Source organism: Vidua chalybeata, chromosome 28 (assembly GCF_026979565.1).
Source record: "Vidua chalybeata isolate OUT-0048 chromosome 28, bVidCha1 merged haplotype, whole genome shotgun sequence".
Taxonomy (NCBI): domain Eukaryota; kingdom Metazoa; phylum Chordata; class Aves; order Passeriformes; family Viduidae; genus Vidua; species Vidua chalybeata.
Window position 1 is genome coordinate 1,916,093 of NC_071557.1, and position 140,501 is coordinate 2,056,593.

Here is a 140,501-nt window from a genome sequence, read left to right on the forward strand (position 1 = left end):
ATTTGGGGGCGGTTTTTCACCCAGCTTCTTGTTCTAATTGTAATTAACCTGGTTTTCCCTCTGCCTGAAGAAAATCGATGTAAATTGAGTGGCCTGGTGTATAAAAAACCAAATTTCCTTCTAAGGCCACGATGCCTAAACCTGGACTCCCCAGGCTGTTGATGCTGTTTCCTCTGGCTGAGGTTTGATCTGATCTCTGGAGAGCTCCCATGGTTTTTTTACAGGGCTCAGGTCTCACCTACAACCTGGATTTTTGTTTTTAAAGTCTGACTCCTCCTCCTTTCTCCCCTGATCTCAGAACTTGTCCCTTCCCTGGAGATGTGGAGGGATTCCTGCAGGAATAAACACTCCCCTGTAATCCTGGGATGCATCAGCTGTGCTGGAAGTGACATTTAGGAGTTAAACCCAAGCAGCTGCTGCTTTATTTGGAGTGGCTGGTAATTTTCTGCCTTTGATGCAGAGTGGGGGATGTAATCAGGGTGCCTGAATGGAGAATTTTCAGGATATTTTGGTGAGACAGCAGGGAAAGGAAATCAAGGGCAGCCTCTTGCTGGGTGAGGAAATTAAATATAAAAACTTTGAGCTGAATTGCCACCAAACTGGAATCTTTTCATGCTGGAGAGCTGTTTAAAATAGTGCTTAACTTGAGCCTGGAAAAAAATAGCTGCTGAACTGTTGATTATCAAATAGTGCAGCTTCCTCAGGGGAGGAGATCTGATCTCTCCCAGGAGGAGCTGCTCTGGGAGCACGAGGAGCTGCTGGGTTTGGTTTGTGACAGCAGAACCCGCAGGGATTTCTGCAGCAGATGTGCTCCAAAATGCACAGAAATGGGATAAATTGAATCCCATCCCATCCCTTCCTATCCCACGGATCCCATCCCATCCTGTGGATTCCATCCCATGGATCCCATCCCATGAATCCCATCTCGTCCTGTGGATCCCATCCCATGGACCCCATCCCATCCCATAGATCCCATCCCTTCCTATCCCATGGATCCCATCCCATCCCTTCCTATCCCATGGATCCCATCTCATCCCATCCCATCCCATGTATCCCATCCCATGGATCCCATCTCATCCCATCCCATCCCATGGATCCCATCCTATGGATCCCATCCCATGGATCCTATCCCATCCCATGGATCCCATCCCATCCCATGGATCCCATGGATACCATCTTGTCCTGTGGATCCCATCCTATGGATCCTGTCCCATCCCATGGATCCCATCCCATCCCATGGATCCCATCCCATCCCATGGATCCCATCTCGTCCTGTGGATCCCATCCCATGGACCCCATCCCGTCCCATCCCATGGATCCCATCCCTTCCTATCCCATGGATCCCATCCCTTCCTATCCCATGGATCCCATCCCATGGATCCCATCCCACCTTCCCACACCAAGCCAGCTCCAGCTGAAGGGGAGATCCTTTCCTGCAGCCTCAGGTTGTTCCTGGGGAGGTTTAGGTTGGAAATTGGGACAAAATCCTTCATGGAAAATGTCAGGCACTGGAAGGGTGGAATCACCATCCCTGGAGGGGTTCAAAATGTGTGGATGTGGCACTTGGGGACACGGTTTGGGGTGGCCTTGGCAGTGCCGAGGCCACGCTTGGACTTGATGGTACGAAGGGCTTTGCCAACCTTATCAACTCTAAAATTTTGTATTTTGGAGCTCCCGAGGAGGAGGAGCTGATTTGTATCTCAAAGAAGGATTTCCTGGAAGCCTCCTGGCTTGGGATGTGCCACTATGAGCTGCCACTGCCACCTGTGCTGTGACTTACTGAGGTGACAGATCAGTGCCACCCTGCCCTGTGTGACAGATCCAGTGCCACCCTGCCCTGTGTGACAGATCCAGTGCCACCCTTCCCTGTGTGTGACAGATCAGTGCCACCCTGCCCTGTGTGTGACAGATCAGTGCCACCCTGCCCTGTCACAAATCACTGCCACCACAGCTGTGTGTGACAGATCATGGCGACCCCTGCTGGCCTGTGACAGATCCAGTGCCATCTCTGCTTCGTGTGACAGATCAGTGCCACCCTTCCCTGTGTGTGACAGATCAGTGCCACCACAGCTGTGTGTGACAGATCAGTGCCACCCTGCCCTGTGTGTGACAGATCAGTGCCACCACTGCTGTGTGTGACAGATCAGTGCCACCCTTCCCTGTGTGTGACAGATCAGTGCCACCACAGCTGTGTGTGACAGATCAGTGCCACCCTGCTGTGTGTGACAGAGCAGTGCCACCACTGCCTTGTGTGTGACAGATCAGTGCCACCCTGCCCTGTGTGTGACAGATCAGTGCCACCACAGCTGTGTGTGACAGATCAGTGCCACCCTGCTGTGTGTGACAGATCAGTGCCACCACTGCCTTGTGTGTGACAGATCAGTGCCACCACTGCCTTGTGTGTGACAGATCAGTGCCACCACTGCTGTGTGTGACAGATCAGTGCCACCACTGCTGTGTGTGACAGATCAGTGCCACCCTGCCCTGTGTGTGACAGATCAGTGCCACCCTGCCCTGTCACAGGGCACTGCCACCCTGCCCTGTGTGACAGCAGTGACAGCATCCCGGTGTTTGTTTCTGAGATCCTGAAAATCTTTGTGCCCAGAGCGGGAGCTGGGAGGAAAATGCGCCGTGGGGCACAGAGGGCAGAGCATCCCTGGGGGTGAGGGATCTGCCAGGGCCTTGGCGTGTCCTGAGACAGCCCAAAATCCCACCCCGGGAGCGGCGTCCAAACGCTCCCGGAGCTCGGGCAGCCCCGGGGCCGTGCCCGTTCCCTGGGGGCTGTCCCGGGGTTTATCCCCCGCTCAGGGGCAGAACCTTTCCCGGCTCTCCGGCTGCCCCTGCCCTGCCCCAGCTCCGCGCTCTTCCTCTGCCGGGATCCCGAATTCCCGAATTCCCGAATTCCCGCGGGCAGGCGCTGCTCCGCGCGGCCGCTGCTGCCATCTACCCTCGCTCCCTGCCCTGCAGCCGCCGCTAATGAGGCTTAATTAATTAAGCCAAGCTGTCGCCTTGACACGGGGACAGCGAGAGCCCGGACACCCAGGAGCGAGCCCCGGCTGTGTCTTCAGGGAATGTCGGCTCCTTGTTGGGAACGGCTCGGGGCAGGTCCTGCTGTCCCCGGGCTCAGCTGGGCCGGCTCGGGGGGATGGACCCGGGCTTAGCAGAGCCGGCTCGGGGGATGGATCCGGGTTTAGCAATCCCGGGGTGATGGATCCGGGTTTAGCAGAGCCAGCTCGGGGGATGGACCCGGGTTTAGCAGAACTGGCAGCGGTGGTGGATCCTGCCTCAGTAATCCCGGGGTGATGGATCCAGGCTCAGCTGAGTCGGCTCAGGGGGATGGATCCGGGCTCAGCAGAGCTGGCTCGGGCGGATGGATCCGGATTTAGCAATCCCAAGGTGATGGATCCAGGTTTAGCAATGCCAGGGTGCTGGATCCAGGCTCAGCTGAGCCGGCTCAGGAGGATGGATCTGGGTTTAGCAATCCCTGGGTGATGGACCCGGGCTTAGCAGAGCCGGCTCGGGGGATGGATCTGGGTTTAGCAATCCCTGGGTGATGGACCCGGGCTTAGCAGAGCCAGCTCGGGGGATGGACCCGGGTTTAGCAGAACTGGCAGCGGTGGTGGATCCTGCCTCAGTAATCCCGGGGTGATGGATCCAGGCTCAGCTGAGTCGGCTCAGGGGGATGGATCCGGATTTAGCAATCCCAAGGTGATGGATCCGGGTTTAGCAATGCCAGGGTGCTGGATCCAGGCTCAGCTGAGCCGGCTCAGGAGGATGGATCTGGGTTTAGCAATCCCTGGGTGATGATCCGGGCCTAGCAAGATCCAGCTCGGGGGCATGGACCCGGGCTCAGCAGAGCTGGCTCAGGGTGCTCTGGTGGCCCTTTCCCCCCAAGGTGACAGGGAAAGGCAGGGTTGGGGACGCTCCAGGACCACACTCCAGGCACAGAGGGAATTAATTAGAGCTGAACCAACTCATTTTGTGCCCAGGATTTGCAAAGCTTGTCCTGCTTTTCCCCTCCTCACTTTTGCAGGGAGGCTCTTTCTCCTCAGGAGAGCAGGGGTGGCACTGGATCTGTCACACAGGGCAGGGTGGCACTGATCTGTCACCTCAGTAAGTCACAGCACAGGTGGCAGTGGCAGCTCATAGTGGCACATCCCAAGCCAGGAGGCTTCCAGGAAATCCTTCTTTGAGATACAAATCAGCTCCTCCTCCTCGGGAGCTCCAAAATATAAAATTTTAGAGTTAAGATTGGCAAAGACCTTCTTGCCATCAAGGTCACCCCCACGCTGTGTCCCTAACTGCCCCATCCACACCTGACTGGAAAATGATCTTGACTTTCTGGTTGATGTTTCCAGTTATCCCTGAGGTGAAAGCTGATGTGGAATGAACTGGAAATTAAGGAAATCGTGATGAACTTGAAAGAGAAGCAACTTTACTGAAAGTAAAATCCATTTATTAAAGACACTTATCCAGGTGGTGTTCGGCATCCTCACTGGTTCTGCAGGTAACCTGTGCTGGAAAAAAGATCTGAGGCTTCTTTGTGTCAGACTTTCAAAAAGAAAAAACCTCCAGGTTTGTACAGGATTTTTAGATGTGTTCTTTCCCTTTTTTTCCTGGAGAAGGAGTTCTGCAGTGGACATTAAATGCCAGTTTTACACCAAGCTCAGGGCAGGGAGGAGTGATTGGTTTGGGGTCATCTCTGAGCTATGACTCAGCTCCTGGGCATGAAAATCAGGCATCTTTTATGCAGAAATCACAATAAATTTCTGTGCTCGTTTGCATTGAGGACCCTCCAATCTGACTGGAATGATTATTTCCCCCCTTGAACCCTCTCACTGAATTCCCAGTGATTCACACATTCCCCAGCTCCGAGGGGCAGAGCCAGATCCCACCTGAGCCAAATCCAGAGGGAAGAGCAGCCGGGGTTGTGAGCAGGGAGAGGCTGCAGGAGCAGAGGGAGCTCAGACCCCTCTCGCTCCCGGCAGCAAATCCCAGCCTGGCCACGGAAGGGATCTGGGAATTCTGCAGGAGCACCTGCAGGTGAAGAGGAGAGAGAAGAGGGAGGAAGATTTGCAGCAAAGCCTCCCCAGCCCCGGAGGTGAGTTCTGGCTCCCGGGAGCAGCAGAGGAAGGGAGGGAAAATCCAAACTCCAAAAATCCTGTCAGCAGAGACCTGGAAAGGACTGAGAGCTTCCAGCACTTTTCCTGTGCTGGCAGCGGGACTGGATTGCAGCTGGGGCTTCGGAGATGCTGTGGGAGCAGGGAGAAGGGAAAGTGGGCTCTGGATGCTGATGGGCACTTGAGCAGCTGAGAAACCGCGGCAGGACGGGATAAACGGGGAAGCCATGGATGGGTTTTACCCCTCGGCAGGAGGAGCTGGGCAGGACGTGCTCAGTGCCAGCAGCTGGGCAGGACAAAGCCACTCGCCGCTGTCCCTGCGGGTGGTGACAGCCGCCTGCCTGTCCCTCCTCATCCTCTCCACGCTGCTGGGGAACGCCCTGGTGTGCGTGGCCGTGCTCAGGTTCCCACACCTGCGTTCCAAGGTCACCAATCTCTTCGTGGTCTCCTTGGCCGTGTCCGACCTGCTGGTGGCCGTCCTGGTGATGCCCTGGAGAGCTGCCAGCGACCTGCTGGGCTTCTGGCCCTTCGGGGCTTTCTGTGACCTCTGGGTGGCTTTTGACATCATGTGCTGCACGGCCTCCATCCTCCACCTGTGCCTCATCAGCGTCGAGCGCTACTGGGCCATCGCCAGCCCCTTCCGCTACCAGAGGAGGGTGACACAGCGCCTGGCCTTCCTCACCATCGGCGTGGCTTGGCTGCTGTCCCTCCTCATCTCCTTCATCCCCGTGCAGCTGCAGTGGCACAAGGAGCGGGAGCTGCCCGGCCGAGAGCAGCTGGGGTTTAACGGCTCTGCGGAGGAGGGGAGCTGTGATTCCAGCCTCAGCAGGCCCTACGCCATCTCCTCGTCCCTCATCAGCTTCTACATCCCCGTTGCCATCATGCTGGGCACCTACGGCCGCCTCTTCCGCGTCGCCCGGCGCCAGCTCCGCGGGATCTCCTCCCTGGAGAGACCGGCGGGGCACGCCCGGAGCTGCCCGGGCAGCAGCGACTGCCCTCGGGAAACCTCCCTGAAAAACTCCCTCAAGAAGGAGACCAAGGTGCTCCAGACGCTCTCCATCATCATGGGCGTCTTCGTGTGCTGCTGGCTGCCCTTCTTCGTGCTCAACTGCCTGGTGCCCTTCTGTGACCCTGAGCGGGGCGACCCGGGAGCGCTGCCGTGCGTCAGCGGGGCCGTGCTCAGCACCTTCACCTGGCTGGGCTGGGCCAACTCCGCCCTCAACCCCATCATCTACGCCTTCAACGCCGAATTCCGCCGGGCTTTCTCCTCCCTGCTGGGCTGGGGCTGCCTCTGCCGCGGCAGCGCCGTGGAGACGGTGACCTTCAGCAACGAGCTGGTGTCTTTCCACCCCGACACCACCGACCACAGGGCTCTGCAGACCCCCAGCCCCCCCCAGCTGCTGCCCCACGCTGTGCCGCAGGTGGAAAACCCCGAGGTGGCCTTGGGGAAGGTTTCTCCGGGCTCCTCCCCGCCTCAGGACCCCCTTCCTGAGTGTGGAACCCCCGTCCGGCTGGGGAGGATTCCCCCCCTCGCCAGCAGCGCCTTCCATTGAGCCTGGCTGGGAAAAGAGTGGTGGGAAGGTCTCCAGCAGAGGGGAGCTGGGACATTCCGGCCACCCCCGTTCTCTGAGGAGCTGAGGGTACTCAGGGTGGAATACCAGAGTGGTTTTCCAGGTGTTTCTGTAACTGAATTTTGGCCCCAGCCCAGGAGGGCAGCCGGGATTTGTATTGCTGCTTTCTCCAGTTCACCCATGGGGAGCAAACCTCACTTTCTGCAAAAGATGGAAATGGAAGGGCTGGAATTCCTCTTTCCTGGAGACTTCAGCTGAGAGAGCAGAGATGGTTGGATCTCCTGAGCCTCTCCCTGGTCAGGAAGTGAAAACCCAGCTGTGCCTGAGGGGACAGGTGGCTTTGGCACTGGCCAAATCCAGCTGGTCACTGGCCCAGGGCTGCTGGATGGGCACTGGCCAAATCCAGCTGGTCACTGGCCCAGGGCTGCTGGATGGGCACTGGCCAAATCCAGCTGCTCTGTGGTTGCAACTGCTGCTGGCAATCCTGGCTGGAGCTCGGTGGGGCCGTGCTGGGCTGTGTGGCACCTCCAGCCATGGAAAACCAGTGGATTATGTGGGAAGGAGGCGATGGATTTCCCGGGATAACTCCCCTGGGCTCACCTCTGGCTGTCCCTGCCCTCAGGAATTCCATGGATTTCCCGGGATAACTCCCCTGGGCTCACCTCTGGCTGTCCCTGCCCTCAGGAATTCCATGGATTTCCCGGGATAACTCCCCTGGGCTCACCTCTGGCTGTCCCTGCCCTCAGGAATTCCATGGAATTCCCGGGATAACTCCCCTGGGCTCACCTCTGGTTGTCCCTGCACTCAGAAATTCCATGGATTTCCCAGGATAACTCCCCTGGGCTCACCTCTGGCTGTCCCTGCCCTCAGGAACTCGTCCTGCAGGTCTGGCCACCTTCCCTGGAGCCAGGGTTTGGGAGCAGCTCCGTGTCTGGAGCTGCTGCAGGAAGGATTTGGTGGCTAAAATTCCACTCTGGCCCTGGGGCAGGAGCTGGGATTGCCCAGCTGAGGGGTCCTGGCAGGATCAAAGCCGTGGTTGAGCCCCTGGATGTTTGGAGCCTTTGGGAATGAAGGTGTCTGAGCCCCCCGGAGGGAGCAGGAGAAAATCCTCAGCACTGTCCTGGTTTCTGCTCCTCCACTGCACCTTCCAGCCCTCAGATCCTCCTGCTCCGAGGCTGTTCCATCCCTTTTTGCTTTATTCTCCCTCTAATTCCCTTCCTCCTCCATTTCATTAGGGATCCTTCTCCGGAGCTGCCTCATTTCAGTAACAAAGGCTCTTCAGGAGCTCTCCTGGCTCCCCAATCAACCTCTGGAAGTTTCTGTCTCATCACAGGGGTCAGGAACAGCTCCCGGGCTCCATCCCAGCCCTGACGGTGACTTTGGGAGGGAGTTTTGATCCCTGCCTGATTAAACCCGGCTCATCCCCGTGAATCACAGACATCCTCAGCTCCCCCTCCCCGGCAAGCAAAGGGAGAAATCAGCCAGTGCTAATTACAGAGCCCAGTGCTAATTACAGAGCACCGCTAGTAATGAAACAGAGCCCAGTTAGAGCAGGATAAACGTGGGAGGGGAGCAGAGCCCTCCCGGGATTTTTCTGGGGAAGCACTGACAGGATTCCACAGCATCCACGACATCTCCCTGTGGGACAGCCAGGAGGATTTTGGGTCAATCCTAAACAATCTCGGCGTTTTTCAGCCTAATTTAGAGAAGGAATTGTTGGTCTGGGATGGGAGCAATCATCTGGAGCCTCTCAAATGACGGAGTTAATCTGAACGCTGCTGTAAAGTTCATAACTAATTAATCATAATAATTAATATTCATAATTCAAGGTGTTGTGTGGTGCTTGGAACTCCCAGCTTGGCAGCAGGAGGGAATGGGAGCGCCCAGCTTTTCCCAAAACCGTTTTGGAAGAGTTTCTTGATACTTGTGGCAAAATTCTGGGGCTTAATCCAGGATGGTTGGTAAAGGGAAAAACAGCCAGCTCGGTGTGTCTGTGATGAACAGGGTGAACCTGCAAAGGAAAGACAACAAAGAGGGTGAAGTGACCCTTTTTTGTGTCCTATTATTACCTGTGTTTAATTATTTAATTAAATGAATGTGTTTAATTAGCGCTGCATTGTCCTGCAGCAGCTCTGACCCAGCGCCCAGGGCCTGGCAGCAGAAGGGACCAGGTGGTGACAGAGCCAACCCCAAACCTGCCAGGCTCTGGAAGAAATCCCAGTGTGTTACAGACATTCCTGTGGGCAGACTGGGCAACGGGAACAGCTCCAAACTGGTGTGACTGGGGCTGCTTTTGGCACAGACCCCCCTTGTTTACCTGGCTGCAGAATGTGGCTCCTTCTTCCCTTTCTTCCTGCACAGGCTTCCTCTGTAATCCCACCACGAAGCATCTTCCTCCTTCTCCTCCTCCTCTTTTCCCTTCTCCCATCCCAAATTCCACACTCAGGTGAGTGAAATTATTCCAGTCTGGGGCTGATCCCAGAGCAGGAATTGGGGCAGGATTTGTGCCTGACCCTGCTCTGTAATCCTCCCAAAAAATCCAGGTCACTTCTGGAGCTCTGGATGTGCCGTGGGTGACCTGGGGACAGGTTCTGGGTTTTCTGGGTGAGGAGCAGAGGGGCTTGAGAAAAATGATATTTGCAAAAGAGGGAAAGGAAGAAAAGTATCAAATCCACGTGGAAGTCAGCAGATAGAGGAGACAAATTGGAGGTTCCTCCTAATCCAAACCATTCCATGATTTTAATGAGCTAGGCTGGGGCAGGCAGGGAGCGTGTGGGAATTAACCCTGTGCAGGTGATGTGGAATTGTGCTGCTTTCCCAGCTGGAATTGCAGGGAGACAGCCTGGGACAGAGAATGACTGCTGACCTTAAAGGGATTTTTCAGCAGCAAGAAAAAAAATCAGGAATTTTAGGAAGAATGGATTTAACAGAGAAAGGGGGAAACGAGCACAGGGGAGGATAACGGGATGTGGCTGCTGGGGGTTGAAGTCTTGCCTGACTTTTTGCTTCCAGACTGGAAACCTGCTCCTCCCATCACGGAAAGGCCGGGACGGTGTCCCGGGAAAGCAGCTCCGGGCAGGCTGAAATCAGCCCCGGCTGCCCCAGTGTCAGCGGCGATTCCGGAGCGCTCGGAGCTGAACGGGGGCAGAGGGAAGGGGGATGAGCCCAGCCCGGGAGGGTTTGGGGAGAGCAGAGCCAGGAGCTCTGCTGGCACCAGCGTGGGGATGGCCGGGAGGGAGCCAGGACGGGGAGGAAGAACCGGGATGGAGAGGGACGGAACTGGGATGGAGAGGGACGGAATTGGGATGGAGAGGGACGGAACTGGGATGGAGAGGGACAGAACTGGGATGGAGAGGGACAGAACTGGGATGAGGGAGAAGAGCCAGGACAGGCCGAGAGGAGCCCAGACCGAGCGGGACGAGCCGGGACGGGAAAAGCTGCGATCAGTCGGGAGGAGCTGGGACGGGGCGGGACGATCCAGGACAGAGCGGGAGGAGCCGGGAGGAGCCGGGGCCGGGCGGGCGGAGCCGGGATCGAGCAGGAGGAGCCGGCACCGGGCGGGCGGAGCCGGGATCAAGCGGGAGGAGCCGGGATCGAGCAGGAGGAGCCGGCACCGGGCGGGCGGAGCCGGGATCAAGCGGGAGGAGCCGGGATCGAGCAGGAGGAGCCGGCACCGGGCGCAGGCGCCGCACCGGTATCCGCTGCTCGGCCGGGCCTGGCGGTGAGGACGCGGGGGGACCCCGGACGGGACGGCCGGAGCCTGGGGGGGACACCGGGGGTGCGGGGCCGGGGGGCGCGGTGGGTCGGGGGTGCGGGGATGGGGGCGATGGGGGGTTCGGCGGTTGGGGTGGTGATGATGATGATGATGATGATGGGGACAGGAGGCAGCACGTGGCGCTGGGGGTGCGCTGGGAGAAGGAGGGCAGAGAGCGGGATAGGGGGCTGGGGGTGTCCTGGAAAGGGGGATAACGGAATGCAGAGGTGCTGGGGATGCCCAGAGCGGGGGGATTTTGGGATGCCCTGGGCGGGGGATTTTGGGATATCCAGGGTAGGGGGATTTTGGGATGGCCAGGGCAGGGGGATAACGGGGTGCAGACGGAGCCAGCAGAGGGGCGGGTGGGATTTGTAGGGGATGCTGGGCACCCATGGGCGGGGGTTTGCGGCCGTCCCTCCCTCCACGTGTGCCCCTGTCCCTCGGCAGGCCGCCGCCCTGGCGCTGCGCTCCATGGATGGCGTTTTCCTGTCGCCCAGCGAGGATGAGTTCGTGGGCAGGATCGCGGAGGAGCTGGAGCACTTCATGGTGCAGGGGCAGCACCACCGGTGGGTGCCCGGCCCGGGCAGGGTGACCGGGGCTGACCCTCCGCGCTGCCCGGGCAGCCCCCGGGCGATGGGAGCAGCGGGGACACGTGGGGACTTCGGGCTCCTGGCTTGCATCGTTTTTCTGGGGTGAAAGCAGCAGCATTTGGGGTCTGGATGTGGAGATCCACGTGCTGGGATCGGTGTGGGATCCCCTCCCCTGGCCACGCCTTCAGGCAGGGGTTTGTGGCCATTGGTGGCCACTGCTGGTCCCGGGTTCACCTGGATCTGTTCCCAATCCGGTGACCTCTGGAGCCCTTGAGGTGGCCAATCCCAGGGTGCTGGACAGGAGCAGGGGTGGCAATGCTGAGCTGAGCTTCCTGCCAGCTTGTCATGACCTTAAATATTTGTTTCAGTGCTTTTTTTTTTTTTTTTTAATAAAATGCTTGGCAAAGAAATTCCCTGTGCCGTTGTCAAACACTCGGGGACAAACCGTGTGACAGCAGTGACATTGAACGTGGAGTTTATTTATCCATTCTTGGTTTATTCTTGGTTTCATGTGGGAAATGGATTTGTAGAGAAAATTTAAAGTTTGATAGAAGGTTTATATAGTATATATTTGTGTATACATTTTGAGATAAATACTGAGTTAGAAATGTTACAGAATAAGATAGATATTGTTAAGAGAGAAATGAAATTCCACTCAGCCTGGCAGGGAGGGGATCAGTAGCAGCTTTCTGCTGGCACTTCCCAGCCTTTCCCATATGGATACAGCAGGAATGAGAGTTCAGGCCAAGGCCTTGGGGTCAGGCATTCCCATCCTCCCCACACTCCATTTTATGTGTAAAATGTGGCTGGCTGCAAATCTGGGAAGGCATTTGTGCTCTTCAATATCATCAAGTCCTGCTTGGCTTTTTTCTGATTTAAATCCCATGCTGGGAATGACTGGGGGACGAGGTTGTTAAATTTTTCCAGCATTCCCATCCCTTCCTGCACGTTTCTGGTGCCCTGAGCCCTCTCTCCTTTCAGGGTGCTCCTGTTCCCACCCCTGTCCAGCCGCCTCAGGTACCTGATCCACCGGACTGTGGAAAACATGGAATTGCTGAGCAGCTTCTCGGTGGGAGAGGGCTGGAGGAGGAGGACGGTCATTTGTCACTCGGCTGTCAGGTGAGCTGTGCTCCGTCGGGTCGGGGCTGGCAACGATCACGGAATCCTGGAATGGTTTGGAAGGGACCCCAAACTCATCCCAGTGCCACCCTTTGTCACCTTCTGGGGACACCTCCCGCTGTCCCAGGCTGCTCCAAGCTGGCCTTGGACACCTCCACGGATCCAAGGGCAGCCAGATCTCCTCTGGGAATTCTATCCCAGCCCCTCACTGCCCTTCCAGGCAGGAATTCCTTCCCAATATCCCATTCGTCCCTCCCTCTGGCAGTGGGAAGCCATTCCCTGTGTCCTGTCACTCCCTGCCTTGTTCCCAGTCCCTCTCCAGCTCTCCTGGAGCCCCTTCAGGCTCTGGAAGAGGCCCTGAGGTCTCTCTGGAGCCCCTGGAGCATTCCCAGCTCTCTCAGCCTGGCTCCAGAGGGGCTCCCTCCCTTGGATCAGGCACAAAGTCACCGTGTCTCATTTAAGGTCTCCATTACCAATGGCACCTCCCAGACCCTAAGGAGCAGCGGGATTTTCCCTTTGGGAATTTGATGCTTCTCCTCCTTTTCCTCTGGCAAACCCCACATCCCTGGGCTCCCCTCTCACCATCCCCTCCTTCCCAGGCTTCCCAACGAGACCTCGAGCGACCAAAAACCCGGGACCAACCCGCCTCGGTCGCAGCGCCCAGCGCAGCCCTGGGGCCGGGGGGGCCGGGGGGCCCGGCTGCGCCACCCCGGGGACACCCACGGGGACAATTCCTGCGCCTCCGTGGGCTCGGGCAGGATCACCAGGCCGCCCAGGAAGAAGCCAGACAAAGCCCTGTACGTGCCCAAAGGGATCCGGAAAAAGGCAAATTGGAGGGAGCGGGAGAGCCCCGGGACGGAGCCCGACGGGGATGCGGTGCCAGGAGGTGAAAACTGCCCCAGAAATTCCATCCGGGACACCCAGCGGGAGCTGGGCAAGGGTGGAGACAGCCCTGGGGAGCAGCAGGAGCCTGAGGATGTCCCAGGAAAAGGCAGCGCTGAGCATCCTCTGTGTGATGAGAAGGTGCCATCCTTAGGGAATAGCAACGATTCCTGTGAGCAGGGAAGCTGGGATAAAGACTGTTCCCATTCTGCACGCAGCAAACACCCACCCCAAGCAGGAGAGCAAGAGTCAAGCCACGCCAGCACCGCCATTCCAGAAGGCAGCGAATTCCAAGGCCAGCTGCAGGAGGAGAAGCAATCCAGCCGGGATTCCGGAGGGTCGGAGTGTGGGAAAAGCTTCATCCCTTTGGAAAACCACGGTGGCAGCAGGACAGACACGGCCGTGATAGACCTGACCATGAGAGACCCAGCTGTGACAGACCTGACCATGAGAGATCCAGCTGTGCCAGCCCCAGCTGTGCCAGCCCCAGCTGTGCCAGCCCTGCCCGTGCCAGCCCCAGCTGTGCCAGCCCTGCCCGTGCCAGCCCTGCCCGTGCCAGCCCCAGCTGTGCCACCCCCAGCTGTGCCAGCCCCAGCCGTGGCAGAGTCCCCACTGCTGGAAACGCAGAGCCTGGAGAGCAGCAGGACCCAATCCCCCCCTGGAGAGCAGGGTTCCAGGAATGCCGAGGGAAGCCGGGGTGATCTCGGTGAGCAGGAGAGCCCCAGCGCTGGCCAGGTGGAGCAGAAACCCCTCCAGAAGGTTCTGGAAGGGCCGGGTGAGGCTCTGGCTGCTCCTGAGCTGCTCCGTGGTGGAGATCCCGGCGCTCCGGGGCGGATCCGTGGCAGGAAGGTGCCCGGGGAGGAAGAGGAGGACAAGGAACGCTCGGATGTGGCCGAGGCGCTGTGGAGGGGCCTGGATTTGGCTGCAGGGGACAGAGGGGGGACAAGGCAGAGCGGCCTCGAGGACGACTGCACAGCAGAGCTCCTGGCTGAGGTGATTTGAGGGAAAATTTGGGGGAAGAGGGGAAGGAATCGCTCCCTGGGAGGAGATTCCATGTCCTGGGTGGTGCAGCGGGGATTGGAGTGGCTGAGGTGGGGATTGGCCTCTGAGGGGATGAAACTCGAGCCTGGCTCATGGTTTTATTTTTTAATCCTTGGTTTGGATCTTGCCAGATCGTTGGGAATTTGACAGTGAAGGACATCAGCGTCGAGAGGATCAGCGTGGATTATTCCAGCTACGGAGAGGCCCAGGTCAGCGAGGGGGACTTGGGCCACGTCACCGAGATCTACGACTTCCCCTCATCCCTGAAAACCGAGGATCTGATGGAAATATTCTCAGATTTCCAGTGAGTAACCCCTGGGAGCCTGAGCACGGCAGGGAGGGCAGTCAGCCTGGGATGGGCAACAAAATCCTGGATTTTAGTTTCACCTTCCCCTCTCTGTGTGCCTGAAAGGAGCTTTTCCTGCACTTTAGTCCTGGTTTAAAGCCCAGCTTTACCCCAGGACCCTGGCACCCAAATCCTGGATTTTAGTTTCACCTTCCCCTCTCCGTGTGCCTCAAAGGGGCTTTTCCTCCAGTTTAGTCCTGGTTTAAAGCCCAGCTTTACCCCAGGGCTCTGGCACCCAAATTCTGGATTTTAATTTCACCTTCCCTTCTTTGTGTGTCTGCAGTTTAGTCCTGGTTTAAAGCCCAGCTTTACCCCAGGGCTCTGGCACCCAAGTCCTGGATTTTAGTTTCACCTTTAGTTTCACCTTCCCCTCTCTGTGTGCCTCAAAGGAGCTTTTCCTGCATTTAGTCCTGGTTTAAAGCCCAGCTTTACCCCAGGGCTCTGGCACCCAAATTCTGATTTTAGTTTCACCTTCCCCTCTTTGTGTGTCTGCACTTTAGTCCTGGTTTAAAGCCCAGCTTTACCCCAAGGCTCTGGCACCCAAATTCTGATTTTAGTTTCACCTTCCCCTCTCTGTGTGCCTCAAAGGGGCTTTTCCTGCAGTTTAATGTTAGTTTAAAGTCCAGCTTTACCCCAGGGTCCTGGCACCCAAATTCTGATTTTAATTTCACCTTCCCCTCTTTGTGTGTCTGCACTTTAGTCCTGGTTTAAAGCCCAGCTTTACCCCAGGGCTCTGGCACCCAAATTCTGGATTTTAGTTTCACCTCCCCTCTTTGTGTGTCTGCAGTTTAGTCCTGGTTTAAAGCCCAGCTTTACCCCAAGGCTCTGGCACCCAAATTCTGATTTTAATTTCACCTTCCCCTCTCTGTGTGCCTGAAAGGAGCTTTTCCTGCACTTTAGTCCTGGTTTAAAGCCCAGCTTTACTCCACAGCTCTGGCACCCAGATAATTCCTGGATTAGATGGGAAAATTCCCTCTACAGATCCCTTCAATTAAACCAAATAAATTGCATTTAAAAATGATATTTAAATTATTATTTAAAATGGAAAGAACAATTCTTATTTAACTATTTAGATTTCTGTTTTAATAATATTTAAATAATTCTTCCTGCATTATGTGTGTGCTTCCTGAAATTTCTTTTTCCACTTTCTGAGGGTGAAGCAGAACTGGAAAAGGATGGATCCAATGGAGCAGTGGAGAGGAATTTTTAAAAATTCCTCCTGACAAATTCCCTTTTTCCACTGACTCTTTATGAGATTTCACCCCAAAATCACTTCATAAATCCCTTGTTTTTTTTATTTTTGTGTTTGGGAAGCACTTCAAAAATGTCAATATTTCAGTGCTGAAAGCCAATCCCTGAAACTGAGGTTGGCTTTGGGAAGCAAAAGAGAATTTTGGGATAATTTCACATTTAATGTCCTTTTTCCTTCTTTTCCTGCCCTTTCCCCCCATTTAAAATGGGAATAATGCTTTGGGAAACACCACAAAACACTGAAATTCCCTCCTGGGGCTGCTGGGTTTTATTGGGGCTTCGTTTTTCTTGACATGAATTCAAATTATTCTCTTTTTTTGGCAGCGAGAGCGGCTTCAAAATCCAGTGGGTGGATGATACCCATGCCCTGGGAATTTTCTCCAGCCTCTCCACAGGTATTTGGGGTGGGATTGAGGCACCCAGAGCTCCCCAGTCCCTTCCCAGTGCCCTGAACTGGTTTGCAGTGGGGTTTAATTTTTTTTTTTTTAAATTTTTTTTTTCCTGTTCTTTTCCATCCTGGAAGGGTTTTGGGAATTTCTGGGATGGGATGTGGAAATTGGTTTTTAATTGCCTTGGATGCAGCTGTGTGCACTCTCAGAAATTACAAATAATAATAATAATAATGGTAATAAAGTGGTTTTTCACTTTTTTTTTTCCCATTTTTTTAGTCTTTTATAACTGGAAAAAAATTCCTACAAACATCCAGTCACCTCCCAGGGATACTGGGAGGGGGATGACACCAAAAATCCGGATAAACTCATTTTTTTGGGCAGGACAAACACCCCAAGTTCAGCTCAGAGCCAGCCCTGGAGGGGTTTCCATCCTCCTGTATCCCAACAGCTTCTGCTCTTTTATTTGGGATTTCCCCTAAAAGTGCCAAGATTCTTTGAAAAACCAATTTTTTTTCCTATTTTTTGGGATTCTTCCTGAGGTTCCCACTATGACTTCGGCTGGTTTAGTCCAAGCCTTGAGCAAATGCTGAGACCTTTGAGTGTTTTTGTGGAAACATCGTGAAAACTTTTTTTTTGTTTTGTTTTATTTTTTAATTTTTTTTTTTTTAATGGGGAGATCTTTAAAAAGTTCTGTGTCAGGAAGGAGAGGTGGGTGGGATTTTTGCTTTTTCAGTCTTCAGGTTGCTGTTCATTTTTCTCTTGTTAAAATCTCAGCACGCTGCCCAGCTCAGTGTGCAAAGACAAGGCACCAAAGTCACACAGGTTCAAGGGGTTTTTAAAGCTGGTTTGTCCCTTGGAATGTATTTTATTTCTGCCTTTCTGCTCATAACTAATTAATTTTCTATAGAAATGCATTTATTTGTATTTATATTTAATTTAAATTGATATTTAATCTATATTCATAGTGTATATTCATATCTAGAATCTATGTTTATAATTGTGTTTATATTTATATTTATAGCTGTAGTTATAGTTATTTTATATTTATATTTATATCTATATTTATATTTATATTTATATTTACATTTACATTTATATTTAGGGTCATGTATATATATATTTATAGTTGTATTTATATTTATATATATATTTATATATTACATATCTATTATTATAATATTATAATTAATATAATATAATTAATATAATATAATATAACATAATGTAATATAATATAATATAATATAATATAATATAATATAATATAATATAATATAATATAAAGTATATTATAGTATATATTATAGTATATATAGTATATATACTATATATACTATATAGTATATATACTATATATACTATATATTATAATATATAATATATATTATATATATTAATATATATAAACTATAATATATAATATTATATATAATATATATACAATATAGAATACATAACATGCATAATAATATATATTATCCATATATTTTAATATCCATATATTTTAATATTATATTCTATATTATTACATATTTATATATTATTATCTGACAAAAATATTATTATATATTTATATAAACATATTATTTACATATTATTATATATTTATGTGAAATATATATTACATATAATAATTTATATAGTATTTCTATATTATTATATATTATATATTATTACATGTTATATATTATTATATGTTTAAATTATAGGTGATTATATATTTATCTAAATATATTATTATCTGGTAATAATCTGATTATAACCTAATAATCTGATTTTTGGGGTTCATTCCAGCCCTTTGTGTCCTTGCAGCCTCCTAAGCAGGATGAATGGGACAGGCAGGGGAACATTCCCTTTGCACCATGTATAATCTGATTTTTTGGGGTTCATTCATCAGTGGGACAGGCAGGAGAACATGCCCTGTGCCCAGTGTATAATCTGATTTTTGGGGTTCATCCATCCCCAGCAGGGTGAATGGGACAGGCAGGAGAACATTCCCTTTGCACCATGTATAATCTGATTTTTGGGGTTCATTCATCAATGGGACAGGCAGGAGAACATTCCCTGTGCACCATGTATAATCTGATTTTTGGGGTTCATTCATCAATGGGACAGGCAGGAGAACATTCCCTGTGCACCATGTCTAATCTGATTTTTGGGGTTCATTCATCAATGGGACAGGCAGGAGAACATGCCCTGTGCCCAGTGTATAATCTGATTTTTGGGGTTCACTCCAGCCCTTTGTGTCCTTGCAGCCTCCCAAGCCCTGGGCCGCCGCTATCCCTGCCTGAAGCTGCGGCCCCTGATCCACGCAAGCTGCCAGTCCAAGCTCAGGGCGCTCCAGAGACCAAGTAAGACAAGATTTCCTAAATCCACCCTCTTTCCTCGGGTCTCCTGCTCCTGACTGGTCCAGATGACAAATTCCTATTCAGGACCAATTATTTTTTCTGACTGGGTTTTTAATGGGTTTCTTGGCACTGAGCTGCGGTGTGGAATTTTGCTGGAATTCAGGTTTAATTTTTTTTTTTTAATTTTTTTTTGGTGTAATTTGCTGCTCTTTCGAGCAGTTGGAAGGGAAGGGTTGTGCTGGAATTGGGATTTTTTGGAAGGCAAAGCCATCAAATTCCCCAGGAATTTTCTCTTCCCTCTCCCCCTGGCAATCCAAAGGAGACAAACCCAATCTTGTGGTTGGCATAATTTTATTCAGGAAGGAGAAATGGTGAAGCTGAGCCATGAACATCAGTTGATTGATTACCATTGATTGATTATTGATTGATTGATTGATTGATTGATTTCATTGCCTTTCAATCAGATTGATCAGGTCCAGTTGCCACAGGAAAGCAAAGCCATGAACCTCAGCAGCAGCAGAGACTCTGAACCAACAATTCCTGGGATTTTCCAGCTCACTGCAGTCAGAATAAATTCCAATTTTAATGCTCTAAAGGGACACTGTCACAGTGACAAATTCCTGAGTTTCAGCACTGCTGGATTTAAAGGAAACATCCAAAAATTTGCTTTATTTGCATCTCCCCTTCATCTGTTTTTTCATTTATTTACTCTTCTAAATCAGGTTAAATGAAAATAGAATTATTTTTAATTTATTATTAATTATTTAATTAATTAATAATTAAATAGAACAATTAAACACAAATTCCATCGGTATCCAGTTTCAATTGATTATTTTCCAAACACAAATTTGGTTTTGAATTTGCTGACAGTGTCTCTTTTTAAAATTTTTTTTAATGATTTTTTTTTTTTCTGTAATGAATGAAACGTGTGGAAAAACAAACAAAGCCCCCCCTTGCTGTGTAGATAACAACTTCAAATTGATAAAGGATGGATGAGTTAATCCCCAAATCCAAATTATTGTGGACTTGGTGAAATTTTGGTGGATTTCCTTGCAGATGGAATTGCAGCAATCCAAAAAAAAATGGAGGCCACTGACCAAGGGGCTTCCCAAAAAATCTGAAATATTTAGATATAATTTAAAATGCAGATTTTTTAAAAATTTTGTTTTCCTTGCTGTTTTCCAAGGATTTTGGCAGCTGGTTTTGAGGAGTTTCAGTTGGGTAAATGGATAAATTGCCTGGGGGTTTTTCCAGGCATGGAAAGGGATGGGACGTTGGGAATTTTGCCAGTTCACAGGGATGGGATGTTGGGAATTTGGCCAGGAATAATTCCTGGAAGAGGACGGGGAACAATTTTCCACACAGCAGAAGAGCCCTGAACCTTTATGGTGACCAAACAATCCCACTGGAAACCGTGGAATTCCACCATCCTGAAAAAAAAAACCCCAATTTATTCACCGCGACAGAAAAGATTTGCTGTCGATAAACCAATAAAACAGCAGGATAAAAAAAAAAGCTGATTTTGGGGATTTAACCAGGAATTTCTCCCTGACCAAGCCCCAGCTGGGTAAATTTTTTCCCATTTTTCCCTAGAGCTGCTTCAGCTGGGAAAGGAGAGGCCGCAGACGGACACGGCAGTGGCCAGGAGACTCGTGTCCCACGCCCTGGGCTGGAGGCACAGGCAGCAGGAGGCCACAGGGACTGAAGTTTTCCAGCCAGAATCCTTGGATCAGGAGGAATAATCCAAAAAAAAAACCCAAAAGGCTGTAAAGATGAGCATGGCTGTGCTATTAAATGCATGCAGAGCAGGCAGTGCCACGGGGGTGTTCCTTTATGGATCAGCTTGGGAAAGTTGGGAATTTCTTGTTCGGGTTTTTTTTGGAGCCCTGGGAAGTTGCTGGAATTCTTTGTTGGGTGTTTTAAAGCATCTGGGGCACCTGCAGGAATGAGGTGGTTTCTTTATTCCTTCTTCCTGCTCTGCTTTCCAACAAAAAGTAGGCATTAAGAGGAAGAAAATTGGAATTTTTTGGGCCAAAATTCAACTCTAAACAAGGGCAGGAGTTCAAAAATCTGTTCCACATTTGTTGTCATGTTGCTGTTCAGATATCCCAGAAAACTGGCAGGCAGTGAATTCAAATTTTAGGGAATTCTTCCCTTATTTGCAGAGTTTCAAGAGCCTGAACTTCCCTGATGGTGAGGAAAGTTGAGATCAAAGACTCCAGAATTTGCCTGTGCTGATGTGCCCAGAGCTGGGTTTAAAATGAGCTTTCGCCCTCATTCCAGGCTCTGCTCATGCTCCAGTCTGGAATTCTGAGGAAAAACTGGAATTTTCCAATTGCCAGGAGGTTAAAACCCTTTGCCAGCTGGAGAAATGACAAATACCCAAAATATTTCTGCATTTTTAAGCCTCACAACATCCCTGTGAGGTGGCAGTTGGAATTCCCTGTGGAATCAGCTGGAATTCCAGGTAACTTTGATTGTAGAAGAGGGGGAAAACCCCCAAACTTCCAGGAATTGTGAGGAGAAATACACCAAGGCCTTCTAAAGTGATTTTTCTTTTTCCAGGGAAAAGGTTTTTATTGGAGCTCTGTAGCAAAGTGTGTCCTCAAACAAACAGAGGAGCACTGGGAATTCCCACAGGAGCAGATCCCTGGGGATGAGAGGCAGAAATTCCCTCTGCAAGGTGCACAAGGATCATTCATCCTTGAAAAAAAAAAAGATGGAATATCCAGTCAGGAGGTGATCCTTGGATGGGCACAGCACCAGGATTCCTGTGGGATGGGAATTCCCAGCCCAGAGGCCTCATCCCTAGGAATCTGCAGAGTTCTGGGTGCTGAGGGGTTGCTTCAGGGAGCTTTGATTCCCTGTGAAATTCCATGTGAGATTCCCTGTGAAATTCCAGGTGAAATTCCCTGTGAAATTCCACGTTCTGCGTTTGCTCCCCTCCGGAGCATTGGATCCAAGCGTTTCACTGCAGTATTAAATTCAGCTTTACATTGTTCTGCTCACAAAAAGCTGCTCCTTTTTTCCATTTTTTTTTTTTAATTTTCCTTCTATTTCCTTGCTAAACTGAGTCAGTGCTGAGGAGGAGTGCAGGAAGCAGCAGCACAAACAGGCATCGGGAGTGGAAAAGAGCTGAGAATTCCCAAATAATGCCTTGGAAATGAAGGATGAAGGCACTTTTGGGTGGCTGGCACCCAACCTGAGGCGAGGAGTGCTGCAAAATGTGGGAGAAATCTTTGGAATGGTGAAGAGCTGGAGCTGAGGAGAGCTGGAAGCTCCCGCCAGGAGCAGGGCTGGAATTGCAGGAGGCACCGAGGGGTGGCCTGAGCACCTAAAGTGGGGAGGGAGAGGCTTCTTCAGGAATGATTCACCTGAAATTCAGAGTTTGGTGGAGGCTCCATTTCCTGGGGTGCAGTGGTTCGGGAAGGGCCGGAGCAGGAGTCCTGGCTGCCTTAAATTAGTGGGAATTCTACCGGGCGGACACGTTGTTATTTGTGAGTCCCCTGAAGTGGTCGAACTTCTGCTCCGTCTCCTCGCTGAAGGAACCGCCTGGAGAGGCCACAGGGAGAGCAGGGGGTGAGCAGGAGAGGGAAAAACCCTTGGGAACACAGGGAGAGCAGGGGGAAAAGCCTCGGGAACATGGGGAAAAGCCTTGGGAACATGGGGAAAAGCCTTGGGAACACAGGGAGAGCATGGGGAAAAGCCTTGGGAACACAGGGAGAGCATGGGGAAAAGCCTTGGGAACACAGGGAGAGCAGGGGGAAAACACTTGGGAACATGGGGAAAAGCCTTGGGAACACAGGGAGAGCATGGGGAAAAGCCTTGGGAACACAGGGAGAGCAGGGGGAAAACACTTGGGAACATGGGGAAAAGCCTTGGGAACACAGGGAGAGCATGGGGAAAAGCCTTGGGAACATGGGGAAAAGCCTTGGGAACACAGGGAGAGCAGGGGGTGAGCAGGAGCAGGAAAAAACACTCAGGAACACCAGGAGAGGGAAAAACCCTTGGGAACACAGGGAGAGCACGGGGAAAAGCCTTGGGAACACAGGGAGAGCATGGAAAAAATGCTTAGGAACACCAGGAGAGGGAAAACCCCTTGGGAACACAGGGACAGCATGGGAAAAACCCTTGGGAACATGGGGAAAACCCTTGGGACCACAGTGAGAGCAGGGGGTGAGTAGGAGCAGGGAAAAACACTTGGGAACACCAGGAGAGGGAAAAAAACCCTTGGGAATATGGGGAGAGCACAGGAAAAGCACTTGGGAACATTGGGAAAGGGAAAAACTCTTCAGAACACTGGGAGAGGGGAAAACCCTTGGGATCACTGGGAGAGCATGGAAAAAAATGCTTGGGAACACAGGGTGAGCATGGGGAAAACATTTGGGAACAGGGGGAGAGCACAGGGAAAACCCTTGGGATCACCAGGAGAGGGAAAAAGCCTTGGGAACACTGGGAGAGGGAAAAGCACTTGGGAAAATGGATTGGGTGGAACCAGCGCCCTGGAAATGAAGGGCTTAAAGGTTTGGGGTTAATTACATGAAGTTTTAATTAAATCTTGCCCTAACAGCACAGCCAGGAGGGCTGGATGTGGATTTGCAAGACTGAATTACCCAAATTTCACTGGTTTGGTGCTTAAAAAATAAAGTGAGGCCCAACAAGGCCTGTGAGGGTGTGAGGGCTCTGCTCTGAACCACAACCAAACCCTAATTTCTCTCTAATTGGGACAAAGTGAAAACCAAAACTTTTGTTTTTAACCAGAAAATCTCCCAGCTCAGCTGCAGAGCCCGTGTCACAGCTGGAATGGGCTTCACCTTCCTGAACTAGGTCACAGTCTGAAATGTGGCACACAAGATGAGAGTTTTCTGCTAAAATCCCAGCAAAATAATGAGAAAAAATAGTGGTTACATGGATTTTTTTTTTCCAGGAAAAACATTCCTTGAAGAAGGAAATTTTCAGAGCTGGTTTTATTTGGAGCTGGGCAGGGAATTGTGTTAATTAATTTTCTGTGGTAAAAACGAAAAAAAGTCCTAAAAAGCCCCCAAGTTAATTCCGTTTTAAATGGTTTTGACAGTGGAATAAGCCAAATTTAAATTAGTTTGGCTTTGATATTTATTTCCATGACCAAAAAGAAAAATACCAAATGATAACATTTGACATTTTTCCGAGAAAACAGATTTCCCTGACATTCCAGGGACATCTTAATTCCTGCCTGATGCAGCAGGCTCTTTCCCACTGCTTTCTTTGTTTTCCAAGAGAAGCTTCATGATCCAAAGAGATCCCAGCTTGGCAAAAGGATTTGAATATGGGAAGAGGGAATTTCCCAGGATAATGGGATTGCACCAGAGCTTTTCACAGGGGGAAAACATGAAATTCCCTGTGTGAGAGGAATCCTTGGAGCACGCCTGGCCCTGCTGGAGGATTCCCAGCCCTCACCTATGTGGCAGTTGTACATCCAGATGCGCTGCCCGTCGTAGCGGCTCCGGCATTTCATGACGTTGTTGGAATAATCCGACTCTGCCACCTCGTAGTTGGGGTTGATCACGACCTGAGGGGGGTGGAGGGGCAGGGGTGGGGTTGTTCAAAGGGGGATTTGGCAGGATGCAGGATCAGTTGTTTTTTTACGGCGTTTTTTTTTTTTTAGCAGAAAATGCAAATACAATTTGTTTTGTACAGAGAGAGAGATGACTTAGATAAAGAGGGAATAAAGGCTGAGTCAGGGAATCCTGGGATGGTTGGGGTGGGAAGGGACCTGAAATCCCTTCCAGAGCCACCCCTGCCATGGACAGGACACCTCCCACTGTCCCAGGGGGCTCCAGCCTGGCCTTGGGCACTGCCAGGGATCCAGGGGCATCCCCAGCTCCTCTGGGAATTCCATCCCAGCCCCTCCCCACCCTCATTCCTTCCCAATATCCCACCCAAATCTCCCCTTTCCCAGGGGGAAGCCATTCCCTGTGTCCTGTCCCTCCTTGCCAATATCCCATTCCCTCTCCAGCTCTCCTGGAGCCCCTTCAGGCTCTGAGCTCTCCCTGGAGCCTTCCCTTCTCCAGGTGAACATTCCCAGTTCCCTCAGCCTTTCCTCCCAGCAGAGTTGCTCCATCTCCAATTCACCACAACCACACCTTTCTCCACATCCCAAAATCTCCTTCCAAACCCCCATTTTCCATTTCACACAGCTCAGACAGAAATAATTCCTCTCCTTTCCCTCCTGTGGCTGTTTTTGGACCCCAGAATTCCCCTATAATTCCTCTCCTTTCCCTCCTGTGGCTGTTTTTGGACCCCAGAATTCCTCCATGGGCACGGACTGGAGGCCCGGCCCTAATTCCTGCAAAAACCCCCAAAATGGCACCATTTAATCCTGAAATTTTGGGAATGTTGCTTACAACCAGCTCCAAAGAGGAGTGCTGTGCTTTGGGGGTGTGACAACTCTGTCTACAACATCAGCTGGCCTGGGCCCACCCAGGATTAGCTGAATGGATTTTTTTAAGACTTTAATCTCCAAACTGTGCTCATGGGCCCTGATTTTTCCCTTGGGAGCGTGTGTTGATTATCCTGGTGGATAATCCTTTATCTTTTAGGCATCTGGGAATATAATCCCTCTATAAACAGAAGTTGGAGGTGTCAGATGAACAAATTTGGTAAATCCTGGATTCGATTTGGTAAGATAAAAGCAGTAGGGGTGTCACAAATGCTGTTTGTCCCACCTGGAAGAGGTAATCCCCGGGGGGGACGTCGGTGATGTCGATCCACTGGCAGTCGATGTCGTGCCGATAAACGTCCCAGCAGCCAACTGTGATCCCCTGCTCCCCGAAGTTGGCACACTCGTACTGCTTCTGCACGTCTAAAGGAGGGGAATTAAGGCAAAAAGTGTTAAATCTGCAGCAGAATTCCCAGAAAATTCCTGGTTGCTCCCCATGGACAGTGATAAATTCCATGTGTGGTGTTTTGGGTGAGATTTAAGGAGGTGCCACCTTCCAACCCCAGGAGCCGGTGGCTTCTTTTGGAATTCCTGACTGGGTAGGGAGCAGAAAATGCACATTTTGGGGTTTTGGAGCAGCTCAAAGTTGGGATGGAGGGAGCTGAGGGTGGAAAAAAGAATGGGGAACCTGGGGGCTTCCCATCCATCCATCCCACTGATCCATTCCATCATCCATCCATCCATCCATCCATCCATCCATCCATCCATCCATCCATCCATCCATCATCCATCCATCCATCCATCCATCATCCATCCATCCATCCATCATCCATCCATCATCCATCCATCCATGAATCCATGAATCCATGAATCCATGAATCCATCCATCCATCCATCCACCATCCATCCATCCATCCATCATCCACCCATCCATCCATCATCCATCCATCCATCCATCAATCCATCATCCATCCATCCATCCATCCATCCATCCATCAATCCATCATCCATCCATCCATCATCCATCCATCATCCATCATCCATCCATCATCCATCCATCCATCCATCCATCCATCATCCATCCATCCATCCATCATCCATCCATCCACCATCCATCCATCCATCATCCATCCATCCATAATCCATCCATCATCCACCATCCATCCATCCATCCATCCATCCATCCATCCATCCATCCATCCATCCATCCATCCATCCATCATCCATCCATCCACCATCCATCCATCATCCATCCATCATCCATCCATCCATCCATCATCCATCCATCCATCCATCCATCATCCATCCATCCACCATCCATCCATCCACCATCCATCCATCCATCATCCATCCATCCATCATCCACCCATCATCCATCCATCCATCCATCCATCCATCCATCCATCATCCATCCATCCATCCATCATCCATCCATCCATCCATCCATCCATCCATCATCCATCCATCCATCCATCCATCCATCATCCATCCACCATCCATCCATCCATCATCCATCCATCATCCATCCATCCATCCATCATCCATCATCCATCCATCATCCATCATCCATCCATCATCCATCCATCCATCCATCCATCATCCATCCACCATCCATCCATCCATCATCCATCCATCATCCATCCATCCATCCATCCATCCATCATCCACCCATCCATCCATCATCCATCCATCATCCATCCATCATCCATCCATCCATCCATCCATCCATCCATCCATCCATCCATCCATCCATCATCCATCCATCCATCCATCCACCATCCATCCATCCATCATCCATCCATCCATCATCCATCCATCCATCATCCATCCATCATCCATCCATCCATCCACCATCCATCCATCATCCATCCATCATCCATCCATCCATCCATCCATCCATCCATCCATCCATCCATCCATCCATCATCCATCCATCATCCATCATCCATCCATCCATCCATCATCCATCCATCCATCCATCATCCATCCATCATCCATCCATCCATCCATCCATCCATCCATCCATCCATCATCCATCATCCATCCATCATCCATCATCCATCCATCATCCATCCATCCATCCATCATCCATCCACCATCCATCCATCCCTCATCCATCCACCATCCATCCATCATCCATCCATCATCCATCCATCCATCCATCCATCCATCATCCACCCATCCATCCATCATCCATCCATCCATCCATCCATCAATCCATCATCCATCCATCCATCCATCCATCCATCCATCCATCCATCATCCATCCATCCATCCATAATCCATCCATCATCCACCATCCATCCATCCATCCATCCATCCATCCATCCATCCATCCATCCATCCATCATCCATCCACCATCCATCCATCCATCCATCCATCCATCCATCATCCATCATCCATCCATCATCCATCCATCCATGAATCCATGAATCCATCCATCCATCCATCCATCCATCCACCATCCATCCATCCATCCATCATCCACCCATCCATCCATCATCCATCCATCCATCATCCATCCATCCATCCATCCATCAATCCATCATCCATCCATCCATCCATCCATCAATCCATCATCCATCCATCCATCATCCATCCATCATCCATCATCCATCCATCATCCATCCATCCATCCATCCATCCATCCATCATCCACCATCCATCCATCCATCCATCCATCCATCCACCATCCATCCATCCATCCATCCATCATCCATCCATCCATAATCCATCCATCATCCACCATCCATCCATCCATCCATCCATCCATCCATCCATCCATCCATCCATCCATCCATCCATCCATCATCCATCCATCCACCATCCATCCATCATCCATCCATCCATCCATCCATCCATCCATCATCCATCCATCCCTCCATCCATCCACCCACCCATCCAGGACTGGTTCCTGGTTCCTGCCAGGCCACGCTCAGCCCCTGGGAGCCGTCTCCCCCTTGGGAAGAGGATGAAATTCCCGGGACGCGAGGCCCTGGCACAGACCTGCTTCGCACTCTGTGTCCTCCAGGCAGAAGCTGGCCTTGTGTCCCTCGGCCACCTTGGTGCCATTGAGGTTCAGGAGGTCGTAGTGGGTGAACACCTCCATGCTGTGGTAGTGCCTGTGGGGACAGACAGGGACAATCATCCCGAGGGATAATTAACTTACCCCTATAATTAATTTCACCTTGATTACCATGGCTGAAGGGCCAAGGGGAGCAGCAGGAGTGGGACAACTCCAGCCAGGAAATTTTTCCTGGGGACAATCCTGTGTGGCTCCATCACCCCTCCAGCTGCCTCCTGGGACTGATTTCCATGGAATCCCAGACTGGTTGGGTGGGGAGGAAAATTCCCAGGAAATATTCCCTGGGGACAATCCTGTGTGGCTCCATCACCCCTCCAGCTGCCTCCTGGGATTGATTTCCATGGAATCCCAGACTGGTTGGGTGGGGAGGGATTTAAGGATAATTTTCTTCCATCCCTGTCCATGGCAGAGACACCTCCCCCTATCCCAGGTTGCTCCAAGCCCTGTCCAACCTGGTCTGGGACATTTATTAAGTCCCTTGCTCCAACTTTTGTGGGATCACAATGTTTTATAGTGGCAGGAAGGGCAAAAAATCCACAAAAAAAATCATCCCTTGGAGCAACCCCACCATTCCCCAGGAATATTCCACACAGAGCTGGCTGTGCCCAGACCTGGTTGTTATTATTAATTGATTTTTTAAGCAGCAGAATGTGGATTTATCAGCAAAAAAAAACAACAGCTGGAGCAGGTTCTTTCACCCTGCTCAGAGCTGGATTTTCACCCAGGAGCCACTTCCTGGTTTTAAACTGGGATGTGTCAGCCCAGCCTGGGGAACATTCCAGCACTGCTGGGCACGGCAGAAGTCAGGACAGAGCCCAGGGTCCCTGTTTAGATCCCTGACTAGCAAAGTCAGACCCAGCAGCGTTTGGGCGACATTGGACTCAGGGGACATTGGGATTTTTAAGCCCCGCTGCTGGCTCAGCAGAGAATTAAGCTGAGCTTTAGCTCAGCTGGACTCCGTGGGATTTGCAGAGCAGGAATGGGCTGGAAATACCAGATTAAATCCCAGCTGTGGCTCCACGTGGTCAGGGCTGGGCACAGCAGTGTGGGTGATGCTGATGCAACACCTGGGATTTGAGCCAAGCCTTGGAACTGGGAGCAAATCCAGGGAAACAACTGGAGTGGGACCTGAAACTATTCTGTGTCACCCCAGCTTTGGGAATGCCCATCCCAGCTTTGGGAATGCAAATCCCAGCTTTGGGAATGCCTATCCCAGTACTGGGAATGCCTATCCCAGATTTGGGAATGGGCATCCTAGATTTGGGAATTCCAATCCCAGCTCTGGGAATGTGAATCCTAGCAGTGGGAATGCCAATCCCAGCATTGGGAATGCCTATCCCAGTACTGGGAATGGGTATCCCAGCTATGGGAATGTCTCTCCTAGCGTTAGGAATGTGAATCCCAGCTTTGGGAATGCCTATCCCAGCACTGGGAATGCCTATCCCAGCTTTGGGATGGGTATCCCAGCTTTGGGAATGCCTACCTTAGCTTTGGGAATGGATATCCTAGCTTTGGGAATGCCTATCCCAGCACTGGGAATGCCTATCCCAGATTTGGGAATGGATATCCCAGCTTTGGGAATGCCTATCCCAGCACTGGGAATGCCAATCCCAGATTTGGGAATGCTTATCCCAGCTCTGGGAATGGGTATCTCAGCTTTGGGAATGTTTCTCCTAGCTTTAGGAATGTGAATCCCAGCTTTGGGAATGCCTACCCCAGCTTTGGGAATGCCTATCCCAGCACTGGGAATGCCAATCTCAGTTTTGGGAATGCCTATCCCAGCACTGGGAATGCCTATCCCAGATTTGGGAATGCCTATCTCAGCACTGGGAATGCCTATCCCAGCACTGGGAATGCCAATCCCAGATTTGGGAATGTGTATCCCAGCACTGGGAATGCATATCCCAGCACTGGGAATGTGTATCCCAGCACTGGGAATGCATATCCCAGCACTGGGAATGTGTATCCCAGCTTTGGGAATGCCTATCCCAGCACTGGGAATGTGTATCCCAGATTTGGGAATGCCTATCCCAGCCCTGGAACCCTGCACTGAGACCCAGCAGGGCCCATCAGCAAAGCTCAGCTCAGAGTGAGGCACAGACAGGGCCTAATTCAGAACTAGTTGTTTAAGAATTAAAAAAAAAAAAAATAAAAAAGAAGAAAAATGGGCATAAATCCTCTCCTCTCCAGCTGTAAAAATAATCAAGGCTGAAACACTTCCCATCACCACCACTGCTCATGGATTTACAGATGGGGCATGAGCAGAGAGGCAAGGGGAGGAAATTTTTCCTGCTTTTCCCCTCACTAAAAACAGTAACAATCCAGAACTCGCCATCTGCCAGAAAGAAATAATTTTTCACTCCCTGCTCGGGGTCTTTCCCATTTTTATTCTACTTCCACATCCAAACAGGAGCTCCCAGGGCAGGAGGCAAAGCAGAGGCCCAAGGCTGAGGCCGGGCTGTTGACTTGAGGCAGATTTGGCTCAAATCAATGAATTTGATGCGAGTTTGAGCTTCTCGAGCCTGACTCAGTTTCTGAGCTATGCCTGAGTCACTCCCTGGGCTGTTTACACTCTGCTGTTCACAGACTGGAAAGATTGAAGAGGGATTGAGTTCATCCCTGTCCGTCTAAACTGGTTCCAGTTTGGAGCACAGATGGCTCCTGGCCTCTTCCTCACCCTTTCCCATCCCACCTCCCGTCCTCTGTGTCCAAAATTGCTCCAAGTTCCCCCTTTTTCAGTGCCACCTGCACATCTCAGCTCTTTGGGAAGATTATAAAGAACTCTAAGATTTAAAATTTACCACTCTGGTGTTTCCCCAGGTTTTTAAACAGGAGAGGAGCTGTGCACAGAGTTATTTCACTGCCTTTTACCTCAAATTAGGGAAAAATCCACCTTGTACCAGCCCTCATTTCACAGCAAAGCACCTGGATGGTCTCCAGCTCCCTTTTCCCCCCAGTTTACCCAAAACTGTCTTAATTCCTTGAAAAATGATGCATTTATAGGATGAATTTTGTCAAAAATAAGCACAAAACCACCTCCCAGCTGCTGAGTTTTAGTGAGGTTGAGCTGCATAAAAAAATGCAGAATTCCAGCATTTTGGGGTCCTTTTCCAGGTGAGAAACAGCTCAGGAAATCTGCACATGGTGGGTGCAGAGTTCTCACATCTGTGCAAACTCAGCTCCCAGGTGTCAGAAAATCATGGGATGGGTTGGAAGGGATTTAAATCCCACCCAGTGCCTCCCCTGCCATGGACAGGACACCTCCCACTGTCCAAACTCACCTTGGGCACTGCCAGGGATCCAGGGGCAGCCCCAGCTCCTCTGGGAATTCCATCCCAGCCCCTCCCCACCATCATTCCTTCCCAATATCCCACCCAAATCTCCCCTTTCCCAGGGGGAAGCCATTCCCTGTGTCCTGTCCCTCCATCTCTTGTTCCCAGTCCCTCTCCAGCTCTCCTGGAGCCCCTTTAGGCCCTGAAGGGGCTCTGAGCTCTCCCTGGAGCCTTCCCTTCTCCAGGTGAACATTCCCAGTTCCCTCAGCCTTTCCTCCCAGCAGAGCTGCTCCATCTCCAATTCACCACAACCACACCTTTCCCCACACCCCAAAATCTCCTTCCAAACCCCCATTTTCCATTTCACACAGCTCAGACAGAAATAATTCCTCTCCTTTCCCTCCTCCCCAGTGCCAGTGACTGTTTTTAGACCCAGACAATTTCCCCCACTCCACCCACGGCACAGACTGGAGGCCTAACCCGAATTCCTACAAAAACCCCACAAACGACACCTGGGGATGCCTATGCCAGCCCTGGAACCCTGCCCTGGGACCCAGCAGGGCCCATCAGCAAAGCTCAGCTCAGAGTGAGGCACAGACTGCGCCTAATTCAGAATTGCTTACGAGCTGAATGAAGAAAGAACTGAACGAAGGAAGAATTCCCAAAATCCAGGGAACGTTGCTTACAACCACCAAACTGAGGGGCAAACCGGGACAAAACCTGGGCAAAACTGGGCCAAAACATCCCCGTGGCAGCAAGAGGGGCTGGAGGGTGCCAGCGAGCCCCCTGGGGTGTGGCACCCACCGGTGGCAGTCGTGCCACACCCAGGCGTGGCGGCCGTTCTTGGGCCGGAAGTCGGACTGGCCGTTGTTGTGGATCTGGGAGGAGAAGCGCAGCAGGCGCCGGTAGCCCGAGGTCAGCGAGGTGTTGTGGGCTGAGCTGGCCAGGCAGTTCTCCTCCAGGGCACACTGCAGCAGGAACATGGGCCTGTCCTCCAGGTAGGCCGTCTGCTCCACCAGCTCCGCGTTCAGCACCAGGTCGGGGGCGGCTGGAGTGAGGAATGGGTGGTTTAAATTAGATAAAATCACCACAAAAGTGGCTGCTGGAGGTGCAGGATGGTCCTGCCACTGAATGCTGAGACTCACTCAATGCTAATCAGAGAGTCATGGAATGACCTGACATGGAATGCTGATCAGACTCACTCAATGCTAATCAGAGAGTCATGGAATGACCTGACATGGAATGCTGATCAGACTCACTCAGTGCTAATCAGAGATTCATGGAATGACCTGACATGGAATGCTGATCAGACTCACTCAGTGCTAATCAGAGATTCATGGAATGACCTGACATGGAATGCTGATCAGACTCACTCAGTGCTAATCAGAGGGCCATGGAATGACCTGACATGGAATGCTGATCAGACTCACTCAGTGCTAATCAGAGAGTCATGGAATGACCTGACATGGAATGCTGATCAGACTCACTCAGTGCTAATCAGAGGGCCATGGAATGGTTTGGCTGGGAAGGGGTTTTAAGGATCAGCCACTTCCAGCCCCAACACCTCCCACCATCCCAGGTTGCTCCAAGCCCTGTCCAGCTTGGCCTTGGACATTTCCAGGGATGGGGCAGTCACAGCTTCTATAGGGAATCCATTCCAGCCCCTCCCCACCCTCCCAGGGAAGGATTTCTCCTGAATAGCCAATCTAATTCTTTTCTGCAGGAAAAGCCTGGCAGGGAACAATTCACCATATGGGAATATGGACCTTAAATCCCATCCCATGGGCAGGGACACTTTCCACAATCCCAGCTCACTGCAAGCTGGCCTTGGACACTTCCAGGAATGGGGCAGGCACAGCTCCTCTGGGAATTCCATCCCAGCCCTTCACCACTCTCAAAAAGAACAATTTCTCCTGAATATCCAAATTAATCCTACTCTGAGTTTGAGTAGGAAAAGCCTGGGGGGGAACCATTCACCATAAGGGAATAGTTGACCTTAAATCCCATCCCATCCCATGGATCCCATCCCATGAATCCCATCTCATCCCACCCCACCCTGGGCAGGGACACCTTCCACAATCCCAGCTGGCCTTGGACACTTCCAGGGATGGGGCAGCCACAGCCAGAACCTCTCTGGGGGTTGCAATTTAGCGCTGTTTTGACGTATCCAGGTCACCCCATTGCTCCTGCACATCCCTCACGCCAAGGTGGGATAAATCCCGAGTTACTCACTCTCCGAGCAGGACACGCCGGCCCCGAAGCGTCCCCCTCCCCTGGGGCAGGACACGTGGGGCCCGTCGTGCCGGCAGTGGGACAGGGACATCTCTGTCCCCGAGCACTTGACCCCGCTCATGACCACGTCGTCGGCACTGATGTCCCCGTGCCAGTACCACGTTTCCTGGGCAAACAAAAAAGGCAGGAAAAGGCATTTCACACATTCCTTGGGGTTTAGTGGCTCTTAGGGGAATATTTACCTGCCTAAAATGTGGATTCTCCCACCAGGGAAGATCAGGGCACGACCCCACATTATCCAGGAGGATCTTGCCAAAGGATGCTGGAGCAGGGGACTCAGGGAAGCAGAACCTTTGTCACCGAATCCTTAAAAACCTTGAATCCCATCCAGTCCCACCCCATGTCACAGGCAGGGACACCTCTCACTATCCCAGGTTGCTTCAACCTGGTTTTGGGCACTTCCAGGGATCCAGGGGCAGCCACAGCTTCTCTGGGAATTCCATCCCAGGATCTCACCACTGTTCCAGGGAAGATTTTATTCCCAATATCCCATCTAACTCTGTCCTCTGGCAGTGGGAAGCCATTCCCCCTTGTCCCATCATTCCAGTTCCTGATGAAAGCTCCACTCCTCTCATGATCCCCCAGTTTTACAAAACTGATGGGAATGACACAACGTCAACTCCCAAACCCCAAAACCTGGGAGAAGGGGAGGGAAGAAAGAACCTAAAAAAATCTGATGAGATCTATCCGTGTCCAAGCTGGGAGCAGTTTCCAGGAAAAGAAACCCCCGGTGTCCCATGGCTCCCGTTGCCCCCGGCTGTTTGGGAAGGCTGGGAGCACACAGGGCTGCCCTGTTCTGCACACTGGGGCTTTATGCTCCCGGAGCTGGGGCAGCATAAGAGCCTTTTCTGTTCCAAATTCCAGCAGCCTCAGCTCAGGGAAAAAATGCCTTTTCCTCGCTGGACTTTCAGGGTTGTGTCAACAGAGCCAGGCAGTTGGAAAGGCCACGCTCAGGGATGTGGAGATCCTCAGCTCCCGGGGTTTGATGGGGGGAAATCAGCTGGAGGAAGCAGCTGGAGCAGGGAGTGGCTCCAGCAGCACGTGGGCAGCTCCAGCCTCCTTCCTGCTGGGTGTCCAAGCCCTGAGTGTCCCCTGAGGACCTGCAGATCCCTCCCTGGCCATGGAGAATGGCTGGGATTTGTCCATGAGCCCAGGGTGGCAGAGGTCATGGAATGGTTTGGATTGCTCATCCCATGGGCAGGGACACTTTCCATCATCCCAGGTTGCTCCAAACCCTGTCCAGCCTGGCCTTGGACACTCCCAGGGTGGGGCAGAACTGAGGTGTCATTCCTGGCCGTGCAGAAGCAGGGAGGGTTTGGGGCAGGACAGGAGCAGGGAATACCAGCAGTTCATGGAGCTGCATCCAGCCACGCTGCTCAGGGCTGCACTGGAGCCTCTACAGGAGCAAAATCCCATTTTTTCAGGAGACCTGACACCAGTTTGAACCTGAGCTCTGCATTTCAGGAGGGACAAGAACCTGCATGCAGCCACCAGCCCAAGCAGGGGTTGGGGAATGTTGGGAAACTTGAGCTGTGAGAGAACAACAGAGAACTCAGGGAAGCAGAAGGTTTGTCACCAAATCCTTAAAAACCTTAAAACCCATCCAGTGACACCTTCCATTATCCCAGGTTGCTCCAAGCTGGCCTTGAACACTTCCAGGGATGGGACAACCACAGCTCCTCTGGGAATTCCATCCCAGGAGCTCACCACAGCCCCAGGGCAGAATTTATTCCCAATATTCCATCCAACTCTGCCCTCTGGCAGTAGGAAGCCATTCCCCCTTATCCCATCATTCCAGTTCCTGATGAAGTTCCCTCACTTCTTATCATCCACAGCTCCTTCTGCTCCAAATCCCCACCTCCATGGCCATTGTACAATGAGATTTCACCCTCAAGGCTTTTCCAGCTCAAGCCTTGAAGTTCCTTTTGGAATGACCCTTCCTCCTCCTCCAGCACGCCCAACCCACCCATCCCTTGAGATTTCACCCTCAGGGCTTTTCCAGCTCAACCTTTGAAGCTCCTTTTGGAATGACCCTTCCTCCTCGTCCAGCACCCCCAACCCACCCAGGCCAGGTAGGGGTGGGACAGGGGCTCACCTGGAAGGCGTGGCTGGCAAAGCCCAGCCCCAGCTGCCGGCACACCACCATGGCCTCCACGGTGCCCCAGTTGTGGCTGCAGACCGTGCCCCACCTCAGGGTGCCATTGCGCTCGGCCAGCACCTCCACACGGCCCTCGTAGGGGTTGCGGCCCCCGCTCAGGCGAAGCTGCAGGACACAGAACCCCTAAATCCACAGCAAACTTCCAAGGGAAAGGGCAACAGGTGGGGAAGAAGGTTTTGTTCCCCCCAAATTTTGGAATCATTGGATATCCCCAGAGGGATGCTGCAGAGCAGAAAACTCCTCCTTTAGCACAGAGCTGGAGAAACCCTGGTGAGGGATTTCCCTCCAACAGAGGGAATTCTGACTGGCAAAAAGGAGAACTGTGGGGATTGAGCTGTAGGGATTCACAAATCATGACCTTTTGGCTGGGTCTTTGTGCTGGAATCTGCTTCCAGTCAAGGCCTGACATTCCTGACATAGAAGTGGGACATGGACACGTTGGCTATGAATAAAACATCCACAGGGTGGATGAGGAGTCAGGAAAAGATGAACACATTCCCAAAGCTTTCATGGGGAAAGTGAGTCAGGGTGTTCGGTGCAGCACCGTGTCCCATCCTTGTGTGGGATCAGGAGGGGCTCCTAAAGGGGAAGGCACTGGGAAACCATCCAGGAATGGAGGAGCACTCGGAGTCTCCTCAGGGCTTGAGCTCAGGGAGTTCAGCTCTTCTCCCACTTTGGCAGGGGATGGCCCAGCCAAGCCTGGCAGCTCAGTGGGTTGGATCAGCTGCAGGAATTCCCAGGAAAAGCTGCCCTTCCCTGCTCCTTTAGACCTTTGGAAGGAGTACTCAGAGGAATCTGTGTCTGGTTCATGCAGTTAGCACAGAACCATGGAATGGCTGGGCTGGAAAAGGTTGAAAATTGCGTTAAAAATCACCTTGTGCCACGCCCTCCCACGGGCAGGGACCTTCCACCATCCCAAGTTGCTCCAAGCCCCGTCCAACCTGGCCTTCCTCATTTTCAGGACTCTGAGACGAGTCCAGAGGAGCTCAAAACCCACATAAAATGGAACCCTCATGCTCATTTCCCCTCCTTCTTTAGTTAAAACCTGAATTAAACACTCATGGCTTGGGTGAAATGATTCCTGCCCAGAATTCCCACCCCAAATTCCCTCACACCTGGATCTCTTGGCTCCTCACCTGGTTCTGGAAGCCCATGGCTGGCACGTTGCACCTCACAGCAGCATCTTCCTCGTGGTTGCAGCCCTGGGACTCGGTGTTGAACTTGCAGTCCGTGACCGACTTCTCAAAGCCCGTGCAGTCGATCTCGTTTAGGTGGATGGGACCCATTCCTTGGGGAAAAAAAAATAGAGGGAAAAGTCCTTTTGTGTGGTGAGGGAATACCTCAGCAGGTTGTGAACACCACAGGGACCTCCAGCATTCAAAACTTGGAAAAAAAATCCGCTGTTATTTTTGTAAAAATAAAACAAAAAAAAATCGGCAAAATTATTGTTAATAATTTCAATTTTTTTCAAATTCAAAACTTGGGAAAAATCCACTTTTTTTTTTGTAAAAATAAAACAAAAGATCTGCAAAATTATTGTTAATAATTTCAATTTTTTTCCAGTATTCTCTGCGACTCAAGCGTGCAAGAATCCCAGGAAAAACTAAGTTTCCACTGTTTCATAATTTACAAACTTGAGCTGCAGGGATTCACAAATCATGACCTTTTGGCTGGGTCTTTGTGCTGGAATCTGCTTCCAGTCAAGGCCTGACATTCCTGACATAGAAGTGGGACATGGACACGTTGGCTGTGAATAAAACATCCACAGGGTGGATGAGGAGTCAGGAAAAGAAATCTGGGGCAGGTGGAGGATTCTGGCACTGAGGGAAACAGCAGAGAACGACTGCAGAGAATGGGCTTGAGGTGCTGGCAGAAAAATGGAATAATTTGGGTCTTTCCAAGATGAGCAGCAGCAGAAAATTGGAATTTCCATCAGAAAAGCATGGAAGGGAATGATCCTCCTGCAAAACTCAGCTGCTGCTTCCAAAACTGGTTAGAAAGAGCAACAAGGCAGAGATTGAATGTATTTGGTTTCATTTCACCCACAATTTATTAACAGGGTTTGGGCAACTTGGCCTGCCCTGTGTCCACCCCTCACACCACAGCTGGACAGGGTGGGAGGCCATTCCTGGGAGAGGCTGCTCAGGATGGGAATCTTGTCCTTTTTTTGACTCTTTCTCATTAAAATCCTGTTTGTGGTTCCCATCTGGAGCTGGCAGCACTTCCCGGTCATTCTGCAGCCACCAAAGGGCTGAGGGGGAGGAAAGCCTCCACCAGAACTGGAGGGAGAAGCTCCAGGAATGCAGGAGGGAGCCAGGCCAACATTCCCAGCCTGGCAAAGCCATTCCAGTGGGATGACAAGGATGACAAGGATGACAAGGATGACAAGGATGGCAAAAGACAAGGACAGGGCCTCTCTGAGCCAGAGAACCCTGGCAGGGCTGCTCTTCTTGGGGAAATTATGGCACATGAGGGCACAGAAATGGAGCCAAAATATGTTGAAATGGGAGGAAAATTGTATTTCCTCCCCTGCCATTGCACTTAAAAAAACCCAGGCCTGTCCATCCAACATTTGCCTTCACCTACTCCTTGGAGTTTAATTCCATGTTCTCCCTCTCAGGATATCAACACTTCCATGAGCTCTGGGCTCAGTGTCTCCTCCTCTTGTGGAAATAAGGGTGAATTGTTTAATCTGGTTCTATTAAAGGTGGATAAATCCTCCTCCCACACCCTGAGCTCTGTGGAAGGCACTGCTCTCCCACTTTGTCTTAACTTTCTCTTCCTCCAGGCAGCACTGACACAACCAGAGGACACAGCCTCAAGCTGCAGCAAGGGAAATAGAGGTTGGATATTAGGAAGAAGTTTTTACAGAAAGAGTGATGAAGTTCTGGAATGTCCTGCCCGGGGAGGTGGTGGAGCCACCATCCCTGGGTGTGTTTAACAAAGCCTGGATGTGGCACTGGGTGCCAGGGTTGAGTTGAGGTGTTGGGGCTGGGTTGGACTCGATCTTGAAGGTCTCTTCCATCTGTGATTCTGTGAATTCTGTGAATTCTGTGAACTGGGACTCCCAGTTCAGCCACTGGGAGCTGATTTAGCCTGTGAAATCCAACCTCCCATTCCCACAGGGAGGCTGCTCCTTCAAAGCACCCTCATCACCCTCAAACCCCAAATTCCTCCAAAGCACCCTCAGAAACCCCAAATTCCCTGGGAAGCAGCTGGAACAGAATGAAGTGTAAACAGGGACACAGCGTGGAGAGCTTGGAGAGCTCCCTGTGCATCCAGGGCCAAAAAAATTCTCCTTTTCCAACCAAAATGTGACGCTCTGGCTGCTGGAGGGACATCACCCATCCCAAGGGACACTCCTGACAGGGAGCACTGATGGATGAGCAAAAGGGAAAGGGGAAAAAAATGGAAAGGGAAGCGTGTGGGAATGCAGAGGGAGATTCCAGGCTGTGGGATCCGGCAGGAACAGCGCGTTCCACGTTCTCCTCCCTCACGTGGCAGCCCCGGGGTGATGAAGCTGTTTCCTACATCCCCTTAAACACATCAGCAAATTCCAGCCCACCACAAAGAGGGTTTTTGGCAAATCCAGTGGATTTGGTCAAGTTTTAAAGCTTCCCAGACTCAGGACACCCACGTGTTTGTTCCTTCTCTCCCCTTCTCTAAGCTGAAGGAATTTCCCCCATTCCTTTATTCTCAAATTTCCCCCCATTCCTTTATTCTCACAACAAAGATTTGGTGTCATTTTTCTTTTGTGGTTATTCTCACAACAAGGGCTTGGTGTAATTTTTTTTTTTTTACTCTCACAACAAGGGTTTGGTGTTTTTTTTTTTTTTTTTTTTTTTTTTAATTCTCCCAAGGTTTTGACATCTTTTTTTTGTTATTCTCACAACAAGGACTTGATGTCTTTTTTTGGTTATTCCAACAAGGGTATGGTGTCTTTTTTTTTTGTTTGTTTGTTTTGGTTATTTTCACAACAAGGCTGGGTTTGAAGGGGTTTGGTTTAAATTTTTTTACCCACAACAAGGGTTTGGTTTAAATTTTTAAAGTTTTATTCTCACAACAAGGGTTTGCTGTATTTTTTTTTTTTTTTTTTGGGTGTGGGAATCACCAGATGGTTTCAGTTCACCTTTGACCACTTTTTGGGATTTAAACCAACTCCCAAAGACAGGAAATCCAAACCCAAACCTGGCTCTGAGCTGTTCAAATGCCCTTCTATTTATAATGAGCTAAATTACTGTCCTGCTCTTAAATTGGAGCGTTTGAAGTCTGACTCCAGGACTTATTTTTTTGCCAGGAACCTTCTAGTAATGCATTACATCATGGTGTGGTTCTGGAGAACTCAAAGGGAATTTCAGAGCAGCAGACGAGATAATTAAGAATTAATTACTGGAACAATGATGAGTTGTTGAGAATTAATTACTGGGATGCTGAGTTTGACCTTTTGCTCAGGAACGGCTGCCTGAGCAAAAGGTCAAACTCATCATCCCCAGGCTTTTTCTCAGGGGATCTTTTTAAGTCACAGAATTCCAGTCTGGCCCCAAGAGACTTATTAAGGTTAGGGAAGAAACTCCTGGTCCTCAAATTGAACATCCCAAAAATCCGCCGTGCCCCGAATTATGGGATGTTCCTGTGGGTGGAACATTCCTTAATTCAGGGCACCAGTGAAAGGAATGAGGGATTTGTCTTTACAAACAAGCTGTGGGTCTGCTGATAAATAAAATTGGATCCTGAGAGATGAAAGAAACAATGGGAGGAACCATCAATTCCATAGGAATTCCAGTGATTGACACAAGGAAAAGACAAAGGCGGGGATACATTAGAAGGGGGTCTGTATTAGGTGATTTGGGAAATCTGAACCTCTCAAGTACCTCAGCCAATGGGGAATGAGAGAGGGAAATTAGGGTTAAAAGGAGGCTGTGTCCTCCAAAAATTTGAGAGACTCCCTGGCCTCTCCCTTTATTCCAATAAAGTTCCAGGACTGCTCTGTCTTCTTTTTGAGCATAAACCTCTGGTGTTTGGGGATGAGTTTGGTTTCTGGTGTTTGGGGATGAGTTTGGTGTCTGGAGTTTGGGGATCAATTTGGTGTCTGGAGTTTGGGGATCAATTTGGTGTCTGGAGTTTGGGGATGAGTTTGGTGTCTGGTGTTTGGGGATGAGTTTGGTGCCTGGTGTTTGGGGATCAATTTGGTGTCTGGAGTTTGGGGATCAGTTTGGTGTCTGGAGTTTGGGGATGAGTTTGGTGCCTGGTGTTTGGGGATGAGTTTGGTGTCTGGAGTTTGGGGATCAATTTGGTGTCTGGAGTTTGGGGATGAGTTTGGTGCCTGGTGTTTGGGGATGAGTTTGGTGTCTGGTGTTTGGGGATGAGTTTGGTGCCTGGTGTTTGGGGATGAATTTTCCTGACACCAGGCTCCCTGGAGCTGTGGTGGAGCTCACCTTGGCCCAGCCTGGCTCCCGTGATGGCCTCCTTGGCGCTGCCAAAGCCCAGCTCCCGGCACACCACGCTGGCCGACACCAGGTTCCAGTTGTCGTCGCACACCGTGCCCCACTCCCCGTTCTTGAGCACCTCCACGCGGCCTTCCCCCGTGTTGGCTCCTCCTTTCAGCCTCACCAGGGGTTGCTGCAAGAGACAGACACAGGAGTGGTGATCCCGTTTGGGTTTTGCCTTTGTTATAAATACAGAATTCAAAGAATGACTGGGTTGGAAGAGACTTCAAGATCATCAAGTCCAACCCAGCCCCGACACCTCAACTAAACCCTGGCACCCAGTGCCACACCCAGGCTTTGTTAAACACACCCAGGGATGGTGGCTCCACCACCTCCCCGGGCAGGACATTCCAGAACTTCATCACTCTTTCTGTAAAAAACTTTTCCCTCACATCCAACCTCTGTTTCCCTTGGGGCAGCTCGAGGCTGTGTCCTGGTTCTGTCAGTTCCTGGAGGAAGAGCCCAAGCCCAGCTGAGCACAGCCACCTCTCAGGAGCTGTGGAGAGTGCTGAGGTCAGCCCTGAGTGTCACGCTCCGACACGAAATAACTCACGCACGCATGTTAGATGTAAAAGAGGGAAAAGAGAGCAAAAGCAGGGAACTTTGTTTCTGACCTTGTCATATTTAGAATTCTAAAAGTGACAGTGGATTGGAGGATGAAATTGCCACCTCTCTAACTACACTGGTTAAACTAACAGTCTTAATTTTCTCCTTCCACAAAGAAGAATGTAAAACAATCATTATTTACGTGAACAGTGTGAGAAACTCTAGTAGAAATATGTAAATATTAGAAGCTATAGAAAACTTTTAGAAGAACTTTAAAGCTTTTAAAATAACGGGGTGACACCCTGAGTCTCCTTTTCTTCAGGCTAAACACCCCCAGCTCCCTCAGTTGTTCCTCACCGGGCTTACATATTATATTGTTGGCTTTTTGCAAATATTAAGATGAATGCTATGTGTATAATGTTAAAATAACTTTACTTTTATTTCTACTATTATCTCTACAACTCCCTGTGAGCTAACTTTTGTGGACATCTTTCCATAACTGCTCCTGAAGGCCTTCAAACGAAGATCATCTTGTATATTACCCCCTTACTGAAATTGTCTCGAGCTTCCTTTCCAGGTTGGGAAAAAGGCAACAGTGGGGTCACTTCCACCTTTTACAGGGGTTATTTATGGAAATCAGGGTCTAACAATGATCATAGGATCACCTGAGACACCTTAAAAAACCCATCACACAATTCCAATGCCTAGAAGTCCTGGATGAAAGGAGATTTTTATCTGCAAAGATTTTGGTGAGCACGGATTTGTTTCTCACACCTCACGTGTGGGCAGAGAATAAAAAACCCCATCCCAGGTGTTTGGATTTAGAAGCATTTTTCCATCCTGGAAAAAAATGGAAAAAACCCCATTTCTTGTATGGGAGCCTTGCAGGAGGGTTGGGAATGGCCCTGAGCCCACCAGTGCCCAGCTCTCACCCCTGGCTGCCCTAAAGAGGTTTATTTGCTGTTCACACCTCCAGCCCAGGCTCCTGGCTTAATCCAGGACCAAACTTGAGCTCAAGCCCTATAAAACCTGCCTGAGTGCTCAGTTCTGACCAATAATAATACATAAACAATATATAATAAATAATAATGAAAAAAAAAAGTGGAATAAAAAAATCTGGCATTTGCAGTCAGAAATACCCAGCTGAGTGGCAGCTCCAGTTCCACTCATTTCTGGGTTTATAATATTTAGTTTTTATCTGTTAATCACCCACTCCTCTCTCTAGTGCCAAGCAGGGAGCTGCCAATTCCTGCTGCAGCCGAGAGCCGGCTTGAGGTGGTGAGAGCAAAGCTTTAGGTTTGGGAACACCAAAAATCCTTCGCTTTTCCGACCGGGATCATGCCTGGAGCTTTTCCTCCAGGCTGGGATCACACCAAGGACACACAGAGCCTAAACAAAGGCTTAAGGAATTACTTGGCAGCGCGTGCGGCTCGGGAGATTAACAGTGATTTACAAAACCTTTCACCTCCCAGGCCTAAATCCTGCAAGCTCTGATGCAAGGAAGAGCCTGGAATCCAGGCAGGAATTGCATTATTCCCACCAATAATTATTCCCATTATTGGCACCTGGGAAGAGCCGAGAGACCATCCCTCCAAAAACCACCCAGGAAGAGACACAAAATCCAAATTTTCACAGTTTCACAAATCCACAAAATTCTCCAGTGAGAAACCTCCATGATTCCCCCTCTATCCCAAGGCTGCAGCTAGAAAATTTCCCTTGGCACCCCCCTAGCCCGTGTTTGCTGCTTGTTAAGCTGTCCTCTCCTAGCCCCTGACACTGGGAACGACCAATTCCAGCCTTGTTTTCCAACATTTTTGCATCTCCTGGGACTTTTATCCCCTGCTCAGCACTCTCCTCCTCTCTAGACTAAACAAACCCAGCTTTCCAAGCTCCCTGTGTTTTCCCAGTCTCCCCCCAGGGCATTTCCTCGCTGTGGACATGGAGGTAGAGGAAATGCCAGCTGATTTCCACAGGGTAATTCCAACAGAATTCCAGAGCCTGTGGAACAGCACAGCCGGGCACGAGTTCAGCTGGCTCAGACTGAGCAGCTCCAACAGGAACGTGACCCAGGGATTTCCTCACTCCTCTCTCCCAGCTTTGCCAGCTGCCCTGGGAGCTGCTCTCCCACCCTTTGGAGGAAAGAACCTGGAATTTGGGAGGGTGGGAGCTCAGCTGGGTGTGTAGGGAGGTGGGAATTGCAGAGGGGACATTGTGGGAGTTGGTGGTGAATGTTACACCTGTTTCCTGCTCTAACTGGAAGCTGGATGGGATATTGGGAAGAAATTCCTCACTGTGAGAGTGGCGAGGGGCTGGATGGAATTCCCAGAGAAGCTGTGGCTGCTCAAGACCTGGAAATGTCCCAGGCTGGGATAGATGGGGCTTGGAGCAACTTGGGATTGTGGAAGGTGTCCCTGCCCATGGCAGGGGTGGAACGGGGTGGACTTTGAGCTCCCTTCCAACCCATCCCATAATTCTGTTTTTGCATCTGTCAATGCACTGGATGCTGCAGGAACTGCCCTAACTCTGGGAATCTGCTAGGCAGGAAGGCCTGGAGGGACAGGACACAGGGAATGGCTTCCCACTGCCAGAGGGAAGGGTTAGATGGGATGTTGGGAAGGAATTCTTCCCTGGAACAGTGGTGAGGTCCTGGGATGGAATTCCCACAGAAGCTCTGGCTGCCCCTGGATCCCTGGAAGCGCCCAAGGCCAGGTTGGAACAAGCCCAGCAGAAGGTGTCCTGCCCATGGCTGGGGGTGGGATCAGATGGTTTTTAAGGCTTTTCCAACCCATTTTGGGGCTGCTCCCTGCTCACCTCCTGCCTGAAGGCCTTCCGGAAGCCGCTGTGGCTGCTGGGGGCGAAGGCGCGGCCGGGCACGCAGCTGACGACCGCGGGCATCCCGTTGTCACAGCTGCTGTTCTTCCCAGTGCCCGTCAGGTGGTTTCCCAGTTTGCAGCTGGAAATGTGAGCCTCGTTCCCGCTGCAGTCCATTGAGTAAGCCCAGTAGTGCTGCTTCCTTCTGCTGGCAAACATCCTGAAAGGAGTTAAGGAGAAGGGGAGAAGTTAGGGATCTGTGAACAAATGGATTTTGCTAAATTTTGGGAGGAAAAATGCCCTGGGATGAAGTGAGGATTGGACAGGATTATTTGGAGGCTGATCCGTTCATCCACACCATGACTCTGTTGGAGTGTCGCTTAAAAACATGGAATCATTCAGGTTGGAAAAGACCTCCAAGGTCATCAAGTCTTTAAAGGAAATAAATCCCTGCAAGAACTAAAAAGTGTGAGTAGGAATCAAAGGTGCAGCTGCAGCAAATGACATTCCCAGGAGTGCAGATCCCATCCCAGGCAGGGACAGAGATCAGCTAATTCCAAACGGACAAAGAGGATTTGTGCAGATAACTGGGCTGGAGAGCCCCCCCAGAAAACCTTCCCCTTTTGCTGACCAGCAGCTATCAGCTGGGATTGGGAAAAATCCAAAGCCTCTCCAAGTCTGTGTTAACAACCTGAGAGCAATTTCCGAGAGCACGAGCGATTCCCCTGCTGACTTGTTCACAGCAGAGCAGCTTGGCAGCAGCTCCTGCTTCTCGCTCCCAAACTTCCTGGAGCTGCTCCAGGCACTCCTGAGCAGGAAGGGGCACGTGTGATAAACTGGGAAGGGAAGGGATCCAGCTCCATCTTAACTGGGAGGCTGCTGGAGTGGAGAGGAATGGAAATATGGGACAGGTCAGCCTCAAAAAGGAGTTAAAGACAGGGAAGGCTCAGGGGAGCCCACGCCCTGCTGGGATCTCCACGTGGCTCTGTGGGATCCCGGTGTTGCTCCTCATTCCAGGAATCTCTGCCACGCAGAGCCGGGATCAGGGATTAGCTGTGATAAATGGCACAGCGAGGTGGGTGGAATTTGGGGAGAAAAAGCAGCAGTTCTGCTTTGCTGGAGCATAGAGAGCCTGGGGAGCAGCTGGAGAGGGGCAAAGAGCCTTTCTGAGGGGGCTTTTGGGGACTCCACTGAGCAGGTCCAGGCTTTCCCAGGTTTTTTCCCTTTAGGATTTAGATTTTGCAGGGTCAGAGATGTTTGAGGGGACGCTCTTATCCCCTGTGCTCACTGAGCTCTGCTGCCCAGCTCAGCATTTCTCCAGGCTCTCCTGGCTCCCAGCCTCTCACTAATCCTTCCTGGAACCCGATCTCCCTGGGCTGAGGTTGGGGATGGATCCAGCCAGGCTGGAGAGGGAGCTGCAACTGCATCCCATGATACTGGAGAAGGATGGAGCAGGGCTGAGATCCATCCCAGGGAACAGCAGCAGGAGGACCCTGCCTGTCCTGTGGGGAAAAGAGCTGTCAGAACCCACCTCTGGCACAGCAGAGCTGTCAGGGACTCCCTGAATCGAGAAAATAGGAATGGGAAAATAGGAAGAGAGTTAAAAATTTTTAAATAAACCCAGGGAGGATGCAATACAAAGCAGCCACTTCCCAGCTGTGCTCAGGACAGAAGGGAGGACCTGAAGGAGCATTTTCATCCTTCACAGACAAGTCCAGAGAGCTCCATGAACTCCAGAGCAGACAAGAACCAGCCTGACTTAGGGAAGCAGGGATGGGGATGACTTAGAATAGCAAACAATGACCTCATCCTGGAAATTTCATGAGGCATCAACATCTGGATGGAATTAACAGCCCTCGGGAGGCTGGGGAGAAATAAAGCCCCACCTCGTGTCCCCAGACTGAATCTATGTAAAAAAAAGCAGAATTCAGCTGATCTTTGCAGCCAGAAACTCAGGGCTCTGCTGATGTTTCGTTTTTAACACAAAAGGGTCCAGCTGGGATCAGTGGGAGCTCAGGGTGATGCTGCTCAGGTCAGAGGTGGGAATGAACATTCCTGCTGGGAGAGTTCGGCCAATTCCAGGTCAAGCTGGAATTCAAACTTCTACTGGTGAGGAGAGAGGGATTTTCATCCCAGAAAAGCTTTAAACAAAGCACCAGCAGAGCTCTGGTGGTTAAGGAGCACTCAGGATATTCCACGATTCCATGACTTGGGGAGCAGAGAACAAATCATTGCGCACAAACTCCAGGAAAATTCACCCAAATCCCACTGAGCAGAGGCTGGGGAGCTCTTCCTTGGGGCTGTGAGCAGAGCTTTCAACCCTTGGGAAATTCCTGAAGTTATCAAGGTGCTGCCTTCAGCCTCAGGGAGGAGGGAGGGAAGCCAGGCCTGCCAAAGCCCTTCAGATCCCAGATTTTCCAGGGGAAAGCAAACCAGGAGGGTTCCTACTACAAACACTGAAGTGATGAGCTGCCCAGCACTCTGACTGGGTTTGTAACGGGGTGAGCAGATTGGTTCAATCGGGAGTAGCTGTTTGATCCTGGAGCCATTTCTTTGTCAAGTCACAAAGACTTCAAAAAGCCATCAGGTCCATCTCTCTGATCCCAAATTTCTCCTCTCTCCATCAGCAAAATGCATTAAATTCTGCTTTCCCAGCCAGAGCAGGAACTGGCAGGAGGAGTTACAGCAGTTCCTATATAAAAGCCACTGTGAGGAATGAACAAGACCAGGGACTCAGCTTTAGATTTGTTTCATTTCCGAACATAAATTGTGCTGTCAGCTCCAGAGTTACAGTCAGGAATAAACCCCTGGCAGCGGGACAACAATGAACTCACTTGTTTTCTTTTGAGCAAGATCCATCTGCAAATCATTTCACCTCCCAGCACTGTGCAGGAGCAGAGCTGGGCAGGCAGGGCTGAGACTGGGGGCAGTGGGATGTGGGGGATGTGGGAAGGGGCAGCCTTGGCCACAGCAGAAACCTGATCCCAGCTTTTCTCCCAGCTGCAGAGTAGGAGTGGGGAAGGATCTGCTCCAGGGAGAAGGGGATTCTCAAATTAAAGGGAGGAATGAGGAGAAAGGACTTTCCTGCAGCTTCACATTCACAGGGAGAGGGGTTTTAGCTCCAGGATGAGCTTTTCCCTCTTCAAAACAAACCACGTGGGACAAGCATCCCCTGGCCCAGGTGAGAAGGTGTCACTGGTCATCATCCCAGTGCCTTGACCACAAATCCAAGGTCATTCCCAGCCCAGAACTGGGAGCTTTCCCAGTAACACCAGCTGAACACGATGCATCTGCCTGTAACACAGAGGGAAACGGCCCAAGGAAGAATTCAGCTTTTAAACTCTGCTGACAAACAAAACTGTGCAGCTGCCAAAGCTTTACAAGCCTCTCCCCTCCAATAAAATGCCATCCCCATTTTTTTTCCGACCTGGGATAATGTTCAGCGTGTTTTCCAAAATATTTGTGGGTGCTGGAGCCCAGTAAGGCCGAAAACAAGGAAAGGGAGGGAGGTCTTGGGGCAATGAGGCTCTTCAGCAGCAGAGATCTCCTGGCTGGGATTTGGGAGCACTTCATATTCCTAATTCCAGTTCAATTCAGTGGATTTTCAGCAGTGCTGAGTTCCTTCTGTCAATCTTTCCATTTCCATGTGTCCCAGAGACAGAACAACTCCTGTGCACCCTTTTATTTAAGGCAGATGGCTCCAGATGCTCCAGTTAATGCTTTTCTTGGAAAGGCCACAACTGGAAGCAGGAAAAATCTACTTTGTCTGTCTGGAGGTGATTTATTCCCTGCTCCTGCAGGGGATGGGAATCTCAGGGATGGGTTTGAGGGAAATGTGCTGCACTGGTGGAAGCAAACTCTCCTGAAACTGGTGTCCAGGGCAATGAATCCCCTGCTCATCTCTCTGGGAATCCTGCAGACTGAATTCCAGCAGGTTCTTTATTCCCCATTTTCCATGTGTGGCTTTGGGCTATTCCAAGCCAAGGAACTCTCCAGCAGATCAGGATCTTGCTAATGAAAGAAACGAAACGAGGCCAGGCTGATCCAGAGGGAATGTTCAGAAATAGCAATTCCACAGGCCAGAAGGAGCAGGCAGGAAAACCACGGCTCCTGCCTGGGGCTCCCCTGGAGCAGCTGCTGCTTTCCCACTCCCCAGGTCACGGAGCAGCAAAGGAGCGAGACAGAATTTCATTTAAACTCTTTTACATCTGCTTTAGGGTGTTTTTCCTAGGGAACAGTGTGGGAAGAGGCCAGTCTGGGATGAGGGCTTGGTGACAAAAAGCAAACAGAAGCAATGACAACAAAGAAGTCCAGAGCTGCTGGCTCCCAAGGAACAGGAAACGCAGCCTAAACCTTTCCGCTTGCAGCTCTGGAAAACACAATGTTCTCCCTATAAATCACTGGTTTCTTCCTTCATTTTAAAGGAATCTGCAAAGCTAGGGAGGAAAAGCAGCACTGAGATCACAGAGAACCCTTTTCCCAGCACCTTCTGGGATGCACAGACAGGAATTGCACTCGGGGTGGGAAGGAGGAACCTGGGCACAAGGAAGCACAAAAAAGCTCGTTTTATTCCAAGGTGACTTTTTTGGAGCTTCCAGCACATCCAGAACTGATCCCACCTCTGGATTTCTGCACAGGGATGGGGTGAGCAGTTGGAGACTTGACATTATGGAATGACAGGACACAGGGAATGGCTTCAAAATGACAGAGAGCAGGGAGAGCTGGGATAGGAGAAGGAATTCCTGCTGGGGAGGGTGGGGAGGGGCTGGGATGGAATTCCCAGAGCAGCTGGGGCTGCCCCTGGATCCCTGGCAGTGCCCAAGGCCAGGCTGGAGCAGCTCTCCTGGAAGGTGTCTCTGCCATGGCAGGGGTGGCACTGGATGGGCTGTAAATCCCTTCCAACCCAAACCATTCCAGGATTTTCTCACAGCTGATGGATTTACTGGGACAGTGGGAGCAGTTTGTGCCCTGCCCACCACACAGAGCCCATCCCTGCTGGAGGAAATGTTCATCCTCGAGCTGGTATCACAAAATACAGATATTTTTTGGGCCAAGTGTCCCATCTGCCATTCCAGGCCCTGCCAAACACTGACACTCATCAAGGTCTGTGTCCCATGGACAAGGACCAAAGGCCTCCCCTGCCTGCACCAGGAAACACTGGACATTCCAAACACTCACACAAATGAAAAATCCCATCTGGAGGAACGAAGCAGTCGGGAGCTTTTCCTCCCCCAGGTTCCCCGGTGCCACCTGCCAGTCTGCGTTGGGAACAAGGCCCCGAGTGTTCCAAGGAATGTTTGTGGCTCCCACCAAGCCCTGCCCTTACTTGTAGACGTTGGTGTTGTATTTCCTCTCGCTCGGGAAGCCGAACATCCCGCAGACCACCCGGGAGTTCTTCATGGTCCAGTGCTTGTCGCAGATCTGCTTCCAGGTGCCCTCGTCCTTCACCTCCACGTAGCCCTCGGTGACAGGGACCCGCTTGCGGTAGGTGGCCAGGATGGCGCGGATCCGAATGTCCTCCACCTGGATGTTCATGTTCTGTGGGTGGAGAATAAACGGGAATGATGCTGGATTGTAGGGAAATGGGTTGGGAGATTCCAGGGGGGATCACAGCCCAACAGTGGTCAACTTCTGTGGGTGTAAAATAAACGGGAATGATGCTGGATTGTAGGGAAATGGGTTTTGGAGATTCCAGGTGGGGTCACAGCCCAACTGTGGTCAAGTTCTGTGGGTGTAAAAAAACGGGAATGATGCTGGATTGTAGGGAAATGGGCTGTGAGCTTCCAGGTGGGATCACAGCCCAACTGTGGTCAACTTCTCTGGGTGTAAAATAAAGGGGAATGATGCTGGATTGTAGGGAAATGGGCTGGGAGATTCCAGGGGGGATCACAGCCCAACAGTGGTCAACTTCTCTGGGTGTAAAATAAACGGGAATGATGCTGGATTGTAGGGAAATGGGTTTTGGAGATTCCAGGGGGATCACAGCCCAACTGTGGTCAAGTTCTGTGGGCAGAAAATAAACAGGAATGATGCTGGATTGTAGGGAAATGGGTTTTGGAGATTCCAGGGGGGATCACAGCCCAGCTGCAGTCAGGTAAGGCAGAAAGGATGAGGTGTTGAGGAAGGGACAGGGCAGAGAGGCAGAGGAGGGGCAGGAAAACAGGGATTCAGACTTCCAGAGGGCAGGGTTAGATGGGATATTTGGAATAAATTCTTCCTTGTGAGGGGCTGGGATAGAATTCCCAGAGCAGCTGTGGCTGCCCCATCCCTGGAAGTGTCCAAGGCCAGGTTGGAGCAACCTGGGATAGTGGAAGGATTCCCTGCCAATTGCAGGGGTGGAATGAGCTGATTTTTAAGCTCCCTTCCAACCCAAACCTTTCTGGGATTTTATGAAACAAACCTTTCCACCTTGTGTAAATCCATCCTCTGGAATAAGATTCTTTTTCTCATTAAAAAAAAAAAAAAACCAAAAAAACAACCTAATTTATTTTGTAAGTAGCCTTGTAACAACTCTGCTTTGTCACTTCAATTCCAAGTGCTGTTTTCACCTTCATTTAGCCCCTGTTCCTGTGGAAATTAACCAAGCTCAGCTTTGTTAGGGCCAGCCTTACTCACAGAATCATTCCGGGTGCAGGGAGCTGGGAGCCCTGGCACGGAAGGACTTTGGGGTTTTCATCCAAAGCCATGATTTCATGTGGAATCTGGGATTCCAACGTGCTGACAGCAGCATTTCTCTGGCTCCTCCTCCACAACCTGGGACAGCAAGTGAGTCATGGAAAGCGAATGGATTTCACATATGGCACCTACGTGAGGACACAGAGCAGTCCTGGAAGATTCTGGGGGCAAATCCTGGCTGGAGGGGGCAAATCCAGGCTGGAAAATAAGCAAATCCAGGCTGGAAAATATCCCTGAGGACACAAACAAGACCTGCAGGATTCCATGGTCAAATCCTGTCTGGAAAAATTCCCTGAGGGCAAAAACCAGACCTGCAGGGCCCCAGGGGCAAATCCTGCTAGAGGAGGCAAATTCTGGCTGGAAAAGATACCTGAGGGCAAAAACCAGCCCAGGGGCAAATCCTGGCTGGAGGGGGAAAATCCTGGCTGGAGAAGATCCCTAAGGGCAAAAAAGAAATCTGCAGAGCCACAGAGGCAAATCCAGGCTGGAAAATACCTGTGAGGGTACAAAGCAGCCTTGCAGGGCCTCAGGGGCAAATCCTGGCTGGAAAAGATTCCTGAGGGCAAAAATCAGCCCTGCAGGGCTCCATGGGCAAATCCAGGCTAGAAAAGATCCCTGAGGGCAAAAATCAGCCCAGGGGCAAATCCTGGCTGGAGGGGAAAATCCAGGCTGGAGAAGATCCCTGAGGGCAAAAAAAAAAACAAATCTGCAGAGCCACAGAGGCAAATCCTGGCTGGAAAATACCTGTGAGGGCAAAAATCAGCCCTGCAGGGCTCCATGGGCAAATCCTGGCTGGAAAAGATCCCTGAGGGCAAAAACAAGACCGGCAGTGCCCCAGAGGCAAATCCTGGCTGGAGGGGGAAAATCCTGGCTGGAGAAGATCCCTAAGGGCAAAAAAGAAATCTGCAGAGCCACAGAGGCAAATCCAGGCTGGAAAATACTTGTGAGGGCACAAAGCAGCCCTGCAGGGCCTCAGGGGCAAATCCTGGGTGGAAAAGATTCCTGAGGGCAAAAACCAGACCTGCAGGGCCTCAGGGGCAAATCCTGGGTGGAAAAGATTCCTGAGGGCAAAAATCAGACCTGCAGGGCCTCAGGGGCAAATCCTGCTAGAGGGGGAAAATCTTGGCTGGAAAAGATCCCTGAGGGCAAAAACCAGTCCTGCAGTGCTCCAGGGGCAAATCCAGGCTGGAAAAGATTCCTGAGGGCAAAAATCAGACCTGCAGTGCTCCAGGGGCAAATCATGGCTGGAGGCGGAAAATCCTGGCTGGAGAAGATCCCTGCGGGCAAAACCAACCAAATCTGCAGAGCCACAGAGGCAAATCCTGGCTGGAAAATACCTGTGAGGGCACAAAGCAGCCCTGCAGGGCCTCAGGGGCAAATCCTGGCTGGAAAAGATTCCTGAGGGCAAAAACCAGACCTGCAGGGCCTCAGGGGCAAATCCTGCTAGAGGGGGCAAATCCTGACTAGAAAAGATCCCTGAGGGCAAAAAAAACAAATCTGCAGAGCCACAGAGGCAAATCCTAGCTGGAAAATACCTGTGAGGGCAGAAACCAGTCCTGCAGGACCCCAGGGGCAAATCCTGGCTGGAAAAGATTCCTGAGGGCAAAAACCAGACCTGCAGGGCCTCAGGGACAAATCCAGGCTGGAAAAGATTCCTGAGGACAAAAAACAGACCTGCAGTGCTCCAGGGGCAAATCATAGCTGGAGGGGGAAAATCCAGGCTGGAGAAGATGCCTGAGGGCAAAAACAACCAAATCTGCAGAGCCACAGAGGCAAATCCTGGCTGGAAAATACCTGTGAGGGTACAAATCAGACCTGCAGGGCTCCAGGGGCAAATCCTGGCTAGAAAAGATTCCTGAGGGCAAAAACCAGACCTGCAGGGCCTCAGGGGCAAATCCTGCTAGAGGGGGCAAATCCTGGCTAGAAAAGATCCCTGAGGGCAAAAAAACAAATCTGCAGAGCCACAGAGGCAAATCCTGGCTGGAAAATACCTGTGAGGGCACAAATCAGACCTGCAGGGCTCCAGGGGCAAATCCTGGCTAGAAAAGATTCCTGAGGGCAAAAACAAGACCGGCAGGGCCCCAGAGGCAAATCCTGGCTGGAGGGGAAAATCCTGGCTGGAGAAGATCCCTAAGGGCAAAAAAGAAATCTGCAGAGCCACAGAGGCAAATCCAGGCTGGAAAATACTTGTGAGGGCACAAAGCAGCCCTGCAGGGCCTCAGGGGCAAATCCTGGGTGGAAAAGATTCCTGAGGGCAAAAACCAGACCTGCAGGGCCTCAGGGGCAAATCCTGGGTGGAAAAGATTCCTGAGGGCAAAAATCAGACCTGCAGGGCTCCAGGGGCAAATCCTGCTAGAGGGGGAAAATCTTGGCTGGAAAAGATCCCTGAGGGCAAAAACCAGTCCTGCAGTGCTCCAGGGGCAAATCCAGGCTGGAAAAGATTCCTGAGGGCAAAAATCAGACCTGCAGTGCTCCAGGGGCAAATCATGGCTGGAGGCGGAAAATCTTGGCTGGAGAAGATCCCTGCGGGCAAAACCAACCAAATCTGCAGAGCCACAGAGGCAAATCCTGGCTGGAAAATACCTGTGAGGGTACAAATCAGACCTGCAGGGCCTCAGGGACAAATCCAGGCTGGAAAAGGTCCCTGAGGGTACAAACCAGCCCTGTAGAGCTCCAGGGGCAAATCCTGGCTGGAGAACATCCCTGAAGGCACAAACCAGCCCTGCAGGGCCCCAGAGGCGAATCCAGGCTGGAAAAGTCTTCTATGGCGAGCGGTTACAAAAGAGCTTCTGAAAAATGGAACAGTTCCCTTCCAGGAGCCCTCTCCTCGTCAAATATGTGCAAGCCCACGTGGTCCCGCTCGGGGTTACATCAGAACTGAGGAATCCTCGGATTCAGCCACTTGGAAAAGAAAAACTGCCCGGAGCTTTAAAGGGCCACGGGTCTCCGGTCAGGGCTCGCAGCGAGATCAGAGCAGGACCTGCCGGGTCCTGCAGATTCCGTGGCTCATCCATTCTCCAGATGCTTTCACTGGTGCTGATACAACAAGGGCAAAGAAAGAGGCTGCTGGGGCAGGAAATGGGTCAGGGAGTGGGGCAAGGAATGGGGTTGGCATCTCCTCCTCATGCTCAGCTCTGCCCACACCACTTTGCACAACTCACTTAAGGCTTCCCCCCTCCTTTTCCTTATTCCCCTCCCACCTTTCTGTCTTTTATTTGTCTGTGTTTACCACCCAGTTTTGCAGGAATTCAATTCTCCAAAATCTCAGGTGGAGCATCCCTCAACCCCTGGAAAACAGGATTTATCCAACAGTGCTACTCACATAGGGTTCATAGGCTGGGCTCCAGTTTTGAAAGCTCTTGTAGCCCTCAAGAATTAAAAACAACCCCCTTGATACCCAAATTTGTTACATCTGAGGCAATTTCAGGTGTTCCAAGGGTCTGATGTAAGAGGGGATTTGAAACCTCTCCAGTGGAGCCTGAGAAATCCATTTGCAGCACGAAGTTTCTCCTGAGCTTGGCAGTTTCTCCTAAAATCTTGCAGAGTTTTTGACTACGTGCTGTCAGGAAGGTATCGGAGCCCCAGGGCATTCCAGGCCTCCCCAGGCTGCTTTCCAAACCCTGCAACTCGCTTTTCCCTGGTGCAATTTAGGAAATGTTTCCAGCTTTTGCCTTGATGGAGAAATTGTGTTTACCCAGGGCTGTCAGAGGGAACTTTGTTCCCCTGCTTCCCCTACCCTGCCTCCTTTTCTTCACCAGGAAGAAAGTAATCGAAGCCTTAAATCCGCTTGGAAACAGCTCTGGGTGCTGAAGATCTCCAAGTGTTTTTAATAAAAGCCATGTGAAGGGATTAACCCAAAGGCCAGGGAGCCAACACTTCAAACTGTGCTGGAGAAGCACCTGGGAAAAAGATGGGAAACAGGAGGAAATTTGCACTGGCAGCTGGGAAAGTTGGAGAGGGAGATTTCTATCTGTGATTGTGGGATTTTTCCAGCCTGCAGGAAGCCCTGGGTAGGTTTGAGACCCACAGGTAGGTGAGGATCAGCTCTGCTGCACATTAAAGTGGCAGAAATGGGACGTTTTCCTTCTAGACCTGGCATCAGCAATGTGCTAAAGCCCACCCTTGTCCCTTTTCCTTGGATTTAGGCTGGCTGGAGGCCACAGCTGGTCCTTGGAATGAGTTCACACCCAGGGATGCTGCTCCAGGTGCTGGGTTTTGTGTTTGTGTGAGGAAGCTGCTCCACAGCTCAACCCGCTTGAGTTGTGGGCCCTTCCAGATGTTGAACATCTGCCTGCTGCTTCCCAGGATCAGCATTCCCATGTTCCAGCTCTTTGTCATTATTGAACATCCCTGTTCTCGCTGCTGGGCCATCCCAGGGAATGTCATCCAGGTGGGAAACCTGGAAAACCCCCAAGGCAAACAGAGGGGTCGAAGGACTCGCTTGGGCTCCATCTTGGATGTCTTTTCCAGCCTCAAGGATTCCTGGGAGGGAGCAGCCATTCCCAAACTCCTTCTGTGCAGGAATCAGGTTTAGAGAGAACAAACTGCTTCTTCAAAGGCCAAAAAAACCAGGGAATCCTATCCAGGATCCTGAGGATCCCCCCTGCAGCAGGGAACACAACAGAACCCCTAAAGCAGCCACCTTCTCATCAAGAATATTTGGGTTTTCCTCTCCTGGTCCAACAGATTTGGGATTTCCCTTTTCTTCCCACTCCTCCAGCCAGGCAGGAACTCTGTTCCCCAAATCCCAACTCATCCAGCCTGTCCCTGCCAGCTGCCAGAGGCTGAGGGGAGAACACTGAGCAGAGTAACAAGGAGCAATCCTTCCCCGCTGCATTCCTGCAGCTTCCAGGCATCTCCACCTCGTGGATTTTCCAAGCCAGAGGGTGGATTTTAGTGTTCCAAACCCCTGGATGGATCTGGGAATGCCTTGCTGGGATTTACGGTATCACAGCATCAGGCAGAGAAAGAAAAGAGCCCACTGAGGCTGAGAGGGAGAAAAGTCACAATGATGCAAAAAATAAAAAAACACCTTTTAAAAATGGGAAGCTTGGGAACGCTGGCAGAGACTTTGGGATTTGCCTGTTATTTTTGCAATTATTTCTGCAGCTTAACAAATCAAAAGAAGTTGTTCCAGCTGCTTCCAGAAGAGCTCTGAGCACAGCAGGAGTGGGATATCCACGACTCCAGAACTCAAGATCCCTGTATTTCCCATTCCAGGACTCAAAATCCCTGTATTTCCCACTCCAGAATTTGAAATCCCTGTATTTCCTACTCCAGCACTCAAAATCCCTGTATTTCCCACTCCAGACTCAAGATCCCTGTATTTCTCACTCCAGGACTTGAAATCCCTGTATTTCCCACTCCAGCACTTGAGATTTCAGAATTTCCCACTCCAGGACTTCAAAGTCTTGTATTTTCCACTTCCAAGCTGGGCATTTAGACATTTCTTCCTTCCAAAACTGACTAGGCTGGCTCCTTGTTTTTTTTTTTTTTTTTTTTTTTTTTTTTTGTTTTTTTTGTTTTTTTTTTGGTTGTTTTTTTTGGTTGTTTTTTTTTTTTTTTTTTTTTTTTTGTTTTTTGTTTTTACAGTGGTGAAAAGTAAGGTGTGAATGGAATTTCTTACTCTTGGATTTGGGAAAACATTCCCAGGTCCAATGTGCCACCTCAGGCTCTGGACAGAGCTCTCCCATCTCATCCCTCTCCCCTGGAGATGCTGACTCAGACACGAAAAGAAATCCTGCACCAACCTGGGATTCTGTTTAGTGCATCCAACCCTTTTGTCATAATTTTTTTTTTTTGGCCTGTGTTTGCCAAGGAGGATATAAAAAATGAGCAAAGCAGAAAAAAAATGAGGCAACATTTCATTCCTGGAGGGAATTAATCTCCTGATAGCTCCAACAGGCCACAGTGACATTTTTAGGGTCTGTCTGAGAGCAAAACCAACACAAATCCCTTCCCCTTTTCCCTCCCAGGACTGGTTTAGAGCTCTGGAAATTTTGTCTGGGAGCAAAACCAACCCCAATCCCTTCCCCTTTTCCCTCCCAGAGCTGGTTTAGAGTGGGAAATTTTGGAATTTTGACTGGGAGCAAAACCAACCCCAATCCCGTCCCCTTTTCCCTCCCAGGGCTGGTTTAGAGCTCTGGAAATTTTGTCTGGGAGCAAAACCAACCCCAATCCCTTCCCCTTTTTATTCCCAGAGCTGGTTTAGAGCAGGGAATTTTGGAATTTTGGCTGGGAGCAAAACCAACCCCAATCCCATCCCCTTTTCCCTCCCAGGGCTGGTTTAGAGCAGGGAATTTTTGATGGAGCAACTCAAGGGTTTGCTCCGGCTCTGAACAAAGAGCAAAACCTCAGAGAGGAATTCAAGCCACTGCAGAGCTCAGCTTTGTATTGGAAAATTGAAGAACAAAGGATCAGAATAAGCACACTGAGGGTTCTCCATGAGAAAGGGCTGCCAGGAGCTTTTTTTCCCAATAATTCTTTGGGATTGGAATGGTTTCCTTTGGCTGCAGAGGTTTTGTTACACCGGGGCTGTTCAATAACGCAAATCCAGGCAGAAATGGTTTCAACTCCAACAGCAGCTGGGCTGATGGTGAAAACAGATTCCAGAGAAACATCGGGAGCAAACAACACCTAATGGATAAAGCAGATTCCTAAAACCCCCCTCTCTGTGCTCCATGGACACGTGGAGAGCGATCCCACAACAAGGAAAACTCTGGGATCGAGAGAAAGCTGAGCCCCAACCCTAACCCGGGATTTGGGAAAGGGAGGGACAGGATGGGGGGAATGGTTTGGAATAGAAAGAGGACAGGGATAGGATGGGACATTGGGAAGAAAAGGGCTGGGATGGAATTCCCAGGGAAGCTGTGGCTGCCTCTGGATCCTCTGGAAGTGCCCAAGGAGAGGTTGGAGCACCCTGGGATAGTGGGAGGTGTCCCTGGGGATGGGATTTAAGCTCCCTTCCCACCCAAACCATTCCAAGATTCCACAATCTTGGTTGGGATTTCCAGCATCCTACAACACAAATAAGTAAAAAATGAGGGGAAAACGTGTGAAACTCTTCCAAGCTGGGCCATATTTCCCTCTATCCCAATCCTTTCCTTGCCAGGAGCCACATCCAGGGCCCCAGAGCTGCTCCTCTCCAGCGGGGACACAAAAGCCCTGGCAGAGGCTCCGAGCTCCGTTACGAAACCAGGGACTCGCAGCCCCGGCAGTCGGGGCCAGCCCAGAGAAAAGGGTTTGTTTTTTGAGCCCTCACAAAAGGATTCCTGGCTCGGAAAAGTTTTCACATGAGCCTCGACTGCTTTTGTTTCCACCCTCTGAACCAAACGCTTCCCCACGGCTCCAGATCCGACGGCAAAATCCCACCCAACTTTGGGAATATTCCCCTGCACTGCTGGCCACGTGCTTTGTGTTGGCAGGTGATGCCCAGGACGGGTTTTTGGGGCCCTCTCCGTGCCCAAACCCAGCCATTCCCTTTCCTTTTGAAGGCCCCTGAGGATGCTCAGGAATCAATCCAGGGAGAGGATCCTATTCCTAGAAATCCCAGGCTGCAGACACTGCCCTGGTGCTGAATCACCCTGGAGTTTGGAATTCTCTCTGCTCTGTCCTTGGATTTTTTTCATTTCCATTTTCATTCCTCTCCTGCTTTAACAATTCCACGGTCCATTCAAACTCCTCTTTCCTTCCCTAAGCCTGACCTATTCCACTGCCCCTTCAATAAAACCTATATAAATAGGTTTTAATAATATAATAATAATTTAATAATATAATAATAGTGAAATCCTTTTTCACTCCCAACAGAGCTCCAGGATTCTCAGCTTCCTAACATCAGGAATTAAGGCTGAAACTTCAATGAGAAATTGATTTTTTTTTTTCTCCAATCCACAACACAACACAAAAATCTTTGCACAGGGGGTTGTCCATCGTAAAAACCTTCGCTTCCACTAAAACCTCAGCCACCAGAGGAAAAAGACTCTTTTTTCTTCACATCCATCAGAACGGGTGGAATCTGTTTGGGTTTAACCATCTGGAGCTGAGCCTCTGAGTCACCCCAAGGTCCTGCCTGTTAAATAAACACGGCAGGATGGGACAAAGCTGGGGGACAGCGGTGCCCTGGGGACACGAGCTGGGCTGGGGCTGCACAGAAGGGTGAGGGAGCAGAGTTTGAGCCAGGCTTAGGGGCCAGGAGCAAACCCAGCGCAGATTTGGGCTGACAAAAGCCTGGCTGAGCTGGGAAAGGCTCCGTGGGGGCCGGGCAGAGCGAGGGGACAGCCCTGGGAAAGGCTGGGGACACCGGGGAGGGGGCAGAGCAGGAGCAGGGGCGCCTGCAGAGGCTTTGGCACGGGGCAGGCTCAGCTTAGGCAGGCTCAGCTTAGGGAGGACACGGCTCTGTCCTGGCAGCCCCAGGGCTGGGGGGGGGCTCCTGATGGGCAAAGCTTTGTCATTGCCTGTGTCCTTCCTGCTGAGCTGCCTCAAAGTGTTTGGATCAGGCACTGAAAGCTGGGAAAATTTATTGCCAAGACACAACAAGGTCAGGAACACAGAATTAATTACATTAAATCTGTGCAAAAGACCTCGAAGCTCATTAAGCCCAACCTCTGACCAATCAGCACCTTCTCACCCCACTCTGTCCTTAGGAGAAGTTCAATATTTGAACAGAAAAATGATCTTTAAAGGCCTTTTCAACCCAAACCCTTCCCTGATTCCAGCACCCTGACCTGCCACAAAGGAGCCCCTGAGGCAAATGATCGAACTCACTTTGAATTTACAGCACTAAAACATGGTGGTTTACCCCCAAATCAGTTGAATTAACATTTTCCTGAGGTGAGGAGATGCTGAAGACCCTCCCAGACAAGAAAGCAGCAGAATTTTGCTGCACTTGGGCTTTGGTTTGGAGGAGTAAACATTTACAGCAAAGGGAAACTCAAACACTGTTGTCACAACAAACGGGCAAATCAAACTTTTCTAATGAAACCCTGAGGGCTGCAGGACACAGAGGTGGGGTGGGGGTGACCTGTGTGACAAATCCCCACAGCGGGGACAGAGATTCCACAGATTTTCATGGCAAAAAGCTGGACAAGGGGGAGATTTACCTGGGGACAGGGCACAAACTTCTCCCCCTTCCCTCCCTGCACCCCCAGCTCAGTTTGGCCTCACACAGAGCCTGGTTTGACTGAAATCCCCTGAGCAGGACCCGGCAGAGCCTTTTCCCACTCCTAAAAAATCTGGAATTAACCAGAATCATGGAATGGTTTCTGCTGGAAGGGACCTTAACCCCATCTCATCCCACCCCTGGGACACCTTCCACCACTCCAGGCTGCTCCAAACCCCATCCAGGCGAGCCTTGGACGCTCCCAGCCATGGCCGAACCCACTTTTAACCCAGCACAACCAAAGCCTTTGAGCCACCGGGCTTTGAAGGGAGATTTTTCTGCCTCACAAGGACCCAGAAGGGAAATGAAGGCCAGAAATAGCAGCCAGACCTGTCTGGCCACCGTCTGGCCAAAGCCCTGGGCTGGCCTCAGGTACCAGAGCTATTTGGAAGCTGGAGAAATTCGATATATTTAGAGCCTGGCCTATTTGAAGGCGGTGTGGGCGCACGCAGAGGAAGGAGGTGGACAGCAAATATTTTGTTCAGGATGTTTTGGGGCGTGCATTAAATAAAATCCCTCTGGTGCGTTGATTTAAGGAATATATTAAGGTAGGAATCAGCCACTGTGGCCTTGAAATGGCTGGAAAAGCCAGGAAAGCAGCTGCAGGTGGGTCTGGAATGAGCTGGGATCACACGGAGTGACTGCAGGCACTGTTGGAAAAGCAGGGATGGCGTTCCCAGCTTGGGGAACACACAGGGAATTTGGATTTCAGAGCTCCTGACCCCCAGCAAAGGCTCTGCAGCTCCATCACCCTCCAAGAAATCCTCTAAAATCAGCAGTGGAAGTGGAAAACAGCAAAAAAAAGGAATTTTAACAAGGGAGGGATGGAATTGGTGTTGCCAGAAGGATTAACCCCTTCCTGCCTGTCTCCCTCCTCCTTATCACCACTCTCCCACCATTCACCCTCCCCCAAAACACTTCAGGGTTTGGGTTGAAAAGGCCTTTAACGATCATTTTTCTGTTCAAATATTGAACTTCTCCTAAGGACAGAGTGGGGTGGTCTGGGTGAGAAGGTGCTGATTGGCCAGAGGTTGGGCTTAATGAGCTTGGAGGTCTTTTGCACAGATTTAATGTAATTAATTCTGTGTTCCTGACCTTGTTGTGTGTTGGCACTAAATCTTCCCAGCTTTCAGAGGTCAAGCACTGCCCCTTCCCAGCAGGAAAAGGATGGAAAAGCTCAGGGATGGGAAGAGCTGTGACATAACCCTCCAAACATGAGCTGTGATGGGAAGGGATCTGTCTGAGCACATCCATATGGAATGGCCGGGTGATTTACAGCCATGGAAAATTTCATCCTATCCCTCTTATCCGCAGCTTTTCCAAACTGGGAAGCGGAGCTGTGCCGGTGTCCAATGAAAACGAGCTCGGCTCGAAGGTTATCGAGCTGCTTCTGAAGGAGTGGGGGCTCCCTGTGGGGCAGAGCTGAGCCAGCCAGGCCAGATTTGGGCAAAACGTCCCCATGCAAGGCCCTGCCACCGTGGGGTCACCGGTGGATTTCCACCCCCCTGGTTTTCCATGTTCCCAGCACTTCCCAGCCCCACGGAATTTGCACCAAAGGGGCTTTAAGATTTTCTGAATTATGAGGAAAGACTGGGGGAATTGGGATTGTTCAGAAGTTTTGGGGTGACCTCATTGTGGCCTGCCAGTGCCTGAAGGAGCTACAGAAACATGGAGAGGGATTTGGGACACAGGGAATGGCTTCCCACTGGAAAAGGGGAGATTTAGGTGCTGTATTGGGAAGGAATTCCTGGCTCTGAGGGAGAGGAGGGGCTGGGATGGAATTCCCAGAGGAGCTGTGGCTGCCCCTGCATCCCTGGAAGTGCCCAAGGCCACCCTCAAGGTGAAGAAACTTTTCCCAAAATCCAACTAAACCCCAGCTCCAGCTGTTCCCTTGGATCACAAAATCAGCCCTCACTCCTGTTAATCCCTAGCCTGTGCACACAGTCAGATCCATTTGGGAATCACAGCCAGGGTGGGAATGCAGAATCCAACACCCAAGCTCGGTTTAGCACCTCCAGCCAGGCCTATTTTAGTAAAGCCTGGTTTGAACAGCGGCTGCAGGACAAACTGACAGATCTCTTCCCCTGCGAATCCCAGTGGGATTGCGCTGGCTTTGCTCTGCCAGTGCAAAAGCTGATGGAGAGTCCTGACCACAGCAGAGCTCAGAGGAAATTCCAGCCCCCTCACCCCTCATTCCAAAGAGGAAACATCACTGGGACAAGAACCCAGGAGCTCACAAACGATGATGTTTCCCCTGGTGAATGTGAGGAATGACCTGCAGAATTCCCAGGCGTGTTGGGAAGGGCAAAACGTCCAAACTTGCTTTCACAGGAGGCTTTGGAGTCCCCCTGGTTCAGGTTTGTGACCCCCTGGGTCACCCTGCTCCTCGTTTTTGGCTCCAGCTGTGTCCCACTGGCTGCTGAGGAGATAAAGCAAAGATAAGAGTGGGAAAACTCAGAGGGGGAAGGAGCTGGAACATTCGACAGCCAGTTGTGACTGCAAGGAGCTGCCACGATGGCATCCTAAACATCCCAACTCCTCACCTCCAGCCTAAATCCTGCTGCAAGGAAAGCAGCAGGGAAGGAGCCCTTCAGCTCCAGGGATTTTATTTTGTAGGGAGAGAGGAAAAATCAGCTGGGTTTTGCAGAATGGAAGCAGTGGTGCTGTGGGAAGGTTCATGAAATTCAGGGAGATAAAGAATCCTGCAATAGTTTGGGTGGGAGAAGAACTTAAAATCATTCAGAGAGAAACAGAATCCTGGAATGATTTGGGTGGGAGAAGAACTTAAAATCATTCAGGGAGAAACAGAATCCTGGAATGGTTTGGGTGGGAGAAGAACTTAAAATCATTCAGAGAGAAACAGAATCCTGGAATAGTTTGGGTGGGAGAAGAACTTAAAATCATTCAGGGAAATAAAGAATCCTGGAATGATCTGGGTGGGAAAGGAGCTTAAAATCATTCAGGGAGAAACAGAATCCTGGAATGGTTTGGGCAGAAAAGAAGCTCAAAATCATCCGGTGCCACCTATGCCATGGGCAGGGACAATTCCCAGGTTACTCCAGCCTCGTTTTAGACACTTCCAAGGATCCAGGGGCAGCCACAGCTTCTCTGGAATTCCATTCCAGCCCCTCCCCAACCTCACAGGGAAGGTTTTCCCCCCTAATTTCTAGTTTTAACTCGTTCCCTGTTCAGTTTGAGGCAGGCAGGGGATGAGCAGGGAGCCCAGGAAATGCAGCACTTCCACCCCACTCAGAGCAGCTCCTCAAAAATAAATCCACTTCTCCCTTTTCCATCCACTTCTCCTGCTGATGGACCCAGGCTTCTGCTCCAGGAATCACCTCAGGCTCATGATTCATCTGAGGTTTCAGCACCCCCACAGCAGCAGCCGAGCTCATTCCCAATTATCCAAGGAGTTCCACTCCTCCAGCCCCGGTGCTGAGCTCATGGAAAAGCAGAGCCCTCCAAAGCTTCCGTGATTAATTCCTGGAGCAGCTCGGGGTGAGGTGACCTCTGTCTAGACTAAAGCAGATTTTCTTCCCGGTGTTTTGAGGACTCTCTGTGGCTTCAGAGGAGCCAAAGCCACCCCTGGTGTTCCATGATCTCGCCTCATTCCCTGGGACACAACAGAGCCATTGATGGAGGAGCTGGGGATGATCCCTCCCGAGGCAGGGGAAGCGAGGTCAGGGCGAGGAAAGGAACTGAATCCCTCAGATCCTGGACCTGCAGCCTTTCCCTGGAATGCTGAGCGCTGCCTGCTCATCCCATTTCAGCTCATGGAAAAACCCAAGGATTCATCCCTGGGGACCCCACTGAGCTGTGCAGCACGTCCTGGGTTTTCCCTGCCCGCTCAAAAGGAGCTCTGGAAAATGCTTACTGGGGGGTCCTTCCATACATTTTGGCCAAGGGCAGCCAGGGAATTGAGACAGGAAAAATCCAAGGAAAGGGAGGTGCCTGAGGCACCACAAACTCCCCAAGATGAGGAGCTAAAGGAAAAAAAAAATCCCCTTTTTCCCCTCTGAAGAGCTCATCCCAGCTCAGCATTCCCGCATTTCTTTATCCTGCAGAAATCCCACCGGGATTTCCCCAAATCTCCTCCTCAGCCTCCCAGTCTGTCCCAGTGAGAGCCCAGAACCTTCCCCACGATTCCCTCACTTCCAGCCCTAATCCCACATTCCCACAAATATTCCCGTATTTTTATCATGGCTTCTCCATCATTGCTCATCCAAACTACATAAAAATATCTTTATATCTTCCCCAGAAATCCAGCCGTGGCTGTAGGAATTATTCCACCCCAAATCCAACCCTCCCCGCTGCTCCCGTTAGCCCAGAGAGCTCCAAACTGGTCCCAGCATTAAAAGAGGAGAGAAAATTCAGGATTTTTGTCCATTAGAACCCAAAAAGTCAGGAAGTTCTGTGAGCACAACACGGATTTTGTCCCTCTAAATTCATTATTTGAAATATTAACAGAACGGGTTTCAATTTGGAAAAATCGATTGAGGAACTGGAACAATTTATAGTAAAAATAAAAAAAAAAATCTGATTGCTTCAAATTCTTATTATTTATCTGATAATGTGAAAAAATACGTGGCATAAACATGGGATTGATCATTTATGTCAGTCCCAGCCATCCCAGTCCACAGGATGCTCCAGATCAGCATTTTTACCCCATTTACCTCAATTTGATTGATCAGTGGCACATTTTGTCTCTAAATTCATCCTTTGAAATATTAAAAGTACAGGTTTCAATTTTGAAAAATTCATTGAGGAACCGGAATAATTGATAGTAAAAAGTTTCAAATTCTTATTATATGTCTGACTTTCTGAATTTGGAACCTGAATTTTGTCTCTCCAGCCAGGAGCAGCCAAGAGTTTGTTTTAACCCCAGAGATGGGATCAATATGGGCTAAATATGGGATAAATTGATCATGTAAATAAATAGGTGGAATAAATATGGGAAAAATTGATAATGGGAAAAAATATGGGATAAAGTGATAACATGAATAAATAGGTGGGAAAAATATGGGAAAAATTGATAATGGGAAAAAATATGGGAGAAATTGATAATGTGGGATAAATATGGGATAAATTGATAAGGTGAATAAATATGGGATAAATTGTTAATGGAAATAAATGTGGGATAAATTTATCACGTAAATAAATAGGTGGAAGAAATATAGGATAAACTGATAATGTGGGATAAATATGGGATAAATTGATAATATGGGAATAAATACGGGATAAATTGATAAGGTGAAAAATATATGGGATAAATATGGGATAAACTGATAACGTGGGATAAACATGAGATAAATTGATAATGTGGGATAAACATGGGATAAATTGATAACATGAATAAATAGGTGGGAAAAATATGGGATAAATTGATAATGTGAAGAAATAGGTGGGAAAATATGGGATAAATTGATAATGTGAATAAATATGTGGGATAAATATGGGATAAACTGATAATGTGGGATAAACATTAGATAAATTGATGATGTGAATAAATATGGGATAAGTTGATAAGGTGAATAAATATTAGATAAACATGGGATAAATCAATAATATGAATAAACATGCAGGATAAACGTGCGATAAATTAACAATTTCCATCACTTCCAACCATCCCTTATCTGCAGGACCCTCCGGAGCATCATTTTTACCCCAATTACCTCAATTTGATTAATCAGGGAGTTGTCAAACTTGAAGCCGGGGATCCTCTTCTCGCTGCACACCACGCCCACGTCCTCGGTGTGTTTGCAGTCGCTCACGCCCCAGCCATTGGAGCCACAGGCGGCCAGGCTGCTCTCCTTGCCCGTGCAGTGCACGTTGTCCAGCCAGATTTTCCCTGGAAAAGGAGGAAAACACAGCTGAGATTCCAAGAGGAGGAATCTGGGCTGAAATCCCTGAATCTGGGTTCCAGGAAATCTTCCTGGGTCTCACTCTCGGTGTGAAAATCAAGGTGAATAAAGCAGCATCTCAAGGATTGATGGACTGGGAAAAGCTCTGGCTCACAGCTTTTCCCATCCTTTATCCATTTGGGAATAAAAATCCACCTCCAGCCTGTGCTGCTGCAGGGATCAGATGGATGGATCCATCACAGGGATCAGTGAAGGAAATCCTCAGTGGGGAAAATCAAGGTGTGAAAATCAAGGTGAATAAAGCAGCACCTAAAGCAGTGCACGTTTTCCAGCCAGATTTTCCCTGGAAAAGGAGGAAAACACAGCTGAGATTCCAAGAGGAGGAATCTGGGCTGGATTCCCTGAATCTGGATTCCAGGAAATCTTCCTGGGTCTCACTCTCAATGTGAAAATCAAGGTGAGTAAAGCAGAATCTCAAGGGTTGATGGACTGGGAAAAGCTCTGGCTCACGGATTTTCCTGTCCTTTATCCATTTGGGAATAAAAATCCACCTCCAGCCTGTGCTTCTGCAGGGATCAGTGATGAAAATTCTCTGTGGGGAAAATCAAGGTGTGAAAATGAAGGTGAATAAAGCAGCACCTCATGCAGTGCACGTTGTCCAGCCAGATTTTCCCTGGAAAAGGAGGAAAACACAGCTGAGATTCCAAGAGGAGGAATCTGGGCTGGATTCCCTGAATCTGGGTTCCAGGAAATCTTCCTGGGTCTCACTCTCGGTGTGAAAATCAAGGTGAATAAAGCAGCATCTCAAGGATTGATGGACTGGGATAAGCTCTGGCTCACAGCTTTTCCCATCCTTTATCCATTTGGGAATAAAAATCCACCTCCAGCCTGTGCTGCTGCAGGGATCAGATGGATGGATCCATCACAGGGATCAGTGAAGGAAATCCTCAGTGGGGAAAATCAAGGTGTGAAAATGAAGGTGAATAAAGCAGCACCTCATGCAGCGCACATTGTCCAGCCAGATTTTCCCTGGGAAAGGAGGAAAACACAGCTGAGATTCCAAGAGGAGGAATCTGGGAAGTCCCTGAACCTGAATTCCAGAGAATCGTCCTGGGTCTCACTCTCGGTGTGAAAATCAAGGTGAATAAAGCAGCATCTCAAGGATTGATGGACTGGGAAAAGCTCTGGCTCACAGCTTTTCCCATCCTTTATCCATTTGGGAATAAAAATCCACCTCCAGCCTGTGCTGCTGCAGGGATCAGTGATGAAAATCCTCCGTGGGGAAAATCAAGGTGTGAAAATCAAGGTGTGAAAATCAAGGTGAATAAAGCAGCACCTCAAGGACTGATGAGTTTGATGCCATGATGATTTTTTGCCTTTTCTTTAATCTACTTTTTATGGTTTCTCAGTGCTCTTAGCATGCACACTTGTAATTCCTTAGGTCTGATAACCTCACATAATTCTGACATTCTGTTAAACCAAAACCCCAAACATCCTAAAATCCTTGTGGTTAGAGGCTGAAAAACCCTACACTACCTTAAAAAACCAAATTTCCCTATAAAATACATCCTATAAACTAAGATTAGCCCATCCAAGGGAATAAAAAATAAATTAAAAATAGAATTAAAAAAAAATAACAAGCTAATCATTCCAGCCTCTCATTAGGACATCTTTGTTAAATATCCTAATTTGCAAAGTCTGTAAAATTTTATCTGTGATCTATCGTGTTTGTACATTTCAGCCTGCTCCACCTTGGCAAAATGTTGCATCCTCATTAAATACCAAAACAAAAACCCATTATCCCTTAAATTAATTAGCTTTAAATTTTAACTTTTAAATTATTAATTTAATTAAATTTTAAGACCAAAGGAAAGCTGTCAAGTTGGGAAAAGCTCTGACCCAATGGCTTTTCCCATCCTTTATCCATATGGGAATATTAACTTAATATTAATTAATTTAATCAATATTAAATCAATAAATTAATAAATTAATTAAATTAATATATTAAAGTAATTATATAAATAATAAATGTGATTAATTAAAATAAATAATATTAAAGAAATTAATAATAGAATTATTATTTGTTTATAAGATAATATTATATTGAATAATATTATATTGGTAATATCATATTGAATAACATTATATCAAATAATGTATTGAATTAATACATTTACATTTATTTTAAATATTAAAAAAATACATTCATATAAAAATCAAGCCCCTCAGAACCAGAGTGGGAAGACCCCAGACCCTGGATTTGGGATTTCCCTGGGAATTCTCCCTCCCGTTGAACCCCGTGGCCAGCCCGGTTTGTTTTCATGGCCTCTTCCTCTCTTGGAAATCTCCTGCTCTGCCTCCGGAGCCAAAATCCACAAGTTTGGGAGCACATTCCCGCTTTGCAATTTCCCTCAGGCCCTGCTCGCTCTTTTATGGGACATTTATAGGTGTGAGCACTCAAAAATTGCTAAAATCCACCCCAAACCAGCACCTTCAGCCCTCCTGAGTGGAATTTTATCCCTGGCAGGAAAAATCCTCTGTAGGACAAGATTCCATCCCAAATCCCAACAAATCCCTTGGGGTGTCCGTTATTACACGGATTTGTTGTTACTCCTGGATTATTTCAGAGTTTTCGCTCTCAAATTCGGTGATTTCAGAATTCCCGGCAGTCACATACAAATATTCTCCTTTCCAAGGGTTTGCCCTGCAGATATTTGGGATTCAGGTGGGATTTTCCACATTTCCACCAGGTGCAAGTTCAGAGGGTGAGAAAGGATGTGGAAAACACATCCCCAGGACAAGGGGAGAGGATTTAAGGTGAAAGAGGGAAACTTTAAATGGGATTTTGGGAAGAAATTTCTCCCTGGGAGGGTGGGAAAGGGCTGGGATGGAATTCCCAGAGAAGCTGTGGTTGCCCCTGGATCCCTGGAAGAGCCCAAAGCCAGGTTGGAGCACCTGGGATAGTGGGAAGTGTCCGTGGAGGTGGGGAATTGGATGATTTTAAGCTCCTTTCCATCCCAAACCATTCCATGAGTCCATCAGGTAAAATTTGGGATGAGGCTGAACAGCTTTTCCCCACCAGGAGCAGCCTGGAGGCACCAAAATTATTATTCCCATATAATCCAATACTTGTTATTCCCATATAATCCAATACTTGTTATTCCCATATAACCCAATAGTTGTTTTCCCATATAACCCAATAGTTGTTATTCCCATATAATCCAATAGTTGTTATTTCCATATAATTCAATAATTGTTATTCCCATACGATCCAGTGATTGTTATTTCCATATAATCCAATAATTATTATTCCCATATAATCCAATAGTTGTTATTCCCATAATCCAATAGTTGTTATGCCCATATAATCCAATAATTGTTATTCCCATTTAATTCAATAATTGCTATTCCCATATGATCCAGTGATTGTTATTTCCATATAATCCAATAATTATTATTCCCATATTCCAATAGTTGTTATTCCCATATAACCCAGTAATTGTTATTCCCATATAACCCAATAGTTGTTACTCCCATATAACCCAATAGTTGTTACTCCCATATAATCCAATAATTGCTATTTCCATATAATCCAATAGTTGTTATTCCCATATAACCCAATAATTGTTATTCCCATATAATCCAATAATTGCTATTTCCATATAATCCAATAGTTGTTATTCCCATATAACCCAATAGTTGTTACTCCCATATAATCCAGTAATTGTTATTCCCATATAATCCAATAGCTGTTTTTCCCATATAACCATTCCCATAGGATATGGAATGTTCAGCCCCCTTTGGAGCCGCAGAGCAGACCATGGCACAGAACTTTTCCCTGAAGTCCAACCTAAATCCCCCCGGCACAGCTCCAGCTCTGCCTGGATCCCGTCCCTGTCACAGAACCATCAGAGCTGCCCCTGGGCAGGAGCAGATCCCAAAAATTCCCCCCTCAGTCTCCTCTTTTCCAAGTGCCCTCAGCTGCTCCAGACCCTTCTCCATCCCCTTTGGATGCTTTCCAAGAATTTCACACCTTTTTTTACCTCTCAGATCCCAAATCCACTCAGCACAGCACGAAACACCCCAAACACATCAATTAAACAGAAATCAGGGATTATTGGGAGCTGGAGAGGCTCCCCCAATTCCCTGGTCCTTCAATCCCAATCCAAGGTCCTTCAGCTGCTCCAGACCCTTCCCCATCCCTGTGTCCATCCTTTGGATGCTTTCCAAGAATTTCACGCCTTTTTTACCTCACAGAGCAGAGCACGAGAAAGGAACACTCAAAACCATCAATGAGACTGATCATTGATGATCAATACCAAAAATCAGGGATTATGGGGAGATGAAAAGATCTTCTCCCTTTTCCAAGATCCCCTCACTTTCTCCTTTGCTGTGCTTGGAGCTGGGCAGCCAGGACACGGCCTCCACATAGCCCAGCTCCCAGCAGGAGAGAGAAACGCCCCAACACCACCAATTAAACTGAAATCAGGGATTATTGGGAGATGGAAAGAGCCTCTCTCTACTCCAAGATCTCCTCACCTTCTCCTTTCCCATACTTGGAGCTGGGCAGCCAGGACACGGCCTCCACGTAGCCCAGCTCCCAACACCTTCAGTCAGACTGAAATCAGGGATTCTTGGGAGCTGGAGAGACTCCCCAATTCCCTGGGATCCCAATCCAAGTTCCTTCAGCTGCTCCAGACCCTTCCCCATCCCCGTGTCCATCCTTTGGATGCTTTCCAAGAATTTCACACCTTTTTTACCTCACAGAGCAGAGCACGAGAAAGGAACATTCAAAACCACCAATTAAACTGAAATCAGGGATTCTTGGGAGATGGAAAGAGCCTCTCCTAGCTCCAAGATCTCCTCACCTTCTCCTTTCCCGTACTTGGAGCTGGGCAGCCAGGACACGGCCTCCACATAGCCCAGCTCCCAACACCTTCAGTCAGACTGAAATCAGGGATTCTTGGGAGCTGGAGACATTCCCCACACTGCTCCAAGATCTCCTCACCTTCTCCTTTCCCGTACTTGGAGCTGGGCAGCCAGGACACGGCCTCCACGTAGCCCAGCTCCCAACACCTTCAGTCAGACTGAAATCAGGGATTCTTGGGAGATGGAAAGAGCCTCTCTCTACTCCAAGATCTCCTCACCTTCTCCTTTCCCGTACTTGGAGCTGGGCAGCCAGGACACGGCCTCCACGTAGCCCAGCTCCCAACACCTTCAGTCAGACTGAAATCAGGGATTCTTGGGAGATGGAAAGAGCCTCTCTCTACTCCAAGATCTCCTCACCTTCTCCTTTCCCGTACTTGGAGCTGGGCAGCCAGGACACGGCCTCCACGTAGCCCAGCTCCCAACACCTTCAGTCAGACTGAAATCAGGGATTCTTGGGAGATGGAAAGAGCCTCTCTCTACTCCAAGATCTCCTCACCTTCTCCTTTCCCGTACTTGGAGCTGGGCAGCCAGGACACGGCCTCCACGTAGCCCAGCTCCCAACATCTTCAGTGAGACAGAAATTAGGGATTCTTGGGAGCTGGAGACATTCCCCACACTGCTCCAAGATCTCCTCACCTTCTCCTTTCCCGTACTTGGAGCTGGGCAGCCAGGACACGGCCTCCACGTAGCCCAGCTCCCGGCACACCACGTGGGCGGCGTGGATGGAGAAGTCGTCGTCGCACACGGTGCCCCACTCCCCGCTGTAGAACACCTCCACCCTGCCCTCGTTGTGCTTCCTCTTCTGCCCCGCCAGCCTCAGCTGGATTTTGGGGACGTCGGGGGCTCTCTGGGGGGGCTGGAACACCTCGGGGGGTGGCTCGGGGTAGCCGGGCAGGTACGGCCAGTGCTCGTACTGGGCACAGCTCAGCTCGGCCAGCAGCAGCAGCAGCACGCAGTGGTTGGAGGGAAAAACTTGGGATCTTCCCATGCTCAGTGCTCTCAGAGCCAGGTCCAGGCAGTGCAGGCAGGGCTGTCCTGGAGGAAAATCAGATTTTAATTGAAGTTTGTAATGATACCAAATTGATATTATCTATAATACTATGTTATTTACATTATTATATTATTTCTATCATTATATTATTTCTTTTAGTAATTATTCTTTATTTTGCGATTCTTATTTATTAATTTATTTCGATTTCTTTATCGTGATCTTTATTATTTATATTATTAGTTATTATTTATATTATTCTATTGGAAATTGGGATTGCCTCCAACGCCACGGGTAAAAAACCAAAGTCGGGTCAATTATTTCTTGTGGGGTGGATAAACAAACTGAAACCTCTCCCATTTATAAGTTTAGATCAACTTGCCACATAATTTCACCCCAAAAATACGTTTTCCCCAGGTAAAATTCTCTAGGTTGGGAGTTGCAGCAAATGCTTTTCCTGTTTTCCTCCACAAATCCAGCAGGAAAACTTCACCCAGATCCTGCCAGGACAGAACTGAACCCTTTTCTCTCCCCACCAAGAATCCAAACCCATCACGAGCTGTAGAAAACCAGGAGGGTGAGGAAACCTCACGGCCAGCAGTGAGAGATTTATCCCAAAGTCTGGATTCCCAGTGGGATAAAAGATTTATTTCTGTTCCTGCACGTCTGGTTCCGTCTGTAGAAACTCAAAACATCACCAGACACTTGGCAGAAGCCTTGGGTAACCTTGGAACAGTGGAAAACGTCTCCAGGTTTTGGTTGTAAGTCTGGATGGGGATTTACTGGCATCCACGTGCTCCACGAGCACAATTTAAGGTAGGAACAGACAACTTCTGATGATTCATGAGAGGAATTCCATCCAGGAACGGAATCCTGTGAAATCCTGTTCTTTTCCTGCTTCCCACCCACACCCAGGCACACGGAGTGGTCAGGCAGGACACGTGGGGTGAGGATGAGGATTCCATCATTTCCGAGTGAAGCAATGCCAGAGCTCAGTGGGAAAAACCTCCCCAGACCTTCGGAGCTCCGTTATTTCCTGGCAGCCACCGGAGGGGAGGGAGAAAGGGGGAGGATTTGGCTCCAAAAAAGATGTCGAGGAACTAAAATTCTCTGAAATTTCAGCTAAATCTGGTCTAGCCCTAAAAAAAATACCCAGAAAAATCACATTGTCACAAAAAGATACAAAATCCGTGAACAGCCTTTAAAGCTGCTTGCTTCCCTCAGCAAACCCTCGTCAAAAACAAAATTGGGCTGCAGAACCTCTCCCTAAAAATTCAGCTGAGGAGGCTGATTTAGCCCCAGATCCCAGCTGGAGTAGAAAGGGACATTATTTGGGTTTAGAAAGGGTCATTAAAGCTTTCCCAGGGCAGTCCCACACACTGAGAACGCAGGGCTCTGTTTATAAATATTTGTATTTATGTTTCTGGGGGCGGCTGGATGGTCCTGCAGCCACGTGAGGGAAATTTGGGAAGGACAAGGCAGATAAAGAGTGGAGCAACCTCCCAGTCAAACCCTGCAGCTGTCAGAGATAAGGCAGCACTTCAGCATCTTGAACAGAATACGAACAAATTCCCCTCTGGGTCAGTTTTGTTTTGTTTCTGAGCCTCCAGAAAGCTCAGTGGCAACTCAACCTGAATATTTGAGAGGAGAAAAGGCTCAACAAAGAGCCCAGAACCTGCCCTGTGCCAAGGCAAACAGGAACCCGTGTCAGCCCTGCTTTCGGGGGGTCCCTCGGGATCAGGGAACAACTCCAAGCTGTGAACTCTCCTTCCCAGCCCTTTCCCTGCTCAAACCCAACCTCTGCAGCCGTTTCACGGAGGACTGGAGCCAAAAGACACAACAATTTGGGGAAACCACGCGGGGGAGGGCTGGGGATGGCTCCCGGCCGCTCCGGAGGTGTTAATGAGCCGAGCGCTGCCAGGTGCCAGAGCCTTTCCAAGAATCCCGGCCCTGGGAGACCTCGGGAGCAGCTGGGAGGGAGGGGAAGGTCACGGCAGAGCTCCAGGTTGCTTTAATTGGAACCAAGATTAGCCTGGGAGACACTAATTGGGATTAGAGCAGCTCCAGGAGGTGGAATTTTCACTCTTGGCAAAGCCTTGCGGAGCCGGGCTGCCCCGGAGCCCGAAATGGGTTTGCTTTTGTTCCCCAGGAATGTAGGGATTTGGGAATCATCGAGTGTCCTGAGCTGGAAGGGACCCACAAGGATCATCCAAATCCTGCACAGGGAAAGGAGAAAACTCACAGAGCTGGTGAGAGAGGATAAAGCACCACAGAGGGAATTCTGGCTGGGAAAAGGAATTTTAACAAGATTGTAGGAACACATTCCCAACCCATCCCTAGGAAAAAGGGCTCAGGGCACTCAGGTGGAGCAGCACCGTGGCTCTTCTTTGCCGTGGGATCAGGAGGGGCTCCTCGAGGGGAAGGCACTGGAAAACCACTCAGAAATCCATTCCACGTGCAAAAATCCTGGGAGAATTCTGCACAAGACCGGGACAGCAGCAGTGCCCTGATCCCTCCAATCCCAAACACCAGGAGACAAAACTTCCACAGGGTCTGTGTCCCCCAAAATAAACCCTCCTGCTCTCACAACCCCTGTTCATTGAGGGGCTCAAGGAAATTGCCTCAGATTAAGTCAGGAAGAGCAGAATCCAGAGGGATTCCACAGCCACGATTTGGGATTCCCACAAAAAAACGGCAGCCCAGGTGCAACAGGGAAACTTCAGGAACTCAGCAGAATCCAGGCAAAGCTCCCAAGGCTCTCAGCTTTCTGTCAATCCCGAGGGGACAGCAGGGAAAACAGGGAATTCTGGCACAGCAGAGCTCAGGCTGTGGCTGCCCCATCCCTGGAAATGTCCAAGGCCAGGCTGGACAGGGCTTGGAGCACCCAGGGATGGTGGAAGGAGATGGGATTTAAGGGATTTAAAGTCCCTTCCCATCCAAACCATTCCATGGCTCTGACCCACAGCATCCAGGTCCTTTTTCACTGGGATTCGAGGCAAGGACTGGTTTAGAGGATTGACAAGAGAGAAAATTGCCCAGCAGTTCCTTCACTCCACAGAAATCCTGGATTTCTTCTTTCCTGAAATCTCCCTCCTCGGCTCCAAGACGTTTCAGGGCTCCCATATCCAGGAGAACTCTCCCTGCCCTTCACCGCAGCAGGGATGGTTCAGCCACAGCCTCGCTCAAAACAACACTTAAAGGGCACGGGCAGCACCAGGCAGAGCCAGCTGCACCCTCACATTGTGGGGGCACCAGGAAACCACAAGAACACAACTCAACGTGGAAAATATTCCAGCAAAACCACGGCTCCGCCGCTGGCAGCGACACTTGGACACGTTCTCCCCTCCAGCCCAGGGGAGCTGCACGTGCTGAACTCCCTGAGAATAAATCCAGGCTTAAGTTTGCAGGAGGTTTGGTTTGGGCTGGATTTTCCCTTCCTTTCGGGCTCCTTCCTCCCCTCACGGCCTCTAACAACCTCCAGATTTATTCCTGACGTCAGGGCAACATTTTGGTCTCTCCATTGAAAGGAATCCAAGACAGAACATTAAAAACCCATCGATCAGAGCCAGTGGAGAAGGCAGGAAATGCTCCAGGTCTCCTGGTTCTCTGTGCCTTATTCCAGGCTGGAAGCTGAGATCCATCCCCACAGGAATGTGTAATTTAAGGCTCGCAGGCATGATCCTGGTGGCTGCTGACTCAGCCCTTTCCAGGGCTCCAGTCCTGGGTCTTGAAGGAAACAGAGGCACGGGAGGGTGAGGAAAAAACATGGAATTGTTATGGAATCATGGGATGGTTTGGGTTGGAAGGGATTTAAATGCCATCCAATGCCACCCCTGCCACAGCAGGGACACCTCCTGCTATCCCAAGTTGCTCCAACCTGGCCTTGGACGCTTCCAGGGATGGGGCAGCCCCAGCTGCTCTGGGAATTCCATCCCAGCCCCTCCCCACCCCCTCCCAGGGAGGAATTCCTTCCCAATATCCCAACTATCCCTGCCCTCCAGCAGTATAAAACCACAGCCCCTTGTCCTGGCACTCTCTGCCCATTTAAAATCCTTCTCCCTCCTTTCCATGGACCTCCCAAAGCTCCGAATCCCGAGCTTTTCCTTCTCCAGCGCTTTCCCAGGTGTAACAGAGCCCGCTCATCTCCTGAGACAAATCCAGCCAAAATTCCCCTTTTTAATCCCATCCAGTCACCCAAACAATGGAAGAGCTCAGACAAAGCCCAGAACCAGACCCTTCCCTGCTCCTTGCTCATCCAGACAACAAAAGGAAAGTCTGGAATGCCCTTGGGAGCCCTTTGTGCCCGAGGAGGCAGCAACGCTGCACGTCCCTCGGGAGCAGGGAAGATTATCCCGATTGTCCCTGCGGCTCCAACCATTGGTGCTCAGCCGCTTGGAACTGGGAATCCTGGGAATCCCAGGAATCCCTGAATTCCCAATTCCATGTTCCATTCCCCCCAGTGCATTCCTGCCCCAGGTACACTCCTCGGGCTGGGAACAGGAATCTTGGGAATCCTTGGAATTCCTGCATTCCCAATTCTGTGTTCCATCACCACAGGTGCATTCCTCAGGCTGAGAACAGGAATCCTGGGAATCCTTGGAATCCCTGCATCCCCAATTCCATGCTCCATCAGCCAGGTGCATTCGTCAGGCTGGGAACAGGATTTCCCTTGGAACAGGAATCCCAGGAATCCCTGAATTCCCAATTCCACACTCCATCACCACAGGTGCATTCCTCAGGCTGGGAACAGCAATCCTGGGAATCCTTAGAATCCCTGCATTCCCAATTCCGTGTTCCATCGCCCCAGGTGCATTCCTCAGGCTGAGAACAGGAATTCTGGGAATCCTTGGAATCCCTGCATTCCCAATTCCACACTCCATCACCCCAGGTGCATTCGTCAGGCTGGGAACAGGAATCCTGGGAATCCCTGCATTCCCAATTCCATGCTCCATCAGCCAGGTGCATTCCTCAGGCTGGGAACAGGATTTCCCTTGGAACAGGAATCCCAGGAATCCCTGCATTCCCAATTCCACGCTCCATCACCCCAGGTGTGTTCCTCGGGCTGGGAACAGGAATCCTTTGAATCCCTGGAATCCCTGCATTCCCAATTCCGTGTTCCATTGCCCCAGGTGCATTCCTTGGGCTGGGAACAGGATTTCTCTAGGACCAGGAATTCTGTGAATCCTGGGAATCCCTGCATTCCCAATTCTGTGTTCCATCACCACAGGTGCATTCCTCGGGGTGGGAACAAGAATCCCGGGAATCCCTGCATTCCCAATTCCACTCTCCATCACCCCAGGTACACTCCTCGGGCTGGGAACAGGATTTGTCTGGGACCAGGAATTCTGGGAATCCCAGGAATCCCTGCATTCCCAATGCCATGCTCCATCCTCGGGCTGGGAACAGGAATCCTGGGAATCCCTGCATTCCCAATTCCATGCTCCATCACCCTGGGTGTGTTCCTCGGGCTGGGAACAGGATTTCCCAGTGCCACGGGAGGAATTCTCCAGCCTCTTCTCCACTGGGGACCTCTACAGAACTGTTAAAGGGAATAACATCCTACCATTCCCTGGGATGAAATTTTGGATACCTTCTCCCACCGCTCCAAGAGTCTCCACCCTGCCATGGCAGCGGCTTTCCAAGGGTTAAATCCCCATGGATTAAATCCCTTCTCGTTCCCACTCCCAAAAACCTGAGCCAGAAAAGTCCCTGGAAGGATCAGAGGCACCAACCACTGGCAGAAAATCCCGATCTCCTGAGCCGAGGGAACAACCAGACCAGGGAATTCCTGGTTGGAAAAGGAGCTCTGGGAGAGCCCAGAGAGCCATGGGATGGGTCAGGCTGGAAAAGACCTTTCAGGCCATCACCTTGTTCACCCCCAAGCCACAACCAGGCTTTCCTGGAATTCCCAGGGATGGGGACTCCACCTTGGCTGTCCACTCCAGGGCATTTGGGAATGTTTGCCAGCCAAGGATGGGAAACTGCAGCAGGCAGAGAGCAAAGAGGGATGGAAAACTCCGTGTGAAAATTCCCTGATCGAGGCCCTTTTCATCGCTGTTTGATTAAATCTGAAAATCCTGGAATGGTTTGGGTTGGAAGAGACCTGAAATTCACCCAGTGCCACCCCTGCCATGGCAGGGACACCTCCCGCTGTGCCAGGGAGCTCCAGCCTGGATTTGGGCACTGCCAGGGTTCCAGGGGCAGCCCCAGCTCCTCTGGGAATTCCATCCCAGCCCCTCCCCACCCTCCCAGGCAGGAATTCCTCCCCAATCCCCCACCTAACCCTGCTCTCTGGCAGTGGAAACCATTCCCTGGGTTCCTGGCACTCCAGGCTCTCCTGCCCAGCAAATTCCCAGTGTCCAGGGCTGTTCCTGCAGCACCTGCAGAGGGATGGGAAAACAAAATCAAAAAACCCTGGAATGGTTTGGGTTGGAAGGGACCTTAAAGCTCATCCCATCCACCCCTGCCATGGCAGGGACACCTCCCACTGTGCCAGGCTGCTCCAGCCTGGATTTGGGCACTGCCAGGGATCCAGGGGCAGCCCCAGCTCACTGGGAATTCCATCCCAGCCCCTCCCCACCCTCCCAGGGAGGAATTCCTTCCTGAATTTCTTCCCTTTGAGTTTTGTAGTACCAGCTGGAGGATGAACATTTCCTCCAGCAGGGATGGGCTCTGTGTGGTGGACAGGACACAAACTGCTCCCACTGTCCCAGTAAATCCATCAGCTGTGAGAAAATCCTGGAATGGTTTGGGTTGGAAGGGATTTACAGCCCATCCAGTGCCACCCCTGCCATGGCAGAGACACCTTCCAGGAGAGCTGCTCCAGCCTGGCCTTGGGCACTGCCAGGGATCCAGGGGCAGCCCCAGCTCCTCTGGGAATTCCATCCCAGCCCCTCCCCACCCTCCCCAGCAGGAATTCCTTCCTGAATTTCCTCCCTTTCAGTTTGAGTCCCCCCCCTTTTCCCACCAGGGCAGTTCATGAACTGGGAATTCCTGGTTCCTATTTCCAGGCTCTTGGAGCAGCCAGGACGGGGCTGGCCCTGGACCCTGGGACCCACATCTCCATTCCTGTTCCCTCTCCCACACCAGGCACAGGGAAGAGAGCGGGAAACCAGCAGGTGAAACAGCTGGATTCCAGCTGTGCCATGGACAGAAGATGCTCCACACATCCCTCTCTTCCCAGGAGAGTTTTGGTGCCTCCTGGGATGCACTGAGGGGCTAAAACTGGGAGCAAACAGGGATCTGGGAAGAGGCCACGGCCTGGATTTGGGAGCTGCCCCTTCAAGAAAGGTGCTGGCTGTGGATCCGGGTGTTGTGCCCTGGAAAAATTCCTGTGTCCCTGCAAATTTCAGGACATTTATCCTTATAAACATCAATATATCCTGATAAATATGTCCTTATAAATATATCTTCATGGAGATAAAAATCTCCTTATAGTCACAAGTTTCTCCTGATAGAGAGAAATTTCTCCTGATAGAGATGAGGAAAACTTTTCTACATTCCCAGATTTCTAAACCAGGATCTCTGTAATGTTCTAAGCTCTCCTGGTCTTTTGGTCTTTATTTTTTTTATCTCCACACAGCAAAAACTGCTTAAATTAAACACCAAAAATTCACCTGAAGGGACAAAATTAACCCCAGAAGAGCTGAAGGAGCAGAGCTGAGCTTGACTCGGGGTTGAACATCCCAAATTTCCATGGAGAGGATTTCCAGGTGGATCTGAGCTCCTCCAAGGAGGAGGGGATCACTCCTCACCCTCTGGGTGATGCTGTCTTAATTAATCTCCCTAATCAACCCTGGGACAGCTGGGCTCCAAAGCAGGCTGTTGTTATTGCTGGGAAATCCCCCTTGGAATAACAAACTTCCATCCTGGATTAGGAGTGGAACTTTTCCTCCTCCCAGGGCGTTTTTTTGCAGATGGGAGCAGGAAATGTGGGACAGAAAGCGTCAAAAAAGGGCTCTGAGAGTGGCAAAAAAGGGGCCTTAAGGTGTCCAAAAAGGCTCAGAAACTGACAAAAAAGGGCCCTGAAAGTGTCAAACAAGGGCCCTGAGAGTGGCAAACAAGGGCCCTGAAGGTCTCCCAAAAAAAAGGGCTCAGAAACTGCCAAAAAAAGACCCTGAAGGTGCTAAAAAAGGGCTCAGAGAGTGTCTAAAAAGGGCCCTGAAGGTGTCCAAAAAAGGGCCCTGAAGGTGCCAAAAAAGGGTCCTGAGAGTGGCAAAAAAGGGCCCTGAGAGTGTCCAAAAAAGGGGCTCAGAAACTGTCAAAAAAGGGCCTCTGAAAGTGCCAAAAAAGGGCTCAGAAAGTGTCAAAAAGAAGGCCCTGAAGGTGTCCAAAAAAGGGCCCTGAAGGTGCCAAAAAGGTGCCCGGAAAGAGTCAAAAAAGGGCTCAGAAACTGTCAAAAAAGGCCCTGAAGGTGTCCAAAAAGGGCTCAGAAAGTGTCCAAAAAAGGGCCCTGAAAGGGTCCAAAAAAGGCCCTGAAAGAGTCAGGAAAGGGCTCAGAAAGTGTCCAAGAAGGACCCTGAGTGTGGCAAAAAAGGGCTCAGAAAGTGCCAAAAAAGGGCCCTGAAGGTGTCCAAAAAAGGGCCCGGAAAGAGTCAAAAAAGGGCCCAGAGAGTGTCAGAAAAGGCCCTGCAGGTGTCCAAAAAGGACTCAGAAAGTGTCCAAAAAAAGGCCCTGAAAGTGTCCAAAAAAAGGCCCTGAAAGAGTCAAAAAAAGGCCCTGAAAGAGTCAAAAAAAGGCCCTGAAAGGGTCCAAAAAAGGCCCTGAAAGGGTCCAAAAAAGGCCCTGAAAGAGTCAAAAAAAGGCCCTGAAAGGGTCCAAAAAAGGCCCTGAAGGTGCCAAAAACGGTCCCTGAGAGGGTCTAAAGAAAGGGCTCAGAAAGTGTCCAAGAAGGGCCCTGGGAGTGACAAAAAGGGCTCTGTCTGTCTGTCTGTCTGACACTGACCCCCAGGAGAACTCTGCATTTGACCTGAGGCCGTGGAGAAGCTTCCAGAATGGAGTGACAGAACTGGGATTATGGGGCTGGAGTTGGGATAGAAGTGTGTGACATCACAGGGTGGGAAACTCAGAGTTTAAGGGTTTAGAATATATATATATAATATAAAAATAAATATATAAAAATCATATATATTACAATTATATATATAAAAATTATATATTTTTTTTCAAAATATATAAAGCAAGATGGAGGTTTTAGGGCAAGGCTGGTCCTTCTTCCTCACCTTGTTCTTCATGGGTTGAAGTGGAATTGTGTAAATGGATAAAAAAGTCCACACTGCAGGCCACAAGTGGTTAGTTATTAACTTAAAAGTTAAAAAAAAATTAAGTGTCATTTTTTAATTAGACAATTTATCCTTAACAAGCCTTGCAGAGAGAGACACAGGGCTCTGTTTTTTTTAGTTTGTTAGAGTGAAGTGCTGTAAAACTCATAATAATATAAATAAGAACTAATAAACATCTAAGTCCAAACAAGAAATAATATCTTGTGCATTTAATCCCGACCCTGGCAAAATCTGGATGTGCCCAGAACTGGGAGCTCTGGTTTGAAACCACACCAGGAATGCTCTGGAAGTGTTCAGGAGGGGAAGGAATAAAAGGGGGAAATGAACATAAATTAAGGAATGGAAATCAAAGCAGAACGGAGCACAGGGATGGTAAAAAGTCAAATTATTTAGGAGTCAAATTATGGATCTAAAAAGGCAGGGCTCGTTACTGGGAAAGCATTTTGGGGTCTCAGCCTGCTGGAGTGACCTTCCAGCAGAGCTCAGGGATTTTCCATCAGCTCAGGAGTTTTTCCTGGGCTCCAAAACCACCAAAACTCCGCAGCCCTCGGGGCTTTTCCGAGCTGCTGACGCTTCCCTGAAGTTTTCCCCCTAAAATTCTCATTTCTGCACCCCCAAAGCTCCCACTGGCTGTGAGTGGAGAGGAAATCTGAGCCAGCACCGCCTGATTTAAGGATTAAATTTCCTTTAGCAACCCGTTTTCAGGGATGTTTCCCAACATCCTCCTGCCCTTGGGGCCAGGATTAGCGGAATTCCCTCCTGGAGCACCCAGAGCTGGCTCCAAGGTGTGATTCCTCCCCGAGCACTCCGATATTCCAGCAATTCAGGCTTTTATTTCATTTAATATTATTTTAACTGCTCCCCACTCCCCAAACGAGGAAATTCCACCACCGTGGGTGGCTCAATGCAGAGAAAACTGGGAAGGAGGAGCCCTAAATCCATGATTTTCAGGCTTTATCCAGGAAAAACTGGAAGCACTGCGCTGTCACCTTTCTGAGCTGATTGTGGAGATGATGAATTATTTTCCTGCTGCACTCCCACATATCCAAACATGGATCTTCCTCTCCAATATTCTAAATTATCTGGGCTCGGATCTTGTACCCGCAGCTGTTTAATTAACAACAAGAACTCATCGGGAAGGAAATATTAATCGCAATTATTGGTGAGCTCAGCCCGGGTCGGGTTGAACATCCCACGGTTCTGCGGGGCAGCTTTCCAGGTGGATATCCCGAATTTAATCCTAAAAATCACCAGGATAAAACAACTTGCAAGGAGCTGCTGGTAGGCTCAGAGAATCCCCAGCAGTGACAGCAGGGAAAAAAAAAAAAATCCTTAATTAATGACATATTTTGCACCTTCTGCCAAACATCTGCCCCTGAGTTTTCCTCTGAAAAAATGGGAATTATCCAAAGAGGAGAACTCCAAGATGCTCCCCGATTTACCCGGTGCTGATGGCACCAGCCGGGGTTTTCTGCTCGAAATTCGGGATATTTTACCAAAATCCCAGCTCAGGCATGGCCCGAACTCGCAACTCGTCCTTTTATTCCAGTCGGGAAAAGCTGGGAGCAAAAAAGGGATAAAATCTCCAGCTCGGCCAGGACTTCTTTACAAAGTGACACTGAAACTCTTCGGCATCGCAGCCCGGCCAAATCCAGCTCGGGGAGAAAGAATTAGGAAAAACATCATTTTTTCCCCACCCCCCCATATCTTTTATCACGATGGGAGAGGGAGAAAAACACGTTCGGAGAGAAGGAGGGAAATGAAACTTTCAGCCGCGAAGAAAGAAAGGTTCAGAAATGATGAAATTAATGAATCGGCCGCACTTTTTGTGGCGATAAAACCCCAAATGCGGCTCGCAGCCCCCAGTTTACCTCAATTAGCGGCGCCTGTGCTGGGGGGCAGCTCAGCCCAGCTTCATCCAGGTTTTCCTCCCGGGCTGAGCGCTGCAAAAATCCTCCCGCAGGCAGGGAAATGTGCGGCGAGGAGCTGCTGCTTCCTGCCAAATTTCACTGGATTTACTCCGCAAACCCCTCCCAGGAGCCGCCCCGCCGGCGGCTCCGCCGTGAGCTCAGCGCTCCTCCCGGCAGGAGGCAGAGCGGAAAAAAAAAAAAGAAAAGAAATAAATTAATGAAAAAGCGTCGCTGTTGAGTAAGAAATGACACAGATTCACTAGAAAGCTGGTTGGGACAACAGCAGCTTTAATACCAAAACTCTCTTTTTTTACAGGCAGTTTTGCTACTTTCTAAGTGATTGGTTAATTAACAAAACCATTCTTTTTTAGAAACGGGCTGTGGGAAGAGCAGGAAAATAGAGTAGGAGAACACCACCTGTAGGTTGTTTATACCCACAGGTCATCATCTTTTCTCTGTAACTCTCTAAAAAGTTTTGCAAGTCTGTTGTGAGAAAACGAATTTCGTTTCCTCGCTCTCTGACCAGGCTGTCACATCCACAAAAATCCAGGAAAATGGATTTTTATTCCGCCTGTTCCCAGAGAATCAATGCTGGGAGCGGTCCCGGCCCCCGGGGCGAAACTTTAAGGACTCTGAGGTGATTCAATCCCTGGAATTCCAGGGGTTTCTGGCGCAGCATCCTGGAATTCCCAGCGCTGGCATCCCCCTGTGTTCCCCACCTTTAACACTTTCCCAGCTTTTCCACACTCTCTGGAATTCCCAGCGCTGGCATCTCCCTGTGTTCCCCCACATTTAACCTTTTCCAGCTTTTCCACATTCCCTGGAATTCCCAGTGCTGGCATCTCCCTGGATTTCCCCCACCTTTAACCCTTTTCCAGCTTTTCCACACTCTCTGGAATTCCCAGCGTTCTCATCTCCCTGTGTTCCCCCACCTTTAACCCTTTTCCAGCTGCTCCACATTCCCTGGAATTCCCAGCGTTCTCATCTCCCTGGATTCCCCACCTTTAACCTTTCAGCATTCAGCTTTTCCAGCTGTTCCACATTCCCTGGAATTCCCAGTGCTGGCATCTCCCTGGATTTCCCCCACCTTTAACCCTTTTCCAGCTGTTCCACATTCCCTGGAATTCCCAGTGTTCTCATCTCCCTGTGTTCCCCCACCTTTAACCTTTTCCAGCTGTTCCACATTCCCTGGAATTCCCAGCGTTCTCATCTCCCTGGATTCCCCCACCTTTAACCTTTTCCCAGCTGCTCCACATTCCCTGGAATTCCCAGCATTCTCATCTCCCTGGATTCTCCACCTTTAATCAGCATCCCTCTTTTCCAGCTGCTGGACATTCCTTCAACTCGCTCCTGCAGCAGCTCCAAGCAAAGCAGGGAAGTTTTGTTACTGACCCAGCTTGTCCTGCAGTTATCCCCCACTCCTGGGAGTCCCAAGGATTAAAAACAATTCCTCATGGAAAAACAACAAGTCCTAGACTGGAGAATTCCCAGGAGGAACAGTTCTTTTCCCAAAAATCAGAGCTGGATCGATCCCACGTCACTCTGAACCTCAGCGGGGGGGTTGTGGTTTTAAAGTCATCCAGGGTTTTAATTTATCCTAAAAATTCCCTTTATTTCCTTTGCTTCAGGTGTGAAAATCACAGGAAACTGAAGTGGGTTTTAAATCTCAGAAAAGAACCTGGAATTCTGTCTCCTGACCCAGTTTTGGGCAGCAGCATCAGCATTTCCCAAATTCCAAAATATTCCCTGGTATTTTCTCCCCAGTTTTGGCCCTGGCTGTTTCAATCTCTCTCCTGTGGGATTTTCCAAACAAATCAGCAGCAAGCTGATGGACACAGACAGGGAAGTTTTCCCAAAGGTAACTGCTGAAGGAATATTCCCATTTATCCAGTGTATTCCTACCTTAGAGGGTTTTCCAGCAAGCCCTTCCCCAGCACGGGGCTGCTCCTGCACAGCAATTCCAACTTAATTCTGTTCATCAGGATTAAAAATTCCAGTTTGATGCCCAGCTCTGGAGACATTTCCATCAGTGCAGCACAGGGACATTCCCATCAGGAGACTTCTCCCCTTTCCCAGCTTTTCCATCCCTCCCAAACAGGATTTATCCATGCCAGGTAATTCCAGCTTCAGGGCCCAGCTCCATCTCCTGGAAAAGCTGAGTTTGTTCCCATTCCAGCTGCTCTGGAAGCAATTCCCACGGGAATGGGAAGGGAAAATGCACTGGGTTGGGCACCAGCATTGAAGGAAATAAATGGGATTTTGGGAAAAAAGAATTCCTCCCTGGGAGGGTGGGGAGGGACTGGGGTGGAATTCCCAGAGGAGCTGGGGCAGCTCCATCCCTGGAAGTGTCCAAATCACTTCCAGAGACAAGGGATCCCTGGGATGTGGGATCTCTGGGATTTGGGATCTCTGGGATTTCAGATCCCTGGGATGTGGGATCTTTGAAATGAGGGATCCCTGGGGTTTGTGATCTCTAGGATGTAGGATCTGTGGGATTTGGCATCCCTAGGATGTGAGATCTTTGGAATGAGGGATCTCTGGGATTTCAGATCCCTGGGATGTGGGATCCCTAGGATGTGGGATCCCTGGGATTTGTGATCTCTAGGATATGGAATTTGTGGGATTTGGGATCCCAGGTATAAGGGAACCCTGGAATGAGGGATCTCTGGGGTGTGGGATCTCTGGGATTTGGGATCCCTGGGATGTGGGAAGTGTGGGATGTGGGATCTCTGGGATTTGTGATCTCTGGGATAAGGGATCTGTGGGATTTGGGATCCCTGGGATAAGGTAACCCTGGAATGAGGGATCTCTGTGATGTAGGATCTCTGGGATTTGGGATCCCTGGGATAAGGGATCTCTGGGATTTGCAGCAACCTGGGATAGGGGAAGGGGGTGTGATGGGATGGGTTCTCAGGTCCTTTCCCTGCGCCAGGAATTCTCAGGGAAGAGGACAAACCCTGGGAATTGGATCCTGAGCCTCAGCAGAGCCACCTCCCCCAGCTCGGGGACATCAGGGGGGAAGAGGAGTCCCAGGAGAAGCTGCAGGGAGAAATTCCAGGCTGGAGTGAGGGATGTGGAGAAAAGGACGTGTCAGAGTCTGCCCGGCCCAGCACGGGTCAGGTGAGGACAGGGCAGGATTTTTTATCCATGAAAAAATTCCAGCTGATGGAAGGCAGAGCTTGGGATGAAACATCCAGCAGGAATCCAGCAGAGCTCCTCGAGGCTCCGCCTGATTCAGGGAATTTGCTGCCCCCTCGGTCCTGCAGCTGGGTAAGAGAGAGGGAAAAGCACTCAGGGGGAAAAGGGGATTTGAAAACAGCCTGGAATCACACAGGGAAAAAAATGCTGCTCCAAGGGGATTTGGGAAACAGGGAAGGCAATTCCCAGATCCCCGAGCCTGCTCCATAAGAGTGGAGATCCCCCATAAGGGGGATTTTCAGCACCCGGTGACTTTGCACATGGATTTTTCACCCCAAACCCCTGCACAAATCCCAATTTCAGCTGAGTTCCTCCCCTGGTCTCACTCCCAGCCCCCATTCCCGGTCCCATCCCTTCCTCCGGGGTTTTTCCCTGCCCTGAGGACACACCTGGGCTTTGACCGAGGAGTCCCAGTCATGCTCCCTGCTCCCAGAAACGAGGAACGGGCCGCTGGCTTCTCTAATTTCCCTAATTAGCAGTTCCTTGGGGAAGGCTCATTGCCTCCCCATCCCGCTGTTCGCACCCTGCAGACTCCGTGGGGCGACTCGACCTCTCCAGCTCCGGGAGCAGCTCCCTAAAAGCCTTTCCCTGCAGAGATGATCCTGGAGATCCCCAAAAACCTGCAGGAATTTTAGTGGCCGTTTTCAGGGATCCATTGGGAAGTTCCCGCAATGGGTGATTGAAGAGCCAGATCCCGATGGCTGAGAAACCCCAAAATTCTGGAGAAATGCATCAATATCTCCCCCCTAAAGAGCTATTTCTGTATTTAAAGCTCCCTAAAAGCTTTTCCCTGCAGAAATCATCTTGGAGATCCCCAAAAACCTGCAGGAATTTTAGTGGCCATTTCCAGGGATCCAGTGGGAAGTTCCCGCAATGGGTGATTGAAGAGCCAGATCCCAATGGCTGAGAAACCCCAAAATTCTGGAGAAATGAATCAGTATCTCCCCCCTAAAGAGCTATTTCTGTATTTAATCCCTGTGGGAATTTCTCCAGCTTGGAATCGTGGAATGGTTTGGATGGGAAAGGACATAAAATCGTCTCATTCCACCTTTCCTCTGTCCCAGGTTATTCCAGCCTGGCCTGGGACTCATCCCCATTGTCCAAACCCCTGGGAGGTTTCATAGCCAAGGTGGGAAAATCCCAAATGGCAGAGAAATCCTCCCAGCAGGAGCATTTCCCTGCAGGCACTGGGGCTTGGGGATGGCTCCAGGCATTCCCAGAGAAAGCAAATCTTCCTTTCTTCCCCTCCTTCATTTTTAAAATTAATTCATTCCTTTATTTCCACCCTTTCAGGAAAAGGGTGAATCAGCGCTGGGGTCTCCTGTACAGGGACACAGGGACACATGGAAGGGACAGGGACACGGGGACAGAGGGACAGGGACACGGGGACAGGGACAGAGACAGGGACACATGGAAGGGACAGGGACACGGGGACAGAGGGACAGGGACAGGAACAGGGACGCATGGAAGGGACAGGGACACGGGGATAGAGACAGGGACACATGGAAGGGACAGGGACACGGGGACAGAGAGACAGGGACACGGGGACAGGGACAGAGACAGGGACACATGGAAGGGACAGGGACACGGGGATAGAGACAGGGACACATGGAAGGGACAGGGACACGGGGACAGAGGGACAGGGACAGGAACAGGGACACATGGAAGGGACAGGGACACGGGGACAGAGGGACAGGGACAGGGACACAGGGACACATGGAAGGGACAGGGACACGGGGACAGAGGGACAGGGACAGGGACACAGGGACGCATGGAAGGGACACGGGGACAGAGGGACAGGGACAGAGACAGGGACACATGGAAGGGACAGGGACACGGGGACAGAGGGACATGGACAGAGACAGGGACAGAGAGACAGGGACACATGGAAGGGACAGGGGCACAGGGACAGAGACAGGGACACAGGGACACATGGAAGGGACAGGGACACAGGGACAGAGACAGGGACACAGGGACACATGGAAGGGACAGGGACACAGGGACAGAGGGACAGGGACAGAGACAGGGACACAGGGAGGGGGCACAGGGACAGGGACGGGGGGACAGAGGGACAGAGGGAAGGGACAGAGGGACGGTACAGGGACACAGGGACAGGCACACAGGGAGGGGACCCAGGGAAGGGACAGGGGCGTGGGGAAGGGATGAAGGGACAGGGATACAGGGATGGGACAGGGACATAGGGAGGGGACACGGGGACAGGGACAAGGACAGGGACACAGGGAAGGGACACAGGGACAGGGACAGAGGGAAGGGACAGGGATGCAGGGATGGGACAGGGACACAGTGACGGGACACAGGGAGGGGACAGGGACATGGGGACAAGGACACAGGGATAGGGACACAGGGACAAAGGGAAGGGACAGGGATGCAGGGATGGGACAGGGACACGGGGACAGGGACAGAGGGAGGGGACCGGGACACAGGGACAGGGACACGGGGACGGGGACACAGGGAGTCCTCCAGGCCCATTCCAGCTCTCGGGAGCTTCACGCGTTATTTGGTACCAACAATGGGACCTCGGGAACAACAATGGAATTTCGGGAATAACAATGGGACCTTGGGAACAACAACGGGACCTTGGGAACAACAATGGGACTTTGGGGATAATGCGGGGACTTTGGGAACAACAATGGCACTCCGGAGGGACGAGGTGCCCCCGCCCCGAGCCGCTGCCGCCGAGTGTCCCCTTGTCCCCTCCCCGGGGCTGCGGGGACACAAATCCCTTCTGTTGCCGCGGGGATCCCGAGGAGCCGCCCCTGCCATCATTCCCACCCCTCCCATGGATCTCACCCTCACTTCTCCCGTTTGGGGCGTTCTCCCCACGGAAAAGCACGAGGAACGGAGGAGGGATGGGTTTAAAGGGCCGGGAAGTTTTGGGATCGTTCCCTGCCCTGCTCCCCTCCCTCACCCGCCCCTAAAGCACCTGGAGAAGGAAAATGGATTTTGTGAGGGCAGGAAACCCCAAATGCCAGCGTGGATTGGGAATTCCAGGCTGAGGATCCCAAAGGAATCACCCCCGGGGAGGATGGAAAATCCCTGTGGGTTTTCTGCTTCGTGTGGAGCCACAGGAAGATCCGTGGGGATCATTTGGGGCTCATTTCCCCCCAGGAGATCATTTGGGGTTCATTTCCCCCCAGGAGATCATTTGGGGTTCCTTTCCCCCCAGGAGACGGCACCGAGTTCTGCCTCCTCCAGCTGAGCCCACCCTGCAAACCCTTGGGATCCCTGGGATGTGGGATCCAGGGGATTTGGGATCCCTGGCATTTGGGATCCAGGGGATTTGGGATCCCTGGCATTTGGGATCTCTGGGATGTGGGATCTCTGGGATCTCTGGGATTTGAGATCCATGGGATTTGGGATCCCTGGGATGTGGGATCCATGGGATGTGGGATCCAGGGGATTTGGGATCCAGTGGATTTGGGATCTGTGGGATGTGGGATCTCTGGGATTTGGGATCCCTGGGATTTGGGATCTCTGGAATTTGGGACCTCTAGGATTTGGGATCTCTGGGATGTGGGATCCTTGGGATTTGGGATCCCTGGTATGTGGGATCTCTGGGATTTGGGATCTCTGAGATTTGGGATCCCTGGGATTTGGGATCCCTGGGATTTGGGATCTCTAGGATTTGGGATCTCTAGGATTTGGGATCCCTGGGATTTGGGATCTCTGGGATTTGGGATCTCTGGGATTTGGGATCTCTAGGATTTGGGATCCCTGGGATTTGGGATCCCTGGGATTTGGGATCCCTGGGATTTGGGATCTCTGGTATGTGGGATCACTGGGATTTGGGATCTCTGGGATGTGGGATCCAGGGGATTTGGGATCTCTGGGATTTGGGATCCCCGGGATTTGGGATCTCTGGCACGTGGGTGAAGGAGGAATTAAGCCCAAGCCCCCAGAATTCCAATTCTCGGCTCCCTTCCTGCAGAGCTCCGAGCGGGACGAGCTGGACTGAAACCCCTTCCAGGGGAGCCCCAGCCCCCCTAAAATCCAACCCAGGCACTTCCCAGTGGGAAATCCCCCCTCGGCCCGAGCTCTTCCAGCACTTCAGCACAATTCCTGTGAATGTTCTGCCACATCCACCTGGGAAAAGTGACACCGAGGTGCCACAAAGAAATCCTGGGACAGCAGCAGAGCCCCTGCCCACGGATGCGGATTCAATTTTATTTTTTCCTGATTTTTTTTCCTTGATTTTATTTTTTTCCTGTTTTTTTCCTTGATTTTATTTTTTTTTACTGTTTTTCCCGATTTTATTTTCCGGACTTTTTTTCCTGATTTTTTCCCTGGATTTTTTCACCCCCTGATTTTATTTTTTCCCCCTGATTTTATTTTTTTTTTCCTGATTTTTTTTCCCTGGTTTTACTTTTTTCCATTTCCCCCCCTGATTTTAATTTTTCCTGATTTTTTCCTCAATTTTATTTTTCCGTTTTTTAAAATTTATTTTCCCCAGGTTTTATTTTTTCTGATTTATTCCCAGTTTTTTTTCCTGATTTTATTTTTCATCCAATTTTAATTTTTTGCCCCATTTTATTTTTTCCCATTTTTTTCCCCTCTGATTTAATTTTTTCCCTACTTTTATTACATTTTAATACCTTTTTTTTTTCCTTTTTCCCCCCCTTGCTGGATTAGAGACTCTGGCACTTCTGCCTGGATATTTCCAAATCCCACAGATTCCTTCCCACAGGATTTTTTAAAAAAATTTAATCCTGAAATTGGAAATTTGGGAAGCTGAGAAGGGGAAATTCAGGCTCTGGCAGAGTCAATTCTGGGATCATTTTTATCAGCCCCGATTTTAAATCCCAATTCCAGCCCTGAATTTTCTAATCCTGCACCCAAACCCAGATTTGGATTTAAGGTCTGCCAAAACTTTGATTTTGTAAGCACCAAAAATATCCTTTAGCAAAGGAAGATTTTTGGAATTCTGAAGGTTCAGTGAAAGATTCTGCTCCAAAATTCTGCCCCAAATCCAGGGAATTCTGACTCAGCACGTGCTGGCTGCGAGGAGCAGAAGTTTAACACCCAAATTTAGGCAAAATTCAGCAGCTCCAGCCTAAATTCTCTGTACAAAGGTAAAAAACCCATCAAAACCAGACAATAAAACAATTTAAATTACCCCGATTTTTAGATGAATTATGCTAGAAAATGTACCTGCGTCTGCAATAATAAAACCATCCCATTTTTCCAGCATTTTCCCACCTTTTAGAAGTTTTCCAGCTGGAGAATCAACAAATAAAACACCCACGCCCCAAAGGTTCATAGAAATCCCACTTTTAATCATGGACAAATTGACTTTCAAGTAAAACCAACAGTTTTAAATAAAATATAAATTACCAGAGGACTTGGAAAGACCCTGTGCACGTTCTCCTCTGCTTTTCCAGTTCTCTTCACATTCCTGGAGTTTCTGGGAGGTCTCTCCATGATTATGGAACAGAAATCAGGGATTAAAAGCAGCGACTGGTGCCACTGGGAGGGTGGAAAAAGGAGGAAATCCTTTTCCCTTTTCCAAGGAAAAAGGAAGGAGCAGAAGTGATGGAAGCAGTTTTTTATGGAAGCACAGCATTGGATGCGAGGGATTTTCCTTCTCCATCCCAGGAGTGATTCCAGAAGGGAAAATCACAGGAAATGTCTTAAAAGGGTTTGGTTTTGTTTTGTTTTTTGTTTTTTCCTGCTTTTGGAACTTCCCGTTCTTTGAGACTCCAAAGTGAGAGCAGGGATGGCAATGCTGGAATCCAGCAAGGAAAATCCAAGCTCATTGTGGGATTTCAGCCTCTCCCAAAGGTGGGAACTCAACTCATGCTCTCCTGCACACCCCAAAGTGCAACATTCCCAGCAAAGTCTTTGTTTGGTTTTTTTTTGGCATTTTCCTCTCACCACCCCGTTCCACTGGAATTCCCAAACCTACCTGGAATTCCCAACTCTGCTTCTCCAAAAAGGGCAAAAAAAAAAAAAGGAGGAACCCTGAGGCAAAAATGGCTTTTTTTTTTTTCTTTTTTTCGTGTGTGTGTGTGTGTGGATGAATCCTCCATCCTGGAATCCTATCCCGGGATTTTCTGCGGGGGAAGCCCCTCCTGGATCCAGAGGGGAGGGGAGGAGGCGCTGTGGAAGAGGCGGCGGTGGATGCGGCGCAGGCGGAGCAGGTAGAGCAGGATGGAGAGCAGCACCACCAGGAAGCAGGCCAGGAACAGGTAATGGTTGTACACGAAGGAGAAACTCCTCCAGTGCGAGTGAATCCCACGGAAATTTTCCTGCTGGATGTCCCTGGGAAAGAGCAGAGGGACAATGGGCACGTCTTAGAGGCAAAATTCCACTGCCAGCTCGGTGGGAATCAAACAGGCTGGGAATCAGAGTCCATTTTGGGAACAGGATCTAAAAAGCCACAAGCTGAGGCTCTAAAAGCCACAAATTCCCATCCTCAAAATCCTCTCCCAAAGGCTTTTCCCACATTTTTGAGAGGATGTCCCTGGAAAAGAGCAGAGGGACAAGAGCCACACTTTGGAGGCAGAATTCCACTTCTGACTGGGCTCTGGGCAGGAATCCGAGCCCATTGTGGGGAACAGGATCTAAAAGCCACAAGCTGAGGCTCTAAAAGCCACAAATTCCCAACCTCAAAATCCTCTCCCAAAGGCTTTTCCCAGATTTTTGAGAGGAAGTCCCTGGGAAACAGCAGAGGGACAATGGGGACATCTTAGAGGCAAAATTCCACAGTCAGCTGGGTGGGAATCAGAGCTCATTTGGTGGAATAAGAAAAAAAAAAAAACCATAAGTTGAGGCTCTAAAAGCCACAAATTCCCACCCCCAAAATCCTCTCCCAAAGGCTTTTCCCAGATTTTTGAGAGGATGTCCCTGGAAAAGAGCAGAGGGACAACGGCCACACTTTGGAGGCAAAATTCTGCTTCCATCCTGGTGGGAATCAGAGCTCATTTGGTGGAATAAGCTCTAAAAAGCACAAGTTGAGGCTCTAAAAACCACAAATTCCCATCCTCAAAATCCTCTCCCAAAGGCTTTTCCCAGATTTTTCAGAGGATGTCCCTGGAAAAGAGCAGAGGGACAAGAGCCACACTTTGGAGGCAGAATTCCACTTCCACCTGGGCTCTGGGCAGGAATCCGAGCCCATTATGGGGAACAGGATCTAAAAGCCACAAGCTGAGGCTCTAAAAAGCCATCCTCAAAATTCCCATCCTCAAAATCCTCTCCCAAAGGCTTTTCCCAGATTTTTCAGAGGATGTCCCTGGAAAAGAGCAGAGGGACAAGAGCCACACTTTGGAGGCAAAATTCCACTTCTGACTGGGCTATGGGCAGGAATCTGAGCCCATTGTGGGGAACAGGATCTAAAAGCCACAAGCTGAGGCTCTAAAAGCCACAAATTCCCAACCTCAAAATCCTCTCCCAAAGGCTTTTCCCAGATTTTTGAGAGGATGTTCCTGGAAAAGAGCAGAGGGACAATGGGCACGTCTTAGAGGCAAAATTCCACTGCCAGCTCGGTGGGAATCAAACAGGCTGGGAATCAGAGCCCGTTTTGGTGGAATAAGCTCTAAAAAGCACAAGTTGAGGCTCTAAAAAGCACAAATTCCCACCCCCAAAATCCTCTCCCAAAGGCTTTTCCCACATTTTTGAGAGGATGTCCCTGGAAAAGAGCAGAGGGACGACAACCAGGCTTTGGAGGCAGAATTCCACTTCCACCTGGGCTATGGGCAGGAATCCGAGCCCGTTTTGGGGAACAGGATCTAAAAGCCACAAGCTGAGGCTCTAAAAAGCCACAAATTCCCATCCTCAAAATCCTCTCCCAAAGGCTTTTCCCAGATTTTTGAGAGGATGTCCCTAGAAAAGAGCAGAGGGACGACAGCCAGGCTTTGGAGGCAGAATTCCACTTCCAGCTGGGCTCTGGGCAGGAATCCGAGCCCATTTTGGGGAATGGGCTCTAAAAACCCCAATTTGAGGGATCACCACCTCCTCCCACCCCAGAGTTCCCTTCCCAAAAGCTTTTCCAAGATTTTTGAGAGGATGCCCCTGCAAAAGAGCAGCCACGCTTTGGAGGCAGAATTCCATTTCCAGCTGGGCTCCGGGCAGGAATCAGAGCCCGTTTTGGGGAACGGGCTCTAAAAACCCCAATTTGAGGGATCACCACCTCTTCCCACCCCACAGCTCCCCTTCCCAAAGCTCTTCCCGGATTTCTGGGGTACCTGAGGGGCAGGAAGCGGGTCCGGTAGAGGATGGCCCCCAGTGTCCACTGCACCTCCTTGTCGTAGACCTGCAGCGCCGTCTTCAGGCTCCCGTAGCTCTCGGGGAAGGAAAAGCCCCGGTGGAAAACCTCGAACATCCAGGCGGACTTAAAGCACTGGAACCTGGGGAGAGCCGTGGGGTCAGCCAGGAAATGTGGGGTCAGGGACTGTGGGGTCAGCCAGGAAATGTGGGGTCAGCCAGGAAATGTGGGATCAGGGACAGTGGGGTCAGCCAGGAAATGTGGGTCAGGCAGGAAATGTGGGATCAGGGACAGTGGGGTCAGCCAGGAAATGTGGGATCAGCCAGGAATAATGGGATCAGGGACAATAGGATCAGGCAGGAAAAGTGGGATCAGCCAAGAAAAATGGAATCAGAGACAACAGGATCAGGCAGGAAAAATGGGATCAGGCAGGAACAGTGGGATCAGGGACAGTGGGGTCAGCCAGGAAAAACAGGATCAGCCAGGAAATGTGGGATCAGCCAGGAAAAATGGGATCAGGCAGGAAAAGTGGGATCAGGGAGAGTGGGATCAGCCAGGAGAAATGGGATCAGAGACAATAGGATCAGGCAGGAAAAGTGGGATCAGGAACAGTGGGATCAGCCAGGAAATGTGGGATCAAGGACAGTGGGATCAACCAGGAAATGTGGGATCAGGAACATTGGGATCAGGAAGGAACAGTGGGATCAGGAACACTGGGATCAGTCAGGGAGAATGGGTTAAGCTCAGCTCAGCATTCCAGCGACCGCGGGGCAGAATTAAACACGGAATTCTCAGCTTTCCCAAGGGATTTTTCCACAATTCTCAGCTTTTCCAAGTTTTTTCCCACTTCCAGTGATCCCACAAAATGGAAAGGCCTTGGGAATTCTGGGTGGGATGAGTCAGGAACAGTGGGCCCAGTTAAGGACATTGGGATCAGTCAAGGAGAACGGGATAAGCTCAGCTCAGCATTACAGCAACCACGGGGCAGAATTAAACATGGAATTCTCAGCTTTCCCAAGCTTTTTTTCCCACTTCCAGTGATCCCATGAAATGGAAAAGCCTTGGGAATTCTGGGTGGGATTAGTTAGGAACAGTGGGACCAGTTAAGGACACTGGGATCAGGCAGGAACAGTGGGATCAGTCAAGGAGAACGGGTTAAGCTCAGCTCAGCATTCCAGCGACCGCGGGGCACGATCAAACACGGAATTCTCAGCTTCTCCAAGGGATTTTTCCACAATTCTCAGCTTTCCCAAGGTTTTTTCCCACTTCCAGTGATCCCATGAAATGGAAAGGCCTTGGGAATTCTGGGTGGGATGAGTCAGGAACAGTGGGATCAGTCAAGGAGAACGGGTTAAGCTCAGCTCAGCATTGCAGCGACCGCGGGGCAGAATTAAACATGGAATTCTCAGCTTTCCCAAGCTTTTTTCCCACTTCCAGTGATTCCAAGAAATGGGAAGGCCTTGGGAATTCTGCGTGGGATGAGTCAGGAACAGTGGGACCAGTTAAGGACACTGGGATCAGGCAGGAACAGTGGGATCAGTCAAGGAGAACGGGTTAAGCTCAGCTCAGGATTCCAGCGACCGCGGGGCACGATCAAACACGGAATTCTCAGCTTCTCCAAGGGATTTTTCCACAATTCTCAGCTTTCCCAAGTTTTTTTCCCACTTCCAGTGATCCCATGAAACGGAAAGGCCTTGGGAATTCTGGGTGGGATTAGTCAGGAACAGTGGGCCCAGTTAAGGACATTGGGATCAATCAAGGAGAACAGGTTAAGCTCAGCTCAGCATTGCAGCGACCGCGGGGCACGATCAAACACGGAATTCTCAGCTTCTCCAAGGGATTTTTTTGACAATTCTCAGCTTTTCCAAGCTTTTTTTCCCACTTCCAGTGATCCCATGAAATGGAAAGACTTTGGGAATTCTGGGTGGGATTAGTCAGGAACAGTGGGCCCAGTTAAGGACATTGGGATCAGGCAGGAACAGTGGGATCAGTCAAGGAGAACGGGTTAAGCTCAGCTCAGCATTCCAGCGATCGCGGGGCAGAATTAAACATGGAATTCTCAGCTTTTCCAAGCTTTTTTTCCCACTTCCAGTGATCCCATGAAATGGAAAGACTTTGGGAATTTTGGGTGGGATGAGTCAGGAACAGTGGGACCAGTTAAGGACATTGGGATCAGGCAGGAACAGTGGGATCAGTCAAGGAGAACGGGATAAGCTCAGCTCAGCATTACAGCAAGCACGGGGCAGAATTAAACATGGAATTCTCAGCTTTCCCAAGCTTTTTTCCCACTTCCAGTGATCCCACAAAATGGAAAGGCCTTGGGAATTCTGCGTGGGATGTGTCAGGAACAGCGGGACCAGTCAGAACATTGGGATCAGGCAGGAACAGTGGGATCAGTCAGAACATTGGGATCAGCCAGGGAGAACGGGTTAAGCTCAGCTCAGCATTGCAGCGACCACGGGGCACGATCAAACACGGAATTCTCAGCTTTTCCAAGGGATTTTTTCCACAATTCTCAGCTTTCCCATGTTTTTTTTCCCACTTCCCGCGATCCACCAAACGGACAGGCCCTGGCAGGAGGAAGAAAGCCCAACCCCAAAGCCCAAATCCCAACCCCAGAGCCCGGCCCCGCTCACTTGAGCCGGTGCAGATCCGCGTGGGGGGCGTAGAGGCCGCGCTCGAAGCGTTCCCGCAGCACCGCCCACCTGGTGGCACAATAATCCTGCAGGGAAGCCAGAAAAACGGGAAAAAGGGAATGAGGCCAGCATTCCTCCTGCCTGGAGAAGGAAAATCCCGCCAGAAAAAAATGATCTGAAACACCAAAAACCATAAAGTAACAGCAGCTTGCGCTGCCAGCAAGGAAAATCCCGAAATTTGTGGGAACTTTTGATCCACACTTGGAATTTGGGGTGGAATTAATGTGAAACTCTCTGGGAATATCCAGTATCACAAATTTTATGGGACTATTTTGATCCACACTTGGAATTTGGGGTGGAATTAATGTGAAACTCTCTGGGAATATCCAGTATCACAAATTTTATGTGACTCTTTTGATCCACACTTGGAATTAGGGGTGGAATTAATGTGAAACTCTTGGAATTTGGGGTGGAATTAATGTGAAACTCTCTGGGAATATCCAGTAAGGAAAATCCCAAATTTTGTGGGAATATTTTGACCCACATTTGGAATTTGGGGTGGAATTAACATTAAATACTCTGGGAACATCCAGTCAGGAAAATCCCAAATTTTGTGGGAATATTTTGACCCACATTTGGAATTTGGGGTGGAATTAACATTAAATACTCTGGGAATATCCAGGATCCCAAATTTCGTGGGAATATTTTGATCCACATTTGGAATTTGGGGTGGAATTTATGTGAAACTCTTGGAATTTGGAGTGGAGTTAATGTTCAATTCTGTGGGAATATCCAGGATCCCAAATTTTATGGGAATATTTTGAGCCACACTTGGAATTTGGGATAGACTTAATGTGAAACTCTTGGAATTTGGGATAGAATTAATGTGAAACTCTTGGAATTTGGGATAGAATTAATGTGAAATTCTTGGAATTTGTGGAATTAACATTAAACTCTCTGGGAATAGCCTTGGGGGTGAAAATGGAGCCCCTGTTTTTAGGGAATTTTTCCCATTCCCAAATTTCCCAATTTCCCAAATTGTCCCATTCCTCTGCTTTATGCTGGAGTTTTCCCTGTTCCCAACAAACTCAACTCTCCAGGAATAACACCTGGGAAATGACACAAAAAAAAAAAAAAAATGAAAAGGAACTTTTCCCCAGGAATTCAGAAATTCCTAAAAAACCAGAAGAGGTGGAAGCAGAATGGATTTTCCCAGTTCTGCTGGGACTTGATCCCACAAATCCCATTCCCCCTCCAGTCAATTTTATTATTAAAAATAAATATTTGGGAAGGAAACACAATTATGGGATCATGGAATTGTTTGGGTCAGGAGGGATTTAGGGATCTCTTAAGGAATTTGGGATCCCTTATGGAATTTGGGGTTTCTTAAGGAATTTGGGGTTTCTTAAGGCAAAGTTTTGCTGCAGCACTTTGGGAACAAAATCCTCATGGAGAGATGTTTTAAATTAGGAATTTAGTCCTGATTTTCACTTTTGCAGCTTTAGTGAATTTAGGAATTTGGGATTTCTTAAGGAAGAGTTTTTGGGAATAAAATCCTCGTGGAGTGATGCTACACAGGAGGGAATATTTCACCTGTGCAGTTTTAGTGACTTTATGAATTTGGGGTCTTTTAAGGAAGAGCTGTTGGCAATAAAATCCCTGCTGCAGAGGAGGGGATGTGTCACCTGTGCAGTTTTAATGAATTAATGAATTTGGGATCTCTTAGGGAAGAGTTTTTGGGAATAAAATCCCTGCTGCAGAGGAGGGGGTCTGTCACCTGCGCAGTTTTAATGAATTAATGAATTTGGGGTCATTAAGGGAGGAGTTTTTGGGAATAAAATCCCTGCTGCAGAGGAGGGGATCTGTCACCTGCGCAGTTTTAATGAATTAATGAATTTGGGGTCATTAAGGGAGGAGTTTTTGGGAATAAAATCCCTGCTGCAGAGGAGGGGATGTGTCACCTGCGCAGCTCTGGTGAATTTATGAATTTAGGATCTCTTAGGGAAGAGTTTTTGGGAATAAAATCCCTGCTGCAGAGGAGGGGATGTGTCACCTGTGCAGTTTTAATGAATTTATGAATTTAGGATCCCTTAAGGAAAATTTTTTGGCAATAAAATCCCTGCTGCAGAGGAGGGGATCTGTCACCTGCGCAGTTTTAATGAATTAATGAATTTGGGATCTCTTAAGGAAGAGTTGTTGGGAATAAAATCCTCGTGGAATGCTGCTACACAGGAGGGAATATTTCACCTGTGCAGTTTTAGTGAATTAATGAATTTGGGATCTCTTAGGGAAGAGTTTTTGGGAATAAAATCCCTGCTGCAGAGGAGGGGATGTGTCACCTGCGCAGTTTTAATGAATTTATGAATTTGGGGTCTCTTAGGGAGGAGTTTTTGGCAATAAAATCCCTGCTGCAGAGGAGGGGATGTGTCACCTGCGCAGTTTTAATGAATTTATGAATTTGGGGTCTCTTAGGGAGGAGTTTTTGGCAATAAAATCCCTGCTGCAGAGGAGGGCGTCTGTCACCTGCGCAGCTCTGGTGAACCTGGCGGCGCTGTAGTCGCCGCCCATGCGGAGCACGTCCTCGGTGCAGTAGTAGAACTCGGAGAAGCCGTAGAACTCGCTGCTCTGCAGGTGCACGGGGGGCTGGAAGACGCCGTTCAGGGAGCTGCGGGTGCCGTTGGTGCGGTTCAGCAGCGGCTGCAGCCGCTCCCGGCACAGCTGGAAGTCGCCGGTGCCGCGCAGCTGCAGCGTCAGCCCCCGGTGCCGCAGCTCGTCCCGCGCGTCCCGCGGCAGGCACGGGTCCGGCACAGCGGCCTGCGGGCTGCGGGGGAGGATCAGCAGGGCTGGCTCAGCAAGGCCCGGCTCAGCAAGGCCTGGCTCAGCCCAGCCTGGGACAGGGAGAGTTCAGCCAGGCACGGGTCCGGCACAGCGGCCTGCGGGCTGCGGGGGAGGATCAGCAGGGCTGGCTCAGCAAGGCCCGGCTCAGCAAGGCCCGGCTCAGCAAGGCTTGGCTCAGCAAGGCCCGGCTCAGCAAGGCCCGGCTCAGCAAGGCTTGGCTCAGCAAGGCCCGGCTCAGCAAGGCCCGGCTCAGCAAGGCCCGGCTCAGCAAGGCTTGGCTCAGCAAGGCCCAGCTTAGCCTGGACTGGGACAGGGAGAGATCAGCCGGGCCTGGCTCAGCAAGGCCTGGCTCAGCAAGGTCCAGCTCAGCCCGGCCTGGGACAGGGAGAGATCAGCCGGGCCTGGCTCAGCAAGGCTTGGCTCAGCAAGGCTTGGCTCAGCAAGGCCCGGCTCAGCAAGGCCCGGCTCAGCCAGGCTCAGCTCAGCCCAGCCTGCCCACCCAGCCTGGGGATAGAGGGAGATGAGCAAGGCCCAGCTCAGCAAGGCCCAGTTCAGCAAGGCCCAGCTTAAATTTCCACTTTTTCAGCTGAACCCATTACTCCAGTTCCTGAGGAGGAATCCCTCTCCACTTCCCACATTTTCCCTTCCCACTCTGCAAGTGCTGTGATCTCTCCACAATATCCAGGATCTTTCCAGGGCCACCTCCCACCGCCCCAGGCTGCTCCAAGCTGACCTTGGACACTCACAGGGATGGAGCAGCCACAGGGAATTCCTGTGCAGGGAATTCCATCCCAGCCCTTCATCACCCTCATCCTGGGAATTCTTTCCAGAAATCCAATCCATTCACATCACACACTGCAAGTGCTGTGATCTCTCCACAATATCCAGGATCATTCCCACCTTTCCAGGGCCACCTCCCAGTGTCCCAGGCTGCTCCAAGCTGCTCTTGGGCACTCCCAGGGATGGAGCAGCCACAGCTGCTCTGGGAATTTCATCCCAGCCCTTCATCACCTCATATTGGGAATTCCTTCCAGAAATCCAACTGGAATTTCCTCTCTTTTAGTTTGAATCCATTACTCCAGTTCCTGAGGAGGAATCCCTCTCCACTTCCCACATTTGCCCTTCCCACACCAGTCATGCCATGAGCTCTCCACACAACATCCAGGATCATTCCCATCTTTCCAGGGCCACCTCCCAGTGTCCCAGGCTGCTCCAAGCTGACCTTGGGCACTCACAGGGATGGAGGAGCCACAGGGAATTCCTGTGCAGGGAATTCCATCCCAGCCCTTCATCACCCTCATACTGGGAATTCCTTCCACAAATCCAATCCATTCACATCACACACTGCAAGTGCTGTGATCTCTCCACACAATATCCAGGATCTTTCCAGGGCCACCTCCCAGTGTCCCAGGCTGCTCCAAGCTGCTCTTGGGCACTCCCAGGGATGGAGCAGCCACAGCTGCTCTGGGAATTCCATCCCATCACCCTCATCCTGGGAATTCCTTCCAGAAATCCAATCCATTCACAACACACACTGCAAGTGCCGTGAGCTCTCAATATCAGGATCATTCCCACTTTTCCAGGGCCACCTCCCAGTGTCCCAGGCTGCTCCAAGCTGCGCAGGGATGGAGCAGCCCCACCTCCCAGGGAATTGCGGGTACCTGTTCCCGAGCAGGCTGCTGGAGAACAGGCTCTCCTCATATCTCCTCCGCGCCGCGTTGCCGCCGAAGCCCAGGAAGGTGGCCACGTACACGCGGTACACGTGCTCCGTCTGGTGGGCATCGCAGCCCAAATTCACCTCTGCCAGCAGGTTCTTGGCCACTTCCTCCTGCAGCAGCAACATCAGGAGCCATTGGGATGATCCCGATCCCAAAATGAATTTTTTGGGATGTCTTGGACACTTTTAATTTCACCCATTGCTTCAGTGCTCCCCTCTCCTGTCTGCACTCTGATAAAGGATATTCCCATGGGATCATGGAAGTGTTCTGGTTGGAAAAGACCTTGAAGATCAACAACCCAACAGCAAGATCAGGAACCATTGGGATGATCCTGATCCCAAAATGATTTTTTGGGATGTCTTGAGGGTTTTAATGTTGCCCATTGCTTTAGCGCTCTCCTCTCCTGTCTGCACTCTGATAAAGGATATTCCCATGGGATCATAGAGGTGTTCTGCTTGGAAAAGATCTTGGGGATCATAAATCCAACAGCAAAATCAGGAACCATTGGGATGATCCCGATCCCAAAATGAATATTTTTGGGATGTCTTGGACACCTTTAATTTCAGCCATCGCTTTAGCGCTCTCCTCTCCTGTCTGTGCTTCCTGCACTTTGATAAAGGATATTCCCATGGGATTGTGGAGGTGATCTGCTTGGAAAACATCTTGAAGACCTTGAAGATCAACAACCCAACAGCAAAATCAGGAGCCATTGGGATGATCCTGATCCCAAAGTGAATTTTTTGGGATGTCTTGGACATGCCTTTAATTTCACCCATCGCTTTAGCGCTCTCCTCTCCTGTCTGCACTCTGATAAAGGATATTCCCATGGGATTGTGGAGGTGTTCTGCTTGGAAAAGATCTTGGGGATCATCAACCCAACAGCAAAATCAGGAACCATTGGGATGATCCCGATCCCAAAATGAATTTTTTGGGATGTCTTGAGGGCTTTAATTTCACCCCTCACCCATCTCTTTAGCGCTCTCCTCTCCTGTCTGCACTCTGATAAAGGATATTCCCACGGGATCATGGAGGTGTTCTGCTTGGAAAAGATCTTGATGATCTTGAAGATCATCAACCCAACAGCAAAATCAGGAACCACTGGGATGATCCTGATCCCAAAATGAATTTTTTGGGATGTCTTGGACACCTTTAATGTCGCCCATCTCTTTAGCGCTCTCCTCTCCTGTCTGCACTCTGATAAAGGATATTCCCATGGGATCATGGAAGTGTCCTGCTTGGAAAAGATCTTGAAGATCAACAACCCAACAATCCTGAAGAGCCACATCCGTGGTTTTTGGATATTCCCAGGAATGAGAACTCCAAACTGCCCTGGGCAGCTTTTCCGATGCTTTCCAGCCCTTTATACTCCAGATGTTTGAAGGAGTTTTCCTTGGGAATGATCATCTCCCACATTATTTGGAAAATCCAAGATTATTTCAGAGGAGAGCAAAATCAAGGAGTTTTCCTTGGGAATGATCATCTCTCCCATATTTTTTGTTAAAAAACCAGGATTACTTCATAGGAAAAGAAAAAAAAAATGGGATTTTCCTTGGGAATTATGATCTCTCCTATTTTATTTGGAAAATCCAAGATTATTTCATAGGGAGAACAAGATAAAATAATTTTCCTTGGGAATGATCATCTCTCCCATATTTTTTGTTAAAAAACCAGGATTACTTCATAGGAAAAGAAAAAAAAAATGGGATTTTCCTTGGGAATTATGATCTCTCCTATTTTATTTGGAAAATCCAAGATTATTTCATAGGGAGAACAAGATAAAATAATTTTCCTTGGGAATGATCATCTCTCCCATATTTTTTGTTAAAAAACCAGGATTACTTCATAGGAAAAGCAAAAAAAAATGGGATTTTCCTTGGGAATGATCATCTCTCCCATTTTATTTGGAAAATCCAAGATTATTTCATAGGGAGAACAAAATTTAGGAGTTTTCCTTGGGAATGATGATCTCTCCCAATTTATTTGGAAAATCCAAGATTATTTCATAGGGAGAACAAAATTTAGGAGTTTTCCTTGGGAATTATGATCTCTCCCATTTTATTTGGAAAATCCAAGATTATTTCATAGGGAGAACAAAACAAAAGAGTTCTCTTTGGGAATGATCACTTCCCACATCATTTGGAAAAAAGATCACTTCACAGGGACAGCAAAATCTTGGAATTTCAGATTCCCAGCCCTGCAAAGCCCAGGAATTGCTTCTGTGGAGCCTGGAATTTTTTTCTCCCATGGAAAAATGTGGATTGTGGCTGCTGAATTCAGTGCTCCAACTTCCCCTCTCCCATTCCTGATTCCCAGGACAGATTCCATGACCAAAATTCCCATTTTATATCCATTTATGCTCAGCTAAAACCACCCCACAGGCAGGAATTTTCATCCCTATTTTCCCAGCTGATATTTGCCTGGATCTGCTCAGGAGCTGAATGTCCAAATTTTAATAATTCCAAATCATTTCTTACACCCTCTGTTAATTAAAACAGAGCAATAAGGGAATTAATTAGGGAAACATCATTCCACAGGATTTAAAAACTCAACTTATCCATTATTAGAACAGAGTCAAACAGGGGGATTTGATGCTGTTTTTCCTTTAGATAATTACCAGTTAATTTCATGGGAAGTTCAGCTTGAAAAATTCAGGAATTGCTCCAGAACTCAGTGGAATTGGAGCAATTTATGTTCAGTTTGGGACAAAGCAATTTGGTGACATTTATAACTGCTAATTCCATTTCTGTCAAAAATTAAAGGGAAAAGTCATTTTTATGGAAGGTTTTTTTATAGGAACCACCAGGAATTTTGGAGTTTTTAAGCCCCAGGATGCAAATTTTGGAATGTAAGAAATTTAAAATTATCCACAAAGAAAAAAAAAAAAAAAAAGAAGGATTAATGCAAGATTTGAGTGATGGCAATGAAAAAAACCAAAGGGATTCCTAATGGGATGGGATGGAGGATTCCAAAGGATGGGAAAGAAAGGAAAAGGTGTTAAAATTATCCCAGAGGGAATTCCTGGATAATGAGGGGAGGCAGGGCTTACACTTTGGGGCACCTCGTAGGCGATCTGCGTGGAGACGCCGCCCATGTCCAGGATCCCCACGGTTCTCTTGCGGAAAATGGGATCGTGGTGCTCACTGCCTGGGACCTGCACCTCCACCACCGCCTCGTCCTCTGGGAAACAGGGAAAATTCCGTGAAAAAATGGGAGAAATCCATGGGAAACAGGGAAAAATCCATGGGAAACAGGGGAAAATCCACAGGAAATAGGGAAAGGCCAATGGGAAACTGGGAAAAATCCCTGTGCTCGCTGCCCGGGACCTGCACCTCCACCACCGCCTCGTCCTCTGGGAAACAGGGAAAGTTCCATGAAAAATTGGGAGAAATCCATGGGAAACAGGGAAAAATCCATGGGAAACAGGGGAAAATCCATGGGAAATAGGGAAAATCCATGGGAAACGGGAAAATCCATGGGAAATAGGGAAAAATCCCTGCGCTCGCTGCCCGGGACCTGCACCTCCACCACCGCCTTGTCCTCTGGGAAACAGGGAAAATTCCGTGAAAAAATGGGAGAAATCCATGGGAAACAGGGAAAAATCCATGGGAAACAGGGGAAAATCCATGGGAAATAGGGAAAAATCAGTGGGAAATGGGGGAAAATCCATGGGAAATAGGGAAAAATCAATGGGAAACTGGGAAAAATCCATGGGAAACAGGGAAAAATCAACGGGAAACAGGGAAAAATCCATGGGAAACTGGGAAAAACCCCTGTGTTTGCTGCCCGGGACCTGCACCTCCACCACTGCCTCGTCTTCTGGGAAAAATCCATGGGAAACAGGGAAAAATTCATGGGAAACAGGGAAAAATCAATGGGAAACAGGGAAAAATCCATGGGAAATAGGGAAAAATCCATAGGAAATAGGGAAAAATCCATGGGAAACTGGGAAAAATCCATGGGAAATAGGGAAAAATCCATGGGAAACAGGGAAAAATCCATGGGAAACAGGTTAAAATCTCTGCACTCGCTGCCCGGGACCTGCACCTCCACCACTGCCTCGTCCTCTGGGAAACAGGGAAAATTCCGTGAAAAAATGGGAGAAATCCATGGGAAACAGGGAAAAATCCATGGGAAACAGGGAAAAATCCATGGGAAACAGGGAAAAATCAGTGGGAAACAGGGAAAAATCCATGGGAAATAGGGAAAAATCCCTGCGCTCGCTGCCCGGGACCTGCACCTCCACCACCGCCTCGTCCTCTGGGAAACAGGGAAAATTCCGTGAAAAAATGGGAGAAATCCATGGGAAACAGGGAAAATTCCATGGAAAAAAGGGAAAAATCCATGGGAAATAGGGAAAGGCCAATGGGAAACTGGGAAAAATCCATGGGAAATAGGGAAAAATCAATAGGAAATAGGGAAAAATCCATGGAAAATAGGGAAAAATCCATGGGAAATAGGGAAAAATCCCTGCGCTCAGTGCCCGGGACCTGCACCTCCACCACCGCCTCGTCCTCTAGGAAACAGGGAAAATTCCGTGAAAAACTGGGAGAAATCCATGGGAAACAGGGAAAAATCAGTGGGAAATGGGGGAAAATCCATGGGAAATAGGGAAAAATCAATGGGAAACTGGGAAAAATCCATGGGAAACAGGGAAAAATCAACGGGAGACAGGGAAAAATCCATGGGAAACTGGGAAAAATCAACGGGAAACAGGGAAAAATCCATGGGAAAAATCCCTGTGTTTGCTGCCTGGGACCTGCACCTCCACCACCGCCTCGTCCTCTGGGAAACAGGGAAAGTTCCATGAAAAACTGGGAGAAATCCATGGGAAACAGGGAAAAATCCACGGGAAACAGGGAAAAATCCATGGGAAATAGGGAAAGGCCAATGGGAAACTGGGAAAAATCCCTGCGCTGGCTGCCTGGGACCTGCACCTCCACCACCGCCTCGTCCTCTGGGAAACAGGGAAAATTCCATGAAAAACTAGGAGAAATCCATGGGAAACAGGGAAAAATCCATGGGAAACAGGGGAAAATCCACAGGAAATAGGGAAAGGCCAATGGGAAACTGGGAAAAATCCCTGTGCTCGCTGCCCGGGACCTGCACCTCCACCACCGCCTCGTCCTCTGGGAAACAGGGAAAGTTCCGTGAAAAACTGGGAGAAATCCATGGGAAACAGGGGAAAATCCATGGGAAACAGGGAAAAATCCATGGGAAATAGGGAAAATCCATGGGAAACTGGGAGAAATCCATGGGAAACAGGGAGAAATCCATGGGAAACAGGGGAAAATCCATGGGAAATAGGGAAAAATCAGTGGGAAATGGGGGAAAATCCATGGGAAATAGGGAAAAATCAATGGGAAACTGGGAAAAATCCATGGGAAATAGGGAAAAATCAATAGGAAATAGGGAAAAATCCATGGAAAATAGGGAAAAATCCATGGGAAATAGGGAAAAATCCCTGCGCTCAGTGCCCGGGACCTGCACCTCCACCACCGCCTCGTCCTCTGGGAAACAGGGAAAAATCCATGAAAAAATGGAAAAAATCCATGGGAAATAGGGAAAGGCCAATGGGAAACTGGGAAAAATCCCTGCGCTCGCTGCCCGGGACCTGCACCTCCACCACCGCCTCGTCCTCTGGGAAACAGGGAAAATTCCGTGAAAAAATGGGAGAAATCCATGGGAAACAGGGAAAAATCCATGGGAAACAGGGAAAAATCCATGGGAAATTGCTGGAATTGCTTCCCAACATCTGGCTGGAATTGCTTCCCAACATCTGGAAATGCAACTCCCATGGCTGGAATGGCTTCCCAACATCTGGCTGGAATTGCATCCCAAATCTGGCTGGAATTGCATCCCAACATCTGGCTGGGAAATCATCACTAGGAGCCCCCAGCTCCCCTTCAGATCCTCACCATCGTCCGTGTGCTCAAATCTTCCAAGGACAAAGTTGATCCCAATCCATGCATAGACCCCTGCAGGTGGGGAAAAAAACACATCTGGAATTCCAGGAGTATCAGGAACAGCTGGATTACGAACTTGAGAGCAGATTGAAACATTTTAATTCCTTTTTTTTTCTGTTCTTGCTCCTTTTTCTTTTATAAAATCGGAGAAGTCAAACATTCCTGGGAAATCATTAATTCCTGAGAATCATTCCTGGGAAATCATTAATTCCATCAGGAATTCCTGGTGGTTTTCTCCTCTCCCAGGTCAATACCACGATAAAATCCCAGATGAAAGAATTAAAGACACTTTGATGTGCAAAATCCAGGAAAGAATGGAAGGAAATGAAATTTTAAAGGGATTTTAAGGCTCTGGTGATCACACCAAAAATATCTCTGCTTTTGAAATCATCTCATCCTGCAAAGTTCCTTCCATCAGGAATGTTGTGATTTATCCTTCCCCCTCCCTCTAGAGGAAATGGATTCAATTCCAGTAAATTTTCAGGGATAATCAGCAAAGATTTGACCAATCAGGATTTGAAAAAGCAACAAAAATACCCCAAACCTTCCCTTGGAAATCCCAAATATTTTCCAGCAACAAAAATTCCCCAAAAATCCCTTGGAAATCCTAAAAATTTTCCAGATTCAATTCCATTAAAGGAATTCCTAAATATTTTCCAGATCCAATTCCAGTAAATTTTCAGGGGTAATCAGCAAAGATTTGGCCAATGAAGACTTGAAAAAGCAACAAAAACATCCCAAGAATTCTCTTGGAAATCCCAAATATTTTCCAGATCCAACTCCATTAAAGGAAATCCTAAATATTTCCCAGATCCAATCCCATTACAGGAAATCCTAAATATTTTCCAGATCCAATCCCATTAAAGGAAATCCTAAATATTTCCCAGATCCAATCCCAGTAAATTTTCAGGGGTAATCAGCAAACATTTGGCCCATCAGGATTTGAAAAAACAACAGAACCACCCCAAATCTTCCCTTGGAAATCCCAAATATTTTCCACATCCAATTCCATTAAAGGAAATCCTAAATATTTCCCAGATCCAATCCCATTAAATTTTCAGGGATAATCAGTAAAGATTTGGTCAATGAAGATTTGAAAAAGCAACAAAAACATCCCAAGTATTCTCTTGGAAATCCCAAATATTTTCCAGATCCAATTCCATTAAAGGAATTCATAAATATTTTCCAGATCCAATTCCATTAGAGGAAATTCTAAATATTTTCCAGATTCAATTCCAGTAAATTTTCAGGGGTAATCAGCAAAGATTTGGCTAATCAGGATTTGGAAAAACAACAGAACCACCCCAAATCTTCCCTTGGAAATCCCAAATATTTTCCAGATTGAATTTCATTAGATAAAATCCTAAATATTTCCCAGATCCAATCCCATTAAATTTTCAGGGGTAATGAGCAAAGATTTTGTCAATGAAGATTTGAAAAAAGCAACAAAAACATCCCAAGAATTCTCTTGGAAATCCCAAATATTTTCCAGATCCAATTCCATTAGAGGAAATTCTAAATATTTTCCAGATCCAATTTCATTAAAGGAAATCTTAAATATTTTCCAGATCCAATTCAATTAATTTTTCAGGGATAATCAGCAAAGATTTGGCTCATCAGGAGTTGCCACCATCCCCACACTCCAGAGGAACAAAGGAAGATTCCTCTGCTGAGGAATAAAGGCTCTCAAGCAAAGCAGGATTTCAAAAACCAATAAAAAATACCTCAAACCTTCCCTTGGAAATCCCAATTATTTTCCAGATCCAATTCCATTAATGAAAATCCCAAATCTTTTCCAGATTCAATCCCAGTAAATTTTCAGGGGTAATCAGCAAAGATTTGGCCAATCAGGATTTGAAAAAACAACAGAACCACCCCAAATCTTCCCTTGGAAATCCCAAATATTTTCCAGATCCAATTCCATTAGAGGAAATTCTAAATATTTCCCAGATACAATTGCATTAAAGAAAATCCTAAATATTTCCCAGATCCAATCCCATTAAATTTTCAGGGATAATCAGCAAAGATTTGGTCAATGAAGATTTGAAAAAGCAACAAAAACATCTCAAGAATTCTCTTGGAAATACCAAATATTTTCCAGATCCAATTCCATTAGAGGAAATTCTAAATATTTTCCAGATCCAATCCCATTAAAGGAAATCCTGAATATTTTCCAGATCCAATCCCATTAAATTTTCAGGGATAATCAGCAAAGATTTGGCCCATCAGGAGTTGCCACCATCCCCACACTCCAAAGGAACAAAGGAAGATTCCTCTGCTGAGGAATAAAGGCTCTCAAGCAAAGCAGGATTTCAAAAACCAATAAAAATACCTCAAACCTTCCCTTGGAAATCCCAATTATTTTCCAGATCCAATTCCATTAATGAAAATCCCAAATCTTTTCCAAATCCAATCCCATTAAATTTTCAGGGATAATCAGCAAAGATTTGGCCAATGAAGATTTGAAAAAGCAACAAAAACATCCCAAGTATTCTCCAAAAATCCCAAATATTTTCCAGATCCAATTCCATTAGAGGAAATTCTAAATATTTTCCAGATTCAATCCCAGTAAATTTTCAGGGGTAATGAGCAAAGATTTTGTCAATGAAGATTTGAAAAAAGCAACAAAAACATCCCAAGAATTCTCTTGGAAATCCCAAATATTTTCCAGATCCAATTCCATTAGAGGAAATTCTAAATATTTTCCAGATCCAATTTCATTAAAGGAAATCTTAAATATTTTCCAGATCCAATTCAATTAATTTTTCAGGGATAATCAGCAAAGATTTGGCCCATCAGGAGTTGCCACCATCCCCACACTCTAGAGGAACAAAGGAAGATTCCTCTGCTGAGGAATAAAGGCTCTCAAGCAAAGCAGGATTTCAAAAACCAATAAAAAATACCTCAAACCTTCCCTTGGAAATCCCAAATATTTTCCAGATCCAATTCCATTAATGAAAATCCCAAATCTTTTCCAGATTCAATCCCAGTAAATTTTCAGGGGTAATCAGCAAAGATTTGGCCAATCAGGATTTGAAAAAACAACAGAACCACCCCAAATCTTCCCTTGGAAATCCCAAATATTTTCCAGATCCAATTCCATTAGAGGAAATTCTAAATATTTCCCAGATACAATTGCATTAAAGAAAATCCTAAATATTTCCCAGATCCAATCCCATTAAATTTTCAGGGATAATCAGCAAAGATTTGGTCAATGAAGATTTGAAAAAGCAACAAAAACATCTCAAGAATTCTCTTGGAAATACCAAATATTTTCCAGATCCAATTCCATTAGAGGAAATTCTAAATATTTCCCAGATACAATTGCATTAAAGAAAATCCTAAATATTTCCCAGATCCAATCCCATTAAATTTTCAGGGATAATCAGCAAAGATTTGGCCCATCAGGAGTTGCCACCATCCCCACACTCCAGAGGAACAAAGGAAGATTCCTCTGCTGAGGAATAAAGGCTCTCAAGCAAAGCAGGATTTGAAAAACCAATAAAATCCACCCCAAATAATCCCTTGGAAATCCCAAATATTACCTTCCTGCTTGCCAGAAATCACCTCAGCGTGGGAGTCAGAGAAGAGGAAATCAAAGTGCACGGGGATGTCTGTGAGCAGATCCTCCAGGATGGCTTTCTGCTGGCTGCAAAATTCCACAAGAAAAGGCTGAAAAAAGAGCTGGGATTCAGCTGGAATTCCCAAAAAAAAAAAATAAAATCAAGCAGGGCATCACCTCTCGGGCAGGATCCTCATGCCTGCAGTGCACAGGATGTAGAGAGGAGTCTCCTTGTGCTTGGAGCGGGGCACGTGCTCGGCAGCGAAGCTCAGCAGGGGTGAGATGTAATCACTGACCTTGTCAGGAGAGCTGGCAAACTCCGAAATCCCTGGGAAAACAGAAAAGTGGGAGTGGAGCAGCTCCAGCTGCAGCGTTCCCTGGAAAATCCTGAGCAGAGGAATGAAGGGAAGTGGGAAATCAGCTGGAAAAATGATGGAATTCTGGTTTTTGTTGGTGCTTTTCTCTCCTAAGGTGATCCCTGCATTCCAAAGGGGCTGGCTAAAGGATATTCCCAGGTTTCTTTGGGGTTGGTTTGCAGGGAATTTTTAAGTCTGGAATGGGGCAGGAGGGAGAGGATTTTCCACTGGACAGCGACAGGAAAAGGTGGTGATGAAAATCGAACCACATAATGGAAAACATGGAATTATTCCATGATTTCCTCTCCCAACTTTGATTCCTGCATTCCAAAGGGGCTGGATAAAGGATATTTCCAGGTTTCTTTGGGGTTGGTTTGCAGGGAATTTTTAAGTCTGGAATGGGGCAGGAGGGAGAGGATTTTCCATGGGACAGCAACACGAAAAGGTGGTGATGAAAATCAAACCAGGTACTGCCAAAAATATGGGATTTGTCCAAGATTTCCTCTCCTAACTTCGCTTCCTGCATTCCAGAGTATCTGGATAAAGGATATTTCAACCTTGAGAGCATGGAACAGCTCCAGGTCTCTTTGGGATTGGTTTGCAAGGAATTTCTAAATCTGGAATGGGGCAGGAGGGAGAGGATTTTCCAGGGGAGAGCAGCAGGAAAAGGTGGTGATGAAAATCGAACCACATAATGGAAAACATGGAATTTCTCCATGATTTCCTCTCCCAACTTTGATTCCTGCACTCCAAAGGGGCTGGCTAAAGGATATTCCCAGGTTTCTTTGGGGTTGGTTTGCAGGGAATTTTTAAGTCTGGAATGGGGCAGGAGGGAGAGGATTTTCCACTGGACAGCAGCAGGAAAAGGTGGTGATGAAAATCGAACCAGGTACTGCCAAAAATATGGGATTTGTCCAAGATTTCCTCTCCTAACTTCACTTTGTGCACTCCAGAGTATCTGGATAAAGGATATTTCAACCTTGAGAGCATGGAACAGCTCCAGGTCTCTTTGGGATTGGTTTGCAAGGAATTTCTAAATCTGGAATGGGGCAGGAGGGAGAGGATTTTCCAGGGGAGAGCAGCAGGAAAAGGTGGTGATGAAAATCGAACCACATACTGGAAAACATGGAATTTCTCCATGATTTCCTCTCCCAACTTTGCTTCCTGCACTCCAAAGTGGCTGGATAAAGGATTTTTTCCAGGTGGAAGAATTCCAGGTGTTTTGGGATTGTTTTGCAGGGAGTTTAAGTCTGGAATGGGGCAGGAGGGAGAGGATTGTCCATGGATAAGGCAGGGGCTGGTGCTGTTATCATTTAACTTCATTCTCTGTATTTAATGAAGAAATAATTGTGTTCCTGTGAAGTCATTTCAGCCAATTATCAATAATTCTCTATAAATTCTATAAAAATGATCACATCAACACAAGTTTTATCTAAGGTTGAAAGGATGCTCAGGTGTCACCTTCATCCTTTTTTTCCTTATTTTCCTTATTTTTTCCTTATTCTCCTATATTTCCTTATATACCTTATTTTAAACTCCCTGCAAACCAATCCCAAAGAAACCTGGAGTTCTTCCACCTGGAAATATTCTTTAGAGGGCAGAAAGCAAAGTTAGGAGAGGAAAGCATGGAGCAATTCCATGTTTTTCCCAGTACTTGGTTTGATTTTCATCACAACCAGTTACCACTGATTTCCAGTGGACAATCCTCTCCCTCCTGCCCCATTCCAGACTTAAACTCCTGCAAACCAATCCCAAAGAAACCTGGAGCTCTTCCACGCTCTCAAGGTTGAAATATCCCTTATCCAGATACTCTGCAGTGCAGGAAGCGAAGTTAGGAGAGGAGAGCTGTGAGAAATTCCATGTTTTCCCAGTACCTGGTTTGATTTTCATCACAATGAGTTACCACTGATTTCCAGTGGAAAATCCTCTCCCTTCTGCTCCATTCCAGACTAAAATTCCTGCAAACCAACTCCAAAGAAACCTGGAGCTCTTCCACGCTCTCAAGGTTGAAATATCCTTTATCCAGACACTCTGGAGTGCAGGAAGCAAAGTTAGGAGAGGAAAGCCTGCAGAAATTCCATGTTTTTCCCAGTACCTGTTTTGACTTTCATCACCACCTTTTCGTGTTGCTGTCCCATGGAAAAACCTCTCCCTCCTGCCCCATTCCAGACTTAAAAATTCCTGCAAACCAACTCCAAAGAAACCTGGAGCTCTTCCACGCTCTCAAGGTTGAAATATCCCTTATCCAGATACTCTGGAGTGCAGGAATCACAGTTAGGAGAGGAAAGCCTGCAGAAATTCCATGTTTTCCCCAGTACCTGCTTTGATTTTCATCACAACGAGCTACCACTGATTTCCAATGGACAATCCTCTCCCTCCTGCCCCATTCCAGACTTAAAAATTCCCTGCAAACCAATCCCAAAGAGGCCTGGAGCTGTTCCATGCTGGAAATATCCTTTGGAGGGCAGGAATCACAGTTAGGAGAGGAAAGCCTGGAGCAATTCCAGGTTTTTCCCAGTACCTGGTTTGATTTTCATCACAACCAGTTACCACTGATTTCCAGTGGACAATCCTCTCCCTCCTGCCCCATTCCAGACTTAAATTCCTGCAAACCAATCCCAAAGAAACCTGGAGCTCTTCCATGCTCTCAGTGTTGAAATATCCTTTATCCAGACACTCTGGAGTGCAGGAATCACAGTTAGGAGAGGAAAGCTGTGAGAATTCCCATGGTTTTGGCAGTACCTGGTTTGATTTTCATCACCACGGGTTTCCTGGAGCTGTCCCTCATCTGCTGGATGTCCAGCAGGTCCTTGGGACAGCACCTGCCTTATCCATGGACAATCCTCTCCCTCCTGCCCCACTCCAGACTTAAACTCCTGCAAACCAATCCCAAAGACACCTGGAGCTGTCCCACCTGGAAATATCCTTTGGAGTGCAGGAATCACAGTTAGGAGAGGAAATCATGGAGCAATTCCATGTTTTTCCCAGTACCTGGTTTGATTTTCATCACAACCAGTTACCACTGATTTCCAGTGGACAATCCTCTGCCTCCTGCCCCATTCCAGACTTAAATTCCTGCAAACCAATCCCAAAGGAACTTGGAGCTCTTCCATGCTCTCAGTGTTGAAATATCCTTTATCCAGACACTCTGGAGTGCAGGAAGCACAATTAGGAGAGGAGAGCTGTGAGAAATTCCATGTTTTCCCAGTACTTGGTTTGATTTTCATCACAATGAGTTACCACTGCTTTCCAGTGGAAAATCCTCTCCCTCCTGCTCCATTCCAGACTTAAATTCCTGCAAACCAATCCCAAAGAAACCTGGAGCTCTTCCATGCTCTCAGTGTTGAAATATCCTTTATCCAGACACTCTGGAGTGCAGGAATCACAGTTAGGAGAGGAAAGCCTGCAGAAATTCCATGGTTTTGGCAGTACCTGGTTTGATTTTCATCACCACGGGTTTCCTGGAGCTGTCCCTCATCTGCTGGATGTCCAGCAGGTCCTTGGGGTTGCCGTTGTGCCGGGGCCAGCAGTACACGAACACCCTGGAGCCGCTGCTGCCGCAGTCCACCACGATCCCGTAGTTCAGGTTTGGGTTCCTGGTGTCCGTGGCCTCCGTGTCTGTCACCCTGGCCAGGTATCTGGGCAAAAAATGGGAATTGCTGCAGGGAATTCGGCTCCCTACGGGTGTTACTGGTCAAAATCACATTCAAAATTGGGTGGTTTTCAGGGAATTTTGGGATGAGTTGGGTGGGATTTTAAATCCCATCCAGTGCTGCTCTCAGCGACCCCTCCCAGTGTCCAAGGTTGCTCCAAGCTGGCCTTGGGCACTGCCAGGGATCCAGGGGCAGCCCCAGCTCCTCTGGGAATTCCATCCCAGCATCCCACCTAGCCCTGCCCTCTGGCAGAAGGAAGCCCTTCCTACCCCTATTTCACAGGAAATTCCGAGGGAAGGGCCAATCTCAAGGATCGAATTCCCACAGCAAATGGTAAAAGCAATTCCCAAAAATTTTTTATTATGGAGAATTTTCACCCCTAGAGCTCCTACAGAGACATAAAATACAAACACCTGAAAAGCTCCATAAAAACAGCAGGAAATGTTTTCTTTTAGTAAAGATTGATGGGAAAAGCTACTTCCTGTACCACCAACAACCTGAGCGTGTTTCCCCTTTCCCCCAAGCTCTAATTCCCTCTTTTCCATGGAATTCTTTTCCCTTTTTCCCCTCAGAGCTCTATTTCTGTCTTTTCCATGGAATTCTTTTCCCTTTCCCCCCCAGAGCTCCATTTCTCTCTTTTTCATGGAAATCTTTTCCTCCTTCCCCCAGAGTTCCACTTCCTCCAGAGTTCCATTTTCCCCTTTCCTCCCAGAGTTCCATTTCCATGTTTCCCATGGAATTCCCTCCCTCTCACCTGTGGAATCTCCCATCCCAGGCTCAGTGCTTCCCATGGATCAGGAGCAGAGCAGAATTTCCCCTTTCCCCCAGCCTCCATTCCCTGTTTCCCATGGAATTCTTTCCTCCATTCCCTGTTTCCCATGGAATTCTTTACTCCTTTTCCCCACAGCTCCATTCCCTGTTTCCCATGGAATTCCGTGCTCTCTCACCTGTGGAACCTCCCGCTGTCCCGGTGCTTGCGGAGCAGCAGCAGTGAGCAGAGCATTCCCCATTCCCTGTTTCCCATGGAATTCTTTCCTCCATTCCCTGTTTCCCATGGAATTCTTTCCTCCATTCCCTGTTTCCCATGGAATTCCGTGCTCTCTCACCTGTGGAACCTCTCGCTGTCCCGTTGCTTGCAGAGTAGCAGCAGTGAGCAGAGCATTCCCTATTCCCTGTTTCCCATGGAATTCTTTCCTCCATTCCCTGTTTCCCATGGAATTCTTTCCTCCATTCCCTGTTTCCCATGGAATTCCGTGCTCTCTCACCTGTGGAACCTCCCGCTGTCCCGGTGCTTGCGGAGCAGCAGCAGTGAGCAGAGCATTCCCCATTCCCTGTTTCCCATGGAATTCTTTCCTCCATTCCCTGTTTCCCATGGAATTCCGTGCTCTCTCACCTGTGGAACCTCCCGCTGTCCCGGTGCTTGCGGAGCAGCAGCAGTGAGCAGAGCATTCCCCATTCCTTGTTTCCCATGGAATTCTTTCCTCCATTCCCTGTTTCCCATGGAATTCTTTCCTCCATTCCCTGTTTCCCATGGAATTCTTTCCTCCATTCCCTGTTTCCCATGGAATTCCGTGCTCTCTCACCTGTGGAACCTCCCGCTGTCCCGGTGCTTGCGGAGCAGCAGCAGTGAGCAGAGCATTCCCCATTCCCTGTTTCCCATGGAATTCTTTCCTCCATTCCCTGTTTCCCATGGAATTCTTTCCTCCATTCCCTGTTTCCCATGGAATTCCGTGCTCTCTCACCTGTGGAACCTCTCGCTGTCCCGTTGCTTGCAGAGTAGCAGCAGTGAGCAGAGCATTCCCTATTCCCTGTTTCCCATGGAATTCTTTCCTCCATTCCCTGTTTCCCATGGAATTCTTTCCTCCATTCCCTGTTTCCCATGGAATTCCGTGCTCTCTCACCTGTGGAACCTCCCGCTGTCCCGGTGCTTGCGGAGCAGCAGCAGTGAGCAGAGCATTCCCCATTCCCTGTTTCCCATGGAATTCTTTCCTCCATTCCCTGTTTCCCATGGAATTCCGTGCTCTCTCACCTGTGGAACCTCCCGCTGTCCCGGTGCTTGCGGAGCAGCAGCAGTGAGCAGAGCATTCCCCATTCCCTGTTTCCCATGGAATTCTTTCCTCCATTCCCTGTTTCCCATGGAATTCTTTCCTCCATTCCCTGTTTCCCATGGAATTCCGTGCTCTCTCACCTGTGGAACCTCCCGCTGTCCCGGTGCTTGCGGAGCAGCAGCAGTGAGCAGAGCATTCCCCATTCCCTGTTTCCCATGGAATTCTTTCCTCCATTCCCTGTTTCCCATGGAATTCCGTGCTCTCTCACCTGTGGAACCTCCCGCTGTCCCGGTGCTTGCGGAGCAGCAGCAGTGAGCAGAGCATTCCCCATTCCCTGTTTCCCATGGAATTCTTTCCTCCATTCCCTGTTTCCCATGGAATTCTTTCCTCCATTCCCTGTTTCCCATGGAATTCCGTGCTCTCTCACCTGTGGAACCTCCCGCTGTCCCGGTGCTTGCGGAGCAGCAGCAGTGAGCAGAGCAGCAGCGCCGCCGCCGCCGCCCCCAGCAGCAGCAGCTGCCGCAGGGACGCGTTCAGGACCCGGGGACATCCCACGGGAGAGAGGCTGAAGTGCCACGAGGCCGGGAGCAGGCAGGAGATGCTGAGCCTGGAATCCCAAGGGAGAAACCGAGCGGATTGAGTGATGGATTTGGTGCTAAATGCAGGAAAAATTCCTCCCTGGATGGTGGGGATGGGATGGAATTCCCACTCCTGCCCCATCCCTGGGAGGGGCCTGGGCTGAGGAGGATGGAAGGATCCCATGGGATTTGCTGGGTTTGGGGCTGGAGCTCCTTTCTGTCTCCTGGCTTTCCTTCAAAGTCTCAGGAAAATTAGAGCCAGGAAGGAGGGAAAAGCCTGGCTTGGGATTCAGGGAATGGAAATCTGGGGATGATCCTGGAGAAATCAGGGGAGACCTCAGGGCAGTTCCCCAGGGCCTGAAGGGGCTCCAGGAGAGCTGGAGAGGGGCTGGGGACAAGGCATGGAGGGACAGGACACAGGGAATGGCTTCCCCCTGGGAAAGGGGAGATTTGGGTGGGATATTGGGAAGGAATGAGGGTGGGGAGGGGCTGGGATGGAATTCCCAGAGGAGCGGGGGCTGCCCCTGGATCCCTGGCAGTGCCCAGGGCCAGGCTGGAGCCCCCTGGGACAGTGGGAGGTGTCCCTGCCATGGCAGGGGTGGGATGATCCTTAAGGCCCCTTCCAAGCCATTCCAGGATTCTGCTCTGGATTGAGAGGACTCAGGACACCATTCCCATGCTGGAATTCCTGATTGGGTTCCCCATCCTTCCCACCAAAACCTTTCCCGTTTGTCCCACAGTTCCTCTGGGATCCTCACCTGCCCATTTTGGGATCGGGGCAGCAGCAGGAGCTGTGGAGCCTCAGCCGGTGACCTCGGAGGGCCCAGGGACATCCGAGCTCCCCTGAGCCATCCCTGCTCTGCTCCTGAGGGAAAACCGAGGGAGCTGAATCCCTGCAGAGCACGGGGAGATCCCCGAGGAACAGCCTGGGATGAGACCCTTCCCTTCCCTTCCCTTCCCTTCCCTTCCCTTCCCTTCCCTTCCCTTCCCTTCCCTTCCCTTCCCTTCCCTTCCCTTCCCTTCCCTTCCCTTCCCTTCCCTTCCCTTCCCTTCCCTTCCCTTCCCTTCCCTTCCCTCAGCACCACTGGGGCTTTCCCAGGTGAGGAGTGCAGGAATCCAAAGGAAAACGGGAATTCAGAGGGGATGGAAGCACTGAATCACCTCGGGCACGGTGGGGAGGGGCTGGGATGGAATTCCCAGAGCAGCTGGGGCTGCCCCGGATCCCTGGCAGTGCCCGAGGCCAGGCTGGAGCAGCCCGGGACACTGGGAGGTGCTGGGGGTAGAATTTCAGGGATTTCAGGTCCTTCCCACCCAAAGCACCCCGGGATTCTGGGAGCCCTGCCCGGATCAAACACCAGCAAAATTCCAACAGAAACAAGGAAACGCTGGAATTGCGCCTCAGGACGCAGCCGGGGCTGCCCCTCCTTCCGCCCCGGCCTGAGGGAAGAGCCCGCCCCGGCTGCCAGCAGCGGGCACCGGGATGGGCGGGGGAACACCGGGATGGACGGGGGGACACCGGGATGGGCGGGGGAACAGCGGGATGGACGGGGGGACACCGGGATGGACGGGAAAACAACACCGGGATGGACGGGAAAACAACACCGGGATGGGCGGGGGAACAGCGGGATGGACGGGAAAACACCGGGATGGGCGGGGGAACAGCGGGATGGGCGGGGGAACACCAGGATAGACGGGGAAACAACACCGGGATGGACGGGGGAACAACACCGGGATGGACGGGGGAACAGCGGGATGGGCGGGGGAACAGCGGGATGGGCGGGGGAACACCGGGATGGACGGGAGAACAGCGGGATGGGCGGGAGAACACCGGGATGGACGGGAGAACAGCGGGATGGGCGGGAGAACACCGGGATGGACGGGAGAACAGCGGGATGGACGGGGGAACACCGGGATGGGGGAACAGCGGGATGGGGGAATGGGATGGAGGGAATGGGATGAGGGATTGGAAGGGAGGGATCGGGATGGGGGGTCGGGATGAGAGAACAACGGGATGGAGGGAATGGGATGGAGGAACGGGATGGAGGGATTGGGATGGAGGAACGGGATGAGGGAAAGGGATGAAGGAACGGGATGGAGGGACTGGGATGGAGGAACGGGATGGAGGGACTGGGATGGAGGAACGGGATGGAGGGACTGGGATGGAGGAACGGGATGGAGGAACAGGATGGAGGGATTGGGATGGAGGAACGGGATGAAGGAACGGGATGGAGGGATTGGGATGGAGGGACTGGGATGGAGGGACTGGGATGGAGGAACGGGATGGAGGAACGGGATGGAGGGACTGGGATGGAGGAACGGGATGGAGGAACGGGATGGAGGGATTGGGATGGAGGAACGGGATGGAGGAACGGGATGGAGGGACTGGGATGGAGGGATTGGGATGGAGGGACTGGGATGGAGGAACGGGATGGAGGGACTGGGATGGAGGGATTGGGATGGAGGGACTGGGATGGAGGGACTGGGATGGAGGAACGGGATGGAGGAACGGGATGGAGGGATTGGGATGAAGGAACGGGATGGAGGAACGGGATGGAGGAACGGGATGGAGGGATTGGGATGGAGGAACGGGATGGAGGAACGGGATGGAGGGATTGGGATGAAGGAACGGGATGGAGGAACGGGATGGAGGAACGGGATGGAGGGATTGGGATGGAGGAACGGGATGGAGGGACTGGGATGGAGGGATTGGGATGGAGGGACTGGGATGGAGGAACGGGATGGAGGGATTGGGATGAAGGAACGGGATGGAGGAACGGGATGGAGGAACGGGATGGAGGGATTGGGATGGAGGAACGGGATGGAGGCAGGGACGGGGAAGGGACGCGGAGCGGAACGAGCCGGTCCAGGCCCCCCGCCCGTCCCCACCGCCACCATCCCGCAGGGCCCGGCTCGGCTCCCCCCAAACCCCGCGGCCCCCTGGCGATGCCATTCCCGGTCCCATTCCCGATCCTGGTCCCATTCCCGATACCATTCCCATTCTCATTCCCGGTCCCATTCCTGGCCCCATTCTCATTCCCGTTCACGGTCCCATTCTCGGTCCCGCTCCCATTCCCATTCCCAGTCCCATTCTCGGTCCCAATCCCGATCCCGGTCCTATTCCCGACCCCGATCTCGGTCCCGGTCCCGATCCCATTCCCGTTCCCATTCCCGATCCCGTTCCCATTCCCGGCCCCGATCCCGGCCCCATTCCCGGTCCCGATCCCATTCCAGATCCCATTCCCGGTCCCGATCCCATTCCCGATCCCATTCCCGGTCCCATTCCCGGTCCCATTCCCGATCCCATTCCCGGTCCCGGCCCCATTCCCATTCCCGGCCCCATTCCCATTCCCGGTCCCGTTCCCATTCCCGGCCCCATTCCCATTCCCGATCCCATTCCCGTTCCCATTCCCGGTGTTTCCCCCACACTCTCTGCCCCCCAACTTCACCTCCCGGGCCGCCCCATGGCAACCGACCCCACGCCACTTCCGGGTGCGCCGCCGGACGTGACGCAGAGCGCGCTGACGTCACGGCGGGCATGAGAAGGGATTCCCCGGGGGCGTGGTCTTGGGGGCGTGGTCACGGCGGAGGGGGCGTGGCCAGGAGGAGCCGGGCGCGCTGCCGCTAAAACCAGCCAAAAATCGCTATAAAAACACCGGTTTTTTCCTATAGAAATAGGAATTTATGGCTATAAAAATGCCAAAATTGAGAAATATATAAAATTTATAGCTATTACTCTGTCAATATTTTGAAATATATAAAATTTATAGCTAAAAACGTGACTATATTTTGAAATATATTGAATTTATAGCTATAAATATGACAGTATTTTGAAATATATAAAATTTATACTTATAAATGTGTCAATATCTTGAAATATATTGAATTTATAGCTATAAATGTGCCGGTATTTTGAAATAAATGTATAGCTATAAATGTGTCAATATTTTGAAATAAACTTATACATGTGTCAATATTTTCGACTATATTCAATTCATAGCTATGAATGTGTCCATATTTCGACACATTTAAAATTTATAGCTATAAATGTGTCAATATTTCGGAATAAATTCAATTTACAGCCATCTCTCTGCCAATATTTTGAATTATATGATTATAAATATCCAGGGGTTGTGGCAGCTCTGATAAATATCTCAATATTTACGATATAAAGAATAAATATATTAATTTTATTTTAAGAAAACAAGGAAGGGGAGGAAATTCCGTGGGAAAAGGGGAATTTTCTTGTGCTTTGCCACTGAGCGGCAGCACCGCTCCTGGATCCCTCTGGAGAAATGGGAAAGTTTCTCCCGGGCAGGATGAGGTGGAAATAACGGGAATAAAGTCCGGGATTTGCAGGGTGGGATCCATCCCGGGAGGGGATTCGGGCTGGGAAATTATCCCAGGGGAGGGGAGGGAATGAGGGAAGGGAAAAAGGAATAAGGGAAGAGGGAAAAAATAAGGAAAGAGGAAGGGAAAAGGAAAAAGGGAAAAGGAAAAAGGGAAAAGGAAAAGGGAAAGGAAAAAGGAAAAGGGAAAGGGAAAAGGAAAGGAAAAAGGGAAGGGGAAAGGAAAAAGGAAAAAGGAAAAAGGGAAAAGGAAAAGGGAAAGGAAAAAGGAAAAGGGAAAGGGAAAAGGAAAGGAAAAAGGGAAGGGGAAAGGAAAAAGGAAAAAGGGAAAAGGAAAAAGGGAAAAGGGAAAGGAAAAAGGAAAAGGGAAAGGAAAAAGGGAAGGGGAAAGGAAAGTTGAAAAGAGAAGGGAAAGGGGAACAGAATAAGGAATAAGGAAAGGAAAAAGAAAAGGAATAAGGAAAAGGGAAAGGAATAAAGAAAAGAAAATAGAGGGGAAAGGAAAAGGAGAAGGATAAAGGGAAGGGGAAAGGAATAAGGAAAGGAAAAAATAAAAGTAATAAGGGAAAGGAATAAGGAAAGGGGAAAGGAAAAAGAGATAAAAAGGAAAGGGGAACAGAATAAGGGAAAAGGAAAGGAATAAGGAAAGGAGTAAGGAAAGGAAAAAGGAAAGGAATAAGGGAAGAAAGGGAAAGGAATAAGGAAAGGGGAAAGGAAAAAGAGAAGGATAAAGGAAAGGGGAATAGAATAAGGAAAGGGAAAAGGAAAGGAATAAGGAAAGAAAGGGGAAAGGAATAAGGAAAAGAAAAGGGAAGGGGAAAGGAAAAAGGAAAGGGGAAAGTAATAAGGAAAGGAAAAAGGAAAGTAGAAAAGAGAAGGGAACGGGGAATGGAATAAGGAAGGGAAAAAGAAAAGGAGTAAGGAAAGGAAAAGGAAAAAGGGAAAGGGAAAGAAAGGGAAGGAATAAGGCAGAGGTTTGTCTGTCCCCAGCGAGCGCTGCCCAGGCGCGGCTGAGGGTCAGAAATACCGGGATAGGGGTCAGAAATACCGGGATGGGGTCAGAAATACCGGGATAGGGGTCAGAAATACCGGGATGGGGTCAGAAATACCGGGATGGGGTCAGAAATAACGGGATGGGGTCAGAAATACCGGGATGGGGTCAGAAATACCGGGATGGAGGTCAGAAATACCGGGATGGGGTCAGAAATACCGGGATGGAGGTCAGAAATACCGGGATGGGGTCAGAAATACCGGGATGGGGTCAGAAATACCGGGATGGGGTCAGAAATACCGGGATGGGGGTCAGAAATACCGGGATGGGGTCAGAAATACCGGGATGGGGATGAGAAATACCGGGATGGGGATGAGAAATACCGGGATGGGGTCAGAAATACCGGGATGGGGTCAGAAATACCGGGATAGGGATGAGAAATACCGGGATGGGGATGAGAAATACCGGGATGGGGATGAGAAATACCGGGATGGGGTCAGAAGTACCGGGATGGGGGTGAGAAATACCGGGATGGGGATGAGAAATACCGGGATGGGGATAAGAAATACCGGGATGGGGATGAGAAATACCGGGATGGGGATGAGAAATACCGGGATGGGGGTCAGAAATACCGGGAAAGGGAGGCGTGGAGAGGAGCTGCTGCAGCCCTGCGGGTGGCACGGCACGGAAGCTGCCCGCGCTCCCAGGGACGGGAGGGAAAAGCCCGATTTGGGATTCAGGGGATGGAAACCTGCGGGATGTTGGGAATGATTCCATTCAGAGGCACTAAACCATCCCGCCGGCTGGAATCCTGCGGGAATCCCGCCTTGGAGCGCGGCAGGAAGAGTTTTCCAAGCATCCAAATCCCCCTCGGCGCAATTTGGGAGAAGCCGGGGCCAAATCCGTGCTGGGGAACAGCGGGATGGAGGAGCAGCGTTTGGGAAGTGGCATTTCCCGAAGGAGGAATCACCCCTGGGACAGGGCCAGGTCACTCCTGTGCCCCTCAAGGTGTGGGGTGGGTGGGGGTCCCTATCTCGGGGCCGGCCGCGCCCTCGGCTATCGGCGGGGCCGGCAGCGCCGATAGGAGCGGCCGGGGCTGGCGCTGCTCGCGGGGGGAGCGGCCGGGGCTGCGGAGGAGGAGGGGATGAGGCTGGAAAGGTCTCCCAGAGGGATTTTCCTCCCAGCATTTCTGCGTTTGTTCGTTTAAACGTTCCCGTTTCAAAGCTGGAGGAGTGGCCCTGTCAAAAATAGGTTGGAGAGTGTTGTGAAATAGCTGGTAATTGTTAAGCATGCTCTGTTAGTTTGGTTATTAGAGTGTAAAGGGGTTTAAAGCGGCGGTTGTCGGAAATACGGTACTCAATGTACCGTATTACACCGAAGTAAAGCGAAACGAGCCTGGCCAGAACCGGAACGGGCCAATCGAGCGCCTTAAAGCTTCATGCAAATGAAGGATCCAACCAGAAACCAATCCAAAGGGACAAAAACCAGGATAAAAAGGGGCATCTGACGCACTGAACCCGTGCCGCTCCACCTGGGGCGTCGGGGACGTCGCTGCTCAGCGGACGCAGAGCCAGCCCTGCAGCCTCCTCGAGGGGAACGCTCCTGCTCAGCCCGGGCCCCCTTGCTTTAGGCCTTTCTTTTTATTGTAATAAATGCTGAAATCACTTTTAGTGCCGGGAGTGTGGTCCCGTTTTTAAGAGCCCGAGCTCCCGAAGCTGTGCTGGCTTCGGGGTGAATAAAGGGGATTTTTTTTCTCTGCTTGTGCTCTGCCAGAAGGCTCAGAGTGCATCAGAGTCCTCATTCCAGCCTTTTAATTGTTTTTAATCCCATTTTAAACGCGTTTATTTGCCCTGAAGTGGTGAAACCCATCAGAATTAACCAATGTGACCGAGGCCATGTGAGGGGTCAGGGCAGAGCAGGATCCTGGAATGGTTTGGGTTGGAAGGAGCTTAAAGCCAACCCTGACACCTCCCAGTGTCCCAGGGTGCTCCAGCCTGGCCTTGGACACTGCCAGGGATCCAGGGGCAGCCCCAGCTCCTCTGGGAATTCCATCCCAGCCCCTCAACCCTCCCAGGCAGGAATTCCTTCCCAATATCCCTCTGGCAGTGGGAAGCCATTCCCTGTGTCCCATCCTTCCATCCTTTGTCCTAAGTCCCTCTCCAGCTCTCCTGGAGCTCCTTTAGGCTCTGGGGAAGTGCCCTGAGACCTTCCCTTCCGTGCCCTGAGACCTTCCCTTCCCTTCCCTTCCCTTCCCTTCCCTTCCCTTCCCTTCCCTTCCCTTCCCTTCCCTTCCCTTCCCTTCCCTTCCCTTCCCTTCCCTTCCCTTCCCTTCCCTTCCCTTCCCTTCCCTTCCCTTCCCTTCCCTTCCCTTCCCTTCATCCCGAGCCAGATTTTTCCCCTCCTTTCTGGCTCTAATTTTGCTGAGTGCTGGAAATAAAGCCAGGACAAACCCAGGAGCTCCAGCCCCGAGGGCTCCTCGCAGCCTCCTCTGCCCGGTGCCACCGCTCCCTCCCGAAATCACCTCCAGCTGCGCCCTCCCATTGTTCCCCCAGGGCTCCAAACCAGAAAGGTGAGTTGGGGAAAAAAAAACAACAAAAAAACAACAAAAAAACCCCAACAAAACAACAACTTTGGTGCAGGAAATAATCCCAAAGCAGCTTTAATTACACACGGCGGGCTCTGCCTCTCCCTGCGCCTGCTCGGGGAGGGGAATTAGGTCAGGTTATGTGAGCACTGAAAGGAAATTCCGGGAGTCACACCTTAAACTCAAGGGGGTTGGAGCTGCAGCGCTGCCTTTTCCCATCTTGGGATGGTTTGGGGCTGGAATAATCCCCTGGAGAACCAGCAGGGCTCGGTTCTTTCTGATTTCCTTGCTGGCGACGCTGTGGTGACGTTACACAAAATCCCGGCTGTGAAGCCGATCCCTTGGTGACTCAGGCAAAAAGGAGAAAGTTCAGGAATGTGGTTAAAGCTGGGAATGATCCTGCTCTGCCTGCACGGTCAAATTGTTTCCTTCTGATGGGCTCCACCACTTTTTGGGGCAAAAAAAAACCCATTAATCCCTGCCCTGAGCTTGTAGCAGAGCAGGAATTTCTGTTTTCCATGATTTTCCAGCACCAATCGCAACAGCAGCAGCCACATTCCGGAGTCCACACCTTTCCCTCAAAGCTGCACAAAGTCAGAGGGGCTGGAGCTCCCTGCCTGGCTCGGGGGGAGCTCCAGCACTGCCTTTTCCCATTTTGGGATGGTTTGAGGCTGGAATAACCCCCTGGAGAACCAGCAGGGCTCAATTCTCTCAAATTTTCTTTGCTGGTGACTCTCCCTGTGGTGAGAAAGTTCAGGGAATGTGGTTAAAGCTGGGAATGATCCTGCTCTGCCCACATGGTCAAATTGTTTCCTTCTGATGGGCTCCACCACTTTTTGGGGGGCTAAAAAGTTCATTAATCCCTGCCCTGAGCTTGTAGCAGAGCAGGAATTCCTGTTTTCTGTGATTTTTCAGGATTGATCCCAACAGCAGCACCTCATGGAGGCTTCAAACCAGAGGCTGCTGCTCACAAAGTGGGTCAGGTCATCCTGAAGACAAAACAGAATTGTTTGTTTGTATTCCTGGAGTTTGCAAAGATGAAGATAAAAAAATAACTGGGACACGTCAGGTTTCCAAGCAGATGAATCTCCCTGTGGCTCTCCATTCCCAGGAGAATCCAGGCTGGAATCCAGGGATCTCCTGAGGCTGGCCCTGCCTTGGAGCTCAGGATGGGGCTGGGAAAGAGGTGCAGACTTGGAGTTAAATTTGTATTTTGGGGCTCAGAAAGAGGTGCAGACTCAAGAGTTAAATTTGTATTTTGGGGCTCAGAAAGAGGTGCAGACTCAAGAGTTAAATTTGTATTTTGGGGCTGGAAAAGAGGTGCAGACTCAAGAGTTAAATTTGTATTTTGGGGCTCAGAAAGAGGTGCAGACTCAAGAGTTAAATTTGTATTTTGGGGCTCAGAAAGAGGTGCAGACTCAAGAGTTAAATTTGTATTTTGGGGCTGGAAAAGAGGTGCAGACTCAAGAGTTAAATTTGTATTTTGGGGCTCAGAAAGAGGTGCAGACTCAAGAGTTAAATTTGTATTTTGGGGCTCAGAAAGAGGTGCAGACTCGGAGTTAAATTTGTATTTTGGGGCTCAGAAAGAGGTGCAGACTCAAGAGTTAAATTTGTATTTTGGGGCTCAGAAAGAGGTGCAGACTCGGAGTTAAATTTGTATTTTGGGGCTCAGAAAGAGGTGCAGACTCAAGAGTTAAATTTGTATTTTGGGGCATTTTGGGTGTTTCTAAGGAAGGATGGGGATGGGATGTGCTGGGAGGGGGCTGGTCCATATCCTGTGCGATGGGGAATTGATTCCCACATGGAATCTGTCTTTCCAATGAGGATCTGGCACCCCAACTTGCTAAAAAAAGCTGTGAGGACATAAAATTCCAGCTGGCTGTGCTGCAAATAAGATTAAAACCATTTATATTTGCTCTGATCCCTCTTCTAAAACCTTTATAAAATGCCATAAACTGGGCTCCTTCCCACATTAAAAATCATGGAATGGTTTGGGTTGGGAGAGACCTTAAAATCATCCATGGGCAGGGTTCCACTATCCCAGGCTGCCCTTGGACACTTCCAGGGATGGAGCAGCCACAGCTCCTCTGGGAATTCCATGCCAGGGAAGAAAACCACTAATATCTGATGCTGAACACGCCGATTTTTAAAATTTTTAAAATGTTTTTTAACAAAAATAACTTTGAATTTGCTGCTCCGTGGCTTTGGCAGCTGCCGGTGCCGGTGGTGGGAAGGATAAACCCCCCGAGCCAGGTGGAGCTCAGCTGTTAGAGAAGCTGGAGATTTGCACAGTGAAAAAAAATGGAAACACAAACCCCTGGATCCAGGAGATAAAGCCCAATTTGGGTGCCCACCTCGCAGCTGGGCACTGCTGCCTTATCAACCCGGCTGCAGCTTCTGGCTCTGGCACCTCCTGCGTGGGGAGGGCTTGGATAAGGAGCTCCAGGTTCTCCTTATCAGCTGGGAGGTGCTGCAGGGGCTGTGGGTGCAGCCCCAGCCCACCAGGAGCCCTCCACTGCCTGCTGATTCCTCCTTTCTCCTCAAACTCCTGGCACTGGGCTCTGTTCCTGCTGTCCCACAGCTGCTCCAGGTGCAGCAGGGAGGTGCTGGGCCAGCCTTGGGTCTGTGGTTGATTCCTGCATTTATTTGGCTGCTGGAACAGAGGGAATGAGGGTGAATTTTGGGGATTCTGCTGCGAGTTGCTGGATCATAAAGTTGTGGATTCATTGAATGGTTTGGGTTGGAAGAGACCTGAAATTCACCCAGTGCCACCCCTGCCATGGCAGGGACACCTCCCACTGTGCCAGGGAGCTCCAGCCTGGCCTTGGGCACTGCCAGGGTTCCAGGGGCAGCCCCAGCTCACTGGGAATTCCATCCCAGCCCCTCCCCACCCTCCCAGGCAGGAATTCCTCCCCAATTCCCCACCTAACCCTGCTCTCTGGCAGTGGAAACCATTCCCTGGGTTCCTGGCACTCCAGGCTCTCCTGCCCAGCAAATTCCCAGTGTCCAGGGCTGTTCCTGCAGCACCTGCAGAGGGATGGGAAAACAAAACCCTGGAATGGTTTGGGTGGGAGGGGACCTTAACTCCCATCCAGTGCCACCCCGGGACACCTCCCCTTGTCCCAGGTCACTCCAAGGCCATCCAACGTGGCCCTGGACACTCCCAGGCTGAGGCTGTTGCAGCCCAAATGTGGTTTTAGCTCTGCCCTTCCCTGTTTCCCTGCTCCCATGGAATTTGGGGCTCGTGGAGCACCCAGGGACCTCCAGGCCTGGGGAGCTCCAGGATGGGATGCAGGGAGCAGAGGGAGGGAAGGGAGGAGCGAGGGAATCCTGCCCAAGCCTGGTCTCAAAGGAAGCTTTTTCAGGGAAGCTGAGCTCCTTTTGCCCAGGGATGGCAGAAACCCACCCCAGAGCCACAGGCTGCTCCTTTTCCTGCTGCTGGCCACAACCTATGCAGAGGATGTGAATCTTCCATCAAACTTTAAACATTTTCTGGAAATTTATTTCCCACACCTGTCTGCCCCATTTCCCTGGCAGAAATCGTGGCTAATCCCATCCATCCCATCCCCAGGAACACAGGAAAACCCCTCAGGCTGAGCCCCTGCTGTGGCACCTGAGCTTTGGAGCAGAAGGATTCTTCATGGCACCGCTCCAAGGTTAAAATATAACCTGGAAGCAGAATTCCAGCGTGCCCCAGGTCATTATCAGGGAGCAACACCTGAGAGAGCAGGAGAAAGGGCTCGTTAAGGTGACCCTCCCTGCCCTGCCAGAGGCACGGGAAGGAGATTAAAGTTCTTGCTCAAGGAGAGGAAAACCTCGATAAACCCTGTGGAGCAATCGTGGGAAATGTGTCCCTGCCAGTTTTATCTCCTTGGATGACAGAAAGGAAAGTTGCTGTGCCTGGTGTGGTCTGGGGATCATGGTTCCTGCTGGAATGATGGGTGTGGATGCTGCTCTCCAGCTTTAAATGTCACTTCATGTGGAAAGCACAGTGCCAAAGGCTGCCAGCAGCACAGGTTTGGTCTCTCTCCAAGGAAATAAAGGTGTGATAATCCCCTGGCTTCTCCCAGAGGGCAAGAAGGGGAGATTGAAGGAATTCCTGGGTTAAATTCTGTGTTGTGGAAGGGTTTGATGCTCAGCTTTGCGCAGGTTGAGTTTCCCGGTCTCAGGGATGGGGGATGGCTGGGACAGCAGCTGGCTGTCACCTCCAGCTCTCCCACATCCTGGAGAAGTGTTGTGCCACGTGCAGGAAACGCTGCCAGGTCCCCAGAATCAATCAGGAGTGAGTCCCGTGCGTGACAATGTCATTTATCGTTACTTTCTCCAGCAGCTGCGTGTTCCCACAGGGAACGGAGAATTCCCAGCACAAATAAGGCAAGGAGGAAGGAGAACAGCTCGTGCTGCCCCCAGCACCTCCCCAGGTACCCAGGATGTGACCACACCTGGATTTTCTCACCTCGTGTGTGTTCATTTCCAAACCCAACGCTTTATTTCCCTGCTTTTTCCAGGCCCTCAGGATGGTTTTCCTCCTTCCCAAGGCCCACACCGCAATAAATTGTCCTGCAGTATCATGGGAATGATACCTTGATTTGAGTTCACGCAACACCTCCTTCCCTGCAAGGTCGAATTCCAAATAATCCTTTGGAGAGGAATGAAATAAAAGTCAGGGCTGCTCCCTGGGCCACAAAGACTTTGCCTCCTTCTCCTGGAGAGCACCAAATTCCCCCCGGCTTGGGCTGGTTTTGTGGTGGAATCATGGAAAACATGAAGAGAAGCGTTTTTGGGGAGCAGGGACACGAGGGGAGCTCGTTCCTCCCCCAGGCAGGGAGTGGGATCTGCAGGGAGGGATGGGGATGCTGTGGATCCCTTATTTTCAAAAGAAAGGAATGCAGGAAGTTTTCCCAAGCCCTTCCATGAGGTTTTTTCCCCCCACAGCGAGGGCAGGGGAGCGGCTGTGGCACCACAGGAGGGGACAGGGGATTGCATGCACAGAGACAGCGCCAGGACTGCCCACAGAACCCCAAATGAAGCAGGTTCTGGGCAGCTCCCCTGGATCGGCAGCACAGGAGCTGAGCACAGCCCCCTGGGCTGCTCTGGGGACAAGTTGGGCTGATCTGGGCACAGTTTGGGCTGCTCTGGGGACAAGTTGGGCTGATCTGGGGACAAGCTGGGCTGATCTGGGCACAGTTTGGGCTGATCTGGGGACAGTATGGGCTGATCTGGGCACAGTTTGGGCTGATCTGGGGACAAGCTGGGCTGATCTGGGCACAGTTTGGGCTGATCTGGGGACAGTATGGGCTGATCTGGGCACAGTTTGGGCTGATCTGGGGACAAGCTGGGCTGATCTGGGCACAGTTTGGGCTGATCTGGGCACAGTTTGGGCTGATCTGGGCACAGTTTGGGCTGATCTGGGCACAGTATGGGGCTGATCTGGGCACAGTTTGGGGCTGATCTGGGCACAGTTTGGGCTGATCTGGGGACAGTATGGGCTGATCTGGGGACAAGTTGGGCTGATCTGGGCACAGTTTGGACTGATCTGGGGACAAGTTGGGCTGATCTGGGCACAGTTTGGGCTGATCTGGGGACAAGCTGGGCTGATCTGGGCACAGTTTGGGCCTGCTTTGAGGACAAGTTGGGGCTGCTTCGGGGACAGTTTGGGGCTGCTTTGGGGTCAGTTTGGGGCTACTTTGGGCACAATTTAGGGGTGCTTTAAGCACAATTTGGGGCTGCTCTGGGGACAAGTTGGGGCTGCTCTGGGCACAATTTGGGGCTGCTCTGGGCATAGTTTGGGGCTGCTTTGGGCACAATTTGGGGCTGCTTTGAGCACAATTTGGGGCTGCTCTGAGGACTCTGCAGGGAAAACAGCCCTTTGCCCATGGAATCTCCATCTCCAGGTCTGACCACACCTTGCCCTGCCTCAGCGGGGGTGACTACAGAGGGGACACCTTGCACGAGGAGTGACTGCGAGCTTTGAGGGGCGCACCCCTTCTCCCGGGGGCCGCGGGACATTCAGAGGTGACCGGGCGTGCCAGCCGTGCCACCATCCAGCAGCGACTAAAAATCCCTCCGACAAGCGGAACTGCTAAATCTGCCCTTTCTTCCCCCCCGGCTTTCCCCGTGGCGTAGACCGCGGGGTGAGCACGCCCGTGGTCCCTCAGACAGACACAGACCGCCGCTGGCTCGCTGCGCCTGTCGCTCCGGGTGACAGTTACGAGCTGCCCGGCCGCGTCCCCTCAGCGGCGGCGCCGCAGCACACCGGCCCCTCACGGCTACGCCCCGCCCATCCGCCACCACCACAGCCAATCTCAGTCCTCCGCCTCTCGCTTCTCGCCTTCCATTGGTCAATATCCTTGCCAATCATTTTCCCGCCTGGTGATCTCACGAATGCGCGCCGCGCTGATTGGTGAGGCCGGGACGGGCGTGGCGAGCGCGGCTTTAAAGGCGGTTGGGCGGCGCGCGGTGGCAGTGGCCCCCTGCCCGCCCCCCGGTGCCGGTGTCCCGGCCCGGCCGCGTCCCCCGCTGCCGGCGCATGGAGCTGAGCTGCGCCATGGCGGGCAGCGCCGCCGCCCCGCCGGGCCCCGGGCCCCCCGCCGCCGCCGCCGGGGCCGGGCTGATGGAGAGCGACGAGTACGAGAGCCTGCCCAGCGGCGTCGCGCTCGGCACGCACATGGTGGCCGGGGCCGTGGCGGGGATCATGGAGCACACCGTCATGTACCCCGTGGACTCGGTCAAGGTGCGCGGGGACAGCGGCGGGCGGCGGGACAACACGGGGGGACGGGAGCGGTTCGTGGGGTGCAGGAAGTGCTGGGGTGCAAGGGGGGAGTGTAAGAGGTGTGCGAGGGGTGCTGGGGGTGCGAGGGGGGAGAGAACAAGGAGTGTGCGAGAGGTTTTGGGGTGCAAGAGGAGGGGAGGTGTAAAGGGTGTGCGAGGAGCTGTTGGGGTGCCAAGGGCAGGTGTGTAAGCAGCCGTTGGGGTGAAAGAAGTGCTGGGGGTGCGTTGGGGTGTCAGGGACGTGTACGAGTTTTTGGGGTGCAAGGGAGGAAAAGCTACAAGAAATTGGGGTGCAAGGGGGGAGGGCACGGAGGGGATGTTGGGGTGCGAGAAAGGTGGGGATGTGTAAGGAATCTTGGCATGCAGACAGGCAAAGTGTCCATGGAATGTTGGGGTGCACGGGTGGGAGAGTGTCCATGGAATGGTGGGGAGGAGTGTCCATGGAATGTTGGGGTGCGCGGATGGGAGTGTGTCCATGGAATGTTGGGGTGCACGGGTGAGGGGGAAGTGTCCATGGAATGGTTGGGAGGAATGTCCATGGAATGTTGGGGTGCTTGGGTGAGAGTGTGTCCATGGAATGTTGGGGTGCACGGGTGAGGGGGAAGTGTCCATAGAATGGTTGGGAGGAATGTCCATGGAATGTTGGGGTGCACGGGTGGGAGTGTGTCCATGGAATGGTGGGGGAAAGTGTCCATGGAATATTGGGGTGCACGGGTGGGAGAGTGTCCATGGAATGGTGGGGGGCAGTGTCCATGGAATGTTGGGGTGCATGGGTGGGAGAGTGTCCATGGAACAGTGGGGGAAAGTGTCCATGGAATGTTGGGGTGCACGGGTGGGAGAGTGTCCATGGAACGGTGGGGGAAAGTGTCCATGGAATGTTGGGGTGCACGGTTGGGGGAGTGTCCATGGAATGGTGGGGGGCAGTGTCCATGGAATGTTGGGGTGCACGGGTGGGGGAGTGTCCATGGAATGGTGGGGGGCAGTGTCCATGGAATGTTGGGGTGCATGGGTGGGAGAGTGTCCATGGAACGGTGGGGGAAAGTGTCCATGGAATGTTGGGGTGCACGGGTGGGAGAGTGTCCATGGAACGGTGGGGGAAAGTGTCCATGGAATGTTGGGGTGCACGGGTGGGGGAGTGTCCATGGAATGGTGGGGGGCAGTGTCCATGGAATGTTGGGGTGCATGGGTGGGAGAGTGTCCATGGAACGGTGGGGGAAAGTGTCCATGGAATGTTGGGGTGCACGGGTGGGGGAGTGTCCATGGAATGTTGGGGTGCACGGGAGGTTCCCGGGACAGGGAGGGCGCTGGGCAGGTCCCCGAGGTGTCGCCCCCAAATCCCTGCTGGCTCCGGGGCCGTCCTGCAGCCCCCGGGAGCTTTGCACAACCGCCGGTGCGAAGGCGACGCCCCGGTGCTGCTCCCTGCACTGGGAGATGCCAGCCCGGTGCCACCAGTGCCCTGCTGGCCTGGAACTGCATCAGGAGCTCCTTGGGGAGCTTCTCCCTCCCGGAGCATTGGAAATCCCTGGGATGGGGTGGTGTGGCTGCCCTGGGATGGGCTGAGTGGCTTTGTTGGGGTCAGGGTGTTTGAAGAGGAGCTGCCTGGTGGATTTTGGAGCTGATGATGCTCGAGCACACTCAGGGAAGGCTTCCCAGTGTCTCCAGAGTGTGGGAATCATCCCGAAGGAGATTTCCTCCCTCTGCCCTGCCAGTTTGCTGCTGTAGGGCCTTCAAAAGAAGAGGGAAAGCTGGGAAAAGCCGAACTCCCTCGATGGATGAATCACGAGATGTTGCAATCTCTTCTTCTCGTCCAGGGCTCCCTGAAAGAGTAGAAAGAGCAGAGGAGAGGAAATGCTTTGGCTTTTGCAGATTCTGCCAGTGTTACAAGCACTCAAAAGAAATATTCCCGCTTTTTTTTTACCCTGTTTTCCCTCTGGCTCTGTCCCTGCTGCACCTGGCTCACAGATTTGGGATGTCCCTGCTGGCTGTGGGGTTGGTGCCCACCCTGAGCGTGGCACCAGCTGCTGCTGGCACAAACAAATGAGGTGTTTAGTGCCCAGTCGGGGCCGGAGCAGCTCCGCGGGTGTTGTCCCTCTGGAATTCTGCAGTTCTTTCCTCGGCGGGGCGAGCAGAGCCAGAAATGAAAGTGGTGCCCGGCTTCCTGGAGTGGGAGGCGCTTTGGAGGAAAAACTCCCCGAGCTGTGACTTCCCTGCTGCTGCAGGGCCGGGGCTGAGCCTTAGGCTGGGGTAGCCCTGCTCGGCTGGAACACGCCGGGGGAGCCCGGCCAAGGTCGCTGTGCGGGCTGGGGCAGAGAATTCCCGCTGGGATTGCTCCTGCCCTGGGCACCCGCCACTGTTCCACCTGTCTGCCGTGGGCAAAGGTGACAACCGACCCAAAAAAAGGGAGTTTTTGATCCCTGAAGAGGTTTATTTTTTTCTAGTGGGTGTAATTCAATAACAACTCAGCTCTCTCATGTTACTGTGGCACGTTCCTGCAGGAAGGGAGCAAAGCTTTTCCTCAGTGGGACTTCCTGGGGCAGAGTTCCAGGCTGGAGGAGGTTGGGTTTTTCTGCAGGTGCAGAAGGAGCACCTGGGCAGCTCTGAGGCTCCTCCTGCCTGGCTTCCAGCGAGTCATTTCCTCCCAAAGAGAAACGCAAAATGTTGTAATTTGGGGAAATTGTTTGCTGCAGACACTTGCACAACCCCTGAGCTTGATGGGGTCACAGAATCCCAGAATGGTTTGGGTGGGAAGGGACCTTAAAATCCCCCGGGGCCACCCCAGGGCAGGGCCACGTCCCACTGTCCCAGGCTGCTCCAAGATGGCCTTGGGCACTTCCAGGGATCCAGGGACAGCCACAGCTCCTCTGGGAATTCCATCCCTCCTTCCTCCCTCACAGGGAAGAATTCCTTCCCAATATCCAATTTCAATCTACACTCTTTTCCTCCCTGTTATTTTCCAGTATTGAATAATAAATAACAATTTTTTTTTTTTTTACCATTAGGCAAATGAGAGGCTGCGCTTTCCCTCTGCCTCTCCCCCTCAGCTCCAGTTGTTTGGGCACCCTGGGCTGGCTTTTTGCTGGTGCTGGGTGTGTTTCTCACACTTCTCAGGCTTGTTTTTGTTTGTGGCTGCTGCAAACAGCTGTGCTGGGAGCCCTGACCCATCCCCTGTGATCTGGAGGGATCAGCGTGTCAAGGACTCCTGATGGCAGCAGAAAAGGAGTTTCTGGAGGGCTCCCCTGGAGCCTCCTCCTCCTGCCCTGATCCATTTGGTGACTTTTCTGCCAGAGCTGGTTTCCCAAAGCTGTGAAACAAAGGATGGACCCCACCTTGGGGATGTGAGGAACAGTTTTGCTGCCCTGGGGGTTAATTAATTGCTGGGGGGAGAAACTGGAGGCGTGCAGGGCTGGCACCTCCCTTCTTGCAGAGGGTGCCAGTGCCTCTAGGGAGCAAAAAAAAATCCTTTTCCATGAAAACCTGGCCTGCCCTTGGAGCTTCCCTGTGGTCACAAAGGTCCTGGAAGCACAGCAGAGCATCTGAGGGATGCAGGGCTGTGGATTCTTTGGGGTTTGGTGCTGGGAGATTCTGCATTCCCCCCATTTCCAGCTGCTCCAGGAGGATCAGTTCCTCATGTTCTAGCTTGAGGGGGAGTTTTGGGATGTTGGGAATTCCAGGATAACCTGCTGGGCTGACCCTCTGCTCCCTTCCCATGGGTGTGCTGCTCATCTGGAGGCTGTTCCAGCTGAATCCCCCCCAAAACTGGGGGTTCAGAGCTTGAGCCTGGCTTGTGCCTTGTCCTGTTCCAGTTGAACTCCCCCAAAATTTTGGTTTGAGAATTTGAGCCTGGCTTGTGCCTTGTCCTGTTCCAGCTGAACTTATCCAAAATTTGGGTTCAGAATTTGAGCCTGGCTCGTGCCTTATCCTGTTCCAGCTGAACTCATCCAAAATTGGGGTTCAGAGCTTGAGCCTGGCTCGTGCCTTGTCCTGTTCCAGCTGAACTCCCCCAAAATTGGGGTTCAGAGTTTGAGCCTGGCTCGTGCCTTGTCCTGTTCCAGCTGAACTCCCCCAAAATTGGGGTTCAGAGTTTGAGCCTGGCTTGTGCCTTGTCCTGTTCCAGCTGAACTCCCCCAAAATTGGGGTTCAGAACTTGAGCCTGGCTCATGCCTTTTCCTGTTCCAGCTGTACTTATCCAAAATTTGAGTTCAGAATTTGAGCCTGAGGGTGTTTGTAGGGTGTCCAACCAGTGACCCTCTGCCAGGATGTGCAAAACAGAGACCTGGGAAAAGCAATTTTGGGTAAAAAACCAACCAGAAAACAACTCTGGGGTAATGCAGGAGGGCTGGGGCTCTTCCCAAAGTGCATCCAGCAGGACAGAGCTCTTCCCCAGGAGCAGGGAACTGCCTCAACCTGACCCTGGCACTTGTGGTGTTTTTTTTTTTCCTGCCCAAACTGCAACCAGGACAAGCAGGGTGCTCGTGGCTGGCCCTGCACCGCTGCCTTATGCAATGGGGATTAATTGGAGTAGGTGGAGAAGAATTTCTTGGCTGCTTATCAGGGGTGAGGCTCCAGGAGCTGCTTGGTGGCTTCAGATAGGTGAGAGGAGCTGGGGGCACTGCCCAGCTCAGGGAAATCATCTCCTCAAGCCCTGATAAACTTCAGCTCCCTCCCACAGAGCTGCTCCCAGCTCCAGGCCTCTGGCTCGGCAGCAGGCACCAGGAGATCCTGGATTAGGTTATTCCTTGGGCTGTTTGTCCTCCTAAATTGTGATTTTTGTTATTGCTTGGGCTGTTTGTCCTCGTAAATTGTGATTTTTGTTATTGCTTGGGCCATTTGTTCTCCTAAATCTGGATTAGGTTATTGCTTGGGCTGTTTGTCCTCCTAAATTGTGATTTTGGTTATTCCTTAGGCAGTTTGTTCTCCTAAATCTGGATTAGGTTATTGCTTGGGCTGTTTGTCCTCCTAAATTGTGATTTTGGTTATTCCTTGGGCAGTTTGTTCTCCTAAATCTGGATTAGGTTATTCCTTGGGCTGCTTGTCCTCCTAAATCCTGATTTTGGTTATTCCTTGGGTAGTTTCTTCTACTAAATCTGGATTTGGTTATTCCTTGGGCAGTTTGTCCTGTTAAATCCAGGTTTTCATTATACCTTGGGCTGTTTGTTCTGCTAAATCCTTATTTTGGTTATTCCTTGGGCTGCTTGTCCTCCTAAATCCTGATTTTGGTTATTCCTTGGGCTGTTTGCCATCTTAAATCCAGGTTTTGGTTATTCCTTGGGCAGTTTGTTCTCCAAAATCCCGATTTTTGTTATTCCTTGGGCTGTTTCTTCTCCTAAACCCAGGTTTTGGTTATTCCTTTGCCTGTTTGTCCTCCTACACCTGGGTTTTGGTTATTCCTTGGGCTGCTTGTCCTGTTGAATCCAAGTTTTGGTTATTCCTTGGGCTTTTAGTTCTATTCAATCCTGATTTTTGTTATTCCTTGGATTGTTTTTCTTGATTTTGGTTATTCTTTGGGTAGTTTGTCCTCTTGAATCCTGCTTTTGGCTACTCCTTGGGTTGCTGAATCCTGGTTTTATCTGCTCCTTGGCTGTTAGTCCTGTTGAACCTGGGTTTTGGTTATTCCTTGGTCAGCTAGTCCTGGTTTTATCTGCTCCTTGGGCTGTTTGTCCTGTTAAACCCTGCTTTTGGTTATTCCTTGGGCAGTTTGTCCTGTTTTTGGTTATTGCTTGGGCAGTTAGTCCTGGTTTTACGGGCAGTTAGTCCTGGTTTTATCTCCTCCTTGGGCTGCTAGTCCTGTTTTACCCAGACTTTGGTTATTCCTTGGGCTGTCAGTCCTGTTGAACTTGAGTTCTGGTTATTCCTTGGGCAGTTAGTCCTGGTTTTATGGGCAGTTAGTCCTGGTTTTATCTGCTCCTTGGGCTGCTAGTCCTGTTCTACCCACAGGTGATGGGTGGCTGATGCAAACTGCAGCCTGTGTGGGCTCCTCTGGGCTGTGGGGTGAGTTTTGAACCCCTTCAGAGCGGCTCAGATCCACCAGAATAAAAAAAGAAATCCTATTTATCCATTCTCACGTGAGAGCTGTACCCACCTTTATCCCTTTTCCATGAAAAGCTGCCTGTTCCTGACCAAGCTGGGGCAGCAGCGTGTCTGTAAATTGATTTTTCCTGGGGTGTGTGTGGCCCTGACAGCTACAGGAGGTTCTGTTCCTTCATGGGAACTGCTGGGGTGAAAGTGGGAAAAACTGGGGTTTTTTTACTTCCCAAAACCACATTGCTCCTACACATAAATGTCACCTGCTGCTAACTGGGATAAACTGGGATGAGGCTGGGATTTTCTCCGGAGAATCCCGAAATCCTGAGCAGCCTCCGTAGGATGGGAAGGTGCAGACACCACAAGGGCTTGCATGGACAGCTGGATATAAAACCTGCTTTGAAATTCTGAGCTCATTCAGTGCATTGCTGCCCTCCCTGAGGGATTTTCCTGAATTTTTGGGTTCCTTTGGAACTCCCAGGGAATGTGGTGCTGTGGAGCAGGGAGCTTTGCACGAGGCTGCCAAATTCCCTGGTGGAGGGTGATGCCTTTCATGAGCACCGGCTGATGCTGGAGTCTGAAATTCCAGCCAGATCTTTAAGGGTTTTTAAAGTGTATTTACTGCAAATTCCATAATTTGGTTGGTCTAGACTTGAGTAAACCCAGCTTGGTTTTGTTATTTCGGGTGTAAGTCCTGAACCGAGCTCTGCTCTCTTCCTTGGGCTCACAGAGGGGGTGTGGAGGTGATTTGGGGACTCCAAGGTTCAAACCTTAAAGGTTTTTATGGAAGGCTGAGCTGCTTTGTGGCCTCCTGGCTGATTAATGAAGGCTGTGACGAGCTGGAGGAGAGAATCCTTCCTGCAGCTTCTCCTTGGAAAAGCAGGAATTCCAGAGCTTGCTGAGCACCCCTCGCCAGGGCCGAGCCCGCCCCAGTGTTGGTGTTTGGAGGCTGCTCCAAGGGCCTGGTTTCGGTCTCGTGGGCTGGAATTGCAGGATCATGGAATTCCTGAGGTTGGAAAAGCCTTCCAAGGCCATGCAGTCCTGCTGTGGCCCATCCCCACCTTGTCCCCAGCCCAGTGCCACGTCCAGGCCTTCCTTGGCCACCTCCAGGGCTGTGACTCCACAGCCTGTCTCGCTGTTTAACCTTTTCCACAGGGAACACAGGAAGGATCTGTGGGCATTTTGCTGCTCAGGATCTCCTGGGGTGCCCGTGGAGGTTTTTACCCAGTGCTGATTGGGGTCCTGGGACCCCTCACGTGTTGTCATTGTCACCTCCAGGCCTTTGAGTCCTGCTGGCTGGCTGCAGAACCCTGGAACGAGCTCCAAGGAATTTTCCTGAGAGGAAAATTGTGTAATGAAGTGGTGGCAGTGAGCTTTGGAGCAGGTTTGGATGCCAGGAGCTCAGCTGGCTTAAAATCTGTGCTGAGAAAAATCCCTGAGGGACTGAAATGCAGCTGGAATTCCCTGCCAGGCCCTCGGGGGAGAATGCACTGGGAGCTGAGGGGAAAACAGGGACAAGGAACCTCCCAGAGCCTCTGGGGGACACTGGCTCTGCATTTTCTCCTCTTCAGGGAATTCCTGCCTGTTCCCAGTTTTCCCAGCTTGCCCTTCTAGGAACTGTCCCAAGCTGCTGGGCAACTGCAGGAGGGACAAGCTGGGGCAGAGTCAGGGTGTTGAAAGCAGGAGAAAATTACAACCTTCCCTGGATTTCTTCACCCAGCCTTTGGAGCAGC

General features: G+C 50.1%; 6 protein-coding genes across 9 annotated transcripts in view; 3 read left to right on the forward strand and 3 right to left on the reverse strand.

Annotated features, from left to right (window-relative positions):
- Positions 1 to 5,347: 5,347 nt before the first annotated feature.
- On the forward strand, positions 5,348 to 6,673 carry LOC128800998 (D(1) dopamine receptor-like). Its single transcript, XM_053966576.1, has one exon. It carries the CDS (start codon positions 5,348 to 5,350, stop codon positions 6,671 to 6,673), a length of 1,326 nt encoding a protein of 441 aa, XP_053822551.1.
- Positions 6,674 to 10,344: 3,671 nt separating this feature from the next.
- R3HCC1 (R3H domain and coiled-coil containing 1) lies at positions 10,345 to 20,232 on the forward strand. 2 transcript variants are annotated; one of them, XM_053966549.1, is made up of 8 exons: positions 10,345 to 10,412; positions 10,893 to 11,011; positions 12,017 to 12,154; positions 12,754 to 14,029; positions 14,209 to 14,381; positions 15,999 to 16,069; positions 18,322 to 18,417; positions 20,008 to 20,232. In XM_053966549.1, exons 2-8 carry the CDS (start codon positions 10,917 to 10,919, stop codon positions 20,154 to 20,156), a joined length of 1,998 nt encoding a protein of 665 aa, XP_053822524.1. In that variant the 5' UTR covers positions 10,345 to 10,412; positions 10,893 to 10,916; the 3' UTR covers positions 20,157 to 20,232. The 2 variants fall into 2 exon arrangements, with proteins under 2 accessions (XP_053822524.1, XP_053822525.1); XM_053966550.1 differs by lacking the exon at positions 20,008 to 20,232 and adding an exon at positions 18,879 to 19,224.
- LOXL2 (lysyl oxidase like 2) lies at positions 18,749 to 83,329 on the reverse strand. 2 transcript variants are annotated; one of them, XM_053966552.1, is made up of 14 exons: positions 83,246 to 83,329; positions 71,742 to 72,140; positions 65,988 to 66,163; positions 49,810 to 50,021; positions 44,484 to 44,703; positions 41,076 to 41,259; positions 36,777 to 36,928; positions 35,578 to 35,745; positions 33,423 to 33,588; positions 31,995 to 32,238; positions 27,840 to 27,955; positions 25,119 to 25,255; positions 23,851 to 23,962; positions 18,749 to 21,966 (listed from the first exon to the last, which is right to left on the reverse strand). In XM_053966552.1, the coding sequence occupies exons 2-14, from the start codon at positions 72,091 to 72,093 to the stop codon at positions 21,887 to 21,889; spliced, it is 2,319 nt and encodes a 772-aa protein (XP_053822527.1). In that variant the 5' UTR covers positions 72,094 to 72,140; positions 83,246 to 83,329; the 3' UTR covers positions 18,749 to 21,886. The 2 variants fall into 2 exon arrangements, with proteins under 2 accessions (XP_053822527.1, XP_053822526.1); XM_053966551.1 differs by lacking the exons at positions 18,749 to 21,966; positions 71,742 to 72,140; positions 83,246 to 83,329 and having other exon boundaries at positions 23,546 to 23,962; positions 25,119 to 25,253; positions 27,838 to 27,955; positions 65,988 to 66,068.
- An 8,426-nt stretch (positions 83,330 to 91,755) lies between these two features.
- On the reverse strand, positions 91,756 to 118,917 carry ENTPD4 (ectonucleoside triphosphate diphosphohydrolase 4). The gene is given in 14 exon segments (XM_053966572.1): positions 91,756 to 92,761; positions 94,684 to 94,845; positions 97,340 to 97,425; positions 99,863 to 100,160; positions 101,839 to 102,005; positions 104,942 to 105,072; positions 107,811 to 107,870; positions 111,404 to 111,507; positions 111,598 to 111,748; positions 115,209 to 115,414; positions 117,905 to 118,104; positions 118,107 to 118,132; positions 118,814 to 118,849; positions 118,852 to 118,917. Coding segments are annotated over 14 exon segments (1,887 nt in total). The 5' UTR covers positions 118,889 to 118,917; the 3' UTR covers positions 91,756 to 92,538.
- A 7,115-nt stretch (positions 118,918 to 126,032) lies between these two features.
- LOC128800825 (uncharacterized) lies at positions 126,033 to 132,314 on the reverse strand. The gene is made up of 6 exons (XM_053966269.1): positions 132,308 to 132,314; positions 132,147 to 132,208; positions 130,560 to 130,615; positions 128,907 to 129,003; positions 128,331 to 128,629; positions 126,033 to 127,151 (listed from the first exon to the last, which is right to left on the reverse strand). Exons 1-6 carry the CDS (start codon positions 132,312 to 132,314, stop codon positions 126,956 to 126,958), a joined length of 717 nt encoding a protein of 238 aa, XP_053822244.1. The 3' UTR covers positions 126,033 to 126,955.
- A 176-nt stretch (positions 132,315 to 132,490) lies between these two features.
- SLC25A37 (solute carrier family 25 member 37) overlaps positions 132,491 to 140,501 on the forward strand; it is a 14,103-nt gene continuing 6,092 nt past the window's right edge. Inside the window, exon 1 of one of the 2 annotated variants that reach the window (XM_053966334.1) lies at positions 132,491 to 132,709. In XM_053966334.1, coding sequence (XP_053822309.1) covers positions 132,506 to 132,709 — 204 coding nt within the window. In that variant the 5' untranslated portion in view covers positions 132,491 to 132,505. The remainder of the gene's footprint in view (positions 132,710 to 140,501) is intronic. The other variant, XM_053966333.1, reaches the window with a different exon arrangement.

Bases quoted from the DNA above. Each gene is read 5' to 3' on its own strand.
- LOC128800998 (XM_053966576.1), top strand. From the start codon at position 5,348: ATGGATGGGTTTTACCCCTCGGCAGGAGGAGCTGGGCAGGACGTGCTC.
- R3HCC1 (XM_053966549.1), top strand. From the start codon at position 10,917: ATGGATGGCGTTTTCCTGTCGCCCAGCGAGGATGAGTTCGTGGGCAGG. The intron at 11,012-12,016 runs GTGGGTGCCCGG...CTCTCCTTTCAG, and splicing joins GTGCAGGGGCAGCACCACCG to GGTGCTCCTGTTCCCACCCC. The intron at 18,418-20,007 runs GTAAGACAAGAT...ATTTTTCCCTAG, and splicing joins CAGGGCGCTCCAGAGACCAA to AGCTGCTTCAGCTGGGAAAG.
- LOXL2 (XM_053966552.1), bottom strand. From the start codon at position 72,093: ATGGGAAGATCCCAAGTTTTTCCCTCCAACCACTGCGTGCTGCTGCTG. The intron at 44,704-49,809 runs GTAAGGGCAGGG...AACTCCTTTCAG, and splicing joins TACAACACCAACGTCTACAA to GATGTTTGCCAGCAGAAGGA. The intron at 33,589-35,577 runs GTGAGCCCCTGT...TTGTTTGCCCAG, and splicing joins TTGCCAGCCACGCCTTCCAG to GAAACGTGGTACTGGCACGG.
- LOC128800825 (XM_053966269.1), bottom strand. The intron at 129,004-130,559 runs GTATCATTCCCA...ATCCCTCTGCAG, and splicing joins TTGCGTGAACTCAAATCAAG to GTGCTGCAGGAACAGCCCTG. The intron at 127,152-128,330 runs GTGGGCACCCAA...CCTCTTTCCCAG, and splicing joins CAGCAGTGCCCAGCTGCGAG to CCCCATCCTGAGCTCCAAGG.